Source organism: Dermochelys coriacea, chromosome 14, assembly GCF_009764565.3.
Source record: "Dermochelys coriacea isolate rDerCor1 chromosome 14, rDerCor1.pri.v4, whole genome shotgun sequence".
Lineage (NCBI taxonomy): Eukaryota > Metazoa > Chordata > Testudines > Dermochelyidae > Dermochelys > Dermochelys coriacea.
In genome coordinates, this window is record NC_050081.1 from 37601900 (window position 1) to 37745526 (window position 143627).

Consider the following 143627-nt stretch of genomic DNA (forward strand, 5'->3'; position numbering starts at 1 on the left):
TACCATTGAGAACAGTCTAGAGCCATCCTCTTTGAAACCCCCTTTCAGGTAGTTGAAAGCAGCTATCAAATCCCCCCTCATTCTTCTCTTCTGCAGACTAAACAATCCCAGCTCCCTCAGCCTCTCCTCATAAGTCATGTGCTCTAGACCCCTAATCATTTTCGTTGCCCTTCGTTGTACTCTTTCCAATTTATCCACATCCTTCCTGTAGTGTGGGGCCCAAAACTGGACACAGTACTCCAGATGAGGCCTCACCAGTGTCGAATAGAGGGGAACGATCACGTCCCTCGATCTGCTCGCTATGCCCCTACTTATACAACCCAAAATGCCATTGGCCTTCTTGGCAACAAGGGCACACTGCTGACTCATATCCAGCTTCTCGTCCACTGTCACCCCTAGGTCCTTTTCCGCAGAACTGCTGCCGAGCCATTCGGTCCCTAGTCTGTAGCGGTGCATTGGATTCTTCCATCCTAAGTGCAGGACCCTGCATTTATCCTTATTGAACCTCATTAGAGTTCTTTTGGCCCAATCCTCCAATTTGTCTAGGTCCTTCTGTATCCTATCCCTCCCCTCCAGCGTATCTACCACTCCTCCCAGTTTAGTATCATCCGCAAATTTGCTGAGAGTGCACACCATCCTCCAGATCATTTATGAAGATATTGAACAAAACGGGCCCCAGGACCGACCCCTGGGGCACTCCACTTGACACCAGCTGCCAACTAGACATGGAGCCATTGATCACTACCCGTTGAGCCCGACAATCTAGCCAGCTTTCTACCCACCTTATAGTGCATTCATCCAGCCCATACTTCCTTAACTTGCTAACAAGAATGCTGTGGGAGACCGTGTCAAAAGCTTTGCTAAAGTCAAGAAACAATACATCCACTGCTTTCCCTTCATCCACAGAACCAGTAATCTCATCATAAAAGGCGATTAGATTAGTCAGGCATGACCTTCCCTTGGTGAATCCAATGGACTGTAGCTCCATTGGAGTCCATGTGGCCAGATTCCTGGCTGGGGTGAATCGACTGTAGCTCCGTCAATGGGACAGACCCCCAGCACGTGTCAATTGGTAAACAGCTCTACTGAATTCAGCAGAGCTATGCTGCCTTATTCCCAAAGAACATCTGGCCCCCCAGGTTGGGAATACAGCCATGTGACACCTGCACCCACCTCCTCAGCATCTGGCTCCACTGTCATGGCTGGGTCCGTCAGACACCAGCATCTCTGCGTGTTGTGGTTTCACACCTGATTCTTGGGGAGGAGCCAGTCCTTCCTCTGCAGACTTGTGGAGACCAGCCGGAATCCACAGGCGTTTCTTCTTCTTCTTCTTCTTCTTCTTCTTCTTCTTCTTCTTCTTCTTCTCCAATCCTCTGTTAGAAACCAAACCCGACACAGGCATCAGAAGATGGAGGATGAAGACGGTTACACTGTCATAACCCTCCAGACGAAGAGGATAAACTCAACCCAGCCATCTCCGCACGGGAGCCAAGGTACTGCTCTATAAACCAACCTACGCTGTCCACTCAGTAATGGCGTCTGCCCTTTAGCTTTCAGTGAGGGCACGAGCAAAGGTGGTTGAAACTGCCCCAGCAAAAACAGGTTTTCCTTGGGGAAAAAATGGCCTTTTTTGCCCTTCTTCAAACATGGAATTTTTTGCAAAAATATTTTGATTTTTTTCCCCCAAACACCTGAGGTTTAAAAAAAGTGATCAGAAACGTGAAGACAAAAAATGTTTTTTGCCTGTTGGTGGTTCTGCAAAATTTTTCTTTTAGTCCTGATTTCGGTAGGTCAGCAGAGTCGGACGGAGAGCTTTGGTTCAAAACAGAAAAAATGCCTTTTTTTTTTTTTAAAAAAGGGGGGAGGGCTAACATTCTCAACCACAGCTGAGTGATTTTATGGCATTTTTAAAATCATCAATTTCCTTGTCTGGTAGCTCAGTCTCTGACTGGAAGTCAACATTATTACCAGCAAAGAGCAGCGCTAGAATAAGAATCTGTCCCACACCCTTCGTAGTGAAAACTGATGCGAAGAAAGATATTTAGTGTCTCAGAAATGTCCTTATCTTCCTTAACTGCTCCCTTAAAATCATGGTTTTCCAGCAGACTAACTTATTCTTGCACAGAGGGTTCCTGCTTCTGCTCTATTTAAAGAATCTGGCTGATTTGACGTAGTGAGCTCTTTGCTTTTCAAACTCCAGTTTGGCCCTTTTTAGTTCCCTTTCATAGACACTCATGGAAAAACTCATCCACATTTTCTGACATGGCCACAGCATATCTTCAACAGCTCCAGGAGGGAACAAACGAGTGGTTTTCTGACAGAGAGCACTTTTGATGGTGCAAAATTATTGTGGCGGCTGTTCAAAACAGTGCAACAGAGATCAGTAAAGGAGACTGGTCAGGGAGCGGGTTAAGCGTCGGAGCTCTCAGCATCCAGACTGGTTGCTGTAGATATGGGGTTCTTATACCACCTTTGAATACATCTGGCACTGGTCCCTATCAGAGACAGGAGTCTATACAAGATGGACCCATGCTCTGATCCAGTGTGACAACACCTACGTTCTTACCTGGGGAGATAAGGAGGGAATAAACAGTGGGCTGCTTAATTGTATTGTCTACTGGTTCTGTTGACACTAATGGGGGGGGGGGGGGGGGGGGGAAGTTGTTAAGAACTGTTGGCTGGCCTGGCCTGAAATAACAGTATATCTCTCTGGCGTGCCATGGGGTACTGGGTAGGGTAAAGGCCAGGGGACCTGGGTTAGGTCCCTGCTTGTGAGGTTGGGTAAGTCTCTGTGCCTCTGTTTCCCCTTTGTCTGTCTAGTCTAATTATACTAGGTGATCCTCTGGGCAGGGACTCTCTCTCCCTGTGTCTGTGCAGCGCCTGGCACAATGGGGCCCTGATCTCAGCTAGGCCTTCTAGGTGTTACTGTATTACTTCTGTTAATTGTGTACCCAAGCGCCTACCCCAAATATCTTACACTGAGATGGTCGCATTAACCCTGCAAATGCGCCCAACAAAACTAGATGTGGAAATTGCAGGGAATGCACTAGGATTAGTACAACAATCCGGTTGGTAAGTTTGGCAGGAAATCCCTCCATGGCTACTTTTATCCTTCACTGAAAAGGTTTCCCCACGTTTGAATTTTTACAGGTTCTCCTCCTGGTCTCGACAGTTATAAAGTTGCTGTGGGGGTTTTAGGGGCTGTGTGTGTTCTTCTGGTGTCGGCTGTGATTGCTCAGAGTTTCTGGGGTAAGTGTCTGGCACGGGTGCTGGCTTCCTCCAGGCCCTGGGGGTTTTTAACCCACAGCTCTACCTTTCACACGTCCTCTGGGACCCCACCTGTCCTCCACTGTCAGAGACAAGGTACTGGGCTAGATGGGTCATTGGTCTGACTCAATATGGCAGCTCTTACGTCTGTAACCCTTTTACCTCGGTGCCTATTCAAGTGCAGGAACAGGGTAAATGAGAGTGGCAATTTTCATTCGACTCTCCCACCAGCTATGGTTCATCTTCTCCAGTGGGGGCATGACTGGGGACCGGTTTCCACCATGTTCTCCAGACCAGCTCACCTCCATGGGTCTGATTCCATGCATCTGATGAAGTGGGTCTTAGCCCATGAAAGCTTATGCCCAAATATAATTTGTTAGTCTCTAAGGTGCCACAAGACTCCTCGTTTTTGCTGAAACAGATTAACACGGCTACCCCTCTGAAACGTGTCTCTATGGGTCTGATTCCCTGCCCTTCACCCCAGGGGGAAAACAAGTGCAAAATATTACTAAAGACACAAGATTGCTGCTTTTTTTTGACAAAGGCCTTCACTAAATATTTTTTAAATTTCCTGGAAGTTAATCAAACATCTGAAAATATTTTCCCCATTCCTTCCCCTTTTTTTTCCTTCTATCAGCCCTTTTTAATGGGAAAACGGAGGAGGGGAAGAAAGGAAGGGGAAGGGAAATAGAAGCGAAAAACTGGATTTTTTTTTTTTTTGGTATTTAATTGAAATTATTTTTTTTTTAAAAAAAAGCACAGAAAATACAGATAATATTGACTAGATCTGCTACCAGAGCAGATGGTGGCATTCTGCACTAGCGTAAATGACACCACAAGGGTCAAGACAATGGGGAACCGGGCCCAAATTTGCTCCCCTTCTCTCTTCCCTGCCCTCTGTGCTATGGAACGTGACCTAGCTCCTTAGAGCTTCCTTTTGTGCTGTGTCCTAACCTCCCTCTGCACGGATGCTGTTTGGAAGGTTTCCAGGCGGATGGGCAGAATGCGACATCCGGCAAGCGGCCTTCGTGTCTCGTCTCAAGCAGAGTCTGTGTGACCCAGCCTGGAGCGGCCCAGCAGGTAACTTCAGCTCAGATTCTCTCTCAACTGATTTCCAGGCCGGGCTCCGAGTCTGGGAAACACCTGACCTGGGGAATCTTGGGAGCCAGGTGGGAGGTGGACTGACTATGGACATTCAACATCTGCCGGAAAAGCTCACTGCTCACATTCAGAGTGGGACACAGCAGACCTGGGTACAATGCCTGGCTCTGCCACAGACTCCCTATCCGAGCCTGGGCAAACTACTACATCACTCTGGGCCTCAGTTTCCCCATCTGTACAATAGGGATAATGATCCTTCCTTTGGATGTTTTCTCTATTTAGATTGAGGTCTTGGGATGGAGGCTGTCTGTCACTAGGTCCATTAGAGTAGCACATGGAGGCCCAGACAGTCCCTGCCCCAGCTGAGATCAGGACCCCCTTGTGCCAGGCACTGCACAGACACACAGCAAGAGACGATCCCTGCCCCAGCTGAAATCAGGCCCCATTTTGCTGGGTGCCGCACGGACACACAGGGAGAGACAGTCCCAGCCTGGCAGAGTTTGCAACCTAAACAAAAGGCAGGAGGGGAACCAGAGGGGAAGTGACTTGCCCAAGGTCACCCAGCAGCTCAGTGGCAGAACTGGGAAAGACCCCAGATCTCTTGAGCAGCGGTCCAGTTCCCCTAAGTAAAGGCAGTGTGGCATTTAGGTGTTACTGAAATGCAGATGACATTTGTTGGCAGCCTTGAGGCCCCAATAGACATTCCTGGGGCACGTCCTGCTCTTCGAAAACGCATGTATCAGCCACTTCTACACAATCAGGACGGGGGTCAAGCTGCCCTTTCTGTGGCACCCAAATCTCTTCCCCCCCCCCCCCCCCCCCGCTCCTGCCTTGGTCAAATTGAGAATGCTGGATGGCCAATTTACAGCCTGCTGACTTGGCTGCTTTTAGCAATAAGCCATAGCGGTTTCAGGCATTTTACTGGTTTGCCAAAGTCTCCCTTTACAAGACACCCTAACTTAGTTCATGTCCGGGGAGGTTTTGCTGTGATGTCTGACAGCCCAGGGACTTAACTGGGGACCTCCAGAGCTAAAAGCAAGAGCTGCCACAGCTTGAGCTAAGGAGCCATCCCATGAGATTAGGAGAGGCACTCAGCCATGCATCCGATGAAGTGAGCTGTAGCTCACGAAAGCTAATGCTCTAATAAATTTGTTAGTCTCTAAGGTGCCACAAGTACTCCTTCACTCAGCCATGGGTTACACTATCATCAGCATCTGGGCACAGCCCAGCTGGGTTGATATCAAGGCCCCCATCCCAGCATCCCATCACTGCGAGAGGAGGGTCTCGCTGATCCATCTATCACTACCTTTCTCCTTCACTCTGCAGGTTCCCGGTCTCGGGCCCTGTTGCCTCCGGCAGCTGTGGGGTGGTAAAGGGGAACTCAGTCAACTTGGAAACCTGCAGTGCCGAATTCAGGTGGATTTGCCAGAAAGACACTATCGTGGTGTGAGGCAAATGAGAATGTCAGTGCCCCAGCAGAGTGCTCCTGCCCCATGGTGACAAATTCAAAGGGCTTTACATAGAGATGCCTCCGTCTTCCTCTGAGCTGATGCGGAGCAAAAGCTGGCAAAATAAGGGAATTTGAGTCCTTGATCTAGTCCCTTTGTTCCCTAGTGTTGCTGGGAGCAGAGCACAAGTGTGTGTGGGGGGGGGCGATCAATGTTAGCCCAGTGGGTAGAGAGGAAATCAGGAAAGGTGTATTCTATTTCTAGCCTGGCCACATGTGACCTGGAGCCTTCGTGCCTCAGTTTCCCCACCTATAAAATGGAGTATGATACTGAACTCTGTGACATACCCTGAAATCTTTAGGGGCAAAATGATTAGGTGGGAGTCCTGAGCTTGCACGGCCTTAGGACAAGCAAGGGGCGGTGGATGTACTGGGTGCGTCTACACCGCATCTAGGAGCGAGCGCCCCAGAGAGGGTTCACAGACTGGTGCTAAAAGGAGCTGTGTAGATGTTGCGGCTGGGGCCGGAGCTTGGGCTCTCGAAGGCTGGAGCTCCGGCCTCAATGCAGCTATTTTTAGCATGCCAGTGCACGCTCCGCCAGCGCAAGTCTGAGCACCCGGGCTGTGAGCTTCGCTCCCCACTGCCGTTTCGATGGACCCACAGGAAGCCCCTGCACTCCGACCCCGCTCCCCGGTCGGAGTGCTGTGGGGAGCGAGAGGGACTGCAGGCGGTGGGGGGGCCCACTAATCCCTAATTTGCCTCTATTTGTGGGGACTGAAGGAATGCAAGGAGATGCTGGTGCACACAATGAGCTCGACCGACAAGCTGGGAAGGGCGCGACTGCCCCAAAAGCAGTAGAACCATAGAGATTAAAAAAAAAAGGTCTCACTCCTTAACCCATGTAGCTATAGCTAGGCTTGGCAGCATTCGATGGTTGCAATTTTGACCGATAATATAGGTTTATTTTTAAGCTTTTTTTTCCTATTTAAATGTTCATATTTGTGGGAGTGTGCGTGCGTGTGTGTATGTGTGTGTACGGTGAAATCTACTTTTACCAATAAAAGTCCAACGTTTGCCAGCCTAGTTAAACCTGTTCAAAATCTGGGTGGAGCAGGCCTTAGCCAGCTTGTAAGCAGTTTGAGACAGGGACTGTCTCTTTATGGTATACATGCAGCTTCCAGCGGGCCCTGAACTTGGCAGTGGGCTCTGAGCAATGTTTTAATTAAACTCCTAGACTTTTCGGCCAGAAGGGCCCATCATGACCATCCAGTCTGACCACAGAACCTCGCCCACCCACTCCCGTGGTAGAGCCCTGAGTATGGAGTTGCTCTCCTAGCTCCAGAGTTAAGGTTGAGCTGAGTATGGCACTTAAAGCAGCTATTCAATATCTGTAATATAGGAAGCATCAGTGACAGCTGAAGAGGGGGGATTTGCTTCACTCCAGTGAAGCTTGCAGGGACCCATTTTGTTTCCTCTTTGCCAGTTTGTCTGGCTGGCTGCACATCCTTGTATGTCGGTATGGCCCAATGCGCTGCTGGGGCGTTCGTTGAGATATGCATATAGTCCGTCTCCTTCCACTTTGAACCTACAATGGACGGAGAGTCACTCATCAGCTGCATCACACAGGAAGCATCCAAACACCGGACCCTCTGTGTAATTGCTGCACTCGCAGATCTGGTCTACAAGAGCAGGGCACATCTTTGTTCTAGGTTTGTACAGGGCCTAGCGCAATGGGGTCCTGCTCCATGAATGAGGCTCCCACAATACAATTAATCGGTAAAAACCAACCAAGTTACGGTTCTCTCATCAGAGCTGGTTATAATTGACCTGTTTAAATGATGTTCACAGACCATGTGTCACTACATTTGCATGGACACTCCCACAGCACAGCCTGACCTGTAACAGTGCATTCTGGGAAAATCTAAGCAGCTGTGCTGGAGAGAATGGCTTTCTGGGTAAGGCACGAGGCTGGACTCAGGGAACCTCTGTTCAAAGATCTCAGCCTTAAGCATTGCTAGAGCACCTGATGCACGCTTAACAGATTTTCCCATGGGAGACTGTCACAGAAGCCTTTTCTGCACTAGGGATATTTATCATAGCAAGAACCATTCAAACCCATAAAGGGGGTAAATTAACAGATTTTTGGGTACTTTAGCAATTTCATAAAATAAAAGAAAACCTCATTTTGGGTCAAACAATGTTTCATTTTGACAAAAATTGAAATGTTTTATTTGGCTGGCAGCTAGTTTTTTAAAATTTTGAATTTGAAAAAAAAAATTAAAGGACATTTTGCAATGAAAATTTGTTTGAAACCAAACATTTTTATTTTTTTTTTTATTTTTTTTTCCTTCAATGAGCAATCTAGCGAACCTGATAGGAAATCGCCAAACATTACTGTGTTCCCAAATGGTTTGAGCCAAAAAGTTTCACCAGCTCTATGTGGCCCTGCCCCTTGCATGGTCATTTTCACCACTGGAAAGTGGCTGAATCAGCATGGAAGCATTTTACAACCGGTTTGCACTGGTGTGAAATCACTGCACAAAGTACAGGGGGAAATGTGACTAGCCCAGTGCAGGTTTTTATCCCTCACTAGTGGCGGGACCCAATGAAAGGTTTATAAGTCTGCTCCTGCCTTTTAACAGACTTGGTTCTTTAGCTCGAGCAGTAGAGACTCATGTTTTACAGCCAGAGATCCGCAGCTCAATCCCAGCCAGGGTGTTGTTAAATGGGGCAATATCTTCCCACAAAAGGTGCCACAATTGATTTACAAGTGTCCAGAGAATGAGATTGCTAAATGTATACTCCACGGGCTGTACTCAGAGAAGGGATCTGACCCTCTGCACAAAATGAAGGAGACACCCCTGAAGTAAAGAGTTGTTGTAGCACCTGTAATACCTGAAAGATTGTCAGCTCTGACTATCAGATGAGAGCCCTAACTTCTGACTCAACCGTGACCAGGCTGTTAGCATAAAGCACTCGCAGGTGGTTGTTGAATTCTGTACCATCCGCCCATTTCCAGGGCTGGGCCGGGGTCCCTTCTCCAGAGGCCAATCCAGCATGCAGGGGAGCCTTTATGTTGCTTCAGGAAATCCTTTAAAAACAACAAAGGGAGAAATGTCCATGATGACTCTCACAGCAAACTCGTCATTCACTGAAGGAGAAAAGGAAAGTCCTCCTGGGATCTGATTGAATTAAGAATAAAACACAAGACTCCTGTGTCCCAGTCCAGTGCCCTATTTATTAGGCCACACTGCCTCCCAGCATCAAGGAAGCTACCCCGATTAGTGCCAACTGAGAACCTGGCACGTGCCAGTGACATGCATTCTGCTATGGGAGTGACTGGGGGAGTTTGATGTAGGGAGAGCCCTGCAGAAAAGCAGGGCAATAGCCACTCTGAGGTGTTGGGAGCCCCAGAAATAATCAGAGAGAAGCTGAGCCAGTGCCTGTAATCAGATCGGAGATCATGAGTGAGACAGAGCTGCAGGGGAACCGGAACAAAGAGCCAGGGGCAGAGAACTCACCTGCCAAAGCTACAACTAGGGAAATGATGATGCTCATAACTGCCATGAATTCAATGGCGAATCAAAACCAGTTCTTGGCCCTGGCCAGAGGCTGAGCTGAAAAATTAAAGCAGCTGTTTACATTCCCTGTGCCATTCGGGAAGAGACGATGAGGGATCAAACTTTGGATCATCACAGATATTAAGAGCTGGGCTACAGAACAGAGGCAGCGGCTAGAGGGGATGACGGGGTCAGAATGGCAGGCCAGGAAGATGATCGGAGCGGTAGAATTTGGAAAGGACGGCTTATGCTGTTTGCTGATTTCAGGCCAAAGTTTTCAAACCTGGATGCTTAAGCCAGACTCCAGTATCCACAGTCAGGCATCTAAACAAGAAGCTGATTTCCAGCAGTCTGGGGTCCCATTGAGGCCAAGGAGGGTATCAGCACCTTTGAACATAGAAATAGGATAGGTTTTCATGAATAGGTCGGAGTATGAACAAGAGGCTACTAGGCAGCTCTCCAACACCACTTTCTACAAGCCATTACCCTCTTATCCCACTGAGAGTTAACAAAAGAAACTACAGCATTTGCTCAAGAAACTCCCTGAAAAAGCACAAGAACAAATCCGCACAGACACACCCCTAGAACCCCGACCTGGGGTATTCTATCTGCTACCCAAGATCCATAAACCTGGAAATCCTGGATGCCCCATCGTCTCAGGCATTGGCACCCTGACAGCAGGATTGTCTGGCTATGTAGACTCCCTCCTCAGGCCCTACGTTACCAGCACTCCCAGCTATCTTCGAGACACCACTGACTTCCTGAGGAAACTACAGTCCATTGGTGATCTTCCTAAAAACACCATCCTAGCCACTATGGATGTAGAAGCCTCTACACCAACATTCCACACAAAGATGGACTACAAACCGTCAGGAACAGTATCCCCGATACTGTCACGGCTAACCTGGTGGCTGAACTTTGTGACTTTGTCCTCACCCATAACTATTTCACATTTGGGGACAATGTATACCTTCAAGTCAGCGGCACTGCGATGGGTACCCGCATGGCCCCACAGTATGCCAACATTTTTATGGCTGACTTAGAACAACGCTTCCTCAGCTCTCGTCTCCTAATGCCCCTACTCTACTTGCGCTACATTGATGACATCTTCATCATCTGGACCCATTGAAAAGAAGCCCTTGAGGAATTCCACCATGATTTCAACAATTTCCATCCCACCATCAACCTCAGCCTGGACCAGTCCACACAAGAGATCCACTTCCTGGACACTACGGTGCTAATAAGCGATGGTCACATAAACACCACCCTATATCGGAAACCTACTGACCGCTATTCCTACCTACATGCCTCTAGCTTTCATCCAGATCACACCACACGATCCATTGTCTACAGCCAAGCGCTACGATATAACCGCATTTGCTCCAACCCCTCAGACAGAGACAAACACCTACAAGATCTCTATCATGCATTCCTACAACTACAATACCCACCTGCTGAAGTGAAGAAACAGATTGACAGAGCCAGAAGAGTACCCAGAAGTCACCTACTACAGGACAGGCCCAACAAAGAAAATAACAGAACGCCACTAGCCATCACCTTCAGCCCCCAACTAAAACCCCTCCAACGCATCATCAAGGATCTACAACCTATTCTGAAGGACGAGCCATCGCTCTCACAGATCTTGGGAGACAGACCAGTCCTTGCTTACAGTCAGCCCCCCAATCTGAAGCAAATACTCACCAGCAACCACACACCACACAACAGAACCACTAACCCAGGAACAGGTTTCAGAGTAGCAGCCGTGTTAGTCTGTATTCGCAAAAAGAAAAGGAGTACGTGTGGCACCTTAGAGACTAACAAATTTATTAGAGCATAAGCTTTCGTGAGCTACAGCTCACTTCATCGGATGCATTTGGTGGAAAAAACAGAGGAGAGATTTATATACACACACACAGAGAACATGAAACAATGGGTTTATCATACACACTGTAAGGAGAGTGATCACTTAAGATAAGCCATCACCAACAGCAGGGGGGGGAAGGAGGAAAACCTTTCATGGTGACAAGCAGGTAGGCTAATTCCAGCAGTTAACAAGAATATCAGAGGAACAGTGGGGGGTGGGGTGGGAGGGAGAAATACCATGGGGAAATAGTTTTACTTTGTGTAATGACTCATCCATTCCCAGTCTCTATTCAAGCCTAAGTTAATTGTATCCAGTTTGCAAATTAATTCCAATTCAGCAGTCTCTCGTTGGAGTCTGTTTTTGAAGCTTTTTTGTTGAAGTATAGCCACTCTTAGGTCTGTGATCGAGTGACCAGAGAGATTGAAGTGTTCTCCAACTGGTTTTTGAATGTTATAATTCTTGACGTCTGATTTGTGTCCATTCATTCTTTTACGTAGAGACTGTCCAGTTTGGCCAATGTACATGGCAGAGGGGCATTGCTGGCACATGACCCAGAAGTCACCTACTACAGGACAGGCCCAACAAAGAAAACAACAGAACGCCACTAGCCATCACCTTCAGCCCCCAACTAAAACCCCTCCAACGCATCATCAAGGATCTACAACCTATCCTGAAGGACGAGCCATCGCTCTCTCAGATCTTGGGAGACAGACCAGTCCTTGCTTACAGACAGCCCCCCAATCTGAAGCAAATACTCACCAGCAACCACACACCACACAACAGAACCACTAACCCAGGAACCTATCCTTGCAACAAAGCCCGTTGCCAACTCTGTCCACATATCTATTCAGGGGATTCCATCATAGGGCCTAATCACATCAGCCACACTATCAGAGGCTCGTTCACCTGCGCATCTACCAATGTGATATATGCCATCATGTGCCAGCAATGCCCCTCTGCCATGTACATTGGCCAAACTGGACAGTCTCTATGTAAAAGAATGAATGGACACAAATCAGACGTCAAGAATTATAACATTCAAAAACCAGTTGGAGAACACTTCAATCTCTCTGGTCACTCGATCACAGACCTAAGAGTGGCTATACTTCAACAAAAAAGCTTCAAAAACAGACTCCAACGAGAGACTGCTGAATTGGAATTAATTTGCAAACTGGATACAATTAATTTAGGCTTGAATAGAGACTGGGAATGGATGAGTCATTACACAAAGTAAAACTATTTCCCCATGGTATTTCTCCCTCCCACCCCACCCCCCACTGTTCCTCTGATATTCTTGTTAACTGCTGGAATTAGCCTACCTGCTTGTCACCATGAAAGGTTTTCCTCCTTCCCCCCCCTGCTGTTGGTGATGGCTTATCTTAAGTGATCACTCTCCTTACAGTGTGTATGATAACCCATTGTTTCATGTTCTCTGTGTGTGTGTATATAAATCTCTCCTCTGTTTTTTTCCACCAAATGCATCCGATGAAGTGAGCTGTAGCTCACGAAAGCTTATGCTCTAATAAATTTGTTAGTCTCTAAGGTGCCACACGTACTCCTTTTCTTTTAACCCAGGAACCTATCCTTGCAACAAAGCCCGTTGCCAACTCTGTCCACATATCTATTCAGGGGACACCATCATAGGGCCTAATCACATCAGCCACACTATCAGAGGCTCGTTCACCTGCGCATCTACCAATGTGATATATGCCATCATGTGCCAGCAATGCCCCTCTGCCATGTACATTGGCCAAACTGGACAGTCTCTACGTAAAAGAATGAATGGACACAAATCAGACGTCAAGAATTATAACATTCAAAAACCAGTTGGAGAACACTTCAATCTCTCTGGTCACTTGAGTGGCTATACTTCAACAAAAAAGCTTCAAAAACAGACTCCAACGAGGGACTGCTGAATTGGAATTAATTTGCAAACTGGATACAATTAACTTAGGCTTGAATAGAGACTGGGAATGGATGAGTCATTACACAAAGTAAAACTATTTCCCCATGTTATTTCTCCCCCCCACCCCACCCCACCCCCCACTGTTCCTCAGATATTCTTGTTAACTGCTGGAAATAGCCTACCTTGCTTGTCACCATGAAAGGTTTTCCTCCTTCCCCCCCCCCCCCTCCCGGATGCTGGTGATGGCTTATCTTAAGTGATCACTCTCCTTACAGTTTTCAGAGTAGCAGCCGTGTTAGTCTATATTCGCAAAAAGAAAAGGAGTACTTGTGGCACCTTAGAGACTAATAAATTTGTTAGTCTCTAAGGTGCCACAAGTACTCCTTTTCTTTCTCCTTACAGTGTGTATGATAAACCCATTGTTTCATGTTCTCTGTGTGTGTATATCAATCTCCCCTCTGTTTTTTCCACCAAATGCATCCGATGAAGTGAGCTGTAGCTCACGAAAGCTTATGCTCTAATAAATTTGTTAGTCTCTAAGGTGCCACATTGGCAACAATGGGGCCCAAAGTCCTCTTCCAAAGGGATTTGAAGCCCATCTCATCATCATTGGTGCCTTTCTCTAAGCACTACCTCCCCAACTACACTAGAACCAAATTTTCCCCCATATTCTAATCTCTGGTTATATTCTCAACCTTTGCAGAGTGGGGAATAAAAGCCAGGTGTCCTGACTCCCAGGCCCTGCTTACCACTGGACCATACTGCCCTCCCACAACAGGGAATAGAACCAAGGAGTCTTGACTCCCAGGGCCCGCCTGCTCTAACCACTACCACTAGATAATATTTCCTCTCTACAAGGGAAAGGGATAGCGCTCAGTAGTACATTTCATAACATGAGCTGTTTTTTTGTGACATTTATCACTGAACTAGTTTCCTACATTCTCCTTCTCAAGAATCAGGGATCAGCGTACCACAAAGAGGAGCATTAGGTAGTGACATCAAGAAAAGTGCCAGTCATTCCACCCGAAAGCACCAGACTGTGTCCCCCATTGAGTTTAATGCTGGAGCAGGGTGGAATGAAGCCATAGTTAAACCAAGAGTAACAGCTCAGGTGATTATATGTTACTGCAGAAAGCAATCAGAGTGGTTTCTTTTCAGTGGGGCAGTAAATACTGTGTAGCATTGCTACCTAGAGAAAATGTGTAGGTCTGCTTTTGCAATACATTACCCCCAATACTTTTCTCTATTGTTTCCCCTGGAGAAAGGAGATCATTTAAGAGGGAGATGGGGAGGACTTGAATATGCAGGCCCAGGCTTCTTCAGTGCAGACACCCAGAGATACTAACCATACCAGACTCTGTGGAGTGGATAACAATATCTAGCTCTTATACAATGGTTTTCATCTGTAGATCTCAATGCTCTTTACACAATTGTGCTGGTGATGGGCAGCCATGTGTTCCATGGGGACAACTGAGGTATTGAAATGCCCAGCATATAGGGACTGAATGACTTCCAGGCAAAGTTCACCATCCTTAAGTCACTTCAGCATGTGAACTCCAAGGAGAGAGACGGCAGCCAAGGGTTAAAACTAGGTGGAATTCAAAAGGGAGGGGCATTTAGGGCAGAGAGCGGGCCAACAGATAGAAAAGATGGTCTGTGGCTAGGGTGCAAGCCTGTACCCTGGGTTCAATTCCGTGTTCTGCCCCAGACTTCCTGTGTGACTTTGCACAAGTCACTTAGGGCTGAATGCTCAAAAGGAATAAGGTACCTAAGTGCCAGTTTTGGCACCACTGCACTGCACAAACCCTGTAGGTAGGTGCCTAAACTCACTCAGAGACTGGAGGCTCGTGGACACTACCGAGTTTTGTTGACAAAACTTATGTCGACATCCAAAAGGAGAGAAAAAAAAATCGCCAAAGGGTGTTCACACTTGCTCCCTCTGTTGACAGATCATGTCCACTGACAGGGTGAGCAATGCGCCGTGGGTACGTACCCCACAGTGCAGTGTTGTGAGAAGGACGAGCTGATCGACGCGCATCTTGGGATTCCCTCCGAATTCTCCTACAGCCCCCGCCCTCAACTGCCGAGAGCAGCATCATGAGTAGCTCGGTGAGCTCTCTGTGCTGAGGCATGTCAAAGCAGCCTAGCGGTCTCCCCCCCACGACAGCCGTCCGCCTGCGGCTGGGTTCCTAGCGCAGGGCAAAACAGAAGCAGCCCAATGATTTGCTCTTTGTTTGTTCCCCAAATGGAGCAGCGCCCAGATACTCCCCAGAGCTTTGAAAGGGGAGGGGAAAAGACAGAAGTCTCTCGTAGGGGTGGAAGTTTTTTGTCGCCAAAGCTGGGCATTTTTCACGACAGAAGTCCCATTGTAGTGTGTACAGCGCTGGCTATTTTGTCACCAAAAGGCAGTTTTTGGTGACACAACTTGGTAGTGTAGACAAGGCCTAAGATTTTGCAGTAAACGTTCCCAAGGTGCCAAACTTTCTGCCTCTGGGCATGCACACAGCTGCCCCCCAGGGGCATCCAGGGGCCCACCTCCTGCCTAAGGCCCAGAGTGATTCCCAAACTGGGGGAAGATAGGCATTTGGTCGCCTAAGTCGTGGGTAGGCTCGATCTGACAGACATGCTCAGACATGCACAAAACAACCAGGGGGAGAAAGTCTGAGGACTTCCCTCAACTTTTAGCCCAGTAGTTACAGCACACACCTAAGATGTGGGACACCTAGCATCCAGTCCCCTCATTCCGATGGCTCTAATTATTATCCGCAGAGCAAGAGCTTCAATAGGAGAGACTGATCACAAGCAGAGATAGGCATTTATCTGAGACATGGGTGGGGCTCAGCACACATCCCTGTGGTCAGCATTGCCCATTGGCTGGCTGAGTCTAAGGGGCCCATCTCTCCCCATTCATTGTATAGGGAACTTGGGCACCAAACTCAGACCTGCAGAATCACAATGATTTTTTCCAGTTAGGTGTTGTGATGCCTAAATCCTTCTGAGCGTTCAGCCCTTACTCTCTCTTTGCCTTTGTTCATCATTTGTAAATAAATGGAGGCAATAGCACTTCCCTATGTCACAGAGATGTTGTGAGGATAATATGTTAAAGATTGTAAGGGGCTTAAATACTATGCTCAAGGAGGCCATGTAAGAGGCTAAGACAGATCCCTTAGCTCTAAGGGGTCTGTGAGCATCTAGATCCCTAAGGCATAGACTGGGAGCCCCATGCTGGATGTGTTTCAAATGGTCAATCAACATACACTCTGAGATATTTATAAGAAAGCTATTATTGTGGGATCAAAACCAGGAGTAGGCAAGCCCTGGAGGAAAAAATCCTGCTCAAGGCCCCAGAGGTAGGTAAGGTATAATAGTTCTTCCATCCATGATTATCCATTGAAATGATGTGACGTGACAGGCCTCCCCATTTCTCATATCCACGCCTGGAAGCTCATGAGGAGACAGGGGAGCTGCAGGCTGCAAGGAATAAGCAATACAGAACTCAGAATCAGTCTGGAGGAGGCCAAAAATCAGCCACATCAGGGCAAGCTGGAAAGAAGAACAGATCCCAGGGGCTGGACAGGTGCACTGCTGAATCCCTGCTCTCCAGAACTAGAAGAATTGAGCCTTTCTGCAATCCAACTGTAAAAGCTGCCCAGACCAACCTGCTTTCTGCTGTTGGGGAGTCCCCCTCTCTCTCCTAATATACTTATGCCCTAACTTACCACCCCCCACAGCTATTTATTTGTATCCAATTTACTTTCCAACTGCTGTTTCTTCTCTCAGCACCCCTTAATGTCTGCTACCACTTGATATGCAAACAAATTACAACAGCAGCTGAGACAATAGTACCCTGCTGCAAGGAATTGTCTTTTATCACCTCAGCTGCAGGGAGCTTTTCAGTTTCCCCATCATTCTGTTTGAAGTCCGTTGTTCTTTGAAATGGTGTTAGTGGCCATTTCCGCTCTGCCCCCGCCTGTCTGAATTAGGATTCAGAGTATCCTGTGTTGGGCCTGGAACCACATCCTCTGCATCCGATGAAGTGAGCTGTAGCTTCCGAAAGCTTATGCTCAAATAAATTTGTTAGTCTCTAAGGTGCCACAAGTACTCCTTTTCTTTTTGCAAATACAGACTAACACGGCTGCTACTCTGAAACCTGAAGCCTCCACTGATCATTACAATAATAGGTATGGTACTGCCCTGAGCATCTGTGGGAGAGTATAGGTGTCTGGGAGGTTAGCAATGGCTCCTTCAGAGGAGAAGCTGAAGATAACAGAGGGGAAGTCAGCCCACTGGTGATGGCAGGTAACAGAGGGGAAGGAGGAAATGGGTTTCTGTTCAATATCAGTATATTTAGGTGGGGAGGGGAACAGAGAGGGACCAGAGGTCTCTTCACAGTGTGCAGGGAGCTGGAGGAAGCCATTACAGGTAGGTATATAAAAAAGCTGACCTTAACAGAGGGGGCTAGATGTGTTGCGGGTTGGGTAATGGAAAATTACAATAGAGTCATTGGAGCAACAAGAGGGAAATCAATGGGGGAATCTCTTCAATATCTTAGATGTCTATACACAAATGCAAGGAGTTTGGGGAATAAACAGAAGAACTGGAAGTATTAGAGTACATAAGCTAAATTATTACTTAATTGGAATCACTGAAACTTGGTGGGATAATGCTCATGACTGGAATATTAGTATAGAGGGATATAGCTTGTCAAGGAAGGACAGACAAGGAAAAAAAGGAGGAGGTGTTCCACTATACACCAAGAATAGAAGGAGGTCAGAAGAAGACTGGGTGAAGATAGAAGGGGAAAATTCAGGGGTGATGGCATGGAAGGAGTCTACCCCAGACCACCAATTCAGAAAGATGAGGTGGGTGAGGCATTTCTAGACCAAACAACAGAAATATGCAAAACACTCAACCTGGTAATAATGGAGAACTTTAACTACCCAAACATCTATTGAAAAGTAATATGGTAAAACACAAAATGTCCTGTGAATTCTTGGAATGGATAGGGGATAACTTGTTTCAGAAGGAGGAGGAAGTAACCAAGAGGCAGCCATTTTAGAATTGATTCTGACTAACAGGGAGGAATTGGTTGCAAATCTGTAGGTTGAAGGCAATTGGGTAAAAGTGAAATGATATGATTTCATAATTCTAAGGAAAGGAAGGACTGAGAGCAGCAGAATATGGACAATGAACATCAAAGAAGCAGACTAAAACTCAGAACGGGAGGTAAGCTCCCACAGGAAGAAAATCTAAAGGAAAAAGGCATTCAAGAGAGCTGACAGTTTGTCAAAGAGAGACTATCTTATCTTAAGTGATCACTCTCCTTACAGTGTGTATGATAAACCCATTGTTTCATGTTCTCTGTGTGTGTGTATATAAATCTCTCCTCTGTTTTTTCCACCAAATGCATCCGATGAAGTGAGCTGTAGCTCACGAAAGCTTATGCTCTAATAAATTTGTTAGTCTCTAAGGTGCCACAAGTCCTCCTTTTCTTTTTGCGAATACAGACTAACACGGCTGCTACTCTGAAACCTATTAAAGTTATAAGAGCAAACTTCTGTGTATGAAGGCAAGAATTGTGAGAAGCCAATATGGCTCCATTGGGAGCTCTTTAATGACCTGAAAATCAAAAAGGAACCCTACACAAAGTGGAAACTTGTACAAATTGATAAGGAGGAGTACAAAAGAATGACACAAGCATATAGGGAGAAAATCAGAAAGACCAAGGCGTAAAATGAGTTACACCTAGCAAGGGACATAAAAGGCAATAGGAAAAGGTTTTATAAATACATTGGGAGCAAGAGAAAGATGAAGGAAAGTGTAGGTACACTACTTAGTGGGGAAGAAGTGCTAATAACTGATGACAACAAGAAGGCTGAGGTGTTTAATGCATACTTTACTTCAGTCTTCATTAAAAGGGTTAATGGTGACCAGATATTTAACACAATTAATACTAACAACAAGGGGGAAGGAATACAAAATAGGAAAAGAACAGGTTAAAAATATTTAGATAAATTAGATATATTCATCATATAGCTGGTATGAGTTGGAGCAACGCTTGTGCATGGCTCTAATATAATGCCATAGGAACAGCCTGCACAGGGCAGCAGCAAGATAGCTCAAATGTGAGCTTGGAGCCACCTTTGCTCAGCACCCGCTGACTTGTGCTCTTTGCAGTTTGGCTGTATTCAAGGTCATGGTCTGCTTAGCACTTTTACTCCTTCCACACCCCTCCAAACACAGGCTAACATTTTTAAGGTGAAAATTGCAGATCTGGGTTGACAGAAACATTTTACAAATTCATGTCAACTTTGGTAAGGTGTTTACATTGAAACAAACAAACAAACAAAAAGAATTTGGGGGAGAAATGTCAAAACAAACCTTTTTTCTTCTCCCTGTTCTCCTTTATCCAACCCCACCCCTAATTCCTTCCTCAAACCCCCACATATCCAACAACTTCCATACCTGCTGGTGCCCTCCCCAGGTCCCCAATAGATCTACTCCCACCTGCCAGGCCATGTAATTGCAAGGAGAGCAGCAATAGAAAAAATAATTCTCTGCTTCTAGGAATTGCTGTTCATTACGTATAATAGTGAGGCTTTGACAGTTTTGAAGTACACGATTCTTTGAGAAAGTGCTGGTGGTAATTTTTTCCCTTTACCTGGCCAAATTAGGGCTCAGAATAGCCTGCTGGGCGTGCAAAAGTCACTGGGGCCAGAGACCACATCCTTTCTTGCTGGCACCTGAACTGACCATCACATTAGAACTGCAGAACTGTCAGTTTCTCTCAGTGAGGAAATCTAACACAGGGCTTGTCTTAAAATTAATGTTTAAACAGGAGACATTTTCATAATGAAACTGCTTTAAATAAATTGTTTTCTTTATAAAGAAGATATGAAACAAAATGAGGAAGACTTGTGCCTCTCTGAGGGTCAGAGGCTGAGTCTATAGTTTGAAGGAGGATTATGTGGTGCTCATCTGTGTGTCCCTCCACTGCAATGATTGGCATGCTACTTCTCTGGGCTTTCACAGGTGAGTAAGGGATTTAGGAGGCGACATCTCAGTAGCTGCTGCTTCAGGGGGTAGGAAAAGAGGGAGGAAAGAGCTTGGTAGCTCACAGAATATTTCTAGGAGATGGGAAAACCCCATCAGGTCTCTTCTGATCCATGCTGCTCAGGGGCCAATGCTGCATTGTCCCTTTGTTCAGTACTTCTGCAGTGTTAAAACTCCCCATTGATCGGGTAGCCACCTTTTTCCTTTCACGGGAGGGCTCCCTACACCATCTTTCCAGGTTTCAGAGTAGCAGCCGTGTTAGTCTGTATTCGCAAAAAGAAAAGGAGTACTTGTGGCACCTTAGAGACTAACAAATTTATTAGAGCATAAGCTTTCGTGAGCTACAGCTCACTTCATCGGATGCATTTGGTGGAAAAAACAGAGGAGAGATTTATATACACACACACAGAGAACATGAAACAATGGGTTTATCATACACACTGTAAGGAGAGTGATCACTTAAGATAAGCCATCACCAACAGCAGGGGGGGGTAAAGGAGGAAAACCTTTCATGGTGACAAGCAGGTAGGCTAATTCCAGCAGTTAACAGGAGAGGCAGAAGGAATTCCGATGGAGCCAGCTGCAGTTCCCCCTGAGGGCTTGCACTCAATACAGTCCAGCATGAGCTTTAGAGCCACCGCATAGCCCTGAACGTAGACGGCTGCAGTCTCTAGCAGGGCTGGTTCACTCAGTGCAGCCAAACAGGCAATGCATGATCCCTGATTCATAGGGACTCCACCCTACCAGGGATGGGTTGAAATGGTAGTGGGATTTTACTTCTTTATTACCTCCCAGTGTGGGATACAAGCTGACTGAGAGCTCTGGGGAGATAACCAGAGCCCACGGGGGAAAACAAAGTCACCAGTTAAGGACCTGTTCCCTACCAGCCCCCAGCATATGGATCTAAAATCTTCTCCCGTCTGGAGTGGCAGTGCAGTTTGAAGTAAATTGGCTGGGAAAAGATCTCACTACATTTCAGGTGCTGCATCCTGGCGTCCAGAGGAATTTCTTCGCAGGGCTCTGTATTTGTTTGAACTGATTCCCTTGGAACCTCCCTGGGTAACTTGTTCCACTTTTCTCTCCCATGCAGATGCCTCAGTTGCACTCTCTGTAATTTCATTGCAGAACCGAGTCCGGGTCTTCTCTGGTCAGACGGCTGTCCTGCCCGTCTCCCTCCAGTTCCAGAACCCAGCATGGGAATTTTACCATGTCAAGTGGGATTTCATCACGGGCAATCGTCCTGTCTTGGTCTACATGGTGGACAGCTGTACTGGGGCCCCTGGGTCACGGGAGCGCACCTGCCAGCACAGCCTGGAGCAGGCGGGATTTTATCAGCAGCGGGTGAACATCTCCTTTGAGAATGCTTCGCTTGTGCTCAAGGCCGTGCAGCCAGAGGATGCGGGGACGTACCGGATAACGGTACGAAGCTTGGATGTATCGGGTACTGCACTAGTGAACCTGATTGTGGAAGGTAACAGAGGGGAAGCAAACCCAAGAGTAACTGAAGGTATCAGAGGGGAAGTCAGCCCACTGGTGATGGGAGGTAATAGAAGGGAAATGAGCCCACCGGTGACAGACAGTAACATAGGGGAAGCCAGCCCACTGGTGACGGGAGGTGACAGTGTGGGAGCCAGCCCACTGATGACAGGAGGTAACAGAGGGGAAGCCAGCAAACTGGTGACAGAAGATGACAGAGGGGAAGCCACCCCACTGGTAACAGAAGGCAACAGAGATGAAGCCACCCCACTGGTGATGGGAGGTAACAGAGGAGAAGCCACCACACTAGCAACAGCCCATAACCGAGGGGAAGCCAGCCCACTGGTGACAGGAGGTAACAAAGAAGAAGGTGAAAATGGGTCTTTGTTCAACATCAGGATATTTAGGTGGGGAGGGGACAGAAGGAGACTTAAGGTCGCCACACAGTATGCAGGGAGTTGGAGGGCACCATTACAACTGGCAGCCCTCTGGCAAGTACAGCTGGTGTAAACTAGAGATGCCCTTACAATGCTTAATTTGTGCCAGGGCTTGCCAGGGCTGAGCCCCGGTATCTCTAGGGTTAGCAGTTCATAGCCCCGGTACCGCTGGGCTTGCCACATCGGTTATGAATGTAAAAAAAATTGCTTGAGTCCAGGCACCTCCTTGGGCACAGCTCTAATATAATGCAGCAGGAACAGTCTGCACAGAGCAGCCCAGAGTCCAGATAGTACAACGATGAGCTTGGAGCCATCTGTGCATGGAACCCACTGACCCTCTGTAAAGTCTGGCTGCAGCCAAGGCTCTGGTCTATTTAGCTCTTTTAATCTCTTCCCCACAAGTCAATCCCTCCAGGCCTTTCACCATTTTCGTTACTCTGCACTTCCTCATAATTGGTTGGAGTCTTTCCGGTGTCAAGATGCCCAGAATGCTCCACCAAGGCAGAGTGAAAATCAGAAACGTGTTGAATATAATAACAGCAATTCATTCCTTGCTGAGTTTCAAACTACAAGCTTTGTGATCTATAAAACCAATGCAAAGTTGTGAATCTAATCTTGCAGAAAGCTGCCTCCAGCAAACCATAGCAGCCGCAAAGCCTGAACTCAACTATTCTTCAATCTTACATGTAGCAATGAGCTGTTAATGTGAGTTATGTAAAATAAAACAAAGTGACCACTTTATAAATACCATCTTTGTGTTCACTAGCATAGTCCCTTGGTAACTTTAGTATATTCGGACAAAAAGAAAAGGAGTACCGGTGGCACCTTAGAGACTAACAAATTTATTAGAGCATAAGCTTTCGTGAGCTACAGCTCACTTCATCGGATGCATTTGGTGGAAAAAACAGAGGAGAGATTTATATACACACACACAGAGAACATGAAACAATGGGTTTATCATACACACTGTAAGGAGAGTGATCACTTAAGATAAGCCATCACCAGCAGCAGGGGGGGGGGAAAGGAGGAAAACCTTTCATGGTGACAAGCAGGTAGGCTAATTCCAGCAGTTAACAAGAATATCAGAGGAACAGTGGGGGGTGGGGTGGGAGGGAGAAATACCATGGGGAAATAGTTTTACTTTGTGTAATGACTCATCCATTCCCAGTCTCTATTCAAGCCTAAGTTAATTGTATCCAGTTTGCAAATTAATTCCAATTCAGCAGACTCTCGTTGGAGTCTGTTTTTGAAGCTTTTTTGTTGAAGTATAGCCACTCTAAGATCTGTGATCGAGTGACCAGAGAGATTGAAGTGTTCTCCAACTGGTTTTTGAATGTTATAATTCTTGACATCTGATTTATGTCCATTCATTCTTTACGTAGAGACTGTCCAGTTTGGCCAATGTACATGGCAGAGGGGCATTGCTGGCACATGATGGCATATATCACATTGGTAGATGCGCAGGTGAATGAGCCTCTGATAGTGTGGCTGATGTGATTAGGCCCTATGATGGTATCCCCTGAATAGATATGTGGACAGAGTTGGCAACGGGCTTTGTTGCAAGGATAGGTTCCTGGGTTGGTGGTTCTGTTGTGTGGTGTGTGGTTGCTGGTGAGTATTTGCTTCAGATTGGGGGGCTGTCTGTAAGCAAGGACTGGTCTGTCTCCCAAGATCTGTGAGAGTGATGGCTCGTCCTTCAGGATAGGTTGTAGATCCTTGATGATGCGTTGGAGAGGTTTTAGTTGGGGGCTGAAGGTGATGGCTAGTGGCGTTCTGTTGTTTCTTTGTTGGGCCTGTCCTGTAGTAGGTGACTTCTGGGTACAGCCAAGCGCTACGATATAACCGCATTTGCTCCAACCCCTCAGACAGAGACAAACACCTACAAGATCTCTATCATGCATTCCTACAACTACAATACCCACCTGCTGAAGTGAAGAAACAGATTGACAGAGCCAGAAGAGTATCCAGAAGTCACCTACTACAGGACAGCCCAACAAAGAAAATAACAGAACGCCACTAGCCATCACCTTCAGCCCCCAACTAAAACCTCTCCAACGCATCATCAAGGATCTACAACCTATCCTGAAGGACGACCCATCACTCTCACAGATCTTGGGAGACAGGCCAGTCCTTGCTTACAGACAGCCCCCCAACCTGAAGCAAATACTCACCAGCAACCACACACCACACAACAGAACCACCAACCCAGGAACCTATCCTTGCAACAAAGCCCGTTGCCAACTCTGTCCACATATCTATTCAGGGGACACCATCATAGGGCCTAATCACATCAGCCACACTATCAGAGGCTCGTTCACCTGCGCATCTACCAATGTGATATATGCCATCATGTGCCAGCAATGCCCCTCTGCCATGTACATTGGCCAAACTGGACAGTCTCTATGTAAAAGAATGAATGGACACAAATCAGACGTCAAGAATTATAACATTCAAAAACCAGTTGGAGAACACTTCAATCTCTCTGGTCACTTGATCACAGACCTAAGAGTGGCTATACTTCAACAAAAAAGCTTCAAAACCAGACTCCAACGAGAGACTGCTGAATTGGAATTAATTTGCAAACTGGATACAATTAACTTAGGCTTGAATAGAGACTGGGAATGGATGAGTCATTACACAAAGTAAAACTATTTCCCCATGGTATTTCTCCTTCCCACCCACCCCCCACTGTTCCTCTGATATTCTTGTTAACTGCTGGAATTAGCCTACCTGCTTGTCACCATGAAAGGTTTTCCTCCTTTCCCCCCCTGCTGTTGGTGATGGCTTATCTTAAGTGATCACTCTCCTTACAGTGTGTATGATAAACCCATTGTTTCATGTTCTCTGTGTGTGTGTATATAAATCTCTCCTCTGTTTTTTCCACCAAATGCATCCGATGAAGTGAGCTGTAGCTCACGAAAGCTTATGCTCTAATAAATTTGTTAGTCTCTAAGGTGCCACCGGTACTCCTTTTCTTTTTGCGAATACAGACTAACACGGCTGCTACTCTGAAACCTATATTTGGACACTGCATTGATTAGAAGGGTGGGGAATGGGTTACAAAGACTTTCACTTAGAGGGCAACGATTCCATTCCAACTGCACTTCAGCGGGTCAGGTGACTGGCGAATGAACTAGGGAGGCTTTCATCCCTCAGACAGGTAAAGCCCCGTGGAATTTCCCCCCTTGTTCTCACACTCAGGTGCCTTGCCTGCACTCTCTATAATCACACCCAAGAACCCAGTCCGTGCCATCACCAGTCAGACAGCTCTGCTGCCCGTCTCCCTCCAATCCCTGAACTCAGCCTGGGAATTCATTTACATCAAATGGGAGTTCATCACAGGCATTGGATTCTTGGTGTACATGTTGGACAACTGCACTGGGACTGCCCACAATTGGTGGGAGAGAACCTGCCAGCTGACTAAGGAGGTGGCAAAGGAATATCAGCAGCGGGCAGATATCAGCCAGAATGTACGTTCATGATCCGGGGTGTGCAGGCCGAGGATGCCGGGATGTACCTGGTAACAGTACGAACCCTGGATGTATGGGCCAATGCAACAGTGAACCTGATGGTGACTGAAGGTATTAGGGGATGAGGGGCAAGATAGAGTATCTGTGTAGTAAGGAGACTGAGGTCGGAAATGGCTTGGGGGAAGTGGGGAAATGAAGAGAGAAGGGAAAGGGGGGAGATGTGGGTGGTTAGAGAAGAAAATGGAGGAGAGAAGGGACTCAAAGCAATGAGAAAAAGAGAGAGGGTTAAATAGAGAAGATGAGTAAACAGTGGTATTGTGGGTGGCAGAGGCGCCTGGGAGGCTGATGGGGAAGAAGGGAGAGAGAGCAAGTGGAGGAGTCCACGATGGTGTCATGTAATTACATTTCATTGTAGGTGTGAAACAAGGCAACAGCACTGCTAGGTCTTCAGTAGAGTTGCCAACCCTTCAGGATTGTCCTGGACTCTCCAGGAATTAAAGATTAATCTTTAATTAAAGATTATGCCATCTGATGAAACCTCCAGGAATATAGCCAACCAAAGCTGGCAACCCTAGTCTTCAGAGAAAAGAAATGATACCATGAATAAATTGCTCAGCTTGCCCGAGGCTGAGGCAGTGCAGTGCAGGGGCAAGGCGAAGCACATGTTCAGACATACAGCAGGAGAGGTGGGCTAAGGCAAGCTGAGGAAGACCAACAAACGTTACAAGAAAACGGATGCACATGGGGGATCTGCAATGAGGAGGGAGATGAGGGTTTTGTTCTTTAACATGCTTTTAATGACCAAAAGTAGCACTTCTACCTTTGAGACACTGAGCTTAAGAAAACCACAAAGCTGGTCAAGACAGGCTGAAAGCATGGCCGCAAAGAAGCTGTGAAAAATGTCAGAAATGATGTATCGTTAAAATATCACGAGTGTTAGAGTGGTGGAAAAGATTAAAGGCAAAGAAAATTGAGGGAGCCTGAGAAGGTGATAGAAGGCAGCAGAACTGAATTTGCTGGGATTCCACAAGATAATGGGTGAGACTGAGAAAATGGAGGTGAACGAGGGAAAGAGGAAAGAGAGAAGGGAGCAGATAGTTTCAGAAGAATGAGGAAGGGAGCATTTGGAACAAACCTCACTTCTTGGCTATGTCCACATGGCAAGAAGAAACCTGCAGCAGGGAGTCTCAGAACCCGAGTCTATAGACTTGGGCTTGTGGGGTTCACACTATGGCACTTTTAAAAATAGCTGTGTAGCCATATGGGCTCAGGCTGGAGCTTGGGCTCTGAAGCTTAGAGAGGAGGGTGGGGCTTCACAGCCTGAGCTCCAGCCCAAGCCCGAACCTCTATGTAGCTATTTTTAATGCTATAGCGCAAGCCCTACGCGCTCAAGTATGTAGACGTGGACTCAGACTCCCACTGTGGGTTTCTGCTTGCTGTGTAGACATACCCTAAAGGTCCCCATTGCTGCACCTTGTGTCTTATTGTAGTCTATAGAAATTGGGTTGTATTCTCTTTAGGTAGTTTGTTAGCCCTCTAGTGGTCCTCACTGTCTTCTGTTTCAGAAGCCACCAGGACCCTACCACAGCAGCAGTGTGTATATGCAGCTAGGCCTTGCACATTATATATGTTAAATAAACATGCTTATTATTTGGACCTCATCATGCCCATGTTGTTCCTTCATATTATGTATGCTGTGTAAAAAGCAAAAGCCCCAACAATTGGTGACTAGTGTGAGATGACTACCCTGTTCCTAGGTTTCAGAGTAGCAGCCGTGTTAGTCTGTATTCGCAAAAAGAAAAGGAGTACTTGTGGCACCTTAGAGACTAACAAATTTATTAGAGCATAAGCTTTCGTGAGCTACAGCTCACTTCATCGGACACTACACTTTTAACAGCTATAGATCAACTATGGAGAAAGATTTCAGAGTAGCAGCCGTGTTAGTCTGTATTTGCAAAAAGAAAAGGAGTACTTGTGGCACCTTAGAGACTAACAAATTTATTAGAGCATAAGCTTTCGTGAGCTACAGCTCACTTCATCGGACACTACACTTTTAACAGCTATAGATCAACTATGGAGAAAGATTTCAGAGTAGCAGCCGTGTTAGTCTGTATTTGCAAAAGAAAAGGAGTACTTGTGGCACCTTAGAGACTAACAAATTTATTAGAGCATAAGCTTTCGTGAGCTACAGCTCAGTGAGCTGTAGCTCACGAAAGCTTATGCTCTAATAAATTTGTTAGTCTCTAAGGTGCCACAAGTACTCCTTTTCTTTATGGAGAAAGATTAACCCAGAGGATCCGGCGAGATTTTCTCCTTCATACTCCCACAACCCGTTCCTGATTCACCGTGAGCTGAAGTGACACTCTTAGCTGCAGCTGGATAGTTTAATGAGTGATTCATTTACACCCGTTACTTTCTCAGTCTTTTTATGTTTATCTCACCTCTCCTTACTTGCAGGAGAATTTGCCTGGAAGAGCCTCAGCACCATTAACAGTCTCCGTATGGTCTTTGCCTGCCTGGTTCTCTGCATTTTGGCACTGACAGTGGGAGAGGTGAGTGATTGCTGCTGCCATCTTTACATCCCCAGCAAACCATGGTGGATGAGATCAGAGGAGATATATGACAGAGGGAAGCCAGTCGGGTGTTGTAAGGAACGAGTGTGTGAGACCACTGCCCCCTAAGGCTTACATCAAGTTAGAACACAACCTTGAGAAGTCATGTGAACTATCAAGATGTTGATCACAACATTGCAATCGTTAATATGATTCCTTCAGTGTCTATTAGAACTTGATGTGATTTGTATAGAAAAGACAAACCCTTGGTGACTAGGACTCTATCTTAAACATGAACTATGATGGGTTGGCATGTGTGCAAGAGATGTATCAAGTCCTCCAGTGTTAAAGGGACAGGGGAGGTGCTGGGACACAGTGGTGATAGGAGCCAATCTAAGAATCGGGCTGTTTGGCTGAGAAATTAAAAGGATGGAAGTGGGGGACGTCCTAAACAGAAAGGGTTTAAGGTTTATTTAATGATAGAAGTGTCACTTTCAGGGCAGGCTGCCAATCACTTGGACATAGATTGCAGGTTTGGTAGCTAAACATAACTGATAGTATTTCTTCCCTTCTGCAGTATATTCATGCATCAGGCAGCAACTTCATTCAGCATGAGGAGACACTGGGTCCACCCGAGATGCCAGATGGAGGTGCACCCCTGGTTGGGACCACACAACACATAATTGTTGTTCCATCTACTTCAGCCTCCTTCCATGGACAATAACCAGCACCAAATGCTTCAGAAAGAGGAGAAAAATGCCTGTAGTGCACTGTGTATGATTATTTCTTTACTTCTTGCTTGCAGGCAATCTAACATTTAAAGTCCTGAAGCTGGAGTTATCCATATATCATGAAATGAGGTGGGCATATAAATGTTATTTCCCCTTGTTTTATTCAGCCCTTTAAAAAACCTTCCCACAGTATTTGATTCTTTAACCTCCTAATGCTACAAGTTCTACAGATCAACCCTCACGTGTGGGAGTTATATCCTTTTTACATTTAATTTTAGGATTAATATAATCTCCTCTTCTTCTGTGTTCTACTAGTAATTAAAAAAAAAACCTTCCCATCATGGTCAAGTCAGGAAAGATTTGAGCAGGTGAGGGGGGGAAGAAAACTTCTTTTAAAAAAATCACAGCAATTGTTAATCCCCTGGTCAAGCTTTCACATTTTATAATGAAGTGAACCAGCAGTGTCATTTGAGGGCTCTCTCTTGAAAGGGAATAGAATGGGAACAGACACCCAAATCAAATCAATCTCCTGGCCCAAGAGGGAAACAGTTGTGAAGATAGCCACAATGGCCAGAATCAGGGTAAATGTATTGGACAATGAGATGCTGGAGTAAAGTCCCTTTTCTTATATCAGAGATTTAATGTAAGCTGTGATGGGAGACCCTGGCTAGTCAGCCCTCACATCCTTGTTTCCATCCAGTAAAAGGTCCAGCGGGTCTATATGTTCTTGTCCTGCAGATGGAAAAACCTAAAAACTGACTGTGAGAACATGCTCCTAAAGGGTAAACACTAAAGATACCAAGGCCCCCTGGGCCAAAAGAGGCCTGCAGAGTGGGGCTCAAGACATTTCTCTGGTTTGTTGATTGGTATTCCTCTGTTAGGTGGGCACCCAAGTGTCCTGTTTGCCTTGTTCCATTATCTTCATAATGGCTCCTTGGATGCCCTATTGTTGCAGTGCCGTCTCATGCAGGGTTTCTCAATCTGAGGATTGGGACCCAAAATTGGGGTCCTGGAATGTTTCCAAGGGTCAGGTGGCAGCTCCTGTCCCCCGGGGCTGGCTGGGCTGGCCTTCCTGCTCCAGGCATTGCAACCTCTGGAGTACCCGCCCCACTCAGGTTAGACCCAGCTGTCATAACGATGGGATCCTGGGTTGGCCAAATATAAGTGAGTGGCACTGCAGGCCCATGAGCCAGATCACAACTCCACTCACACAAATTTGGTCCAGTCAGGGTGGCAGGGCAACCCCGGAAGTTGCGATACCCAGAGTGGAGAGCCAAGACCAGGTAGCCACACAGCACAGGAGCTGTAGGAGCTGCCACGGTGGAGTGAGTGCGGGGCAGGACCCAATTCCCCTGGGGGGGAAAGATCTGACAGAAACCACCCCAGAGCCTCCAGCTCCACCCCAGGCTATTTACTGGGTTGTGATAGGCCATAAACATTTATAAATGGGTCCTGAGCCCGAAAGAGCTAAAAAGCACTGTCTAGTGGTTATGTAGGTATTTCTCAGTGCATGTGAGTTTTGTTGTCTTCCACCAGATATATTACCATTTCATCACTCTCAGCTGGCAATGGGATATTGTTTCTTTCTCTCAAAGGCATAGAGGGAGCAAAGTGATTAAAGAAAAAGACAGGTTTCAGAGTAGCAGCCGTGTTAGTCTGTATTCGCAAAAAGAAAAGGAGTACTTGTGGCACCTTAGAGACTAACAAATTTATTAGAGCATTGCATCCAATGAAGTGAGCTGTAGCTCACGAAAGCTTATGCTCTAATAAATTTGTTAGTCTCTAAGGTGCCATAAGTACTCCTTTTCTTTTAAAGAAAAAGAGAAATTCACATTGCTGACAGGGTGAGGCATGATGAAGGCAAATTCCAAACTTCGACTCTTAATGAGAGATTGGAAAGTACCATATCAAGTTCCCTGAAGACACAAGAGAAGAAACTATTTTTGCTTTTTGTTTCAAGTCAGCAAGTAAAGGACACTGATGTCAGCAACCACCTATTTCTGCTTTTAGGGCTTTTAAAATACCCCCAGAGATTTTCTAAATTGAAAGGCTCAGAATTAAGGAAGGGAGGGGACAGAGATTAATCTTTCTCCTTGAAAGCCAGGAGGCAGAGTTCCTAGCTGTATTCCTGTTGCAATGACTAGAATCTTACTTCTCTGGGCACTTATAGGTGAGTAATGTTGCGTAGGAAGCTACAACGCTCCTGGAGTGAAGCCAGTGGAGGGATGGGAGGCAGGACAAGTAGCAACACAGAAGAGTATGATTACACAGCAGCAGTGAAAATGGGGAAGGATTTATTATTAATGTAAATAAATATTAGTTAAATTCTATTGCACCATTTATCTAGGAACTGGCATATCAGACTCCATCTAATCCCATATCCCTATGTCTGGTAGTGTCCAGCATTTGAAGAAATCCCCCTTGCTGCATCTGGCCAAAAGCTGTATATAGGGAGGGTGTATCCTGTCTGATTTCTTCCAGTGACTGGTTAACACCCTGATCACCTTACTGCTGGGGCTTGAAAAAATTGCCCAAGGGCTAAGCCCAGTAGCCAGGGTGAGAAATATTAGACCCACCCCCCCAATGCAATTGAAAGGGGTACTGAAGACGTGCACTATATTCAAATGCAACAAATTGTTAGTCAACATTCTATTTAATAAATTTTATAAAGTGTAATTTACTGTCTCGCCTTTGTTTAACCATCTTTTCTTCTGGGCTTCATTCCTCTTTTTCTCTCTTTTCTTTCCTATAATAGAGTACCATGTATCATTTCTTGAATGGTCTAGTGTCCTTTTCCTTCACTCCTTCTGCATCCTTTTTCTCTCTGGTTTCCCTTTCTCTACATTAAAAAAACCAACGAGGAGTCCTTGTGGCACCTTAGAGACGAACACATTTATTTGGGCCTAAGCTTTTGTGGGCTAGAACCCACTTCATCAAATGCATGGAGTGGAAAATACAGTAGCAGGTATAAATACACAGCACATGAAAAGATAGGAGTTGTTTTACCAAGTAGGGGGTCAGTCTAATGAGACAATTCAATTAACAGTAGAATACCAAGGGAGGAAAAATCACTTTTGTAGTGGTAATGAGGGTGGCCCATTTCCAACAGTTGACAAGAAGGTGTGAGTAACAGTAGGGGGAAATTAGTTTTTGTAATGATCCATCCACTCCCAGTCTTTATTCATGCCTAATTTGATGGTGTCCAGTTTGCAAATTAATTTCAGTTCTGCAGTTTCACGTTGGAGTCTGTTTTTGAAGTTTTTTTATTGAGGAATTGCCACTTTTAGGTCTGTTATTGAGTGACCAGGGAAATTGAAGTGTTCTCCTACTGGTTTTTGAATGTTAAAATTCCTGATGTCAGATTTGTGTCCATTTATTCTTTTGTGTAGAAACTATCTGGTTTGGCCAATGTACATTGGCTAATTAAGGCGTGATTCCCTATAGACTATGGAATGCTATTACAGGATAATTGAAGCACCTGTAGCCAATTAAGGCCCTGTCAGGAACCTAATATGAGACAGTAGGCTAATTAAGGTGTGGTTCCCTGTAGGCCAACTGAAGCACCTGTAGACAATTAAAGCCCTGCAGGGAACCCAATACACACACACACACACCCCATCAGACAGACAGTGTGGAGTGAGGGAGGAGAGAGGACTGGAGTTTGGAGGTGGGCTGCTGAGATTTGAGAGACCAGAGAATTGGAGGAAGGGAGACCCTATCCCCAGCATCAAGGACTGAAGATAACCCTACCCAGGGGGGAAGAGAGTAAGAAACCTGCAGGGGTTGAGAGGGACTGGGGCGCAAACCCAGACCCCTTCTCTGTTTCCCTTCTCTACCACTTTCCTGGGTCACTAGCAGGGCCCTTGGTGCCCCAAGAGCAGGGGCAAGGGGCGATGTCCTAGACCCTGCCAAGAAAAGCGTGGGACCCACAATACCAACACTGGCTATTTTGTCACACCATCCATGCATTCATTCACATAGAGGGAGGGGTTGGAAATTTGACTAGATACCTAGGAGCCAGAGTATTAAATGAACAAGACAAAGACTGAAGAGACCCACTGATCACAGCAATAGTGCTGCTGCAAGAAGCCAAAACTATCTTGCTCTCAGATTTGGGAGAGTCTACCAGGGAGCTGTCCCCTGACTCTAGCTTAGAGGCTCATCGTTTATATCAGCCTCCAGCTAGTAGATGTCTGATCAATACAAAGAGCCTTCCTCATAATCCACAGTTTGAGCATTTTCAGTGTCTAAAATGATACATGCTACTGCACAAAGACATATCTCCAGCCAAATAATAGCCACACAAAAGTCTTTCTGGCAATGGGGAATTAAAGTGCAATTGGGGTCAGTAAAGCGATGGTTTTATCAATGACATTTCATTAGCTGCCACTATGCATAGGAATGGCTGGTTGACACAGACTCAGTGTGTGGCTGCTGGAGCCATCAGAGCATGAAGCCAACTGGATGGCTTTGCAGGGGGGGTTGTGCTTGTTTCAGCTGGCCCTCGTTTTTAGGGGAGATCAATCTGTCATCTTCTAGAAGATGCTGATGTTCCCTTTGAACCTCCCTGTTCTCTTTCCCATGCAGGCACCACAGCGGCGCTGTCTGTATTTGCACTGCAGAACCCAGTCTGCATTTCCCCAGGCCAGGCTGCTGTCCTGCCCATCTCCCTCCAATTCACAAACTCGACGTGGGAGTTCTACCATGTCAAGTGGGATTTCATGACAGGGAATCGTCCCCTCCTCGTCTATATGGTGGACAGCTGCACTAGCTCCCTTGAGTCCCAGGAGCGCACCTGCCAGCACAGCATGGAACGGGCAGATTTTTATCATCAGCGGGCAACTCTCTGCTTCCACAATGCTTCCCTGGTGCTCCTGGGTGTGCAGCCTGAGGATGCTGGGACATACCTGGTAACAGTGCGAAGCTTAGATGTGTCAGCAGATGCAACAGTGAACCTGACAGTGGTGGAAGGTAAATATTGGAGAAGGGGGCCGGGCAGAGGAAGATGACTTGGATTTTGAGCTAAATCCACAAGTTTACTTGGTTAAGATAAAAAGAGGGCTATCTAAGGAATTATTAAAGATGCTACTCTTAGTCTCACTACTCTTTCCCAGTCCTGCTTTCTCTTCTGCTCCTCAATATTTGTGGGTTGTTCTTTGCATCTCCTGGGGTCCATAATGATGGCAACGACAACTCAATGTGCCCAATGACAGCCAGGGACACACTGGGAGTTATGTACCCTACACTCAGCAGTACTTCCTCTTTCTCTCCCTACATGGCCTTTCTTTGAGTTCTGATTCCGTGTGAGATACACTCAAGGACCAAGAGGTGGGTAATTTGAAGATAGAGTGAAATGACTCAAAGAAACTTCTCTCTCCCTCTTTTTTTGTGGTTGGACCACCAGATTTCTCTGGAGGAAGAGCAAAGGGGAAGGGAAACTGCATGATGTCCAGTTCCACCCAGCTAGGAGTAGCTTTCCTGGCTTTCTTTCTTTTAGAGAGGTTAGTCAGAGAGGTAAGTGATTGCTGTTGCTGTTGTGTAGTCTCTGGTTTGCCAGTCCTTAGTGAGACATCTTAGAAGGGATCCAAAGAGGACGTGAGGTGTGCAGGTGCCATAGGAGTATTGCAATCAAGACTTCTTGCCTGGGAGGCACATTAAATCAGTTTTATGCATCAGGGCCCTGGGTTTTTGAAACAAGGAATCTGGATTTATCCAGTACTGCCTACTCCCACCACCTATATCCAAGCCCTCTCAGCATCACTGAACCCCGGTCCATTACTGCCCTCCATTGCAACTGTATGCACATTGTTTAATAGACCCCATTGAATCAGAAACCTAGTTATTTTGGATGAGTTTAGCATTTCTATTTTGTTTAGATTATGGCTTGACCCATGCTTATGTTACCATGGGAGAGATATGAATTCAAGTCCAGGTTCAGAGCATCTGGACTGCAGAGACCTGGGGGCGCCACTCATCATCTTCGGGTAAGGGAGGAAACTCCACCCTCCTTTGACTGACAGCTCTCTTCTGCTAGAAGGGTTTACCCCTCTGCAAGGCCATGAAGGGAGGCAGGGAATTAAGAGGAGAGAATTCCCCCAAAGGGGAATGATATTGGTTAATCTGGTGAGAAGTGTGAATATCGGGGCACTCTGCCATCTCTCGCACAGGCCCTGACACAGATCACAGTGGGAAGTGTCCAAACACACATTGTATGTTAGGTGGCTACATGTATCTGATCATTGTTCTGCTCTCCACCAGTCTGTAAATATGCCAAGCAGCGATTGAGTCCAGTGTGCATCAAAGAATGGTTACTGATCAGAGCATCAAGCAACTTTAAATAGAGTTTCACTCCTGGCTGAACCTGCATAGCTAATGACCATTGAAACATCTATTCCGATGTCCAGATTCTGAGAGTTGGCAACACCAGCATCTCCAGAAGAAGGAAAATATCTATAATGCACCTAGGCAAATTTCCATATGTGGTGTATAGGAGAAGGGATTCCTAGCATACTGGTGGGAAATATCAAATAGCATTTTCTTCTTCATGTCTGCAACAATCACCTTATGTCCTGAAGTGGTGGAATTGATTATCCTAGCTTGCGCCTAGCTACAGATGTTATTAATTATATAACGGATTACACAGACACCAAGATTGCTGGTGCTTCACAACTACCTATTGATTAGCTTCTCACGCAAGCATCTTGACATTCCCTGTTTTCCCTTATGTGTGGAACACCTTCCCTGAACAAATAGATGAATGCAGGCTCCTTCAGATATCCCCTCAAAATCCATCTCTGCTATCATGCCTTTAAGAAATCAACTAATTAAAGATCATTTGATGGGCATATGAGGTGCACTGGCACTTTGTCTGTTTATGATAATAATTTTATTTATGTCTTAACAGGTATCTATGTATATAATGATTGTATATGTTTGATTGCATATGCTCACCTGCATTTCCTATGTCACTTGTCGTCTTAGACTAGAAGCTCTTAAGGGCTGGGAGAATGTCTTTATATATGTTTACACAGCACCTACCACAATGGGGTTCAATCCTGTCAGAGATACCTGGTCACTATATTAATATGAATATTAAATAATAATATTAGTAACCTGCTGCAACAGAGACTTAATCTACTGTATGTTTGTGGAAAGAGAGTTTCTTTGGATCAATTTCAAATGTACTGGCCAAGAATTTCTTTCCACAACTGATGCTAAAGCATCAGCATCAACCAATGTTTTACTTATGCTAATAAAAGATAGATACCTTCTACTACCAGCGGTCACTATATGTCCATACTAACATTCACAAACTATCAGAAATCTCCCATCTGAAGGGTGAATGGAAAACCTGCTAAACCTCAGGACACCGGCTTCTTCTAAGGGCTTGGGAAGTTGAATAGATAAAGAGCACTAGTCTGGGGATCAGGGTGGGTTTTGAGCAAGTGGGACTCTTGTCTGGAGTCAGCCCTGACTGACTCCATCTCCTCATTTTCAGAAACTCCCCTATCTCTTGTACCTGCATTCCCCATCGGATATAGCACTCCAAGGCAGAATCCTAAGAAATAGAAGTGTTGGGGTGGACAATCAGGGAACAGGTATTTAGGGCTAACTAGCAGGGTACCTGATTAAGTTGCAATGGAAGAGGTAGATGGTAAAATGGAACTAGCAGAGGAGAGACGAATTCTGGCTCTTTCAAGACCCAGGGTTTTCTGAAGGAAGATGAGATGACTTGATTTTAAAGCTGGTTGCTGCTGGCGCTCTGTCCATACCAGTGAAGGGTCCATATCTAGGTATGCATGCAAGTGTGTGAGTTTGTGCAGTAGAGAGATTAGCAGTTTGAGTTACAGTCTATAGGAGAGCCTGTGGTTGAACTCGAGCTGCTAACGAGTTAAAAAGCTGAGTTGCCCTGTCTTGACTGCTATTTTAGTCTGAGTTAGCTAACATGGGTTAGCTAACCTAAATTAGGAATGCATTTTTTTTTGCACTGTATATATACCCAGAAAGAGATTGGTGGAGGGTGTGGAAAAGGCACCATATGGTATATGTTTGAGGATACATCTCTACAGCAGCTGAGAGTATTTCCCAACTCCGGTACAAGTATATACCATTCTGCTCGAGCTAGCACACTGATAATAGCAGCGTGGCTGTGGCAGCATCGGTGCCTTGTTACTTGGGTGGCTATTTGCTAGTTTGAGCTATAGTGGCCACACTGCTATTTTTAGTGCACTAGCTCAAGCAGAACTAGCTTATGTGTGTCTAGCCAAGTTGGGAATCACTTTCCCAGCTGCTGTGTGGAGTGCAGCTGTGTGTACATTTACTGCCTACAGACCAACACCCCTTGATGCTGGTAAGTAGCTGTACTCACCTTTCCAGCCTGGTGCATTTTCAGAGCCGGATGTCAGCAACTGCAGTGGGGACAGGTTCCAGTTTATACACCTAAAAGAGATCAAAAATGGAGAAATTAAATAGTCTTTGCTGAAATTCTTCTATTAGGCTAAATTCTGAGGCCCATGCTTGCTATTTATTTTAGCCATATTGAGGTCAAATTACTCATGTGGTCCTCTTCATAGTAATGTAACACACCCATCTTTGCATGTGTATATACATCTACTCACTGAAGTTTCGACTTCATGCATCTGACGAAGTGGGCTCCAGCCCATGGAAGCTTATGCCCAAATAAATTTGTTAGTATTTAAGGTGCCCCAGGACTCCTCATTATTTTTGCTGAAACAGACTAACATGGCTTCCCCTCTGAAACATGTGTGTAAAGTTACTTATATGCATAAATGTATTCAAGATCAAGACTTATTGAAACATATTGATCTAAAATCCCTGGGTTTTACTCAGTTTCTCTGTCACATTTTAGTGATATAACCTTACTGATATAAAATCTGCTCAGATTTCCTCTCTAATTATGAAATATTGATCTAAAGCCACTCTGGATCTTGTCCTATTTGCCTCTAAAGTCTTGTCTACACAGGGACACTCTGGAAAGTTAATCCGAATTAATTTTCAGAGTGGATTAAGTAAACCTTATTAAATCCCTGTGTAGATGCTCTTATTTAGAATTAAAATAACCTTAATTCAGTTTGTATAATTCACTTCCAAAGTAAAGTAAAGCCACTTTAATTTTGAGTAAGAGCATCCACCCAGCCGTTTAATGCGGTTTAACTAATCTGCTTTAAATTCACATTGTTTGGATCAATTATTCCTGAGTGTCTCTCTGTAGATAAACACTAATTATTGAATATTGTTATAAAATTCCCCCAGGATGGGGTTCTCTTTTTTCTTCCCCCATCTCATTTTTGATTACAGCCAATTTGAATCATTAGCCCACATACTATCCTGTAGTATGATAGGGGAGAAGCATATCCTGTAGGGGAGAAGAATCTTTCAATGTCAAAACATCCAATTTTGACATTCTCAAAATGAAAGGTTTCGATGTTTTATTTTGAAATGACTTCATTTCGATTTTGCCTTTTTATTTTATATTATATAATACACAATGAAGAAAAAATCAAAACAAAAAGTCCTTTGCAAAAAATGAAACATTGAAACTTTTCATTCAGAAAAATGTCAAAAGAGAATGATTTGACATTGTTGGAAAGCTTTCTCCCTGGTTTTCCCCCATAATGAAATGTCTGCTGTTCGACACTATTTTGTGTAGTGTTTCAACTTCTGCAAAAGTGCTTTCTCTGACGGAACATGGTTCTGCTGAAGTTTTTCAGCCACCTGTAATGTAACTCTTCTGCCAGGTGGTGTCAGCAGCGACAAGGGCTGGAATCAATATCTAGGGCTTCCTCTTCACATTAAAAAACAAAAACGGCTTGTACCCCCACATAGTAATCTGGGAAAACTAAACACCACCCCTGTCAATACTTCCCCACTCTCAAGCACTGAGTCTATGTTTAACAAAAAAAAAACTTTCATTAAAAAGAAGAGGGAGTTCAGCATTAATTTGGGAAGACACCGCAACAATGATTCAAAAGTTTGCAAATCATAAGTCAACACCCACCTCACAGTCTGTTGGGCAGTGTCCTTTGCCTCAGTTTCCCACCTTGCAGTGTGACAGTCTGACAGACAAATGTCCCTTTAATGCACCACTCCTCTTTCCTTCTGCTGCAAACCACTCACAATTGGTTGTACAAAATCAGCAAAGTCCCAAAATAAAGGAGTGCGTTCCTGTGGGTTCCCCTCCTATCTCTAAAGGGAAGGGTTGAGCAATGCCTCTGACTGCTCAGGGGCGGGGGGGAGTCCCCATACTAATTTCCTCCTACTGTTACTCACACCTTCTTGTCAACTGTTTGAAATGGGACACCCTCATTACCACTACAAAAGTGATTTTTCCTCCCTTGGTATTCTACTGTTAATTGAATTGTCTCGTTAGACTGACCCCCCCCCCACTTGGTAAGGCAACTCCCATCTTTTCATATACTATGTATATATACCTGCTACTGTATTTTCCACTCCATGCATCTGATGAAGTGGTTTCTAGCCCACGAAAGCTTATGCCCAATTAAATTTGTTAGTCTCTAAGGTGCCACAAGGACTCCTCATTTTTACATCTAAACTGCCATTTGGTATCTAATCTTAGGGATGATCCAGAAAGACGCATTACAAAGTAGCAGAACTACCATCTCTGCTATGATCCTGATCTACAGACTCTCTAAATCAATTGTAATGTAGATGATTCTTTTAATCATTTACTAAGTCTCTTCTTTTCTTTTTTATTAATAAACCTTTTGTTTTTAGGTTTCAGAGTGGTAGCTGTGTTCGTCTATACCAGCGAAAACAATGAGGAGTCCTTATGGCATCTTAGAGACTAACAAATTTATTTGGGCATAAGCTTTTGTGGGCTAAAACCCACTTCATCAGATGTATCTCTTTCATTTTTAGTTACAAAGGGGATTGGCTGCAGCATGATTTTCAGATAAAATCTAAAGTCTATACTGATCTGAGGACAATGGCTTTGGGATTGGAAGAACTTTATATGTGATTTCTGGTTTTAGTAATCATTTATCACAAAAGACCAGTTAGGGTGGACAAGCCAGGAGCTGGAATGCCAAGAGGGGACTGTGCTTTGACTTCCTGTTAACCAGTGTGGGGATATAAGAGCTCATTTTGTTACTGTTTTGGTGAATCTAGATATAGAATAAACCACCAGTTTTTGGGGTGTATCTGCCCTGTCCTGAATTGGGTATTCTCAGTGGTGATTCATACCAGGCAACAGTCATACCAGTAACAAGTCTATTGTCAGCAAATTTAATAATATGAGCCTACACCATCCAAATATGCATTTATCCACAGTTTAGAAAGACCACTTTGGGAGGAAAGTCAGATACAATAAATTGCTGATAGCAAAATCAAGGAGATTTCTAAAAGAAAAATGAGTTACATGAAGAACACATATGGTAATTTTTATACACAGTTTGCACCTCATGAAAACAACTCGGATGTGACAGATGCTGGACATTTTAGTTTGAACTCCATCTCAAGGGGGTTTTCCATATGATCCGTTCATTTTTATTTCATGTTCCTGGTATTGCCAGAGTCATTCCCACCCTTACAGTTAGATTATTTACTTGGCGATATAATGGGGTGGAAGAGAGGATCTAGCAGGAAATGTCGTGCATGATGGAATTCAGCATCATTCATATATTTGTCATCAACACTATATTTCTCATCTGTTTTTGCCCTTACATCCTATATTGGGCAGCGGGCACAAGAGAACTGATTGGGCTTTCAGGGCTCTGTTCATTTTAAATCACTTTTGGTAAAATTCATATGGAAACCAACCTTTTGTTTCTGTCTCAAAATACACCTCACCCAGCAAACCAGTGCTTTCCAGAAAGTTTTAACAGACAAATTTCCCTCTCAGGTCCATTTACAGAGTCTTCCGGGTCATAGAGATCAGAAGGGAGGGGGCTAGAGGAGCCTGTTTTGTGGGGACAGACAGGGAAGCTCAGGGACACAGTGTGAGTCGGCAGCGTCGGCCAGCGAACGGATCAGAAAAGAAAAAGAGTTTCCCTCGAGTCCACCCAGAAGAACGGGCGGATTCTCTCCCCGGCGAAAGAGGCCGGCGGGAAAGTGACGATCGGATCTCCGCAACCAGAATCAAAAAACGTCACCTGCCCCCCTTCATAGTCCAGATAAACCCGGATCCTGGGGGGTGCCTGGCTCGGGGAGAAGGGGATGATCTGCACAGGGGACGTGAGAGCCCAGTACTGATCCTCACTGCCCTGCACAGCCCAGATCCCCCGCTCAGGGGTAAAGCTGATCCATCCCTTCCTGCCCACATACTCTCTGGCCACCCGCCCAGCCCAGACTCCCCTCCCCTCCTCCTCCACCTCCCAGTAATGTCAGCCCGAGGTGAATCCCTCACAGCCCAGCACACAGAGCTCAGTGTCAAATCTCTCAGGGTTGTGGGGCAGATCCTGCCATGTGCGTCCCCTTCTCACACTTTTCCGATCCTCAGATACGGTGAGTTGGGGATGGGCCGTGTCTGGATCCAGAGTCACGTTGGCTGCAGAGAGAGAATCAGAGCGTGAGGGGCAGAGCTCAGCCCTGGGGCAGGGTCCGATTGTGTCAGTGACAGAACCTGCCCCAGCTGGGGAGTGAATCAGAGAATCTCCCCCCTCCAGGATTTACACAGCTCTGCTTGGGGAGCAGCGCTGAGATCTCAGCCATGTGCAGGAGGGATTCACACCCCTGACAGAGCCAGTTCAGTGACAGAGTGAAGGGATCAGCTCAGCTGAGCCAGACCCCCAAACCCAGAGTCTGAGGCCTCGTCTACACTATGAGTTTATATCGGATTTAGCAGCATTAAATCCGAATTAACCCTGCACCCATCCACACAACGAAGCCGTTTTTTCGACATAAAGGGCTCTTAAAACCGATTTCTGTACTCCTCCCCAACGAGGGGATTAGCACTGAAATTGACATCACCGTTTCGAATTAGGGTTAGTGTGGACGCAATTCGAAGGTATTGGCCTCCGGGAGCTATCCCACAGTGCACAATTGTGACCGCTCTGGACAGCACTCTGAACTCAGATGCCCTGGCCAGGTATACAGGAAAAGCCCGGGAACTTTTGAATCTCATTTCCTGTTCGGCCAGGCGAGCTCATCAGCACAGGTGACCATGCAGAGCTCATCAGCACAGGTGATCGGGCAGTCCCAGAATCGAAAAAGAGCTCCAGCATGGACCGAATGGAAGGTACTAGATCTGATCGCTGTATGGGGAGAGGAATCCGTGCTATCAGAACTACGTTCCAAAAGACGAAATGCCGAAACATTTCAAAAAAATCTCAGAGGCCATGAGGGACAGAGGCTACATCAGGGACGCAACATAGTACTGCGTGAAACTTCAGGAGCTCAGACAAGCGTACCAGAAAACCAAAGAATCAAACGGACGCTCCGGGACAGAGCCCCAGACATGCCGCTTCTATGCTGAGCTGCATGCAATTCTAGGGGGGGCTGCCACCACTACCCCACCCCGTCCGTGGACTCCAAGGATGGGATAAGGATTTTGCAGACAGGGAAGACGATGAGGAGGATGAGCTTGGGGAGAGCACACAGCACATCGTTTTCCCCAACAGCCAGAATCCAAATGGATGGCGGAGACTGCAGGAACTGTGGGATAGCTACCCACAGTGCAACGCTCCGGAAGTCGATGGTTGCCTCCGTACTGTGGACACACTCCTCCGACTACATGCACTTAGAGCATTTGTGTGGGGACACACACAATTGACTATAAAAACGCTTTCTACAAAACCAACTTCTATAAATTCGACCTAATTTCTTAGTGTAGACAAGGCCTGAGTCTCAGTTATTCCATCCTTGTGCTTGGGGAAAAAACAAGGGGGGTTAGAGGGAGGTGGTTTTAAGCTTTGTCCTTCCTTTAGTCTCCCTGGCCCCTAGTTACAGGGACCTCAGGGCTGCAAAGCAGAGAGCAGCCATAGTGTGATGCATCCTGTCTATGCCCCCAGCAGAGCCGTCCCATGGGTAGGGTGAATGGGGGCGACCGCTCTGGACCCTGCACTTTGGGAGGCCCTGCGGGCCGGTGTGATTGGCTGGTGCGGTCGGTCCCAGAAGAAACAAATCTGTCACTTCCACCCCGGACCCCGCACCCTCTCAGGGCCAGCCCTGGCCCCCAACCCAGTCCCACAATAATGGCTGGGAGCAGAGTTGCTGTAGAGCCCCTGTGCCAACTTCACACGAACGGGGGTGGCTCCCTTGCACAGGGGCTATTTTCTGGGGACTGTTACCATGTATATTAAGGCCCCTTCGCTATGACAGAGCAGCATAAAAGGGCCTGACAATCAGGCCCATGGAATCTTTCCCCACCTGCACCCATCTCTCCCCACAGATGTGATTAGAGACCCTGGAATCATAGAAGGCTCCCAGCAGATTACAGGGAATCCAAAGTCCACCGTCCAATGATGCAACTCTTTAAAGCCCCGTCTCCTTGCAGAGCCCCCTCCCTCCTAAAGATCGGCGAGCTGAGCTATAGAAAAACTGCTTTTATAGAGACATCACTGGTGCTCCATGACTCTTGTAGTTGCACTGTGGTTGAGGACACCGCACACATACTGAATGGCTGCTCGTCCTGTGCTGGTCTATCAGGGGGACTTTCCAGATTCCACACTGACGGCCCCAAGGCTATGCAATGGCTAATACAGGATTGCCAACTTCAAGAGATCAAATCTCATGAGATTGGCCCAAAAATCATGACATTGTTTAAATGGATTATGCTGTGCTTTTTTAGGTCAGTCTCTTGATTTTTGAACTCTCCTGGCCCCTCCCTAGGGTTTGTGCAAGTGACAATTAGTGTTGTCACTCTCCCACATGTACTGGATAAGGTGATGCTGCTGCAGGAGCTCTCACCCCCACATCTGCCCGTCTCCTGCCCAGCAATTAATCCTGTCCCCTAGACCCCCGTCAGTTCAGTCCCCCAACCCCCAGCATCACTGCCCCATCAGTTCAGCACCCCTACCCCACTGCCCTCCCAGCACTCACCCTATCTGCTCAGAACCCACCATCAATACAGTCTCCCCAGCCCGTCAGCTCCCTGCTCACTTCAGGCCTCCTACAGCCCACAGGCCATAATAAAGCTCTCCCAGCCTCACCTCTGCTCCTCCTAGGGTTCTTCACCCTCCCTAGGCCTGGGGGCTACAGTGGGGTCCTCTCTCCCACTTCCCAGGCTGACAGTGGGAGCCCCAGCCACGCCCAGGGCCGCTGACGGGATTTCTAAGTAAAATTAAGCCTCATTTTTAGAACTCTCAAATTTCGGGGGGGTGGGGGATGTTTCAGCCACAGCTGACATTTGAAAGCTCTATCGCGAGATCATGAGTGAGGCTTCTTTTTACTCAGAAATTGCACATCTCATGCTCAATTCGTAAGAGTTGGCATGTCTGCGAATATGTGATGTCTACCCAACCCCTTTTGACATTTTTAACATTTTTTCTTTTGTCTTATAAAGCAGAGAGATAAAACATAAATGTATATTTTTGTATGTTGAATTTTCCTATTCTTCATTGTACCACTTGTGCATTTGCTAATAATAATCATATGGCCAGGGGATGTGATGTATGTGCATAAAGAGTTCTGAAAATGAGGTGAGATGTTCCTCTCTGATTTTCCAAAAGGCTCATTTTAAAACTCTTAGATCTCTATGGAGATACACTGCTCGTCCCGTCTCCCGCACCCCAGCCCATCTGGTTAACCCAACCACTAGTTAAAAATTCTAAATTATAATAGAGAAAAGAATCTACTTTTCTGTTTTTAGGAAGGATGTGGGCAGCCACCAGTAATATGGTGTTTGGCTCCTGTCAAATGCAAAATTGAAACAAAACTTGAAATATGGCGCTGCCAATGAGCCACCATAATTCATATGAAAGTTTTCACTCCTGCTTTTATACAAGAAATTTACCTTTGTCCAACCGCTGTCTAGATGACAGTGAATCTAGAGGAAGAAAAGGATGAAAAAGAAGAAATGTCATGTTGTCATGTTTATGAATATATTCACATTGTTAATGTTCTAACACAAAAGCCAAATGAAAAGAAAACAAACTTTATTAAGTTATAGTTAAGGACGTTAAGTACAATTCAGACCAATACAAACCATTACACACATCACTAAAAAATAACCACAAACATTAAAAACTAAGCACATTACCTAAGATTACATGACATACTCAGAGACGATTTACACAGCAATTAAATTAAACAATTAATTAAGCAATTAAACACCTGTGGCTGGCCCATGACAGCGTGTAACAAAGCGGCCTCTGGAAAGACAGCACTGAGAGTATCAGTTCAGGACAAATTGCTTAGAGAAGGGCAGTCACAGCCCAAGGCTGGGAAGGCACACCAAACCAATGAAACAGAGAGGACTTCGGTCTCACCCCACTGGTTAACTAGAAGTCATACAAGCAATTCCTCCAGACACTCCCATTTCCCAGTATCACCGCCAGTGCCACTCCTTATGGGGATGAATGGTTATGAAAACCAATACCGCAGTAAAAGGTAAAAAAGGTTCTCCCGATCCCAAAGGACCAAGCCCCAGACCCAGGTCAACATACAAGTCAGATCTTACTCACAAATCATGCTGTTGCCAATCCTTTAGAATGTAAAATCTAAAGGTTTATTCGTAAAAAGAAAGAACTATAGATGAGAGTTAAAATTGGTTAAATGGAATTATTTACATATAGTAATGGCAAAAAAGAAAAGGAGTACTTGTGGCACCTTAGAGACTAACAAATTTAGAGACTAACAAATTTATTTGAGCATAAACTTTTGTGAGCTACAGCTCACTTCATCAGATGCATTCGGTGGAAAAGGTGTATTTTCCACTGAATGCATCCGATGAAGTGAGCTGTAGCTCACGAAAGCTTATGCTCTAATAAATTTGTTAGTCTCTAAGGTGCCACAAGTACTCCTTTTCTTTTTGCGAATACAGACTAACACGGCTGCTACTCTGAAATAAGTACTAATGGTACCGGGGCAGAAATAATGTTGATTGAATGCTAATCAGTGAGAAAGTTTCTGTGTATTGGTCTGTCTGTGAATTATGTGTTGGTTTCAGTTAATTAAACAATTAAACATAGCAATTAAACACCTATGGCTGGCCCGTGGCTGCTGACTCAGGCTCACGAGGTTTGGACTGGGGCTGGAGCCTGGGCTCTGTGACCCTCTCCTGTCACAGGGTCCCAGAGCCCAGGCTTCTGCCGAAGCCCGAGCATCTACCCCGCAATTAAACAGCCCCATTCCCCGAGCTCTGCGAGCCCAAGTTGGCTGTGTGATGTTATTGACATGAACCGTAACCTTATAGATCATTGTTGCAACCAAGGTCCTATAGTGGCACCAAATCTTTTACAAAGGAGGTCAAGTAAGGTGTCTATGAAAAGGTTATGATTTGCTGGTTATGATTATGCTATCTGTATGCATGTATCATGTTTGTACTTAAAGTTATAAGTATTGGCTCTATACTGTCTGTATTTCAAACTTGTGCTATGCTTCTGGGTGACATCTCAGACCATTAAGGACCATCAGCTAGACAAGTGACCCACTGAGAGAAGGAAGATACACCTTATGACTCATCCGATGAAGTGAGCTGTAGCTCACGAAAGCTTATGCTCTAATAAATTTGTTAGTCTCTAAGGTGCCACAAGTACTCATTAGTACTTAGTAAACCTGGCTCATCCTTCCTGACAGACCTGATGGTCTCATTATCTCCAGCTCAGGAGGATAAAAGGTAGAGAATATCTAAAGTGGGGGGTATGGAACCTATGGCTTGCGGTCCAGATCTAGCCTGTTGCTAAATTTCATCCGTCCTGCAGCACCACTTCCCACCCCCGCCGCAGGGATAGAGCCGCAAGTGCCGACTCACCCTGCTGCGGGACCAGGGGAAGCCCCGAGCCTCTGTGAAGAGCTGCAGGAACTAGGAGTGCAGAGGGTGCTGCAACACCCCCCAGGTTTTGTGCATGGTCTCGAGCCTCCATGCACCCTCTCTGTCCCCCCGTAGGTGAGTGGCCCATGATTGCTTTTTTTCTGTGGGTCAATGGCCTGTGATAGAAAAAAGTTTCCTCACCCCTGCTCTAAAGCAAGAGAGGGACTTTGATGACACAGGAGGACTTGCAGACAAAAGATCCAAACAAGCATACTTCAAAATCAGTTAATTCAGCAGGAAGCTCAAGCTAAGGTTCACGTTCATAGCTGCTAGGAAAGGAAAACCCCCAGGGAGTACAAATTTAGGACCCTAATCCAGTGTGTATGTGCTGTATTGAGAGCTGAGTAGGGAATTCATAGGTTCCAAAAGATTAGTTGACTATCTCCAGCCACAATTATTTTCCCCAAGAGATCTCCTCAGCTCTCTCAATTATCAGTGTAATATATATGAGAAAATTCCCCAGGTGATGTTTATTACCTTTGAATTTCTTCATTATGGTCTCCAGAGATGAATTTCTTTGAGAAGATTCCCAGATTCTCCATTTCAGTTCTGAAGAAAAGGCCACTGGGTTCTGAAATTTCTTCCTCTCACATCTGAAGAACAACCCAGTGTTACTCCTTGTGGAGTTCATTCATATTTGTTTTTTTACTAAAATGTATTTTATTCTAATGAATGGTTGTAGCTCAGCAGACCCTGGAAGATTAAATTCTCTATGGCCCCAGGAATAGGTCCAATACCAGCTTTGACACTACAAGCTTCCCCTTCATTTTGGTGAGATCGATATTGGAAAACTGCATCCAGTTCTGGTGTCCCCAGTTTAAAATGGAAGTTGAAAAAGTGGAGACGGTGCAGAGAAGACCCACAAAAATGATTTGAGGGCTGGTAAAAATGCCTTGCACTGAGAGCACCCTGGCACTTGAGTATGGGGTATAAATACCGTTATGGGGAAAAAATACTTGGTACTAAAGGGCTCCTCAGTTTAGCAAACAAAGGTACAACATGGACCAATTGCTGGAAGCTGAAGCCAGAAAAATTCAAATGGGAAACAAGACAGACTTTTTAAGAGTGTGGGTGAATTAACCATTGGAAGAAACTGCCAAGGGAAGTGGTGGATTCTCCATCTCTTGATGGTCTCTCACTTTTAACCTGCCTTAAAGGCAAGTGATGGGAGGAGGGGGCGGAGAGGAGCAAGCAGGGGGTGGGATCTCAGGGGAAGAGGCAGAGCAGGGGTGGGGCCATGGTTTGGGCACTGGTTGACCCCCACTTCTAGGGAGCTTTAAGCGTTACTGTCTCTTGATGTCTTTAAATCTAGACTGAATGGCTTTCTGGATGGTGCTTTAGTCAACGCACGTTAGGATTTAGTCAAATACAAGTTATTGGGCTGAATACAGGAATAACTGGGTGAAATTTAAGCACCTGTGATACATATGCACCGACTCTGTGCGTGCTCCGGGGCTGGAGCACCCACGGAAAAAAATCGTGGGTGCTCAGCCCCACCAGCAGCCCCACAGATCAGCTTCCCTCCACTTCCCCCCAATGCCTCCTGCCTGTTAGCAGGCCCTGCCGATCAGCTCCTCCCGCTGCCTCCCAGCGCCTCCCGCCCACTGGGGATCAGCTGTTCAGGAGCGGGCAGGAGACACTGGGGGGGAGGGGGTGGAGCAAGGGTGGGAAGAGGCTGGGCATGGCCGAAAGAGGCAGGGCAGGGCCTTGGGCGGAAGGGGTGGAGTGGGGGCAGGGTCTGGGGCTGAGCAGGGGTTGAACATCCCCAGGGGAATGAGAAAGTCGAAGCTTGTGCTGTGATATACAGGAGGTCAAATGTGATGATCTTACGGTCCTTTCTGGCCTTCAACTTTATGCATTTATGAAACTCAGTAATACCATGTGGCAATGAGTTCCACGGGTTAATTATGAATTGTGTAAAAAAAAGTATTTCTCTTTCTCAGCTTTACACTAGTTGCCTTTCAGTTGCATTGAACGTCCCCTTGTTCTTGTATTGTGAGTGTGGGAAGCAGGATCAGCTGACATATCCTGTACACCATTTAAGGGAGATAATTAGTGACAATCATTGTGGTGATGTAGATACCCATCATATCAGGACCTGGAGTGAAACCTACTAACCCATTTCAAAGATAATTTATGTTCTTATTTAGTTCTTTGGATACATACTATGGTCAGTCCACTAGCACAGGGGTTCTCAGCTTACAAAGGCTAATGTGTGTCCACTCCACACTGAGTAAGTGGCAAACAACTTAATGAACTTGCACTGCCCAGGGAGCCTTGAGCAGTGTGAGTCAGTGCAGTTCTGGGGGGCAGGGCTGGCGCTGGGGGGAACTGGCTGGCGCCTTCTATTGCTGCTTCATCAATGGCTGGGAGCTGAGTCGTGTAACACAGCTGGGCTTGTCCCTGCCTGTGGGTGTCTGTGTCAGCACAGGGCCTGTCAGGCTTGTAGCTTGACATCAGCATCACAGGGTGAGAGGCATCCCAGGTCAGGGATTTGGAGGGCTCAGCAGTCCCACAGTCCAGGCTGCACCCCGGGAACCCTGTCACGCTAATGTAAATCTCCCTTGTTGCAAATTAAACCAATGACTTCTTGTTCTACCCGCGCTGGACTTGAAGCACAACTGATCACCGCTCTCTGTAGAACAGCCTCAACATATTTGAAGACTGTTATCAGGCCCTCCCTGAGTCTTCTCTTCTCTAGACTAAACACACCCATTTATTTCTACCTTTCCTCACAGCTCATCCATTCTCAACCTCTGATCATGTTTCTTGCTCTCCTCTGAACTCGCTCCAATTTTTCTGAAAGTGCGATGCCCAAAACAGGGCACGGTATTCCAGCTGAGGCCTCACCATGGCAAGAAGGGTGGACCAACGTCTACCTGGGTCACTCCTGTTTATATGCCATGTGACACTCTCGTTAAGACATCTGTGATGGGGCGTTCACCCCACATCAGCCCCCAAAAAGGGTGAAGGAAGCTGAGAAAGAGGAGATTAGTGAGACAGGCCACACATGAGCGGTTTAGGTCAGAGAAGCAACCCCTGTTTGGAAGATGAAGCTCAGCTGAGCAGGTGTGGGCTGGGCTAGTAGAAAGCCAGGAAACTGGCAACAAAAATTGGCTGCAGTGAGAAAGTCTCCAGCCATGGTCTGTGCATTAGTGAGGGAAAGAGGGAACCCAGGGGAAGAATAGCATGCTAGGAGCCTGGCCCTGAAGGAAGGGAGTACTTAGAATCACAGGGCTAGAAGGGACTGCCAGGGTCATCTAGTCTAACCCCTATAAGAGAGAAGGGTGGAGAAGAAAGCCTATGGGAGATGAGTAGGAAGCAGCCCAGGCGGAGAGCAGACCTTGCCTGCATGTGGCCTACCATGGTCCCTGGGCTGCAACCTGAAGCAGTGGATGGGCTCGAGTTCCCCTACCAGCCACTGACGGAGGGGCATTGCCTGGAGAGTGGAACCAGTGAGACTCTATACCACAGAAGGAGAAACCATTTAGTGATCAGGCTGGAGGGCTGAGTCACAAAGAGGAAGCTGCAGTTCCTGGAGCGAGAGATGAGGCTGCAGAGTGACAGAGAGCACAACCGGGGGAGAGACCGCAAGGAGAGGTGTTGGACCTGGAAGCAGAATAGAACAGCCAGGAGGAGTCAACACCTGCGGTGAATACAGCAACCTGGGACAACATCCCAGAATGACATTTGCCTTTTTCACAACAGCATCAAACTGCTGACTCATTCAATGTGTGATCCATGTGAACCCCCAGATCTTTTTCCGCAGTACTGCTTCCAGCCCAGTTATTCCCCATTTTGTAGTTGTACATTTGATTTTTCTTTCTGAAGTGCAGTGCTTTGTCCTTATTGAATGTCCCCTTAAATGTATTATAATCCTTCCTCCCTCCGCCCTTTTTCTCTTGTGTCTATTTAGAATGTAAACTCATTGGGGCAGGGACTGTCTCTTTCTGTGTGTCTGTGCAGCACCCAGCATATTGGGCCCTGATTTTGCCTTGAGCCTCTAGGCCCTGCCATAATACTACTGATAATAGCACATTATAAACTCCTTAGAGCAGGGAATGTCTGTTCTATCATATCTGTTGCCACGCCAAGCACACTGATAGAGCTCACTGCATAATAAGAAACAATTAATAAACAGCTCATTGAATAGTCATCAGATGGCCCGGACTTTCCATCCCTACCAACCTAGGTGGAGATGGAGTCTATGACCTAGAAATGAAAACCTCATTCTCCATCCCCAATCTCCTGAGGTCTCCATTCTACCAGCCACACTACAAATAACCCTATCTGTAGGTAAATCACTCTTTTCTCAGGCTGCTCTATTCTGGAGTCTAGTCAACATGACAAAAGCCCCAAGATTAGATTTAACAGAGGGAGATTGGGAACCACCCCCACACTCTGCACTGCTGGACCATGGGGAGCAACGTCTCATGTCCAAAATCACTTCTCTGTACTGGGAAGTGAAAGGGAGAGTGAGAAGAAGCCACCTACCTGCTCAAGGTGCCTTTGATGTCCTAGAGGAGAAAGATAAAAGGAAATTCAGTCCCATTTATCATATACTGGGGATCCCTTCTGCTCTGGAGGGGACTCACTTTGTCTTCACAGTTCTGAGTTTCAAAGTGAAATTATTTGTTATTTATTAATAAAAACAAAAATATCAAACATGTTGCCTTTGCTCTTTTGGATAAGTGCTCTGACTGCAGGACCCGGGCCCAGGAAGTTTGTATATGGAGGCACACTACCTCTTCTTAGAGTGACATTTGGATAACCAGCTGGCACAGGGAATCAGAGGGCTCAGTCTTACGATGTGTTGAACAAGGATCTTCCTAACACACAGGTTTGGGGAAGATCCACTCCTGGAGACTCCAGTGGGTCCAGAGGGAGGGGTGCCCCCAGGCTGTGCTGCTTCAATGCTGTAAACTTTCTTCCCACTGTCCCACAAACATTTGGAAGGCCCATCCTGTGGACTTCTTGACCTTCACAGGAAGTTGGGGCTGGGTGAGAACAATGGGTGTTGGGTACAGAGTAACAGTGGGCCAATCACTATCCTAGATGCCAGGTTCAATGCAGGAGATCTGGGAAGTGAAGAACGCTGCCCACAGCAGATATTGATCACAACAGAGAATTTGACCCTAGATATCAGCTAGAGAAGTCCAGTAGACTAAGATTTATTTCTCACTTCCTTTTTTGCTAGTTAGAGGCACTTTTTGAACATTAAAATAATAAGAAGGCTTTTGGAATTCTAAGGGCTACTTACACTATCAGGCTACCATAAGTAACGAACGCCTTGCCTAACTAAACTTCATTTCTGGATCAGGCCTGAGGTCCATCTAGTTAGTATCTTGTCTCCAAAAGTGGACAATATCAGATGCTTCAGAGGAAGGTGTAAGAAAATCTGCTCCTCACATTCTCATGCTGCTCTCTAATAGCTAGAGACTGGCTGAAGCAATGAAGAATGAAGTTTAATATCAATTACTTTTTTTGTTATTTATTATAACTCTGGATATTCTTGTTGTCCATATAAATGTTCGATTGCTTTTTGAGTTTTGCTAAATTCTTGGTACCAGTGACATCCTGTGACAATGAGTTCCATGGTCTAATTACGCGATGTGTGAAAATGTTTCTTTGGATCAGTTTTGAATTTGCCACCTTCTGATTTTATTGAATGTTCCTTTGTTCTTGCATTAGGAGACAGGGAAAACAGAGTTTGGAGTTTGACATTTTTGGAGGAGTCTTCTCCCACTAAAATTCAAAAGAAGAGCTTTTTTTTATTCTTTTAGGGCTTTCTAACACGGTCTTACCTGCAGGAATTCACTTGCTGGCAGCTGGCACTTCTGCTCCATCTCACTGATCAGGTGACTGAAAGAAGATATTTCCTCAGATAGTTTGGCAACATACTCAGCCCTCGTCTTTTCAATTTCCTTATTCAGCTCTTCCAGCTGGGCCAGGAGGAGTTGCTCTTGTTCCTTCAATAACTGGTGCAGTTGCTGAACTTCAGACACAATCTTCTGCCTCTCAGTTTGTAGCTGTTTCTGAAATGAAGAGATACAAACAGGGAAAGCACAGGTCAAAGTCAGGAACACGAGAAAATCATGGGATATTTTATAAAGACTTATGTATGAACATGGAAGCATATCATTGCATATGCATATCAGAGGCCACCTGCCAGGTCAGACCCCACACTCTATCAACCCCATCAAATTTAACTTCTGACATTTTATCGAGTGCATACTCTATGCTCGGTAGACAGAAGATTTTCCAATAGATTTTCAATTGTCCTAACTGGTGTTTAGAATTGTGGCGCATGGCTAGAAAGGGTTAAACATCCTGCAAAATAAATAACCCACAGAAGACATGTGGGAAGATAATGTTTGTGCTTTTGTGTATTTATATATGTATGAGTAGGGTGGACAATGTAGTCAACAGTCCCTGTCTGAGCTGAATTCTGATTATTCAGAGGTCAAAAGAACATCCTATCACGTAAATGAATGATAAACACGAGATATCTCAGTATTCATCTCTCTTTGACATGTACTGTGAATGGTGGAGGAACAAGCAAATGGCCTTATGTTAATTGGGATAGCTAAGTACAGGTGACAGATCTCCTTCAAAGTCATCCTAATTACTTTTGTTTCCTAAGGAATTCCAACTTGACAAAAGACATGAAATTGTATAAAGGATCCTGGGGTCCTGATTCTGTCATCTCAGATTGGCTGAGACTTCATCAGTGGAAGTTTGAGTCGCAAGACTGAGGTCCCAGTTACGCTGATATGCCCTGGTCTGAGATTTGGACATTGGACTATGACCTATGAACTGAATTCTAAAGGAACTCTTTGCAACTACAAAGCTCACCATCTCTGCTGTTTCTCTGTAAAGTTTCTCTTTACAATGACAATAAATAAGTAATAGTCTTTCACAAAAGGGAACTTATTGCTCCCTATTTCTCTTATGACACACAGACTAAGCAGTCTATGACTATGCATCTGATGAAGTGAGCCGTAGCTCACGAAAGCTTATGCTCAAATAAATTTGTTAGTCTCTAAGGTGCCCAAGTACTCCTTTTCTTTTTGCGAATACAGACTAACACGGCTGCTACTCTGAAGACTAAGCAGTGTGTTGATAATGTCCATGTGCACATTTGCTTCTCAGTACCTACCAGCAGTTCCTGGCTTTTACTTTCCTCGTTCAATTTAAATGACAGAATCTTTTCTCTCTCTTTCTTCAAAATCTCCAAACGGCTCTGAATTTGGTCCTAAAAAAAGAAAAAGTGATTTAGCTTTGGTGCTTTTGGAGGGTTTTCCCACATTTTTTATATTTTCAAGAATATTAAATACATAATAAAATGGGTGAGTACTCTAACCACCTGGCTAGACAATCATTCTCATGCTTCTGGTCTCTCTCTCTCTGGTCCAAATGACTTTTTATCCCCAATGGAATAGCTTTGACCGAGGAGATGGAGGGATCCCCACATCACAATATCCCATAGTCCATGGTTAGGGCACTCACCTGAGAGGTGGCTGATCCCTGTTCGAATCCCTTCTCATCAGGTGAAGGAGGGACTTGAACCAGTGTTTCCTACATATCTGGTGAATACCCTAACCCCTGGGCTAAAAGTTAGAAGGGCGAGCCTTATCCGGTAGGTGTGCTCAGAGGCCACCTGCCAGGTCAGACCCCACACTCTAGCTAGGCAGCCGAACGCCTGTCTTCCTCCAGATTGTGAATCACTCTGGGGCTTAAGTGAGAAATAGGCATCTGGATACTTAGAAAGAGACAGCAGTGTGCATGCCCAGAGACAGAAATATAGGTGATGGTGTAAAAGCTGGAATGAGCCAGTAAAGCCCAGAATGGCATTTTAATCAATAAAATTGTTGCAAAAACCAGCAGGTACAGTTACAGACAGCTAAGAGAACAGACTAATAACAAATTGTGATTACCCTGTTGTCATAAATATAAAGGGAAGGATATGCAGTGCTATAAAATCCCTCCTGGCCAGAGGCAAAACCCTTTCACCTGTAAAGGGTTAAGGAGCTACGGTAACCTCGCTGGCACCTGACCCAAAATGACCAATGAAGGGACAAGATACTTTCAAATCTGGATGGGGGGGAAACAAAGGGTCTGTCTGTCTGTGTGATGTGTTTGCCGGGAACGGATCAGGAATGCAGCCGTACAGCTCCTGTAAAGTTAGTAAGTAATCTAGCTAGAGAATGCGTTAGATTTTCTTTTGTTTAATGGCTGGTAAAATAAGCTGTGCTTGTTCGAATGTACAGTCCTGTTTTTGTGTCTTTTTTAACTTAAGGTTTTGCCTAGAGTGATTCTCTGTGTTTTGAATCTGATTACCCTGTAAGGTATTTATCATCCTGATTTTACAGAGGTGATTCTTTTACCTTTTCATTAATTAAAATTCTTCTTTTAAGAACCTGATTGATTTTTCACTGTTCTTAAGATCCAAGGGTTTGGGTCTGCGTTCACCTGTACCAATTGGTGAGGATTATTATCAACCCTTCCCCAGGAAAGGGGGTGTAGGATTTGGGGGGATATTTTGGGGAAAGATGTCTCCAAGTGGTCTCTTTCCCTGTTCTTTGTTTAAAATGCTTGGTGGTGACAGCATACTGTTCAAAGACAAGGCAAAGTTTGTACCTTGGGGAAGTTTTTAACCTGAACTAGTAAGAATAAGCTTAGGCGGTCTTTCATGCTGGTCTCCACATCTGTACCCTAGAGTTCAGAGTGGGGAAGGAAACTTGACACCTGTTTTGGCCCAGCACCATATTTTAAACACCAAAAAACACCTTGATGACAATATCTTACCAATGAGAACTGCCTACTAGCACATTGTTATCAACCCATTCCATCCCAGAACCATTTTTTAAATGCCAAATAGGACCTGGAACACACGATTCCAAAGTGACCTAGAGGATTAAATGTATACATCTAGCATATTACCTTGAGGACAATATTTTAGGAATGAGAACCGATTAGTAGCACACGCTTATTAACTCATTGCAGCCCAGAACCACTTTTTAACACTCAAAAGTTGTGGAGCAGAAATATTTAGGACTATCCTAAAAATTACGAGTGAAAAATGACAGACTCGAAGGTCTCACGTTCAGATATGAGCATGACTCTTCCCAAAAATACACACCAAATAAAAAATAACATGAAAAACAGAAAAGGAGAATCAGTCACAATGACTTATGTGGTGTGACCTTCACTGTGCCCTGGAAGAGTTTGTGTGTCAGGACACCCAGGGCCCTGAAATCTCTGTAATTTTGGATCTTCCAGAAGTTATTGGTATTTTTAAGAGGTGACAATATTGAAGCCAACTACACTTGTTCATATGCCACGTTTCAGCTCAGAGACTTTTACACTCCCCCTTCATGAGCCTTTTTTGGAGGAAAATCCAGCAGTTTCTGTGGCTGTGCTGATTCATGACAAGTGCACAACACATGCACACAAGATTACGGTTGCCAACCTTCAAGGATTAATTAAAGATTAGGTTATGAAACCTCAAGGAATATTTCCAACCAAAATTGGCAACTATATAAAAGATGTATTTTTAATTTCTAGCAAAATATGTGTTCCAGGTCAGCAGCAGTTCCAATGTAATAGTTCTGTGCTAGATATATAAATTTCAGCCCTGGGCCAGTTCAGAACTGACTTTTCTGAGTCCTTATTGGTGTTAAAAATGTTTTGGGGCCAGAAGTGGTTAATAACAGTGTGTTGTAAGTCTGTTCTTATTGTTAAAATATTGTTCTTAATCTCTAATATTATCTCTCTAATAGTATCTCTAATAGTATCTGCTCTTTTTTGCAATAATTTTTTTTATTAAAATGCCGTTCCTGGCCATTCCAGCTTTTACACCGTCCTGTGATTTCTTACCTTGTAATCCGCGGCTACCTCTGCTATGGGAACCGCAGTGTGTTCTCTGTGATCTCGGGACAGATGGCAAACCATACAAATGGGTATTTGATCCTCTTGGCAGAAAAGTTTTAAATCCTGGTTGTGTTTCTCACACACTCTCCAACTTCTGGTTCATTTGTTGACTCCAGTGTAAGCATTCTGGAAGCTTCTACAATATTCCTTTTCAGAGTAGCAGCCGTGTTAGTCTGTATTCGCAAAAAGAAAAGGAGTACTTGTGGCACCTTAGAGACTAACAAATTTATTAGAGCATAAGCTTTCATGAGCTACAGCTAACTTCATCAGAATGCATCCGATGAAGTGAGCTGTAGCTCACGAAAGCTTATGCTCTAATAAATTTGTTAGTCTCTAAGGTGCCACAAGTACTCCTTTTCTTTTTACAATATTCCTTAGCTGTCTGTTTTGAAGTTTCTATGGGAGAAGGTTCTTCTGCACTCAGGACAGCGGAAATTTGTATGTAATCCCTCCCACCACTGATTGATGCAGGCCTGGCAGAAATTGTGCCCACAATCTAGACACACTGGATCTTTAAAATAATCTTTACACATTGAACCAGTCACTTCACCTAGAAGCATTTTTTCTGGATTCGCAGCAGCCATGGCTGCTTTTGCAGAGAAGAGAGGAATTTAGTTTCCTTTTACTGTTCTCAGAAATGGGCTGATTCTGAACTTTGCACACCAAACAGGTGTTTTCTATGTATACATTGTCTGATTTCAGAGTAGCAGCCGTATTAGTCTGTATTCGCAAAAAGAAAAGGAGTACTTGTGGCACCTTAGAGACTAACAAATTTATTTGAGCATAAGCTTTTGTGAGCTACAGCTCACTTCTGAGTCCGGAAACACCTTGTGGTCTCAGCTGGGAAAGGGAGGCTCTACCACAAAAGACTGTGGAGTGGCAGCACCTGACGCTGTTAATCCCTGCAATGGTGCAGCACGGCCACTCTGCAGAACAGCTGATTGAAAAACAGCACCTGCCACATTCACACCCAGTTCTATACAGCATTTCTTCTCGCCATCGCTGGGTCACTGTATTGTGGGACTTCAGAGGTACCTACAGCTTAGCTCATGGCACAGCTCTCTGCAGTAGGTGGTTCTGGGAAAAAAGTACTGTGGTCTGCCAGTGGTATTTCAGTTTTTAAAGAGGGAACATCCTAGAGTCATACGCCCCCCTGAAAAAAAACAATAACTGTGGCAGTGACCATCTTTTATTCTACTTAATGTTTGCCCTCTGTGACTGATACAATAATTTCTAAATACCATCTTCCTAGCCATGTTCTCACAGGTCATCAGGGTATATACACATGCTCTGTTACAGAGGAAGAGCGAAAACAGGTGGCTGGAATAATGGCGGCCAGAGTTACGGCCTGATTCTCATCAACTGCAGCATGAAAACATTTTGATATCTTGAGCCAAGGGCTTTGCATGGGGCACAGCCGGGCTTCTTAGCCTCCAGCTAACTTCTGCAAAGTCCTGATTTGGCAAAGTTATTCCAAGTGACAAAAAGGACTGGTCAATCTATGTTGCTTCCAGTGACATATGAAATCAACTAGTTTTCATTGCGAGGGGATTTTAACCCATTTCTCAGAAAATAACCGGCAGATTCAGACCAAATTTTCAGATTCCAGAGTGGTGGACTTATCTTTGGGGGACAAACACTGTCAGTATGAGCCACTGTCACTTGCCAAGGTAGTGGAAGTTCCTTCTGCTCTTTGGGTTATAATCCGTGAGTTAGACTCTAAAAAAATCCAGCTGGGAGACATTCGGTCTATTATCAGAAGAGATTCAGGGCAAGAAAGCGACGAATAGGCCCTTACTAAAGAAATAATTTTTTGACAGTAAAAATCTTCTCAGTTATTGCCCTGTCTATTATCTCCTTTTTCAGGGAAAGTTCATCAAGAATCTTTTGTCAAGGTCACTCTAGTGCTAGTTGGGGGGAACCTCAGATTTCCTTGATTCCTGTCAGTGTGGTTGTTAGCCAGCGTTTAGTACACAGACTACATTGCTAAAGGACCGTCTCCAGATCAGGGTGAAGATCAAGTCACTCATGCTGCACTTTGATATACTGACTATGGTGAATTGTAACTCATAGCACTACACTGGAGTGGCTTTGTCCTTTTCTTTCCAGGAGGATCCCATAGGGTAGTGCTTTGCAATTTTCTGTCTGCCCTGAGGATGTTTTCATGCAGGCTGCCACAAGCTTCTATTCTCAAGTTAAGGAGAAAGGTCTCTGAGCTGCTTTTCCAAATTTTAAAACAAGCCATTCAGTTGTGCACTTTGTGTTGGGAGGTTTCATTTTGAGGGTAGAGCTAATGTGATAAGTAAACATCATAGTGCATGGCAAGATAATCAAGGGCATAATAATTTCATCTAACCTCATCACTGCTAATTTGAAGGCTAAAGTCCAGCCCAGCCCTATTCTCGGAGAAGGGTAACTCTATAATTTATGGGAAATTACAAAACAGCATTAGGAAGTCCTGTATTCTGATTTGCCATTAGACATCATGTTGTGACATACATTGCAAGCCCACGCAGTATCTTTGGTGACTACTGTATTACACTGATGAAAGGTTTATGTATGATTGTGTCTTGCTCCCTGGGGGAGGGTACCACAAGTCCTCCAGGAACTCGAAAGGGTGTGTGGGTGGGAGAGGGATTAAGGGGAGACGCTGAATACTGTAAACAGTCCCCAGAGGTGCCAACTGCTTCAAGTCTCCGCTCCTGTGATAGGGCCACGTGGCCTCTCCTTTCACATACACCCCACACCCTGCACAGCCGGCAGAAAGGGGTGTCAAAGCTTTAACTGAATGAGGGAGGTAGAGCGTGTTCAACAACTCAACCTTCTTCAGAATACTCTGCGTCAGGGCCCTCACGGCCGCCCATGTTTTAATACAAGTGTAGTAGCCTGGGGCAGGCACAGATTGGCAAAGGAAGTGTCTTCCCAGTGCGGGGCTGAGGTGGGACTTAGCCCCCCTCGCCACGGGGCCCTGCCCCCTACTCCTCCTCTCCCTCCGAGGACCCACCCCCAATCAGGCCTGAAGCCGGCCATGGTAAAAGCCCAGGGGGGGCATTTCAGATTTTGGTAGGAGGGCAACTTTAACTGTCATTCCAGGAGCTACTTAGGCACCTGGAAACTTTAGAGGTTTTTTTGCAGATTATTACTTAGAAATTAGCTGGCAGGACACCGTATCTAATTCCTATTAGGGCTGTCAATTAACTGCCGTTAATGCCTGCGATTAATGCACAGCACAATTAACGCGTTACATTTTTTAGTGCATGTTCATCACAGACCCTCTGGGCAGGAAGCAGTACTGGCGCCGGGCCCAGAGTCGGAAGGGGCCCCGGCCAGCCCGATCCCCTGGCTGGCTCAGCCGGCCAGGAAAGCTGCCTCCACCCCTGCCCCACCTCTTCCCCAAAGTCGCTGCCCCTGCCCCGCCCCTGCCCCGCCTGTTCCCCAAAGTCGCTGCCCCTGCCCCGCCCCTGCCCCGCCCCTTCCCCAAAGTCGCTGCCCCGCCCCTGCCCCGCCTCTTCCCCAAAGCCCCGCCCTTTCTCCGCCCCGCCCCGCCTCTTCCCCAACGCCCCGCTCCTGCTCTGCCCCACCCCACCTCTTCCCACCCTTGCTCCTCCCTAGCTCCTTTCCCACTCCCCTGAGGACTCCAGCAGATGTCGGGTCTGCACTCACCGGTGGCGGTAAGTAGAGCAAAACTGGCCCCAGCCTGCTGTGCACCGCCGGCGAGTGCTGGGGAGTGGTTCCCCTCTGCCCCCCAGTCCCTAGACCAGAGCAGAGTGGAACAGCCCGCTCCACCGGCTCGTGCTGGGGGGCAGTTCCCCCCTGCCCCGCAAGCCTGGGGAGGAGATGGAGCAGTGGGGAAGGGGCATGGGATGGGGAAGAGAAGGGGATGGGGGAAGCAGGGGCCCAGCATGTGGATCCCCTTGGCAACAGCTGGGGCACCCCTGTTAAGCAGGCCCATCAAACCCTCACCCTGACAAGCCCCACCTCTCCTGCATCTATACTACCCCAATGAGCCCCCCCAGACACCCTCCCCACTGAGCCCCAACCACCTACACCTAGACCCCCACCCAAATGAACCCCACCTCCCCTGCTCCCAGATCCCCCCAACACCACTACCCCACTGAGCTCCAACCCCTTTCACTTGGTCCCCCATGCAGACTCCCATTGCCCCTGCAACCCCCCTGTGCATCCAGATCCCCCACTGAGCTGCCTGCACCCAGACTGCCCCATACAGAACCCTCTTACCCCCATCTGGATCCACCCACACTAAGTCCCTCTGCACTTGGGTCCTGCTGCCAGGCTGAGCCTCCCTGCCCACATCTGGTGTGCCTGGCGTAAAAGGGGCAGGGCCCCAGGGTGTTTCTGTGGCACCCCTGGCCCTTGTGCTGTGTCAGGGTCAGCTTCAGCTTCACTGCCAAGTCCCTGTCCCAGGGGCCGGGGGAGGCTGCAGGGTAATCTCCCACCTCCATGCAGAATTTGATGCAGAATTCCCTCAGGAACATGGCGCTGTACAGCTGTGACGGTGGGACTGTGAAGAGGGTGCTGGACAGTAGGGGATCTGTGGGTGGGGGAGATGGGGAGGGGGTATGGTGTGCAGGGTGCTGTGTAGTTGTGGTGGGAGGTCAGTGAGAGGGGTCTCTGGGCAGGGGGTGCTGGGCATAGCGGGTCTGGGGGCATTGGGCATAGGGATCTGTGGGGGAGGTCTCTGGGTGAGGGGGTGCTGGGCATAAGGGCAGGGCACTGGGGCAGTGTGGAAGGGGCATGCTGGCAGCACAGGGCTGGGCGGGCCAGTGTGTGTCTGGCAGTTGTGGGTTTGTAAACAGTACCCTTGTGCTCGGCTGAGTGGGTTGCGCTGCACCTCATTGCCCCCAACCAGCCCCTCGCTCTACAGACCACCCCCCATCACATGCCCTATCCCCAACGGGGGCCCACAAATATGTCTGGCACCAGGCCCACAAAAAATTAATCCGGCCCTGTGCACAGAGCCTGCAAATGGAGCTCATTGCAGCTTGGCTGGTGAATTGTGACTTGACCACAATGGGCTGTGCTTTAACCTTGATTTCTCTCTGCTAACCTAAGGACTTCCAGTGCTGTGTTCCAAGTGATTAATAAATCCTACTCTGTTTTGAAAATGCTGCTTGTGGTATCACTGCAAATACCAGCTGGGGTGCATTAGTCCCTGAAGAGTGTACAAGTCTCTCACCAGGAGTTGGACTCACTGAGCAGAGCTCATGGTGTGAAGCCCCAGAAATTCAGTCTTAGGAGGCTGTGAGGCAACATGGCCTACCATGAATTAAGAGTGAGACCCCTTGGGGGTCTGGCATACTAAAGGGGTTCCTCCAAGAGACTGTTCAAAAGCAGGGGACACAACACTGATCCTATGGATCCGTGAGAGCCTTGTACCATGACTGTGAATTCTTCAGGGATGTCTTTTTTGTTCTGTTTGTAAAGCACCTATCCCCATGGGGTCCTGGTCTGTGATGGGAGCTCATAGGCACTATAATAACAACAATATAATCTCCCTACATCTAAAAGTTCTGATAGGTCCAGTCTACTTGACACATTGAATTATTGCCTTTCTACTTGTGTCCATGGCAGCATCTAAGCTTTCTGGGTGGTTTCTCCATGCTGACCTAATGGAGGTGTCATCACTTCTACTGTGCAGCCCTGTGCCCTAACTTGGACAATCTCACTACACATCCTGCTAGTGCTTCTAATCACTTGCTGGAAGATAAATCCCAAGACTAGAAGAGGATGAAGCATGTTACACTATTAAATTTACAGCCCAAGATGAGAAACTCTAGATACCCACTCCAGGGTAGAATTACGGTACTTAGCACTTCAGATTTTCTGAAGCACTGAATATTGATCAGTATTTTAATACTCAGTACATATATCCCATCTGAGAAACATAAAGCACTTTATAAAAATGAATTAATCCTCAATGTCCCTGTGAGGTGAGCAAGTGTCTCCATTTTACAGCTGTAGAAACTGACAATCCGACAGCCAGGTCCCTCCTACTCCCCTACTGCTGCCAGCCTGCAACCTGTTTCTGGCTGTCTGCCAGTTATTCCCCTATGATTCCCATGGGTGCTACCAGATACACTGCCAGCATGGCAATAGCTCACGCTGGGCATATACAGGATCAGTGAGGGTTTGTGGTAGCAGAGAACTGAGATTCAGGGAGGGCTCTGGCAGTGTGAAGGCAGGTCATGTGGGGAGCATATGCCAGGGATCAGAGACAGTTTTGGGCAGCATGGAAGTGGGGCAGGGCAATAGTTACTCTAGGCAAATATCTCCGGCTACTGGTACCTACCAGCTGCTGTAAGACTTCTCTATTAACAAACTTCCTCCCAACTTCCCCAGTGAGCTCCTGGACAATACAGAAAAGAGTTAGCTAGCCAGGGATGGGCCACCTCTAAACTACCTAATTTCTAACGGCTGATAACTCAGGCTGTGTCTACACTGCATACCTCACAGTGGAGCAGGTGTGTTGCTACAGCTGTGACCTTAGAGCTCTCCTGCCAGCAAAATAAAACCACCTCCAATGAATGGCGGATAGAGGTCAGCAGTACAATGGAGAGAGAGCAGGGTTGGACAACAGCCAGGAGGAGCTACGTGCTGTGCAGTGCACAGAGCATGATGGTGGCAACTAAGTTCTCACCAGACTTGCCCTGCAAGCCAAGAGAGCGCTGAGTAAACATCACCAGATCTTCTCCGGGAAAAATACAAACAGCTGTCTGAGGTAGAGGAGGGTGAGCACCAGCATAATGAAGTCAAGTTCTAAATCTGGTCTGAACCCTCATGAGAGTGTAAGAAGCTGGTGTACTTAGGTGGCAGTGGCACGTATTGGGGAAAGAGGTAGGTTGAGTTGGTTCGATGAAATAAAGAGCATAATAGCCAACACCTTACAAAGGGTCCTTCAAGGAAAAATATGTGTTATGCTTCAATAAATTCTGCTTCTCTGTGCTTGTGCAGTCCAAGAGCCCCAGCACTTAGCAGCAGACTGGATCTAACCGCTGCAGCAAGGGCCTCTGGTTTCTGCTGTGTCCCTCTGCAGTGGGTGAGCTGAAAGTTCAGCAGCAGAGTCTGTACATTTAAAATGCTTTTTCACTGAACAGCATAAACATGTGTAATCCAGTCTGGTGAAACTTCCATTGGGTTATTTATTTTGATGCTAATTTTCCTGCTTTCAAAGAACTGTAGTTTTTTATTGATTGGTCACTGCATTGTGGCGTTGGTTATCAAATGGATATTGAAGGAAAGCTGCAGGTTTTGTCAGCTACGCAGAGGATATTTGGGGTTTTTGGCACTTGGGAAGCTGTTTGAGATTGTGCAATAAATTGTATTAGTTGGGTCTTGATTCCAAAATGCCAGGCTGTGAATGGTTAAACAGTGAAATTGAACTCAGTACTCCTGAAAAATCAGGCCTCAAACTGGTACAAGATATTATTTATATTGAATAATTCAACTAGCTCTATGTTTTGCACCATTATTTCACTGATCTGCAAGTGAGCTCGTCAGAGAAAATTTGGACCTCTTTATTGATACCAGCTGTGGTGCTGACAAACCAGCTAAAATGTGTATGACCCTTAGAAGCGTAACAAGAGGCATTGCTATTGTAATCAGGACTATTAACTTGTGTGAGAGTATCAAAGAAATGATAATTAGACTAGCAATCACTAACTTATCCATGTGTAGTGATAAGGATCAAGGGTAGGTACTAAATGTATGTGTCTATGTTTACCTACATCCTGTAGGAAGTGTATCACTGTAACCAAATTAGTTGATAGTTGCTATATATAATATAAGTCTATATTGACCTGAGGACAGTGGCTTTGGGATTGGAAGAACTTTATATGTGATCTCTGGTTTTAGTAATCATTTATCACAAAAGACCAGTTAGGGTGGACAAGCCAGGAGCTGGAATGCCAAGAGGGGACTGTGCTTTGACTTCCTGTTAACTAGTGTGGGGATATAAGAGCTCATTTTGTTACTGTTTTGGTGAATCTAGATATAGAATAAACCACCAGTTTTTGGGGTGTATCTGCCCTGTCCTGAATTGGGTGTTCTCAGTGGTAATTCATACCAGGCAACAGTCACACCAGTAACAATTGTACTGTCAGCAAATTTAATAATATAAGCCTACACCATCCAAATATGCATTTATCCACAGTTTAGAAAGACCACTTTGGGAGGAAAGTTAGATACAATAAATTACTGACAGCAAAATCAGGGAGATTTCTAAAAGAAAAATGAGTTACATGAAGAACACCTATGGTAATTTTTATACACAGTTTGCACCTCATGAAAACAACTCGGATGTGACAGATGCTGGACATTTTAGTTTGAATTCCGTGCATCTCAAGGGGGGTTTCCATATGATCCGTTCATTTTTATTTCATATTCCTGGTATTGCGAGTAATTCCCACCCTGACAGTTACATTATTTACTTGATGGTATAACGGGGGTGGAAGAGAGGATCTAGCGGGAAATGTCGTGCATGAGGGAATCCAGCATCATTCCTATATTTGTCATCAATCCTACACTTCTCATCTGTTTTTGCCTTTACACCCTATATTGGGCAGCGGGCACAAGGGAACTGATTGGGCTTTCAGGGCTCGGTTCATTTTAAATTACTTTTGGTAAAATTCATATGGAAACCAACCCTTTGTTTCTGTCTCATAATACACCTCACCCAGCAAACCAGTGCTTTCCAGAAAGTTTTAACAGACAAATTTCCCTCTCGGGTCCATTTACTGCGGGACTTTAATAAAGTGAACAGGAGAACACAAGCAATTTGCCTACACGGGGACAATTCATTATTCTAGAAAACATATTAACACATTAAAACTAACGCAATGGTAAACATGACTGAGGTGCTTTTGAAAATCCCACCTGAAGTTACTTAGCAGCACAAGTTCCATTGGAAATCAATGAGTCTTACGTCGCTTCGGTTCTTTTGAAAGTTCCAGCCTTCGCACCGCGTACACACGCTAACAGTTGTATTTAAATATATATCCGCGGGTTGTGGCCAAATAACGATCAGCTAACAGGATTTGAAACACCCCCCATTCCCCCCCCCCCGACTCTTCAGCCAGGCTTCCCCCTGCTCTCCCCCCTGCCCCCCCCCAGTTGAGGGGTCTCTCCCTGGCCCTCGGCTGGGTCCCTTTCCCACAGGGGGGCTCCCTCCCCCCACACTCCACACCGAGTTGGCCTTCTAGGAGCATAGATACCCAGCCTAGAGAGCCTCATACAGACCTCCACAGCCAGAGAGCTACGGGTATAGTGTCACCCCCCCCTTCAGCCCTGTCTGTGCGGGGGGGGCAGGGGGGAGCCTGGCTGAGTCCTGCAGGTCATAGAGATCAGGAGGGTGGGGGCTAGAGGAGCTCGTTTCATGGAGCCAGATAGGGCACCTCGGGGATACAGTGTGAGCCGTACACTAAGCGCATGGTCCCAGGAGAGAGGAAAGGGAAATGAAAAGCAATGGACCAGAGAAGAGCGGGCGGATTCTCTCCCCGGCGAAAGAGGCCGGCGGGAAAGTGACGATTGAGTCCCCGTTACCAGCATCGAAAAACGCCACCCGCCCCTCTTCATAGTCCAGATAAACCCAGATCCGGCGGGGTGCCCGGCTCGGGGAGAAGGGGGTGAAATCACCAGGGGACGTGAGAGCCCAGTACCGATCCTCATTGCACAGCACAGCCCAGATCCCCTGCTCAGGGTTAAAATCGATATCTCCCTTCCTGCTCACAGACTCTCTGATCACCCCCACAATACAGACTTCACCTTCCTTTAGCTCTATCTCCCAGTAATGTCGGCCCGAGGTGAATCCCTCACAGCCCAGCACACAGAGCTCAGTGTCAAATCTCTCAGGATTGTTGGGCAGATCCTGCCATGTGTCTCCCCTTCTCACACTTTTCCGATCCGCGGACACGATGAGCTGGGGATGGGCCGTGTCCGGATCCAGAGTCACATTCACTGCACAGAGAGAATCAGAGCGTGAGGGGCAGAACTCAGCCCTGGGGCAGGGTCTGATCGTGTCAGTGACAGAACCTGCCCCAGCTGGGGAGTGAATCAGAGAATCTCCCCCCTCCAGGATTTACCCAGCTCTGCATGGGGAGCAGCGCCGAGATCTCAGCCATGTGCAGGAGGGATTCACACCCCTGACAGAGCCAGTTCAGTGACAGAGTGAAAGGATCAGCTCAGCTCAGCAAGGCTCCCAGACCCAGAGTCTGATTCTCAGTTATTCCATCCTTGTGCTTGGGGGAAAGACGGGGGGGGGGGGTTAGAGGGAGATGGTTTTAAGCCACCTTTAGTCTCTCTGGCCCCTAGTTACAGGGGCTTCAGCGTTGCAAAGCAAAGTGCAGCCATAGTGTGATGCATCCTGTCTATGCCCCCAGCAGAGCCGTCCCTTGGGTAGGGTGAATCGGGGTGATCACTCTGGGCCCCACGCTTTGGGGGGTGCTGCAAGCAGGTGCAGTGAGTCGCAGAAGAAACGAATCCGTCACTTCAGCCTCGGACCCCTCACCCCCCTAGGGATGGCCCTGGCCCCCCAGCATGGCTCCCCAACCCACTCCTACAATAACGGCTTGGAATAGACTTGCTGTAGAGCCCTTATGACAACTTCACATGGACGGGGGTGGGTCCCTTGCACAGGAGCTATTTTCTGGGGACTGTTTCCATGCATATTAAGGCTCCTTTGCTGTGACAGAGCACCATAAAAGGGCCTGACAATCTTTCCCCATCTGCACCCACCTCTCCCCACAGATGTCATTAGAGATCCTGGTTTCAGAGTAGCAGCCGTGTTAGTCTGTATTCTCAAAAAGAAAAGGAGTACTTGTGGCATAAGCTTTCGTGAGCTACAGCTCACTTCATCGGATGCATCTGTTTTTTCCACCAAATGCATCCGATGAAGTGAGCTGTAGCTCACGAAAGCTTATGCTCTAATAAATTTGTTAGTCTCTAAGGTGCCACAAGTACTCCTTTTCTATTAGAGATCCTGGCATCATACGAGGCTCCCAGCAGATTACAGGGAATCCAAAGTCCCCCTGTATAAAATTGCTTTTTTAGAGACATCACTGGCCCCCCATGACTCTGTGTAGCTGCAGTTTGTTAGAGGACACCACACACTTACTGAATGGCTGCTTGTCTTGTGCTGGTCTATCAGGGGGACTTTCCAAACTCCACACTGATGGCCTCAAGGCTATGCAATGGCTAATACAGTATTGCCAACGTCAAGAGATCAAATCTCATGAGATTGGCCCCAAAATCATGAACTTTTTAAAAAGGACTATATTGTGATTTTTAGGTCAATCTCTTGAGTTTGAACTCCCCTGGCCCCTCCACAGGGCATGCACGTGACAATCAGTATTGCCCACTCTCCCACATGTACGGGATAAGGTGATTTTGGCTCCTGCTGAAGGAGCTCTCACCCCCACATCTGCCCATCTCCTGCCCAGCAATTAATCCTTTCCCTCAGGCCCCCGTCAGTTCTGTCCCCACCTAACCCCCTCAATTCAATCCCCCAGCCCCCATCATCACTGCCCCATCAGTTCAGCACCCCTACCCCACTGCCCTCAGTTCACCCTCCCAGCACTCACCCTATGTGCTCAGAACCCACCATCAATACAGACCCCCCAGCCCCCACTCACTTCAGGCTCCCTGCAGCTCCCAGGCCATAATAAAGCCCACCCAGCCTCACCTCTGCTCCTTCTAGGGTTCTTCATCCTCCCTACACCTGGGGGCTACAGTGAGGTCTCCTCACCCACTTCCCAGGCTGGCAGGGAAGGAGCCGCACTGGGGTGGCTGACAGTGGGAGCCCTAGCCACACCCAGGGCAGCTGACAGGATTTCAAAGTAAAATTAAGCCTCATTTTTAGAGCTCTCAAATGTTGGGATATTTTTTCAGCCACGGCTCTATCGCGAGAGCATGAGTGAGTCTTAATTCTTGACTAGAGAAAAGAATCTACTTTTCTCTTTTTAGGAAAGATCTGTGCAGCCCCCAGTAATACGGCGTTCAGCTCCTGTCAGATGCAAAATTGAAACAAAACCTGAACTATGGTGCTGCCAATGAGCCACCATGATTCATATGAAAGTTTTCACTCTCCCTTTGGTACCAGAAAATTACCTTTGTCCAACCGCTGTCTAGACGACAGAGAGTCTAGAGGAAGAAAAGGGTGAAAAAGATTCAATGTCATATTGTCATGTTTATGAATGTCATATTCACCCTGTCAATTTCTCTACCACAAAAGCAAAATGAAAAGAAAACAAACTTTATGAAGTTATAGTTAAGGAGGTTAAGTGCAATTCAGACCAATACAAACCATTACACACTCACTAAAAAATAACTACAAACATGAAAACAAAGCACATTACTTAAAGTTACATGACAGACCCAGAGATGTTTTACACAGCAATTACACACCTGTGGCTGGCCCATGACAGCTGACTGGGCTCGCAGGGCTCGGGCAATGGGGCTGTTTAATTGCGGGGTAGATGCTTGGGCTTGGGAAGAAGTCTGGGCTGTGGGACCCTGTGACGGGAGAGGGTCGCAGAGTCCAGGCTCCAGCCTGAGCCCGAACCTCATGAGCCCGAGTCATCGGACACTGGCCAGCCACAGGTGTTTAATTGCTGTATAGACAAACCCTCTGAAACCCAACACATAATTCACAGACAGACCAATAAACAGAAACTTTTTTCCTGATTAGCATTCAATCAACTTTAAATCTGCCCCTGTACCATTAGTATTTAATAAAATACTGTGGCTCTTCCTTCCTGACAGACCTTGTGGTCTCATTCTCTCCAGCTCAGGAGGATAAAAGGTGGAGAATCTCTAAATCAGCAGTGGGCAACATACAACCCGTGGTCCAGATCTGGCATGTTGCTAAATTTCAACGGCCTACAGCACCAACACCCCCCTCCCACCGCAGGGTTGGAGCCGTGAGTGCAGACTGGCCCCGACATGGGGTGGAAGCCCCAAGCCTCTGCGCAGAGCCACAGGACTAGGTGTGCAGCACCCCCAGGTTTTGCATGGGGTTCCATGCCCAGGGTACCGGATGGCTGCCAGACCCCCCACCGGATCCTTGCCTGGGGCTCTGCTCCCACCCCCAACTGTGGTCCCCGCCTCAGCCCCCTTACCCCTGTCCACATCCCGCCCCCCGGTCCTAGAGCCATGGCCCAGTCTTGGCCCCAGCTCTGGGCTGAGGGGGCACAGACATGGGTAAGGGTGTATGCCACGTAAAAGGTTTGGGACCACTGGCTTTCAGCACCCCCACTGTTCCAGCGGTACTGCCTCCGCACCCACCGTGGGGCTACAGCCGTGAGCACCGGCTTGGCCTGCTGCAGGGGGGAAGTCCCAAGCCTCTCTGTCCCCCGCGGGGGAGTGGCCTTCGATTGATTTTCTTCCGTGGGTCAAAGGCCCATGATAGAAAAAAGGTTCCCCATCCCTGCTCTAAAACAAGAGAGGGACTATGATGACACAGAAGGACTTGGAGACGAAAATTCCAAACAAACATACTTCAGGAACAGTTAATTCAGCAGGAAGCTCAAGCTCAGGTTAACATTCATAGCTGCTAAGAAAGGAAAACTCCCAGTGAGTCCGATTTTAGGACCCTAACCCAGTGTGTATGTGCTGTTTTGAGAGCTGAGTAGGGAATTCATAGGTTCCAAATGATTAGTTGACTGTCTCCATCCACAGTTATTGTCCCTAAGAGATTTCCCCAGCTCTGTCAATTATCCGTGTAATATATGTGAGAAAATTCCCCAGGTGACTGTTTATTACCTTTGAATTTCTTCATTATGGTCTCCAGAGATGCATTTCTTTGAGAAGATTCCCAGCTTCTCCATTTCAGTTCCGAAGAAAAGGCCACTGGGTTCTGAAACTTCTCCCTCTCACATCTGAAGAACAACCCATTGTTACTCCTTGTGGAGTCTGTTCATATTTGTGTTTTACTAAAATGTATTTCATTCTCGTGAATGGTTGTAGCTCAGCAGACCCAGGAAGATTAAATTCTCTATTGCCCCAGGAATAGGTCCAATACCAGCTTTGACACTGCAAGCTTCCCCTTCATTTTGGTGAGACCAATATTGAAAAACTGCATCCAGTTGTGGTGTCCTCATTTTAAAATGGAAGTTGAAAAAGTGGAGATGGAGCAGAGAAGACCCACACAAATGATTTGAGGGCTGGTAAAAATGCCTTGCACTGAGAGCACCCTGGCACTTGAGTATGGGGCATAAATATCTTCATGGGGAAAATAGACTTTGTACTAAAGGGCTCCTCAATTTAGCAAACAAAAGCATGACAAGGACCAATTGCTGGAAGCTGAAGCCAGACAAATTCAAATGGGAAATAAGACAGACCTTTTTAAGAGTGTGGGTGAATTAACCATTGGAAGAAACTGCCAAGGGAAGTGGTGGATTCTCCACCACGTGACAGCGGTGCCGAATGGGGGGCCATTGCCGTATCATTTTTAAAAGTGGAAGAGCTATGCTCTCCCTTTGTACCTGCCTTAAAGGCAAGTGATGGGGGGGAGGGGCGGACAGGAGTGAGCACGGGGAGCGGTCTCGGGGGAAGAGGCAGAGCACGGGTGGGGTCATGGTTTGGGCACCGGTGGCCCCCCCCCCACACTTCTAGGAAGCTTCAGGCATTACTGTCTGTTGATGTCTTCAAATCTAGACTGAATGACTTTCTGGGCGGTGCTTTAGTCAACACACACGTTAGAATTTAGTCAAATACAAATTATTGGGCTGAACACAGGAATAACTGGGTAAAATTTAAGGACCTGTGATACATAGGCACAGACTCTGTGGGTGCTCTGGGGCTGGAGCACCCACAAATAAATAAATAGTGGGTGCTCAGCACCCACTGGCAGCCCCACAGATCAGCTCTTCCCCCTGCCTCCCAGCGCCTCCCATCCACTGGGGATCAGCTATTCAGCAGCGGCCAAGAGGTGCTGGGGGTCAGGGGGTGGAGCAAGTTCAGGAAGAGGCAGGGCAGGGCCTTGGGGGAAGGGGTGGAGCGGGGGCCAGGTCCGGGGCCAAGCAGGGGTTGAACACCCCCTGGGGAATGAGAAAGTCGAAGCCTGTGCTGTGATATACAGGAGGTCAAATGTGATGATCTTACGGTCCTTTCTGGCCTTCAACTTTATGCATCTACGAAACTCAGTAATACCATGTGGCAATGAGTTCCACAGGTTAATAATGATGAATTGTGTTAAAAAAAAGTATTTCCTTTTCTCAGCTTTACACTAGTTGCCTTTCTCTTACACTGAGCATCCCCTTGGTCTTGTATTGTGAGTGTGGCTAAGCAGGATCCCTTGACATATCCTGTACACTACTTAAGGGAGATAATTAGTGACAATCCTTTTGGTGATGTAGACACCTATTGTACCAGCACCTGGAGTGACACCTACTAATCCATTTCAAAGATAATTTATGTTCTTATTTAGCTCTTTGGATACATACCGTGGTCAGTCCACTAGCAGAGGGGTTCTCAGCTTACAAAGGCTAGTGTGTGTCCACTCCACACTTGAGGGAGGGGCAAACTACTTAATGACCTTGCACTGCCCAAGGGAGCAGAGGTGGGGTGTTTTTCCGCAGGACAGCTGCCTAGCCAGTTATTCCCATTTCGTAGTTGTACATTTGATTTTTCCTTCCAAAGGGCAGTGGTTTGTTTTTATTGAATGTCCCCTGAAATTGATGTTAATCCTTCCTCCCTCCGCCTTTTGCCTCGTGTCTATTTAGAATGTAAACTCCTTGGGGCAGGGACTGTCTCTTACTACATGTCTGTGCAGCACCCAGCATATTGGGCCCTGATTTTGCCTTGAGCCTCTAGGCCCTGCCATAATACTACTGATAATAGCACATTACAAAGTCTTTAGAGCAGGGAATGTCTGTTCCATCATATCTGTTGACACGCCAAGCACACTGATAGAGCTCACTGCATAATAAGAAACAATTAATAAACAGCTCATTGAATAGTCATCAGATGGCCCGGACTTTCCATCCCTACCAACCTAGGTGGAGATGGAGTCTATGACCTAGAAATGAAAAACTCATTCTCCATCCCCAATCTCCTGAGGTCTCCATTCCACCAGCTACTCTATAAATTACAACCTTGCCTGTAGGTAAATAACTTCTCAGGCTGGTCTATTCTGGCGTCTAGTAAAAATGACTAGAGCCCCAAGATTAGATTTAACGGAGAGAGATTGGGAACCACGCCCACGCTCTGCACTGCTGGACCACGGGGAGCAATGTCTCATGTTGAAAATCAAGTCTCTGCATTGTGAAGTGAAGGGGACAGTGAGAAGGAGCCACCTACTTGCTCAAGGTGTCTTTGATGTCCTAGAGGAGAAAGATAAAAGGAAATTCAGTCCCATATCTCAAACTAAGTATCCCTCCTGCTCTGGAAGGGACTCACTTTGGCTTCACAGTGTGAGGTTCAAAGTGAAATTATTTGTTATTTATTAATGCAAACAAAAACATTAAATGTGTTGCCTTTGCTCTTTTGGATAAGTCCTCTGACTGCAGGATCCAGGCCCAGGCAGTTTGCTCGTGGAGGCACACTAGCTCTTCGTGTAATGACATTTGGACAACCAGTGGGCACATGAAATCTCCCTAATGCTCAAAGCTTTGAGGAAGATCCTCTCCTACAGACTCCAGTGGGTCCAGAGGGAGGGACGCCCCCAGGCTGTGCTGCCCCCATGCTGTAAACTTTCTCCCCACTCGCCCACAAACATTCTGAAGGCCCGTCCTGTGGACCTCTTGAGGGCTGGGTGAGAACAATGAGTGTGAGGTACAGAGTAACACAGGGCCATTCACTATCCTAAGCCCCAGGATCAATGCAGGAAACCTGAGGAGTGAAGAAAGCTGCCCCCAGCATCTGGCCCTAGATAGCAGCTACAGAAGTCCAGGATGCAACGTTGTTTTTTTTTTTCTTTTTCTTGCTATTTAGAGGCATTTTTTGACTATTAACATGATTAGAAGGCTTTTGGAATTCTAACGACTACTTACACTTTCAGAGTACCATAAGTAATGAACAGCTTCCCTAACTAACTTCAGTTCTGGCAGAAAAAAATCACCACAGCCTCAGACCTCATGTATCAATTTTAAGGCCAATATTTTCCTTTTTATGGCATATGTAGGAAAAGTGGCCAAATCAGGCATAAAATGGAAACTCTGATTCAATCTTAGCTATTTCCATAATTAATGACAGGTTCCATCTTTAATCTTTTGGAGTTAGCGTTTGGAACACAGAATTGCTGGACTGGCTCAGACTGTAGGTCCATCTAATTAGTATTCTGTCTCCAAAGGTGGACAGTGCCAGATGCTTCAGAGGAAGGTGTAAGATAATCTGCCTCCCACATTCTCATCCTTCTCTCTAATAGTTAGTGATTGGATCAAGCAATGAAGCATGAGGTTTAATATCACTCTGCATATTCTTATTATCCATATAAATATCAGATCACTTTTTGAGTTTTGCTAAATGCTTGGTCTCAATGACATCTGGTGGCAATGAGTTCCACAGTCTAATTACGTACTGTGTGAAAAAGTGTTCATTGGATCCGTTTTGAATTTGTCACCTTCTAAATTTTATTGAATGTCTCTTTGTTCTTACATTAAGGGACAGGGAGAATAGAGTTTGGAGTTAGCCATTTTTGGAGGAGTCTTCTCCCAATCGAATTCAAAAGAAGAATTTCTTTTCATTTAAGGCTCGATTCAATGCTCGTTGTACTCAAGAAGTATATTTCTATTGACTTTAATGGGCATTTTATCAAGCCCTTAAGGGAAAAAAATGTAATATCACTCTGCATATTCTTGTTATCCATATAAATATCTGATCACTTTTTGAGTTTTGCTAAATGCTTGGTCTCAACCGCATCCGGTGACGTAATTCCACAGTCTAATTACGTGATGTATGAAAACGTGTTAATTGGATCAATTTTGAATGTGTCACCTTCTAATTTTTTTGAATGTCTCTTTGTTCTTGCAATATGAGAGAGGGAGAACAGAGTTTGGAGTTAGCCATTTTTGGAGGAGTCTTCTCCCACTCGAATTCAAAAGAAGAATTTCTTTTCATTTAGGGCTCGATCCAATGCTCATTGTACTCAAGAAGTATATTTCCATTGACTTTAATGGGCATTTGATCAAACCCTTAAGGAAAAAGAATGTATATTTTAGCAATATTATATGTTCTGATCATTCACTCCTACACTCCAAAAGGAAGAGTTAGACTTTCTTGCCTTGTAAAAGGTTCTGGGGCGTTTCTAACACTGTCTCACCTGCAGGAATTCACTCGCTGTCTGCTGGCACTTCTGCTCCATCTCACTGATCAGGGAACTGAAAGATGATATTTCCTCAGATAATTTGGCAACATACTCAGCCCTCCTCTTTTCAATTTCCTTATTCAGCTCTTCCAACTGGGCCAGCAGGAGTTGCTCTTGTTCCTCCAGAAACTGGAACAGATGCTGAAATTCAGACAAAATCTTCTGCTTCTCAATTTCTAGCTGTTTCTGAAATGACGAGATACAAACAGGAAAAGCACAGGTCAAGGACAAGAATATGGAGTGAGTCATAAGACATTTTATAAAGCCATGGGACATTTTATGCACATTGCAGCACATCATTTCAACCCCACAGAAATTAACTTCTGACATTTTATGGAGAATATACTCTATGCTCAGTAGACAGAAGATTTTCCAATAGATTTTCAAGAGTCCTAACTGGTGTTTAGAATATGAATTTTTCTTGCATGATTCGGATAATCTGTGATCAGTGGTTTCCAGTAAACCAGATCCTTCTAATAACAGGAAGCACAGCAGGTGTGGGATTCAGAACTGGACTGGCAAGGATTATTTCTGGAGAGCAAACAGTAGTGCGTCTTAGTTTGGGTTCTAGACTTGAACTGGGGAATACATAGAGACATAAAGGGCATTTAAAAAAAAAGTTCTAAAATTTGAGCTCCATCATTTGCTCTCATGAGTTCTGAAAACAGTTTTGGATACATAAAATTTGGCACACCATAAATCTTGGATTTTAAGCCACACAGGGACCTTGAACACAAATTGGGCTGCTCGGAAGACCCCTTTTTGCACATGCAAATCTGAGTTTGCAGATTGCTTAGGAATGAGTGCATGTGAACTGGTCAGACGTCCACCAATTCATGCTGTTTCTGGAGCACTCTCTGGCCCCTGGTACACTAGGAGCAAGGAAATCAGACCGGATTTGGAACCCAGATTTTCTTCATGGCAATGTCTAGCAGCGGTACCATTAAGGGCCTGTTCCAAAGCTCACTGAACTGACCCGGAGTCTTTCCAATGACTTCCTTGTGCTTTGTTTTAGGCCCCAAGTAAGCCTCCTTCTATGGGGCAGCAGATTCCTAGAGCACCTGCACTGACTGTTCAGCTGTGGTTATCTCTGTTGAAAGTACAGCTGGCCAAAACATTGCGGGGTGGGGAAATTCGCAAAAATAATTGACATTTCAAAGTTGTTTCCATTTGTCAGTTTTCAAAATCGAACTTCTTTTGATTTGTTTGAAAAATATCTTGAAATAGCTTTTGAAAAATTTCACATTTTTGTTTCTCTCTTTTCCCAAAGTGGAACAAAATAATGTTAGTTTCCTCTCCCATTTTTGTTTTTAGTACTTCCTCCCTGTAACTCTTCAAAAGATCTCCCATTTTTGAAAAAGTGGCAAAAAGAAAAAGGAAAAACAAAGGGAAAAAAACCCTGTAAATTATTCTTTTTAGTGCACTCAGTAGAAGAAAGAAAGAAAGATATGGAAGTTTTTTAAAAACAAAATGAAAATTTTAGTTTGAAATGACACAAAAATGTTCGTTTCATTTTGAAATTTCCGGTCAAAAAATTGAAAAAATGTCTTGCAAGTTGTTTTCTACTAAACCCCATTTATCTGCAGGGAGCTTTTTTTTGGTTGAAAATTTTCAACCAGCTTTAGTTGAAAGACTAAAGGAGAAACTACTGTTAATTAAACAAATTACACTGGAATTATCAGTGAAAATATTTGGTTTATTAAAACTCTTTCTTTAATGCTGCATTTTCCTGCTGACTCTCAATTAAAGCAGAAGAGTTTTTCTTTACAATGAGAATAAAGAAGGAATCACCATTCATGAATGAGACTGTGTTACTCACTAGTCCTCTTACAATACTCAAACTAAGCAGTGTATTGATAATGTCCCTGTGCACATTTGTTTCTAAGTAATAACGGCACCTACCAGCAGTTCCTGGCTTTTATTTTCCCCACTCAATTTAAATGACAGAATCTCGTCTCTCTCTTTCTTCAGAATCTCCAAACGGCTCCGAATTTGGTCCTAACAAAAGAAAAACTGGCTTAGTTTTGGTTGTTTTTGGAGGATTTCCCCCATTTATTTATATTTGCAAGAATATCAAATACATAATTAAATGGGTGAGTGCTCTAACCACTATACAGTCATTCTCATGCTTGTGGTCTCTCTCTTTCTTTGGTCCAAATTACTATTTATCCCCAGTGGAATAGCTTCTCCAGGGGAGAGGGAGTGAGCCCTCATCACAATAGCCCGTGATCAGGGCACTTACCTGAGAGACGGCAGATCCCTGTTTGAATCTCTTCTCCCCATCAGGTGGAAGAGGGACTTGAACCAGTGTTTCCTACTTCCCAGGTGAGTACCCTAACCCTTGGGCTAAAAGTTAGGAGGGAGGGCTGCCTCTATGTGTACTAGCTTGTGGGGCCTGATCTGGCAGGTGTGCTCAGAGGCCACCTACCAGGTTGGGCCCAACACTGTACTTAGGCAGCCGAACGCCTCTTCCTCCAGACTGTGAATCACTCTAGGGCTTAGGTGGGAAATAGGCGTCCAGATGCCTAGAGGGAGGCAGCACTGCAGTGTGCATGCCTAGAAATATAGGGATGGTGCAAAAGCTGGAATGAGCCAGAAAGGCCCAGAACAACATTTTAGTCAATAAAATTGTTGCAAAAATCAGCAAGTACTGTTACAGACAGTTAAGAACAATATTTTAGTAATGAGAACAGATTCATAACACATTATACTCCTGGGGGAATTCTGCGCCACTGCGCAATGCAGAATTTTGCAGAAATTAATGTTGGGCACGCAGAATTTCCTTTCCCCCCCACCCCAGAAATGGGCTGCAGAGTTGCTGGCCGCCACTAGGGGCTGATGGACTTGGCAGAGCCCAGCTCACAAATAGAAGACAATGCCAGGAGGAGGGAATTGGAGTGTTCCCAGCAGCTGTTGTGGTTGCCAGCACGCCCCGAGGGAAGGAAGGGGGCAGCAGCAAGCAGTAAACTCCATGCAAGCCCAGGACCCAGCATCAGGCAGTTTCTCCTTCTGGATCCCTGGGCTGTGGAGAGGTAGGGTCTGTGAGTGCCAGGTTCCCCCGACCCAGACAGCTGGACTCTGGGGGGAGAGGGGGTCTAAGTGTATGGGCCAAGGGGAGCCCCGTAGCTTGCCTCTTGGGGAGATGTGGTATGTGTGTCTGGGCCGGGGAGGGAGCCACGGCTGGGCTGGGGGTGGGGGGAGGAGGAGGCAGAGAAGCAGGAACTGGGCTGTTGTAGGGGTTTCTTTAACTCTCTACTTTTTTTGTGTGTGTATTGTTACAGACAGACTTGCTGACAGGTATTTTGAAATAAATTACAAAATAATTGAAATTGGTGTGATTGTATAGTGTTATTTTGACAAATAAAATTTGCAGCATTTGCAAATAATGTGCGCAGAATTTTACATTTTTGGTGCAGAATTCCCCCAGGAGTAACATTGTCATTAACTAATTTTGGCTTAAAACCATATTTTAAACAGCAACCCCCCCCCCAAAGACCTTGAGGACAATAATTTACCACTGAGAACTGATTACTAGCATGCTGTTATTAACCCATTCCTGCCCAGAACCATTTTTTAAACACTAAGAAGGACCTGGGACACATGGTTTCGAAGTGCCCCGGGGGTTGAAATTTATAAACATAGCACATTACCTTGTGGACAATATTTTACCAATGAGAACCCATTACTAGCACACGGTCATTAACCTGTTCCAGCCCCAAACCATTTTTTGAATGCTATTAGGAACCAGGAGTACATGGTTCCAAAGTGGCAAAGGGACAAAATTTATATATACAGCACATTACCTTGAGGACAATAGTTTAGGAATAAGAACGGATCAGTAGCACGCTTTTGTTAAAAAGTGGTTCTGGGCTGGAAAGGGTTAACACCAATAGGGACCTGGAACAATCAGTTCTGAAGTTGCACAAATATAGAAAATTACTACATATTGTAAATACAAGTGAGAATACATAATGCTAATGAAACACCCATGTAATTTATCTTTTATGGGGCATTCCAGGTGATAATTAGCTTTATTACTAAAGCCGCACAGAACACACAGTTCTGAAAAGACACAGGAATGGCATTTTGATAAATAAAATTGTTGCCAAAAAGAGCAGATACTGTGGCAGACACTTAAGAACAACATTTTAGTAATGAGTACAGACTAATAAAACATTGCTATTAACCGGATCTGGCCCCAAACCTCTTTTTTAACTCCAAAAAGGACCCAGAACACACAGTTCTGAAGTGGCTCATGGGACCAAAATGATACGCATAATACAATGAACTGAGAATAACGCTATCCCACAGAAAACCTTTTCTGAACCAACCTTCAAGTGCCAGTTACAGGCAAAAAAATAGCTTGATTTTTTCTGAGGTGGCACAAGGGACCAAAATGATTCACAGATAGTGGGGTGCCATCTATAAATGCAAGTGTGCATTGTGTAACGGGCTGCCGGCAGGCTGGAGTCGACATGCGGGACGATTCTGTTCGGCCCCAATGTAGAGCACCATTTTGTAGAACAATACAGTATCCTCTACACATCAGGACCTCGCATACAGTGCATGCGAGATTGTGTTTACACTGCATGGAGTACACCATTTTGGGACTGCCTAAGGCAGGGGTCCCCTGTTTGGTACCCGCGGGCACCGCGGTGCCTGCCGGGGCATTTGTGTGCGCCTGCAGGACACCCCGCCGCTGAAATGCCACCGAGATGCATAGCCGTTTCTCGGTGGCGACGCTTCTTCCTGCTGCCGCTTTTTGGGGCGGCATTTTGGCAGCGGGGTGTCCAGTGCCCGCCACAGTCTACTGGGAACAGCAATATGCTATTCCCACAAGAAAGATTGGGGGACCACTGGCCTAAGATATGCAAATGAGTAGTTGCATGCCTTACTAAAACGGTCACTGCATGCAACTGTACACGTAATACAACTAACTGAGAACAACACTACAGAAAACCTTTGCTGAACCCACCTTTAGGTGCCCATTCCAAGCTCCAATTAGCTTTATAAATAAAACTGCCCAGAACACTGGGTTCCAAAGAGACACAGGGAACAAAAATATGCCAGAAACACATCTCGATAAATAAAATTGTTGAAAAAACAGTGGATACTGCTACAGGCACTTCAGAACAATATTTTATTAATGAGCACTGACTCATTACACACGGTTATTAACCCTTTCTAACTCAGAACCTTTAATTTGAATACAAAAAAGGACCTGGAAGACATGGTTCCAAATGCGCTCAGGGACCAAAGTGATACACATAATACAACTCACTGAGAATAATGCAATAATACAGAAAACCTCTTCCAAACCACCTTCAAGTGATTGTATCAGTAAATCCACCCAGAACACTCAGTTCCGAGGCAGCACGGGACAAAAATGATACTCATAATACAACTGAGAATAATGCGATACAACAGAAAACTGCTGACAAACCCACCTGTTCAACAAACAGCTTTATTAATAAAATCACCCAGCAGACTCAGCTCCGAAGTGGCTCACGGGACCAAAATAAAGGGAAATGGCTGGAATGGCATTTTAATAAATAAAACTGATTTAAAACAACTCAGCAGAAACAGTCAGACAACACTGGGAACATTATTTTAGTAATGAGAACTGATTAACAGCTGACTGTCATTAACCCATTCTGGCTCAGAACCATTTTTAAAACCAAAGAGAAACCTGAAGAGTCAGTTCTGAAGTGGCTCAGGGAACCAAAGTTTTACATATAGTACATACAGGTGAGACTCATATAATGCTAATGAAAAACTTGTCTGAATTGACCTTTAACCCAGGTTTTTGGGTGATAAATTAGCTCTGTTACTAAAACCACCCAGAACACTTGGTTCCAAAGTGGCACAGGGGACAAAAATGATGCATGTCATACAAGTGAGAGCAGCATGGTACTACTGAAAAAAACCACCAAACCAGCCTTTAATTGCCTGCTCTGTGCGATGAAGGGGTTAATTATTAATAAAACACTCTGATTGAAAGTAACCCAGAGGATGGAAGTGAGTTGTTTGCCTCCTACTGCCTGGCTCTGGTTAAAAAGTCTCTCTTCCTCCCTTTTGCTTTGCAGCTGATTTGCTGCCTCTCTCGGTGTAAGCTCAAAAGCTTGTCTCACCAACAGAAGTTGGTCCAATCAAAGATATTATCTCACCCACCTTGTCTGTCTGCCCCTTGCAAGTCCATTTCCTTACTCTAATCTCACTCTTCTGTCACTGAACACTGAAAGTGCTCACTCAGACCAGTTACCACAGAAATGGGGTCAGGGAGCAGGCAGCAAGGGGGACAGTGTGGGTATTCCATAAGGGCCAATACTCGCTTTCTTCCTGATTCAGAATCCATGTACCTGTGGGAACACCTGTTTTCACCCCGTTTTCACCTCTGCAGTTTGGATCCTTGATATTCCCCCCGGCACGTAGCTCTCAATCGGTGATTGAGAATGCACAGAGCTGCTTAGAGGGTGTGACAATTCCGTGTGTACAGTTGCATGGCACATAAATCAGTTCAGAATAGGCCACTAACCTCCTAGGTCCCCATCATTGTTGCCAATCATTGAGATGGTAGTGTGTGTTGCTTAAATGAATACATTATTCTACTTTAATCATCCTGCTCTAACATCGGTTGTGTCTCGACAATTGTCCAGTCGGTGGTGTGTCTCACCCGTTACTCTAATCTGATTTGTGCAAAGCTTGCAGCAGATTTAACAAAATCTAAAAGTTGACAGGTGCACAAATACAATAAAATAGATTGGTTAGTGTTTTTCCTCCAGTGTGTGTAGTTTAGTTTATATGTATAAATTGGGACCACTTTCACTGCAAGAAGCACTGGACATTTTAAGAAATCCTGTAAAGGACAAAACATCGACTCATCCAGCTTCTAAGTCAAAAAATGGACAGCTGCTTGCATACAATTATGGAAGGAAAGAGGACCAAAAAAAAAAAAAAAAAAAAAAGAGGACTGGAGGTGTGATCAATACAAATAGATCCACAGAGGAAGACATCTTTTCCCAACGGGGGATCCTCTGGTAAGGAAGAGATATTTCCGAAGGCTGACCGATACAAATGAGGTTTTGTGTCACAGATATGGATATGAAGTTCTTGATGGAAATGTGGACAAAGTGATTGTTCATTATTTGGGACAAGATGAAATACCCGACCCATGTGTGCCCTATAGGAATATGAGACAATATCCTTGGAGATTTCATGGTTATATCAGCCCCAATGACTTATGTGGTATGACCTTCACTGTACCCTGGAAGGCTGTGTGTATCAGTACCGTAAGGTCCCTGAAATCCCTGTAAGTTTGGATCTTCCAGAAGCTATTGGTATTTAAGAGGTGATAATATTGAAGCCAACTACCCTTCTTTCATATGCCACATTTCAGCTAGGAGACTTACTCTCTCCCTTCATGGGCCTTTTTTCAGGAAAATCCAGCAATTCCTGTGGCTGCACTGATTCACGACAAGTGCACAACACATGCACACAAGATGTTTTTTCATTTCTAGCAAAATATGCATCCCAGGTTAACAGCAGTTCCATTTTAATACTACTGTGCTATATGTATAAATTTCAGCCCCTAAGCCAATGCAGAATTAACTTTTCCAAGTCCTTATTGGAGTTAAAAATGGTTTGGGGCTGGAACAGCTTAATAACAGTGTGTTATAAGTCTGTTCTCATTGCTAAAGTATTGTTCATAAGGGTGTCTAACTGTATCTGCTGTTTTTTGCCATAATTTTTTTTATTAAAAATGCTGTTCCTGGCCATTCCAGCTTTTACACCATCCTGTGATTTCTTACCTTGTAATCCTCAGCAGCCTCCTCTATGGGAACCGCAGCATGCTCTCTGTGATCTTGGGACAGGTGGCAACCCAAACAAATGGGTATTTGATCCTTTTGGCAGATGACTTTTAAATCCTCATTGTGTTTTTCACACACTGTCCCAACTTCTGGTTCTTTTGTTGGCTCCAGTGTAAACGTTCTAGAAGCTTCTACAATATTCCTTAGCTGTCTGTTTGGTTTGAAGTTTCTCTGGGAGAAGGTTTCTCTGCACTCAGGACAGTGGAAGTTTGTACTCAATGCCTCCCAGCACTGAGTGATGCAGACCTGGCAGAAATTGTGCCCACAATTTAGAAACACAGGATCTTTAAAATAATCTAGACACAGTGAACAAGTCAGTTCACCTAGAAGTATTTTTGCTGGATTCGCAGCAGCCATGGCTGCTTCTGCAGTGAAGAGAGGAATTTAGTTTCGTTTTTCTGTTCTCAGAAAGGGCCTGTTTCTGAACTTTGCACACCAAATAGGTGTTTCCTGTGTAGTCATGGTCTCATGTTACTCTTGGGAGACTGGAAACTCCCTTTGGTCTGTGTTAGCACCTGGAGGAAGCACCATGACAGATTGTGGAGTGGCAGCACCTGATGCTGTTGATCCCTGCAATGGTGCAGCACGGCCACTCTGCAGAACAGCTGTTTGAAAAACAGCACCTGCCACGTGCACACACAGCTCTACACAGCATTTCTTCCCGCCATCGCTGGGTTACTGTATTGTGGGACTCCAGAGGTGCCTACAGCCTAGCTCATGGCACAGCTCTCTAGCGCAGATGGTTCTGGGAAAATTTTCAAAGTAAAGTATTGTGGGCTGCCAGTGGTATTCCAGCCTTTAGAAGGGGAGGATCCTAGAATCATGCCCCTCCCCATCAACCCAATAACTGTGGCAGTAACCATCTTTTTTTCTGCTTAATATTTGCCCTCCGTGACGGATACAATAATTTCTAAATACCATCTTTCTAGCCATGTTCTCACAGGTCAGCAGGGTATATATAGATGGTCTGTGACAGAGGAAGAGGGAAAACAGGGGGCTGGAGTCACTGCTTGATTCTCACCAACTGCAGCATGAAAACATTTCGATATCTTCTTGTAGCGAAGCCAGACTCACCGCCGCGGCGCCTCCTGCTGGTCATCTTGGGAATTAGCTCTTCAGCCTCAGAGCACCCTCTGCTGGCCAGTGGCTCACCTGCCTTAGGCCCCATGTCCCTCCCGGACCCCAGTGGCCCTTTTCCTCAGGGTCCTGCCCCAGCAGTACCCCCACACTCTGGGTCTCCCCTCCCCAGGGAACCCCCAACCCTCTATACCCACCTTGCCTCAGTGGCTACTTCAAGTCATGATCTAGCCCCCTTTCACTGGGGCAGACTGCAGTCTGTAATGGCCACTCATCGTTGGCAAGGGGGCTGGACCAGCTGCCTTTATTTATCTCTGGGCTGTACGTCTGCAGCCCCAGTACTTCTTAAGGCCTTAAGCAAGGCCTCATCCTGGGGAGTCGCCAGGCTGGAGGTCCCCATCTCCTCTTGCCCTTTTCCCCAGCCCAGATCTGCTTCAGGTACCTTGCTCCCAGGCAGCTAGGTCCTTCCCACTCCAGAGCTATAGTGAGACTCCTCTGTCTCTTGGCCCCACAGCCATAAGCACCAACTTTTCCCAGTGCCGGTGGGGTGGGGTGGGGTGGGGTGCGGGTCACGTCACGTCATGTCATGTCATGTCATGTCATGTCATGTCACGTCACGTCACGTCAACAGCCCCGGAACACCCACAAAGTCAGCACCTATGCCCACAGCCCTTTTATCCACACCAGCTGTGGACTTGATTGAGCTGGCCACACCTGTGGTCAGCTACTCACTCAGCTGCCCTCACTGCCTTTAACCCCTGTTCTCCAGGAGTGGGGCAGACACCCCACTACACTTGTGCCAAGGGCTTTGCATGAGGCACAGCTGGGCTTCTTAGCCTCCATCTAACTTCTGCAAAGTCCTGATCGGCAAAGCTATTCCAAGGGACAAAAAGGGGTGGTGGATCTGTGTATGCAATCAAGTAGTTTTCACTGTGAGGGGTTTTTAACCCATTTCTCAGAAAATAACATGCAGATTCAGACCAAATTATCAGACTCCAGAGTGGTGGGATTTATTTTTGGGGGACAAACACTGTCATCTCTGCTTGTGTATGAGCCACTGTCACTTGCCAAGGTAATAGAGGTATCTATCAAATCCAGCTGGAAGACATTGGGCTTCTAATCTGAAGAGATTTAGGGCAAGGAAGTGACCATTAGGGCCTTACTAAAGAAATAATTTGACAGTAAAAATCTTCTCTGTTGCTGCTCTGTCTATATTCTCCTTTTAAAGGGAAACTATGAAGAATTTTTTGTCAAGGTGTAGTGGGCTTAAAACAGCCCAGGAGAGGGCTGGGGCTGTGGGCTAACAGCTGGGCTGATTGGGGAAGTAGGTGCAGCTGGGCCACGCCCCAATCAGGGCCCAGCTGGCCCTTATAAAGGCTGGGAGCCAGAAGCTTAGTCAGAGTCTCTCTGGTAGGATAGAGATGCTGGCTGGTGAACTCACCCAGGGGACCAAGAGTGAGGCAGGGCTGGGGAAAGGCCCCAGGGGCTGGAAAACCCTAGGCCAGCAACTCCCTAGGCTCATATAGGCATTGGGGTTGCAGAGGGGCAGCCTGAGGGTGGGTAAAGGCAGCCAGTCCAAACCCCTTCTTGCCTGTGGTGATTGGCTTTTACACTGTAGTCTGCCCCAGGGTGTGGGGCTAGATGGTGACTGGCAGTACCCACAACTGAGGTGATGTGGGGAGTCCCAGGGAGTAGGGGTACTGCCAGGGGGCCAGCAGCCAAGGCAAGGGCACCAGGTCCTGGGAGAGACCAGGGGCCAATGATAAGGTGAATCATGACCTGCGGAAGGTGCTCTGGGCTGGAAATTGAGCTAATTCACAAGGACAACCAGCAGGAGAAGCTGTTGGGTGAGTCTGAATCCTTACACAAGGCAACTTAGGTGATTTCCTTGAGTGCTGTCAATCTGATTGTTAGCCAGCATTTAGTACACAGCCTACACTGGCAAAGGGCCTTGTTTTGATTATGGGTGAAGATCAAATCAATCATGCTGACTCTTTTAATATCTGTCACATGCCTTTGATACGCTGACTGATGCAGTGTAACTCATAGCACCACAGGTGAAAAGAAAAGGAGTACCGGTGGCACCTTAGAGACTAACAAATTTATTAGAGCATAAGCTTTCGTGAGCTACAGCTCACTTCATCGGATGCACACGAAAGCTTATGCTCTAATAAATTTGTTAGTCTCTAAGGTGCCACCGGTACTCCTTTTCTTTTTGCGAATACAGACTAACACGGCTGCTACTCTGACACCACAGGTGAGTGGCTTTGTCCATTTCTTTCTAGGAGAATCCCATAGGTAGTGCTTTGCAATTTTTTTTTTGTCTGCTCCAAGGACCTTTTCATGCAGGCTCCACAAGGTCCTATCCTTTGGGTTAAGGAGAGAGGTCTCTGAGCTGCTCTTCCAAATTTTAAAACAAGTCCTTCAACTTGGTACTTGGTGTTGGGAGGTTTCATTTTGAGGCTAGAGTTAATATGGCAAGTAACCATCATATTGCTTGGCAAGAGCTTATGAGCATTAGGATTTCATCTAACTTTATCACTGCAAATCTGAAGGCTAAAGGCCAGCCCATCCCTATGCTTGGAGCAGGGTGAGTCTATAATTTAAAGGAAATTATAAAACTGTATTAGGAAATCCTGTATTCTGATTGGCCATTAGAATTTATGTTGTGACATTCATTGCAACCCCACACAGTATCTTTTGGGACCATTGTATTAAATTTATGCATGTGTTTCCCTCCACTAGGAACTAAATAAAATGGCGGGGGAAGTGATTAAAGTGAGTTGCTAAAACTGTAAACAATCTGAGAGGTATCCTGTTCTGCTCCATGCTTCTTGGCTGGGGCCACCTGGCCTCCCCTTTCACATACCACACCCTTTGCAGCCAAGGGAAAGGGGTGTCAAAGCTTTAACTGTATGAGGAAGGTGGAGTAGATTAAACCATTTAAGCTTTTTTAAAAGTGCTTTGGGTGGGGGTGATTACATCAATGGCCACTCCTGGCAACCCATTGCATTATTCAAACAAAAAGCTTAGTTTAAACCAGTTCAAGTTGCTAAGAGCAAATAATTCCCAATTTAGAGCTATAAAAGCCAGGAAATAGAGTAAAACCAGACAGCTCTGTGGATGACGGGAAAGCAGTGAACGTGTTGTTCCTTGACTTTAGCAAAGCTTTGTACACGGTCTCCCACAATATTCTTGTGAGCAAGTTAAAGTAGTATGGGCTGGATGAATGGACTATAAGGTGATAGAAAGCTGGCTAGATTGTTGTGCTCAACAGGTAGTGATCAATGGCTCCATGTCTAGTTGGCAGCTGGTATCAAGCAGAGTGCCCCAAGGGTCGGTCCTGGGGCTGGTCTTGCTCAATATCTTCATTAAGGATCTGGAGGATGGCATGGACTGCATCCTCAGCAAGTTTGCAGATGACACTAAATTGGGAGGAGAGGTAGATACGCTGGAGGATAGGGATAGGATACAGAGGGACCTAGACAAATTAGAGGATTGGGCCAAAAGAAATCTGAGGTTCAACAAGGACAAGTGCAGAGTCCTGCACTTAGGACGGAAGAATCCCATGCACCGCTACAGACTAAGGACCGAATGGGTAGGCAGCAGTTCTGCAGAAAAGGACTTAGGGGTTACAGTGGACGAGAAGCTGGATATGAGTCAACAGTGTGCCCTTGTTGCCAAGAAGGCCAATGGCATTTTGGGCTGTATAGGTAGGGGCATTGCCAGCAGATCGAGGGACGTGATTGTTCCCCTCTATTCGACACTGGTGAGGCCTCATCTGGAGTACTGTGTCCAGTTTTGGGCCCCATACTACAAGAAGGATGTGGAAAAATTGGAATACGTCCAGCGGAGGCAACAAAAATGATTAGAGGAGTGGAACACATGACTTATGGGAAGAGGCTGAGGAAACTGGGATTGTTTAGTCTGCAGAAGAGAAGAATGAGGGGGGATTTGAGAGCGGCTCTCAACTACCTGAAAGGGGGCTCCAAAGAGGAGGGATCTAGACTGTTCTTAGTGGTAGCAGATGACAGAACGAAGAGTAATGGTCTCAAGTTGCAATGGGGGGGGTTTAGGTTGGATATTAGGAAAAACTTTTCACTAGGAGGGTGGTGAAGCACTGGAATGGGTTCCCTAGGGAGGTGGTGGAATCTTCTTCCTTTGAGGTGTTTAAGGTCAGGCTTGACAAAGCCCTGGCTGGGATGATTTAGTTGGGTTTGGCCCTGCTTTGAGCAGGGGGTTGGACTAGATGACTTCCTGAGATCCCTTCCAAACCTGCTATTCTGATTCTATAACACACATTGCCCTCTCACACTGACACAATCCCTGCCTCAGATACTGCCACTGTTATTTCTAATGATCAAATACTGATTGAAAATCCCCTCAGATATTTACATTGTTTTCTCTTTTTCAAAAATCGATCTCAAGTCCTTTCTAATGTTGCCTACTTTCCTCTCTACCTCCTTGAATATGTATTAAATTCCCTCCTTTGGGGACTTTTTTTCCCCCACCAGCAATAAACTGCCACCACTTCTGGTTTTGTAGGGAAACTGTTAACCTGTCATTACTGCACATTATGGACAGATGATGTAGAAGGGGTTAAAGCTCCTAGGATCAGCTATCCCCTCAGATTAAAACCCTTGTCTCTCCTATTATCAATTATTGACAAAATAGCCCACCAGATTTGGTCTAATTTTCAAAAACTGATAGAAAATACCCTCAGATTTTAGACTTTCTCTTTCAAATAATTGAATATTGATGTAAAATGGCCATAGATTTTTTTGTCCCATTTCTATCCTAATTCTCAAATATTAATAGAAAATCCCATCAAATGTGGCTGATATAAATTCCCCTCAGATTTTGCAATACTACTGTCACAGGGATGTTATGAAGCACCATTAGCTGTATTTTATACATGGGGATACAGGCACAGAGATGAAATGACTTGACTAACATCACACAGCAGGTCAGTTTCAGGATCAGGAACAGATCGCACCATTCCTGCAAGCCATTTAAGTGCCCTTCTCACAGAGCTATAGTTGATGTATTAGAAATTCATGTCGTGTCTAACATATTGTGGTACAGGCAGGAGCAGAGAGAGGTCAGCAGTACAAAGGAGGGACAGCAGAGTTGGACAACAGCCAGCAGGAACTTTGTGCTATGCAGTGCGTACAGTGTGATGGTGGCAACTAAGGACGTTCTCACTAGATTTGCCCTGCAAGCCAAGCGAGCACTGAGTAAACGTCACCAGATCTTCTCATGCAAAAATACAAAGGTAGAGGAGGGCAACACCAGCATAACGAAGTCAAGTTCTATATCTGGTCTGAACCCTCACGAGAGTGAAAGATGCTGCTGTATATAAGTGTCAGTGGCATGTATTAGGGGAAAGAGGTAGGTTGATTTGGTTCAGTGAAATAAGGACCATAACCAACACTGTAGAAAGGATTCTTCAAGGAAAAATGTCATGCTTCAATAAATTGCCCCTCTCGCTTCTCTGTGGGTGCACATTCCTGTGTGCGTATAAACAAGATCTGCAACACTTTGCTGCAGACTGGATCTAACCGCAGCAAGGCCTCTGGTTTCTGCAAAGTTCCACAGCTGTGGGTGAGTTGAAAGTTCAGCAACAGAATCTGTATATTAAAAATGCTTTTTCATTGAAAAACATAATTGTAAATAATCCTGTTTGGTGAAGCTTCCTTTGGGTTATTTTATTTTGATGCTAAATGTTCTTCTTTCAAAGAACTGCAGGGTTTTTTAATTGATTGGTGACTGCATTGTGGGTGTTGATTGTCATGGATATTGAAGGAAAGCTGCAGGTTTTGTTGTCTGGGCAGAAAATATTTGGGACGTCTGACACTTGGGAAGCAGAATTGTGCAATAAATCATCTTAGTTGGGTCTTTATTCTGAAATGGTTGGCAGTGAATGGTTAAATAGTGAATTTAAACTTAGTACTGAAGATCAGGCCCCAAATTGGCACAGGATATTATTTATACTGAATAATTCAACTAGCTCTAAGGTTTGCACCATTATTTCACTGATCTGTAAAGGAGTTTGTGAGAAAATCTGGATCTTTTTATGGATAGCAACAACAATTCTACTGCCAGCAAATGTAGTAATATGAACATACACCATCAAAATATGCATTTACCCACACTTTAGAAGGACCACACTGAGTGAGAATTCAGATAAAATAAATTGCATACAGCAAAATCAAGGAGACTGCTACAAGACAAAGAAAAATGAGTTACACGAAGAACAAATGGCAATTTTTATACACAGTTTGCACCTCATGAAAGCAACTCTGATGTGACAGAGGATGGATATTTTGGTTTTAATGCAGTGCATCTCAAGGTTTTCCATACAATCAATTCATATTCCTGGTATTGCTAGAATAATTCTCACCCTTACAGTTAGATTATTTACTTGGTGGTATAAGAGGGGGTGGAAGAGATGATCTAGCAGGATGGAACTTCAGCATCACTCCTATATTTTGCATCAATTTTATATTTCTCCTCTTTTTGCCTTTATATTTTATATTGGGCAGCAGACACAAGGGATTGGAATGGGATTTCAGGTCTCTGTTCATTTTAAATTTCTTCTGGCAGAATTCATGTGGAAACCAACCTCTTGGTTCTGTTTCAAAAAACACCTCGCACAGCAAACCAGAACTTTCTAGAAAGCTTCAACACTCAAATTGCCCTCTCTGGCCCATCCAGTGGGAGACCTTTATAAGGCGAACAAGAGAACACAAGCAGTTTAGCTACACGGGGAAAATATATTAACACACTTAACTAACACAATCATTATATGACATAGATTCTTTTGAAAATCCCACCCTAGTTATTTAGGAGCACAAGTTCCATTGAAAATCAATGAGTCTTAAGTCACTTCTGTTCTTTTGACAATTCCAGCCTTCGCACCTCGTACACACACTAACATTTGTATTTAAATGTATATTAGCTGGTTGTGGCTAAAATGTTAGCTGGTCATTATTTAAACACCCCTGCTCTTCGCTTCCCCCCCCCCCCCTTCAGCCAGGCTTCCCCTCTGCTCTCCCAATTCAGCCCTTAACCTTCTCTTTGTTAAGCTAAATAGACAGACTCAAGGAGCTCAATCACTATAGGCTATACCAGCAAACTTTCCTAGTTTAGACAGAGCTTACGCTGGCAAAAGAGTGTTTTGCCTGTAGAGCTTATATCCGTGATATAAGCTATACCAGCAAAAGGACTTTTATGCTGGTAGAACTGTGTCCACACTAGGGTATTTGCCATTAGAGAAATGCTGTTTTTAAAAAAAAAAAAAAAAAAAAAAAAAATTCACACGCACCCCCAGCTGACATTATTATACTGGCCCAAGGCTTTGTCTAGACCAGCGGTTCTCAAACTTCATTGCACTGTGACCCCCTTCTGACAACAAAAACTACTACATGACCCGGGGTGGGGGGGGCGGACGGACTGAAGCCTGAGCCCACTTGAGCTCTGCCACCCTGGGGGTCCCAAAGCCGAAGAACCAAGGCTTCAGCCCCAGGCAGGAGGCCTATAACCTGAGCCATATCACCCAGGGCTAAAGCCCTGAGGCTTGGGTTTTGCCCATGGCGGTGGGGCTTGGGTTTTCGCCCTGGACCCCAGCAAGTCTAAGCTAGCCCAGGCGATCCCATTAAAATTGGGTCCTGGCCCACAGTTTTGAGAACCGCTGGTCTAGACTACAGACTTCTGCTGGCATAGCTAATTCAGTCGGGGGTGAAGAGGTGTGGTTTGTGACCGACAGAGCTGGGCTGGCAGAAGTCCCTAGTGTAGACAGAACTAGATCAGCAAAACTGTGCTTTAACCAGTACAGCTGGTTTTGCTCATGATGGGTTGTTTTACTGGACCGATACCAAGAGTAGTTAGCTGGTATTAGCTGCGTCCATACCAGAAGGACGTTGCCAGTATGGTATCCTGGTATTCATATACCTATAGAGAGCTCCTAATGTAGACGTAGTCTAAGGCCTTGTCCATTACTAGGAAGGCTTTCTGGCATAGCTATGCTGGTTTAACTATACCTGTAAAACCCACAGCGTGAATGCAGCGATACCAGTATCATTGTGCTTATGCCACTGTAAGTACAGAGTGACTGGCCACTTCAAGGCAAAATGGGGTCAGCCCTGCTTGCGTCATAATTAGCTGCCAGTGACTTTAGGTTGCATTTTTTTTTTATCCTGGAAGGGGTTAAACATGGCCAGAGGGCTAAGCTACTTCACCAATCTCTGACCTGTGCGGGGAAGGCAGAGGGGATGCACTTGAAGGAGGAAACTGAGGCAGAGTGCCTGCAGCACCACATTTGACCATTAGGGGGTACAACAGGGCAGCCAGGCCCAGTGATACCAGTATGCCTCTGGCTGCACTAAGGCTCTTCCCTGTAGAGCTGTGGTAGTAAAAAATCTCCCTCAACTGACCTACTGATATTGGTATAACTTTTTAAGAGAAGCTCAGGCCTGAATCTGTTTATGTCCAAGGCAGACCTGGCTGCAGCAATTGAGACATTTATCTCTTGAGACTGGATCCACACACTCTACATGGGGCAATGTCGTCAGTCCATTGGGAAACTAAGGCAGAAGAGGGCAGCTTGCTTGTTAAGTGAACGAAGGACCTCTCCACACATAATCAACAGCAACGCACTGGAATCGGCACTGGCTGCCCATTGGTCTCCAAAGGGTTGGTTTTGACCTATGAAGCCCTAAGCGGTATGGGAGCTGCTTAGCCGGGAGACGTCTCTCCCATTTGCCATGCTGCTGCGTCTGCAATTTAAAAAAGAGGCCATCAAAATGGCCAGCCATAAGCATTCAAAAATCAGGAGATCTGTGATTTTTTTTTTTTCAGCCAGATTTTTAAATTAAGGATAGTTTATTTGTTTGCCTCCTGGATTTTGAGCCTTAAGAGTCGCATGTTTTCAGCTTTTCCCCACAGCCATTGTTAGAAGAAAGGAGCAGGTTGACCCAGAGGCATATTTGAGTACAGGCTTCTTTATTGCGATACCTGTTCCCAGGGCCGGATTAACCTTTTGTGGGCCTGGCGCCCATGGAGGCAATGGAGCATGGTACAGGGAGGTCAGTCCCCGGAGCGAGGGCACAGCCAGAGGCAATGGGGCATTGCAGGGATGGACCCGCTCCACTCAATACGAGGGCACTATTTACAAACCAGCAGTTGCCAGATGCACAGTGACCTGTCCAGCCCTGTGCTGCCAGCGTGATCCTTCCCCTCGGGGATGAGCTTATGCCATACCACACAGCCCCTCTGCCCAACACCCCCCCCCCACGACTCACTATGGCCAGAGCTGCCTCAGACCCACCCACAAATGCACAGCGCCCTGCACAACACCACCGCTGCCCGCAGCCCCACTACAGCTGCCAGCACCCCCTGCCACTGAACCCCCACTCCCTAGTGCCCCAACACACACAGATCCTCCCCACCCCTTCACAGCCCAGCGTCCCCCCAGACCCACTCCCCGAAGCCCTGCCTCCCGGCCGCACTCACCGGCTCTGCATGGGAGGGGACTGTCTGCCGGGCTGAACCAGCAGCGCAGCCAGGGCTGGTCCCAGGGCAGGGAATCGCTCTGGTCCCTCGGGAGTGGTGTGATCAGCCAGGCCAGGACCTGCCCCGGCCAGGCTCCCTCAAGATGCACTTGCCTGGAGGGGCCCAGCCAAGCCCCCCACATTGCCCCCCCACACACACACACCTGGCTGAGAGTGGCCAGGCTTCTGCACCAGTCCAAGGGGGCTCAGCTCCAGGGAGACAGGTGGGGTTCCACAAGTGGTGGGAACCAGAGACTGCCCAGAGCCAGAGGTGCACTGGGGTCTGGCCAGAGGGCTGAGAGGAGCAGGGGGTGGGAACGGGGTGGAGAGGAGTCCTCAGCCAGCTGGCAGGCAGGCCGAGAGGAGCAAGTGGTGGGTGGGGGGAGTCAGTGGAGTCTTGGGGTGCGTGGGCGTGGGCCCAGGCCTGGCTCCATGGAGCTACTGGAGCTGTTGTAAACCCAGCACTGCCTGTTCCCCTCAACCCAATTGTCGAGTAAGCACTGGATAAGTTACAGCACGCTCTTTTTATTTAAGTTAGTATGTAAATGCTTACAGCCGTTACAACACCCCAAAACCCCTTATTAATTAATAGAAATACCCATACTATTAGTTTACCCGCCCCTATTTATTGTTCACAGCATTACACGTTATACAGGCTTTTTTACCTTGCAAATATATTTCTTAGCAGTAATTTGTTGCTACAAATTCCCTGAATTGGCACTTCTCAGGGGAGGGAGGAAGGGGCCATGACCTAGGGCTCGCTCGTGTAGCTGGGAAAGAAGGGATGGGGAGATAACACTTCTTTTACACAAAGGATTATTTTTTTAGACTACATTTTTTTTTATGCAGCTGCAAGGCTTATTAATTCTCAACAAGCAACAGGGAAGGGAAAAGAATGGCAACTTATTTATTAAATGAAGAAATACTGCCTGTCTGTGCCTTTCTTCCCTAATGCCATGTCAGCATGCCAGCAGTTTCCCAGGTCTTTACTTAACCCTAACACCTCCCAACACTCCCCCAGTCTCTTTAAAGAAGGGCCCAGGTGCCCCTCCTTCCCGCACACTGGACGGCGGGACACTCGAGCTGGAGTATGATCAATACTACAATTAATAGGAATAACATTCCTACAACATGAGTAATACAACCAAGAAGTGAATGAGTGTCCGTTAGGCCTGTCCGAAGGGCACAGGCAACATCAGTCCAAGCACAATCAGCAGGTAGTTCAATAGCCAGTTGGAAGGCGTTCATTCCTCGAAGGGCTTTGGCTTCCAAAATCAGTGTTTGGCGTTGCTCAATGTGGAGATCCCGGAGTAACAGCGTCACATGGTCTAAATTCGTACAGGTGGGTTTCGGTACCTCCATAGTTCATTAGTCGGTATCGCTGGGGATCTAGAGAGGTATTTTAATGAAAGCTAAGACTGAGTCTTGCTTAATCACATGAGTCCCCAGGAGCTGGGCTTTAAGAAAAACACCCATATTACAAAGTTCACGCTGTTGCTGGTAGGGTATTCAACTTTTCACCTGGGTCCCCATTTGGGCTGAAATGGCCCTGATCTGTTGACCAAAAATCTAGGTGTTAGTGAGAGTTCACCCTAAAAATCACCAGGATTTCTTGGAATTACCCTGGGACTGGAAATCAGACTGAGCTTTTCCGTGCAGAGCAGATCTTGTTTTGAAGATGTTATGGAGCAGCATTTTTGATGTTGTTGGTGAGAAAGCAGGGTGGTGGGAATACGAGAGGCAGACAGGCTTTGAGCATCAGAGCTGAGACAGGCTGGCGTTAACTCAGGCTGTGCGAATGAACTGGCCGTGTGACTCTGCAAATGCTTAGAAAGCGTCATCTACCGCACAAATGAGTCAGCACCTGGCTCTGGACTCTCTCTCCCTCTCTCTCTCTCTGCAATTGTAGGCTTGAAAGTTGGAAAATAACAACACAGTTCTGCTCTGCACTTTCACAGCAGCCTTTTTTGAAATGTTGCTCCCTGAAATCTGACCGTTGAGAAACTTCAGGCCTGTGGGTGTAGTTTGGGCAAAAGTAGAGAGGAAAAGGGGGTGGCGGGAGCATCATCAGACTGGCTATGGAGAGGAAGGGTGATCCTTTGCTTCGCTTTGTGTAGTCCATCAGTTCAACGATGACTTTTTTATGCTACCTCTTTTTGTGAATTCTGGAGTGACCCCAAAGTGTGACATGCATGTTCGTGAGCAGATTGGGCAGACAGAGTCATTGGTGAGCGTCTTGGTAGCTATAGCCATAGTGTGATGCTTTTCCCTTGCAGCTAACAATCAATTATTTCTGTCCTCTTCAAAGGCTTGGAAAGCTCTGAGTGTTGTGTGCTGCCAGGTTGATCTATTTAATGCAACCTTCTCAAGATCATCCAGTTTTATTGCACCGAAGTATGTGCTGTTCCTGATGCTGTCCTCGTAACGCTTTCTGGGGTGGCCTTGATTCCGGTGTCCTTGTGCCAATTCTCTATAGAACATTTTTCTGTGGAGTCGATGTTAAGGCATTCGAATGATATGTCCAACCCAGCGTAGTTGGGCTTTTATCAGCATGCCTCCATGCTTGTGGCATTTGTCTTTTGGAGAACCTCCAGATTGGTAATTTTGTCCTGCCAATGGATCCCCATAATGGCGCACAGAGACCGCATATGGAAGGCCTCTAGCTGTGTGATATGCTGTTTATCTGGTGTTCAGGTCTCAGAGCCTAGAGGAGGGATGTGAGCACAAAAGCATTGTAAAGAATTAATCAACCTCACAGAAGGGTGCTCCAGGGAGAGACAGTCCCAGCCCCAGCTGAGATCAAGGCTCTGTTGTGCCGGGCACTGCACAGACACACAGCGAGAGACGGTCCCTACCCCAGCTGAGATCAGGGTCCTATTACAAATGGCCTAAAATACAAAAATTGTTTCATTCATGGGTGGCAGGTGACCTGGCTACCTGGGGAGGCTAGCTTCCGGCACCTCCCCTTGTACCTGAGGCCCTGCCCCTCCCCTTCTACCTGCACTTTCCCCCTTCCATTCCCCTTCTGCTCCCCTCCCTCACAGACACACAGCCGGGGTCAAGAACCTGGTGACAGCGGCCCCACCCCTGGGTGGCATGGCTGCAGTGCCCCTCAGCCCCAATGTTTCAGGTGGCGAGCCCCAGTGAGTCAGATGGCGAGGTCTGAGCACCAGGTGCGTAGCGTGGCCCCAGCACCAGCTGCCTGGAGTCCCTGGGCCAGCTAGGGCAGAGTGCTGGGAACAACAGGAGGGGGCCTGGCCTGAGGGCAGAGTGTGGGTAGGGCCGCACTAGTAGGCTGGGGGAGGCTGTGCCTCCCCAAACAGCCAATGCCCACCGCCCATAGCTTCATCCCACCAAATTTCAAAACCAAATGAAATCTCATATTTTGAAATTTCCAAAGTTAGAAAGAGAAATTTTTCACAAAAAATTGAAAATTGTTTCATCCTGCATATTATCAATTTTTGTTGCATTTTTGCAATTATTTTAACATATTCATTTTTTTAAAAAAAATTAGATTTTGAAAGGCACAAAACTTGGGATTAAGATAACCAGTCAAAACTGGCAGTAGAAAATGAAAACACAAAGCAAATTTGCATAGAAAACTGGAAAATGTAGAGAAAAATCTAAATATTTTTGAAAAAAATTCTAGCTTTGAAAGAAGGCCTTTTTGGGTCAAATAATGTTTTGCTCTAAATACATAAATAAATACATAAGTTTGATTAATGGAATATGGATAGACATGGACATCTACTGGTAACAGAAGGATAGACAACTTGCTACAATGAGCAGTAGTATTACTGCATTAGGAACAAAGATACAGATGGATGAAACCCCTAATGGTAAGAAACAGAAAATTAATTACTAGGAGAGCTAAAGTTAAAATTGTCTAATACACTGGTTAAGGAAAGAGTGTCTATACATCTGGACGTAATGCTTAAATTATCCAAAAGTACAAAGTTTGATTTAAAAGTCCTAAAATAGATATAGTCCATAATCTGCAATATTCCAAATTAAGGTTAATAAATTTAACGAGAGTTTAGATATTAGCATCCAAATATTCGGGTACATCACTCATAAAAGGTTATACTAACAGTAGCTTGTGGAAAGCAAATATAGCAATGAGTGTAGATTGTCCCTCAGTAATTGAGAAATTAGGATAGGTTGTCCCTCAGTAAATACAATCCATCAGGGAAGTATTTCAGTTACTTTCTTGACTTCACTTCTCAATGGCACTCCAGCATCTCTCCTGGTATTGCTGATGTCCAGTGAGGTGTTCTAAATAGATGTCCCTTGACCGCCTGGTGGCGACTGATACCATGAGTTGCTGCATCAGCCAAGCATAGAGCTGACTAATTCCACATTCCTGCAACATTTGCTCATTACTGGGATCCCATCTAAAGCTCTGGGGAGGACAGAACTACCATTTCATGAAGGATTTCGAGGTTTTGACATTTATCTTCATTCCACTTAGGAACAAAACTTGTACATTTCAAAATTCTCACTGAAAGAATTTTTTAAAAAATTGTTTGGCATTAATTGGAAGTGTTTCATTTCCACAAAATACTTTTATTTAGGAGAAAAACAAGGGGAAAATCTTTCAGTGTCAAAACATCCCATTTTGACATTCTCAGAATGAAAGGTTTCAACGTTTTATTTTGAACTGACTTCATTTCGATGTTGCCTTTTAATTTTATATTATATTATATTATACACAATGAAGAAAAATCAAAATGAAAAATCTTTTGCAAAAAATGAAACATTGAAACTTTTCATTCAGAAAAATGTCAAAAGGGAATTCTTCTCCCTGGTTTTTCCCCATAATGAAATGTCTGCTATTCGACACTATTTTGTTTAGTGTTTCAGTTTCTGCAGAAGTACTTTCTCTGATGAAATTTTTCAGCCAGCTGTAGTGTAACCCTTCTGTCAGGTGGTGTCGGTAGCGACAAGGGCTGGAGTCAATATCTAGGGCTTCCTCTTCACATTAAAAAACAAAACCAGCCTGACCCCCAACTCAGTAATCTGGGAAAACTAAACACCACCCCTGTCAATACTTCCCCACTTGCAAGCATTGAGTCTGTATTTAACAAAAGAAAACTTTCATTAAAAAGAGGGAGCTCAGCATTAATTTGGGAAGATACCGCAACAATGATTGAAAAGTTTGCAAACCATAAGTCAACACCCACCTCACAGTCTGTTGGGCAGTGTCCTTTGCCTCAGTTTCCCACCTTGCAGTGTGACAGTCTGACAGACAAATGTCCCTTTAACGCACCACTCCCTTTTCCTTCTGCTGCAAACCACTCACAATTGGTTGTACAAAATCAGCAAAGTCTCAAAATAAAGGGGTGCATTCCTGTGGATCCCCCTCCCACCCCTAAAGGGAGGGGTTGAGCAATGCCTCTGACTGCTTGGGGGAGGGGGAGTGTCCCCATACTAATTTTCCCCTGCTGTTACTCACGGCTTCTTGTCAACTGTTTGAAATGGGCCACCCTCATTACCACTACAAAAGTGATTTTTCCTCGCTTGGTATCCTACTGTTAATTGAATTGTCTCGTTAGACTGACCCCCCCCCCCCACTTGGTAAGGAAACTCCCATCTTTTCATGTACTGTGTATATATACCTGTTCCTGTATTTTCCACTCCATGTATCTGATGAAGTGGGTTCTAGTCCATGAAAGCTTATGCCCAAATAAATTTGTTAGTCTCTAAGGCGCCACAAGGACTCCTTGTGGTTTTTACATCTAAACTGCCATTTGGTATCTAACCTTTTGGATGATCCAGAAAGATTCATTGCAAAGTAGCAGAACTACCGTCTCTGCTATGATCCTGATCTACAGACTCTCTAGATCAATTGTAATGTAGATGATTCTTTTCACTATTTACTAACGCATTTTTTTTATTAATAAACCTTTTGTTTTTAGGTTACAGACTAACACAGCTACCATGCTGAATCAGCAAAAACCACAAGGAGTACTTGTGGCATCTTAGACTAACAAATTTATTTAGGCATAAGCTTTTGTGGGCTAAAACCCACTTCATCAGATGCATCACTTTCATTTTTAGTTACTAAGGGGATTGGCTGCAGCGTGATTTTTGGATAAAATCTAAAGTCTATATTGATCTGAGGACAATGGCTTTGGGATTGGAAGAACTTTATATGTGATTTCTGGTTTTAGTAATCATTTATCACAAAAGACCAGTTTGGGTGGACAAGCCAGGAGCTGGAATGCCGAGAGGGGACTGTGCTTTGACTTCCTGTTAACCAGTGTGGGGATAAAAGAGCTCATTCTGTTACTGTTTTGGTGAATCTATTTATAGAACAAACCGTCAGTTTTTAGGGTGTATCTGCCTTGTCCTGAATCGGGTGTTCTCAGTGGTGATTCATACCGGGCAACAGTCACACCAGTAACAATTCTACTGTCAGAAAATTTTAATAATATGAACCCACACCGTCAAAATATGCATTTATCCACATTTTAGGAAGACCGCTTTGGGAGAAAACTCAGATACAATAAATTGTTGACAGCAACATCAGGAGATTTCTAAAAGAAAAATGAGTTGCATGAAGAACACATATGGTAATTTTTATACACGGTTTGCACCTCATGAAAACAACTCGGATGTGACAGACGCTGGACATTTTAGTTTGAACGCGGTGCATCTCAAGGGGGTTTTCCATATGATCCGTTCATTTTTTATTTCATATTCCTGGTATTGCCAGAGTCATTCCAACCCTGACAGTTACATTATTTACTTGATGCATCCGATGAAGTGAGCTGTAGCTCACAAAGGCTTATGCTCAAATAAATTTGTCTCTAAGGTTCCACAAGTCCTCCTTTTCTTTTTTGGCAGTGGAAGAGAGGATCTAGCGGGAAATGTCATGCTTGATGGAATTCAGCATCATTCCTATATTAGCTTCTTCACCCAGGGCTCCCCCTGCTCCCCTCCACTCAGTTGAGGGGTCTCTGCCCGGCCCTCGGCTGGGTCCCTCCCACAGGGGGCTCCCTCCTTCTTTGGTAGCTGCCGCAGCTACTGACCTGGGCCCTTTAACTTGCCGCTGGAGCCCCGGCGCCGCTACCCACGGGCTCCGGCAGCAGGGCTCCGGGGACGATATAAAGGGCCTGGGGCGCTAGGGGCGGCTGGAGCCCAGAGATGTAAAGGCCCCGTCTCTTCCAGTTGAGGCCCCTCCCGCTCTCAAGGACGCGGGAGTACCGGTCAGTCCTTTAAGCTACTTTCACCCCTGGGAGCAGCGCCGAGATCTCAGCCATGCGCCGGGGGGATTCACACCCCTGACAGAGCCAGTTCAGTGACAGAGTGAAGGGATCAGCTCAGCTGAGCCAGACCCCCAAACCCAGATTCTGATTCTCAGTTATTCCATCCTAGTGCTTGGGGTAAAGAGAAGGGGGGGTTAGAGGGAGGGCGTTTTAAGCCACCTTTGTCCTTCCTTTTATTCTATCTGGCCCCTAGTTACAGGGGCCCCAGGGCTGCAAAGCAGAGAGCAGCCATAGTGTGTTGCATTCGGTCTGTGCCCCAGCAGAGCCGTCCCTTGGGTAGGGTGAATTGGGGCAACCGCTCCGGGCCCTGCGCTTTGGGGGGGCCCCATGGGCCAGTGTGATTGGCTGGCACGGTCGGTCCCAGAAGAAATAACTCCGTCACTTCCGCCCCAGACCCCGAACCCTCCTTGGGATGGCCCTGGCCCCAAGCATGCCGCCAACCCACTCCTACAATAACATCTGGGAGCAGAGCTGCTGTAGAGCCCCTGCACCAACTTCACACGGATGGGGGTGGCTCCCTTGCACAGGAGCTATTTTCTGGGGACTGTTACCATGCATATTAAGGCTCCTTCGCTCTGACAGAGCAGCATAAAAGGGCCTGACGATCAGGCCCATGGAACCTTTCCCCATCTGCACCCACCTCTCCCCACAGATGTGATAGAGATCCTGGCATCATAGGAGGCTCCCAGCAGATTACAGGGAATCCAAAGTCCCCCTGTCCAATGATGCAACTCTTCACAGCCCCGTCTCCTTGCAGAGCCCCCTCCCTCCTAAAAATCAGTGAGCTGAGCAACAGAAAAACTGCTTTTATAGAGACATCACTGGTGCTCCATTACTGTGTAGCTGCAGTGTGGCTGCACACTTACTGAATGGCTGCTCGTCTTGTGCTGGTCTATCGGGGACTTTCCAAACTCCACACCGATGGCCCCAAGGCTATGTAATGGCTAATACAGTATTGCCAGCTTCAAGAGATCAAATCTCATGAGATTGGCCCAAAAATCATGACCTTTTTAAAAAGGATTATGCTGTCCTTTTTAGGTCAGTCTCTTGATTTTTGAACTCCCCTGGCCCCTCCCCAGGGTGTGAGCAAGTGACAGTTAGTGTTGCCCACTCTCCCACATGTACAGCATAAAGTGATTTTGGCTCCTGCTGCAGGAGCTCTCACCGCCACATCTGTCCGTCTCCTGCCCAGCAATTAATCCTGTCCCCCAGACCTTCATCAGTTCTGTCCCCATCCAACACCCCCCAATTCAGTCCCGCAGCCCACATCATCACTGTCCCATCAGTTCAGCACCCCTACCCACTGCCCACTGTTCACCATGCCAGCACTCGCCCTATCTGCTCAGAACCCCATCAATACAGCCTCCCCTGGGCCATAAGCCCCCGCTCACTTCAGGCCCCCTGCAGCCCCCGAGCCATAATAAAGTCCTCCCAGCCTCAACTCTGCTTCTCCTAGGGTTCTTCACCTTCCCTAGACCTGGTGGCTACAGTGGGGTCCCCTCTCCCACTTCCCAGGGGAGGAGCAAAACTGGGGTGGCTGACAGCGGGAACCCCAGCTGCGCCCAGGGCAGTTGACAGGATTTCTAAGTAAAATTAAGCCTCATTTTTAGAGCTCTCAAATGTCGGGTTATTTTTCAGCCACAGCTCTATCGTTAGATCATGAGTGAGGCTTAATTTTACTCAGAAATCTCATCTTTCACAATCAGTTCATGAGAGTTGTCATGGGTCTGCTAATATGTGATGTCTACCTAACCCCTTTTGACATTTTTAATATTTTTTCTTTTGACTTTTAAAGTAGAGAGATAGAACAGAAATGTATATTTTTGTATGTTGAATTTTCCCATTCTTCATCATACCGCTTGTGCATTTACTAATAATATTGCCAAGGGATGTGATGTATGTGGATAAAGAGTTCTGAAAATGAGGTAAGATGTTCCTCTCTGATTTTCCTAAAGGCTCATTTTTAAACTCTTAGATCTACGGAGATACACTGCTTGCCCCCTCGCCCTCACCCCAGCCCATCTCGTTAGCCCAACTACTTTTTAAAAATTCTAAATTATAACAGAGAAAAGAATCTACTTTTCTACTGTTTTTAGGAAAGATCTGGGTAGCCACCAGTAATACGGTGTTCAGCTCCTGTCAAATGCAAAATTGAAACAAAACCTGAACTATGGTGCTGCCAATGAGCCACCATAATTCACATGAAAGTTTTCATTCCCCCTTTGGTCCCAGAAATTTACCTTTGTCCAACCGCTGGCTAGACGACAGTGAGTCTAGAGGAAGAAAAGTGTGAAAAAGACGAAATGTCGGGTTGTCATGTTTATGAATATATTCACATTGTTAATGTTCTAACAGAAAAAGCAAAATGAAAGGAAAACAAACTTTATTAAGTTAAAGTTAAGGAGGTTAAGTGCAATTCAGACCAATACAAACCATTACACACATCACTAAAAAATAACCACAAACATTAAAAACTACGGACATTACCTGAGGTTACATGACATACCCAGAGATGTTTTACACAGCAATTATACACCTGTCAGAGGACAAGGGCCAGCCACAGGTGTTTAATTGCTGTGTAGACAAACCCTCTGAAACCAACACATAATTCACAGACAGACCAATACACAGAAACTTTTTCACTGATTAGCATTCAATCAACTTTAAATCTGCCCTGTACCATGAGTACTTAGTAAAATGGGCTCATCCTTCCTGACAGACCTGGTGGTCTCATTCTCTCCAGCTTAGGAGGCTAAAAGGTGAAGAATCTCTAAAGCAGGGGTGGGGAACCTACAGTCCGTGGTCCAGCTCCGACCTGTTGCTCAATTTCATCTGGCCCGCAGTGCCATTCCCCTCTCCTGCCATGGGGCTGGAGCTGCGAGTGCCGACTCTCCGCAGAGCCCTGGGAACTAGGTTTTGCGTGGGTTGTCAGCTGCCGGCCCCACACCCAGGGCTCTGCCCCCAGCCCCACATGTGGGGTCCCAGCTGCTGCCAGATCCTCGCCCGCGGCTCTGCCCCCGGCGCCGCACCTGGGGTCCCGTCTGCTGGTCCCACCCCCGGGGCTCTGTTCCCGCACCCAGCTGTGGTCCCAGCCTCAGCCCCTTACCTCTGTCCGTGTCCCAACCCCCGAACCCCGGAGCCATGCCCAGTCTTGGCACCAGTTCTGGGAAGAGGGGGCATAGACAGGGGTTGGCAGGGTAAAAAGTTTGGGACCACTGGCTTTCAGCACCCCCACTGTAAAACTTTTTCCAGCGCCACTGCCTCCGCACTCCCCACGGGGCTGGAGCCACGAGCGCTGGCTCAGCTTGTTGCGGGGGGAAGCCCAGAGCCTCCATGCCACCTCTTTGTCCCCCCACAGGTGAGTGGCCCACAATTGGTTTATTTCTGTGGGTCAATGGCCCATGATAGAAAAAAGATTCCCCACCCCTGCTCTAAAGCAAGAGAGGGACTATGATGATACAGGAGGACTTGCAGAAAAAAATCCAAACAAACATACTTCAGAAACAGTTAATTCAGCAGGAAGCTCAAGCTAAGGTTCACGTTCATAGCTGCTAGGAAAGGAAACCCCCCCAGGGAGTCCGAATTTAGGACCCCAGTGTGTATATGCCGTATTGAGAGCTGATTGGGAATTCATAGGTTCCAAATGATTAGTTGACTGTCTCCATCCACAATTATTTTCCCTCATACGTTTCCCCAGCTCTGTCAATTATCCGTATAATGTATGTGAGAAAATTCCCCAGGTGACTGTTTATTACCTTTGAATTTCTTCATTATGGTCTCCAGAGATGCAGTTCTTTGAGAAGATTCCCAGCTTCTCCATTTCAGTTCCGAAGAAAAGGCCACTGGGTTCTGAAACTTCTCCCTCTCACATCTGAAGAACAACCCAGTGTTACTCCTTGTGGAGTCTGTTCATATTTGTGTTTTACTAAAATGTATTTCATTCTCGTGAATGGTTGTAGCTCAGCAGACCCAGGAAGACTAAATTCTCTATTGCCCAAGGAATAGGTTCAATACCAACTTTGACACTACAAGCTTCCCCTTCATTTTGGTGAGACCGATATTGGAAAACTGCATCCAGTTCTGGTGTCCCCATTTTAAAATAGACGTTGAAAAAGTGGAGATGGTGCAGAGAAGACCCACACAAATGATTTGAGGGCTGGTAAAAATGCCTTGCACTGAGAGCACCCTGGCACTTGAGTATGGGGCATAAATATCTTCATGGGGAGAATAGACTTCGTACTAAAGGGCTCCTCAATTTAGCAAACAAAAGCATGACAAGGACCAATTGCTGGAAGCTGAAGCCAGAAAATTCAAATGGGAAATAAGACAGACCTTTTTAAGAGTGTTGGTGAATTAACCATTGGAAGAAACTGCCAAGGGAAGTGGTGGATTTTCCACCACGTGACAGCGGCGCCGAATGGGGAGCCATTGCCGTATCATTTTTAAAAGTGGAAGAGCTATGCTCTCTCCCTTTGTACCTGCCTTAAAGGCAAGTGATGGGGGGGAGGGGCGGACAGGAGTGAGCACGGGGAGCGGTCTCGGGGGAAGAGGCAGAGCACGGGTGGGGTCATGGTTTGGGCACCGGTGGCCCCCCCCCACACTTCTAGGAAGCTTCAGGCATTACTGTCTGTTGATGTCTTCAAATCTAGACTGAATGACTTTCTGGGCGGTGCTTTAGTCAACACACACATTAGAATTTAGTCAAATACAAGTTATTGGGCTGAACACAGGAATAACTGGGTGAAATTCAAGGACCTATGATACAGAGGCACCAACTCCGTGGGTGCTCTGGGGCTGGAGCACCCACAGAAAAAAATAGTGGGTGCTCAGCACCCACCAGCAGCCCCACAGATCATCTCCCCCCCCCGAGTGCCTCCCGCCCACTAGCGGGCCCTGCCGATCAGCTCCTCCCCCATCCTCCCAGCACCTCCCACCCACCGGGGATCAGCTGTTTAGTAACGGAAAGGAGGCACTGGGGGGAGAGGGGTCGAGCAAGAGCGGGAAGAGGTGGATCAGGGCAGGAAGAGGTGGGTCGGGGTCTTGGGGGAAGGGGTGGAGTGAGGGCAGGGCCCGGGACCGAGCATGGGTCGAACACCCCCGGGGGAATGAGAAAGTCAGTGCCTGTGCTGTGCTATACAGGAGGGCAAATGTGATGATGTTACGGTCCTTTCTGGCCTTCAACTTTATGCATCTATGAAACTTAGGAATACCATGTGGCTTCCATGGGTTAATAATGAATTGTGTAAAAAAAAGTATTTCGTTTTCTCAGCTTTACACTAGTTGCTTTTCAACTGCACTGAACGTCCCCTTATTCTTGTATTGTGAGTGTGGGTAAGCAGGATCACCTGACTTACAGCCGGTACACCATTTAAGGGAGATAATTAGTGACAATCCTTGTGGTGATGTTGTGACATTATTGACATAAACTGTGACCATATAGATCATTGTTGCAACCAGGGTCCTATGGTTGCACCAGTTCTTATATAGAGGAGGCCAAGTGGGGTGTCTATGGGAAGGTTGTAGTTTGCTGGTTATGATTATGCTGTCTGTATGTGTGTATCATTTTTGTATTCAAAGTTATGAATATTGGCTATGTACTTGTTTGATTCTAAGTAGCCTCAATGAAGCATTTGGTCAGCTTTTTCAGAAAGGACTATTCTCAGTAAGTGCCCTATCAAGAAACACTTAACTGACAATGGACTTTGGGAGATGCCAATCCACATCTGAGCTTTCCTGGGAATGTTCAAACTAACATGTGAACAATAGCGTCGGCCTGCAAAAAGCTGAATCATTCATAGACATTTGACTTGTCCAGATGGCTGCAAACTCCATCTTGTGGAAGGGATTTTACACAGGAGAACAAGGGGGTTTCCACCCACAAGAGAGACTATATAAGGCCCTGGAAATCCCTCCATTTTGTCTTGAGCTGGCTCAGAAGATAGCCTCAACACCCCAGAAAGATGCTTGAAAGAAACTGGAACAAAGGACAGTAACTACAGAGGTGTGAGTGATTGGTGGACCCAGACTAGGAAGGAATCTAGTCTGTAAAAGAAGCTTATTGGAACATCTCTGAGGGTGAGATTTACCTACATTTAGTTTCCTACTGTATTAGACTTGTGTGTTTTTGTTTTATTTTACTTGGTAACTTACTTTGTTCTGTCTGTTATTACTTGGAACCACATAAATCCTACTTTTTATACTTAATAAAATCACTTTTTGCTTATTAATTGATCCAGAGCAAGTAATTAATTCCTGGGGGAGCAAACAGCTGTGCATAACTCTCTATCAGTGTTATAGAGGGTGAACAATTTATGAGTTTACCCTGTATAAGCTTTATACAGACTAAAACGGATTTATTTGGGGTTTGGATCCCATTGGGAACTGGATGTCTTGGTGCTAGAGACAGGAGCACTTCTTAAGTTGTTTTCAGTTAAGTCTGCACCTTGTGGGAGACGTGGTTCTGACCTAGGTCTGAGTTTGCAGCAGGCTAGCGTGTCTAGGTCTGTGTTTGCAGCAGGCTAGCGTGTCTGGCTCAACAAGACAGGGTACTGAAGTCCCAAGCTGCCAGGGAAAACGAGCTCAGAGGTAGTCTCAGCACGTCAGGTGGCAGTCCCAAAGGGGTTTCTATGACCCAACCCGTCACAGATGTAGATCCCATTGTACCAGGGCCTGGAGTGAGAACCACTAACTAATTTCAAAGATAATTTATGTTCTTATTTAGTTCTTTGGATACATAGAATGGTCAGTCTACTAGCACAGGGGTTCTCAACTTACAAAGGCTAGTATGTGTCCACTCCACAGTGAGGGAGAAGCAACTGCTTAATGAACTTGCACTGCCCCAGGGAGCCTTGAGCAGTGTAAGCTGGTGCATTTTTGGGGTGTAGGGCTGGAGCTGGTGAGAACTGGCTGGTGTCTTTCTATTGCTGGTTCATCAATGGCTGGGAGATGATTCATGTAACACTGTTGGGCATGTCCCTGCCCGTAGGTGTCTGTGTAAGTGCAGGGCCTGTCAGGCTTGTAGCTTGACATCAGCATCACAGGGCGAGAAGCAGCCCAGGTTGGGGATTTGGAGGGCTCAGCAGTCCCACAGTCTAGGTTGCACTCCGGGAATCCCGTCACGCTAATGTAAATCTCCCTTGTTGCAAATTGAACTGATTACTTCTTGTTCTACCCTTACTGGACTTGAAGAACAACTGATCACCACTCTCTTTAGAACAGCCTCATACATATTTGAGGACTGTTATCAGGCCCTCCCTCAGTCTTCTCTTCTCTAGACTAAACATACCCATTTATTTCTACCTTTTCTCACAGCTCATCCATTCTAAACCTCTGATCATTTCTGTTGCTCTCCTCTGAACTCTCTCCAATTTTTCCACATCTTTCTGAAAGTGCGATGCCCAAAACTGGTCACAGTATTCCAGCTGAGGCCTCACCGTGGCAAGAAGGATGGAACAAAATCCTCCTGTGTCTTACATATGTCACTCCTGTTAATACATCTGTGGTGGGGTGTTCACCCCACATCAGCCCCCGAAAATGGGTGAATGAAGCTGAGAAAGAGGAGATCAGTGATACAGGCCACACATGAGGGTTTTAGGCCAGAGAAGCAACCCCTGTTTGGAGGATGAAATTCAGCTGAGCAGGTGGGGGCTGGGCTAGTATAAAGCCAGGAAGCTGGCAATAGACATTGGCTACAGTGTGGAAGTCTGCAGCCACCCTGTGTGCATTCGAAAGGAAAAGAGGGAACCCAGGGAAGAATAGCATGCTGGGAGCCTGGCCCTGAAGGAAGGGAGTACTTAGAATCACAGGGCTAGAAGGGACTGCCAGGGTCATCTCATCTAACCCCTATGGGAGAGAAGGGTGGAGAAGCAAGCCTATGGGAGGTGAGTAGGAAGCAGCCCAGGGAGTGAGCAGACCTTGCCTGCATGTGGTAGGGTCCCTGGGCTAGAACCTGGAGCAGTGGGCAGGCTCAAGTTCCCCTACCAGCCACTGATGACGTGGCATTGCCTGGACTGTGGGACCAGGGAGACTCTGCACCTCAGAAGGGGGAAACCATATAGTGACCTGGCTGGAGGGCTGAGTCACAAAGAGGAAGCTAAAAAGAAAAGCAGTACTTGTGGCACCTTAGAGACTAACAAATTTATTAGAGCATAAGCTTTCGTGAGCTACAGCTCACTTCATCGGATGCATTCAGTGGAAAAAAAGAGGAAGAGGAAGCTGTAGCTCTTGGATTGAGAGATAAGGCTGCAGAGTGAGAGAGAGCACAACGGGGGAGACAGACTGCAAGGGGAGGTGTTTGCCCTGAAGAGAGCTAATCCCCAGAACAGACAGGAGGAGGCACCATCTGCGGTGAATACAGCAACCTGTGACAACATCCCAGAATGACAGTTGCCTTTTTCACAAGAGCATCACACTGCCGACTCATTCAATGTGTGATCCATGTGAACCCCCAGATCTTTTTCCGCAGCATGGCTGCCTACCCAGTTATTCCCCATTTCGTAGTTGTACATTTGATTTTTCCTTCCAAAGTGCAGCACTTTGTCCTTATTGAATGTCCCCTTAAATTGATTTTACTCCTTCCTCCCTCCGCCCTTTGTCTCTTGTGTCTATTTAGACTCTTACTACGCGTCTGTGCAGTGCCCAGTATATTGGGACCTGATTTTGCCTTGAGCCTCTAGGCCCTGCCATAGTACTACTGATAATAGCTAATAGTTATAAACTCCTTAGAGCAGGGAATGTCTCTTCCATCATGTCTCTTGCCACGCCAAGCCCACTGATAAAGCTCAGTGCATAATAAGAAACAATTAATAAACAGCTCATTGAATAGTGACTCACTGACTTTCCAATACGACCAACGTAGATGGAGTTTGGAGTCTATGACCTAGAAATGAGAGATCCATTCTCCATCCTCAGTCTCCTAAAGTCTCCATTCCACCAGCCACACTACAAATCAATACCCTGTCTGTAGGTAAATAACTCTTTTCTCAGGCTGCTCTATTTTGGTGTCTAGTCAAAATGACAAGAGCCCCAAGATTAGATTTAACCGAGAGAGATTGGGAACCAGCCCACGCTCTGCACTGCTGGACCATGGGAAGCAACGTCTCATGTCCAAAATCACTTCTCTGCACTGGGAAGTGAAAGGGAGAGTGAGAAGGAGCCACCTACCTGCTCAAGGTGCCTTTGATGTCCTAGAGGAGAAAGATAAAAGGAAATTCAGTCCAATTTATCACATACTGGGGATCCCTCCTGCTCTGGAGCGGACTCACTTTGTCTTCATAGTTTGTGGTTCAAAGTGAAATTATTTGTTGTTTATTTATAAAAACAAAAATATTAAACATGTTTCCTTTGCTCTTTTGGATAAGTGCTCTGACTGCAGGATCTGGCCCCAGTAAGTTTGTATATGGAGGCACACTACCTCTTCATATAATGACATTTGGATAACCAGCTGGCACAGGGAATCAGAGGGCTCAGTCTTGCGATATGTTGAACAAGGATCTTCCAAACACATGCAGGTTTGGGGAAGATCCCCTCCTGCAGACTCCAGTGGGTCCAGAGGGAGGGACGCCCCCAGGCTGTGCTGCTCTTGTGCTCTAAACTTTCTCCCCACTCTTCCACAAACATTATGAAGGCCCATCCTGTGGACTTCTTGACAGCCACAGGAAGGTGGGGCTGGGTGAGAACAATGGGTGTGGGGTACAGAGTAACACAGGGCCATTCACTATCCTACACCCCAGGATCAATGCAGGAAACCTGAGAAGTGAAGAATGCTGCCCCCAGCAGATATTGGTTGCAACAGCTAATTTGGCCCTAGAGATCAGCCTCAGAAGTCCAGTATGATTCGTTTTATTTCTCCCCTTTTTTTCCTTCTTTTTTTCCCTAGTTAGAGGCATTTTTTGAAAATTAAAGTCATTAGAAGGCTTTTGGAATTCTAACGACTACTTGCACTTTCAGAGCACCATAAGTAATGAACAGCATCCCTAACTAACTTCAGTTCTGGCAGAAAAAATCACCACAGCCTCAGACCTAATGTATCAATTTTAAGGCCAATATTTTTCCTTTTTGTGACATGTAGGAAGAATGGTAAAATGAGACTTTAAATGGAACCTCAGCTTCAATCTTAGCTATTTCCATAATTAATGACAGGTTCCATCTTTAATCTTTTGGAGTTAGCATTTGGAATACAGGAAATGCCGGACTGGATCAGACTTTAGGTCCATCTAATCAGTATTCTGTCTCTAAAGGTGGACAGAGTCAAATGCTTCAGGGGAATGTGTAAGATAATCTGCCTCCCACAGTCTCATCCTTCTCTCTAATAGTTAGCGATTGGATGAAGCAATGAAGCATGAGGTTTAATATCACTCTGCATATTCTTGTTATCCATATAAATATCTGATCACTTTTTGAGTTTTGCTAAATGCTTGGTCTCAACCGCATCCGGTGACGTAATTCCACAGTCTAATTACGTGATGTATGAAAACGTGTTAATTGGATCAATTTTGAATGTGTCACCTTCTAATTTTTTTGAATGTCTCTTTGTTCTTGCAATATGAGAGAGGGAGAACAGAGTTTGGAGTTAGCCATTTTTGGAGGAGTCTTCTCCCAATCGAATTCAAAAGAAGAATTTCTTTTCATTTAAGGCTCGATTCAATGCTCGTTGTACTCAAGAAGTATATTTCTATTGACTTTAATGGGCATTTTATCAAGCCCTTAAGGGAAAAAAATGTATATATGTTCTATATGTTCTGATCATTCACTCCTACACTCCAAAAGTTAGGAGACTTTCTTGCCCTGTGAAAGGTTCTGGGGTATTTCTAACACTGTCTCACCTGCAGGAATTCACTTGCTGTCTGCTGGCACTTCTGCTCCATCTCACTGGTCAGGTGACTGAAAGAAGATATTTCCTCAGATAATTTGGCAACATACTCAGCCCTCCTCTTTTTAATTTCCTTATTCAGCTTTTCCAACTGGGCCAGCAGAAGTCGCTTTTGTTCCTCCAGAAACTGGCACAGTTCCTGAAATTCAGACACAATCTTCTGCTTCTCGGTTTCTAGCTGTTTCTGAAATGACAAGATACAAACAGGAAAAGCACAGGTCAAGAACAAGAGTACGGAGAGAGTCATGGGACATTTTATAAAGCCATGGGACATTTTATGCACATTGCAGCACATCATTTCAACCCCACAGAAATTAACTTCTGACATTTTATGGAGAATATACTCTATGCTGACTAGACAGAAGATTTTCCAATAGATTTTCAAGAGTCCTAACTGGTGTTTAGAATATGAATTTTTCTTGCATGATTCGGATAATCTGTGATCAGTGGCTTCTAGAAAACCAGATCCTTCTAATAACAGGAAGCACAGCAGGTGTGGGATTCAGAACTAGACTGGCAAGGATTATTTTAGTAGAGGAAACAGTAGAACAGAAACCAAGAAGCACTAGACTTGAACTGGGGAACACATGCTGTCCACAAAACACATATAGACATAAAGGGCCTTTTTAAAGAACTCAAATTTTAGTACTTATCATTTGCTCTCATGAGTTCTGAAAACAGTTTTGGATACATAAAATTTGACAAACCATAAATCTTGGATTTTAAGCCACACAGGGACCTTGAGCACAAATTGGGCTGCTGGGAAGACCCCTTTTTGCACATGCAAATCTGAGTTTCTAGGTTGCTTAGGAATGAGTACATGTGAACTGGACAGAAGTCCATCAATTCATGCTGTTTTTGGAGCAGTCTCTGGCCCCTGATACCTTAGGAGCAAGGAAATCAGACCAGATTTGGAACCCAGATCTTCTTCATGGCAATGTCTAGCAGCGGTACCATTAAGGGCATGTTCCAAAGCTCACTGAACTGACCCGGAGTCTTTCCAATGACTTCCTTGTGCTTTGTTTTAGGCCTTAAGTGACCAGCCTCCTGTGGGGCAGCAGATTTCAATGGCAGCCGCACTGATTGTCCTGTTGTGGTTATTTCAGTGGAAAGTAAAGTTGGCCAAAAAATTGGGGTGTGGGGCAAATTTACAAAAATAATTGAAATTTCAAAGTTGTTTCCACTTCTCAATGTTCAAAATGGAACTAGTTTTAATTTATTTGAAAAATACCTTAAAATAACTTTTGAAAAATTTCACATTTTTGTTTCTCCCTTTTCCTCCCTTTTCCCAAAATGCAACAAAATAATGTTCATTCCTGCCCTTTTCTTCTTTCTATTCCTTTTTCTCTGTACCCCTTCAAAAGTTCTCCCGTTTCCCAAAAAGTGGCAAAAGTAAAAACTAAGTAAAAAAACTCTGGAATTTATTCCTTTCCACGTACTCATTGGCTAAAAGGAGTGAGTAAAAAAGGAAAGAAAAAGGATTAAAAAAATTTGAAATTTTGAAATATTTTCAACTTTTTATAACCAAAATTAAAATTTCAGTTTGAAATGACACAAAAATGTTTGCTTCATTTTGAAATTTCCTTCAAAAAATGAAAAATTTGTTGCAAATGATTTTTTCCCATGAAAAAAGTTGTTTTCTACTAAACCCCATTTAGCTACAGGAAGGTTTTTTGGCTGAAAAATTTGACCAGACCTAGTTGAAAGACTAAAGGAGAAACTACTGTTAAGCAAACAAATGACAAATTACACTCACATTATCAGTGAAAATTTTTGGATTATTAATGCTTTTTCTTTAATGCTCCATTTTCCATAAATCAGAAGTTTCTCTTTACAATGACAATAAATAAGTAATAGTCTCTCACAAAAGGGAACTTGTTGCTCCCTATTTCTCTTATGACAGTCAGACTAAGCAGTGTGTTGATAATGTCCATGTGCACATTTGTTTCTCGGTACCTACCAGCAGTTCCTGGCTTTTACTTTCCTTGTTCAATTTAAATGACAGAATCTTTTCTCTCTCTTTCTTCAAAATCTCCAAACGGCTCTGAATTTGGTCCTAAAAAAAGAAAAAGTGATTTACTTTTGGTGCTTTTGGAGGGTTTTCCCAGTTTTTTTTATATTTTCAAGAATATTAAATACATAATAAAATGGATGAGTGCTCTAACCACCTGGCTAGACAATCATTCTCATGCTTCTGGTCTCTCTCTCTCTGGTACAAATGACTTTTTATCCCCAGTGGAATAGCTTTGACAGAGGAGATGGAGGGATCCCCAAATCACAATATCCCATAGTCCATGGTTAGGGCACTCACCTGAGAGGTGGCTGATCCCTGTTCGAATCCCTTCTCATCCGGTGGAGGAGGGACTTGAACCAGTGTTTCCTACATATCGGGTGAGTACCCTAACCCCATGGCTAAAAGTTAGAAGGGCGAGCCTGATGCTCAGAGGCCACCTGCCAGGTCAGACCCCACACTCTAGCTAGGCAGCCGAACGCCTGTCTTCCTCCAGATTGTGAATCACTCTGGGGCTTAAGTGAGAAATAGGCATCTGGATACTTAGAAAGAGACAGCAGTGTGCATGCCCAGAGACAGAAATATAGGTGATGGTGTAAAAGCTGGAATGAGCCAGTAAAGCCCAGAATGGCATTTTAATCAATAAAATTGTTGCAAAAACCAGCAGGTACTCTTACAGACAGTTAAGAGAACAGACTCATAACAAATTGTGATTACTCTGTTTTGGCCCAGAACCATATTTTAAACACCAAAAAACAGCTTGAGGACAATATCTTACCAATGAAAACTGATTTCTAGCACACTAACCCATTCCAGCCCAGAACCACTTTTTTAATATTGTCAAAAGTTGTGGAGCAGAAACATTTAGGCCTATCTAAAAATTACCAGTGAAAAATGACAGACTCTAAGATCTCACCTCCATATAAGAGAGTGACTCTTCCCAAAAATACACAACAAATACAAAATAACATATGAAAAACCGAAAAGAAGAATCAGTCACAATGACTTATGTGGTGAGTATGACTTTCACGTTGCCCTGGAAGGGTTTGTGTGTCCGTACACCAATGGCCCTGAAATCTCTCTAACTTGGATCTTCCAGAAGTTATTGGTATTTTTTAAGAAGTGACAATATCGAATCAACTACACTTGTTCATATGCCATGTTTCAGCTCGGAGACTTTTACTCTCCTCCTTCATGTGCCTTTTTTGGAAGAAAATTCAGCGGTTTCTGTGGCTACGCTGATTCATGACAAGTGCACAACACATGCACACAAGATGAGGGTTGCCAGCCTTCCAGGATTAATTAAAGATTAGGTTATGAAACCTCCAGGAATACTTCCAACCAAAATTGGCAACTATATAAAAGACGTATTTTTAATTTCTAACAAAATATGTGTCCCAGATCAGCAGCAGTTCCACTGTAATAGTTCTGTGCTATATGTATAAATTTGAGCCAATTCGGAACTGATTTTCTGAGTCCTTATTAGGGTTAAAAATGGTTTGGGGACAGAACAGGTTAATAACAGTGTGTTATAAGTCTGTTCTCATTGCTAAAATATTGTTCTTAAGGGTCTCTAGCAGTAGCCACTCTTTATTTGCAATAAATTTTTTATTTAAAATGCCGTTCCTGGCCATTCCAGCTTTTACATTGTCCCGTGATTTCTTACCTTGTAATCTGCAGCAGCCTCCTCTATGGGAACCGCAGTGTGTTCTCTGTGATCTCGGGACAGATGGCAAACCATACACATGGATATTTGATCCTCTTGGCAGAAGACTTTTAAATCCTCGTTGTGTTTCTCACACACTCTCCCAACTTCTGGTTCTTTTGTTGACTCCAGTGTAAGCATTCTGGAAGCTTCTACAATATTCCTTAGCTGTTTGGTTTGAAGTTTCTCTGGGAGAAGGTTTTTCTGCACTCAGGTCAGCAGAAGTTTACATGCAATCCCTCCCAGCACTGAGAGATGCAGGCTTGGCAAAAATTGTGCCCACAATCTGGAGACACTGGATCTTTAAAATAATCTTTACGCAACTGAACAAGTCAGTTCACCTATAAGTATTTATGCTGGATTCGCAGCAGCCAGGGTTGCTTCTGCAGCGAAGAGACAAATTTAGTTTCCTAGTTCTCAGAAACGGGCTGATTCTAAACTTTGCACATCAAACAGGCATTTCCTGTGTATTCATTGTCTCATGTTACCCTTGTGAGTCCGGAAACACCTTGTCGTCTCAGTTGGCAAAGGGAGGCTCTACTGCAGAAGACACTGTTGATCCCTGCAATGGTGCAGCACGGCCACTCTGCAGAACAGCTGTTTGACAAACAGCACCTGCCACATCCACCCACAGCTCTATACAGCATTTCTTCCCGCCATCACTATGTCACTGTATTGTGGGACACCAGAGGTGCCTACAGCATAGCTCACGGCACAGCTTTCTGCAGTAGGTGGTTCTGGGAAAATTTTCAAAGTATTGTGGGTTGCCAATGGTATTCCAGCCTTTAGAAGGGGAGGATCCTAGAGTCATGCCCCCCCGCTCCCAACCCAATAACTGTGGCAGTGACCATCTTTTTTCTGCTTAATGTTTGTCCTCTGCAATTAATACAATAATTCCTAAATACTGTCTTCGTAGCCATGTTCTCACAAGTCATCATGGTATATACAGATGGTCTGTGACAGAGGAAGAGGGAAAACAGGTGGCTGGGACAATGGGGGATGGAGTCACTGCCTGCTATTCACCAACTGCAGCATGAAAACATTTTGATATCTTGAGCCAAGGGCTTTGCATGGGGCACAGCTGGGCTTCTTAGCCTCCAGCTAACTTCTGCAAAGTCCTGATCGGCAAAGCTATTCCAAGGGACAAAAAGGGCTGGTCAATCTATGTTGTTTCCAGTGACATATGAAATCAAGTAGTTTTCATTGTGAGGGGGTTTTAACCCATTTCTCAGAAAATAACCTGCAGATTTCAGACCAAATTTTCAGACTCCAGAGCAGTGGACTTACCCGTGGGGGACAAACGCTGTCATCTCTGCTTGAGTATGAGCCACTGTCACTTGTCAAGGGAGTGGAAGTTCCTGCTGCTCTTTGGGTTATAACCCGTGAGTTAGACTCTAATAAAATCCAACTGGGCGACATTGGAACTATGATCAGAAGAGATTTAGGGCAAGAAAGCGTCCCAATAAGCCCTTACTAAAGAAATCATTTTTTGACAGTAAAAATCTTCTCAGTTATTGCCCTGTCTATTAGCTCCTTTTTAAGGGAAAGTTCATCAAGAATCTTTTGTCAAGGTCACTCTAGTGCTCGTTGTGGGGACCTCAGATTTCCTTGACTTCTGTCAGTGTGGTTGTTAGCCAACGTTTAGCACACAGACTACATTGCTAATGGGCCTTCTCCAGATCATGGGTGAAGATCAGATCAATCATGCTGACTCTTACATCTGTCAGAGGTCTTTGATATACTGACTATGGTGAATTGTAACTCATAGCGCTATACTTGAGTGGCTTTGTCCTTTTCTTTCTAGGAGGATCCCATAGGTAGTGCTTTGTAATTTTCTGTCTGCCTTGAGGACGTTTTCATGCAGGCTGCCACAAGCTTCTATTCTTAAGTTAAGAGGTAATTACAAAACAGCATTAGGAAGTCCTGTATTCTGATTTGCCATTAGACATCATGTTGTGACATACATTGCAAGCCCACGCAATATCTCTGGTGACCACTGTATTACACTGATGAAAGGTTATGTATGATTGTGTCTTACTCCATGGGGGAGGGCACCACAAGTCCTTCAGGAACTCAAAAGGGTGTGTGGGTGGGAGAGGGATTAAGGGGAGTCACTGAATACTGTAAACAGCCCCCAGAGGTGCCAACTGCTTCAGGTCTCTGCTCCTGTGATAGGGCCACATGGCCTCCCCTTTCACACCCCTCCTGCACCCTGTGCCTCCAGCGGAAAGGGGCGTGAAAGCTTTAAGTGAATGGGGGAGGCAGAGCGGGTTCAACAACTCAACCTTGTTAAAAATACTCTGGGGCAGGTGATTCCAACAATCACTGGGGAAGCATCTTCCCAGTGCAGGTCTGAAGTGGGCCTTAGCCCCCCTCACCATGGGGCCCCGCCCCCTGCTCCTCCTCTCCCCCCGAGGCCGCATGCCCGGCCAGGCCTAAAGCTGGCCATGGTAAGAACCCAGAGGGGCCATTTCAGATTTTGTGGGGGGGGAGGGGCGGGGGGAGGCAACTGTAACTGTGATTCCATGAGCTACTTAGGCATCTGAAAATGATTGAGGTTTTTTTGCAAATTATTACTTAGAAATTAGCTGACAAGACTGTATCTAATTGTATATATTTTTATCTTTCTTTATATAGGAAACACCAAGTAAAGTCATATTTTAAATTTATATGTAAGTATAGAAGAATCAGGAGATAATACAGCAAGATATTCCTAATTCCAGGATTTGAGGTATCAGAATAATGGCCATACTGGGTCAGATCAATGGTCCATCCAGCCCAATATCCTGTCATCCGACAGTGGCCAATGCCAGGTGCTTCAGAGGAATGAACAGAACGGGGAATCACTGCGTGATCCATCCCCTGTTGTCTGCTCCCAGCTTCTGGTAAACAGAGGCTAGGGACACCATCCCTGCCCAGCCTAGCTAATAGCCATTGATGAACCTGTCCTTGATAAAATTAGCTAGGTCTTTTTTTAACCCTGTTATACTTTTGGCCTTCACAATATCCCCAGGCAAAGAGTTCCAAAGATGAAGAAATACTTCCTTTTGTTTGTTTTAAACCTGCTGCCTATTCATTTTATTGCGTGGCCCCTAGTTTTTGTGTGATGAGAAGGAGTAAATAACACGTTCTTCTTCACTTTCTCCACACCCATCATGATTTCACAGACCTCTGTCATATCCCCCCTTAGTCGTCTCTTTTCCAAGCTGAAAAGTCCCCGTCATTTTAATCTCTCCTCATACAGAGGTTGTTCCATACCCCCATTCAATTTTAATGCCCTTTTCTGAACCTTTTTCTATTCCAATATATCTTTTTTTGAGAGGGGGCAACACAATAGTCAAGATGTGGGCGTACCATGAATTTATATAGGGCAATATGATGTAATATTTTCTGTCTTGTTATCTATCCCTTTCCTAATGGGCCAAAATCCACTTGCTGCGGATGTAAGATCTTAACTGCAGTTTCTGCTAAGAACTTTTCATATAGGCCTGGAGTCCACAGCTTGGCCTGGGCCATGGGGGCTGGCTAACAGAGAACAATACATGGCTAAGAGAAAGCTGGGGTAAACAGATAACCGTGTATGTTTCAAGTCAGTGAGCGGAGTCAGCATAACCCCGAATGTAATTGGGCATCCTTATCGCGAGTTATAGACACATGAAGCGTTGAGAAAGGCCTCACGGTTACTCCCTAATGCCAGGAGGACATAGTGGTACAATACCCCTCAGATCCCAGACAGCGTTTGGGGAGAGGCCTAATATGATTGACATGAGTTATGACACCCTCCCCTCACAGATATATGCTAATCCTAGCCCAAGAAATGCAAGGGTAAATTTACAAACAGTTGTTGTTGTTAAGTAATAATTACTGCTTTTTTGCTTTAAATCTCTAGGAATGTACCTGTTGGTCAACTGGGAGAGCTGCTACCTCATTCCCCTGGACCCCAATATTAGGATTTAACCTATATACTTCAATAGACATAGTTTGGGGGTAATTACCTGTGTGTCAGCAATATGTTAATTTGGCCATGGGCGGAGCCATTATGTAATCTTTTAGACCATATGCTTATTGTGCTTATCTTGTCTCACTGCTAGAACCTATCCAGGGGCTTGGAAAAACCCATTCCCGTCACTTCTCTCTGCCCAATGAGCACCCTATATAATCTATTGTAATCAATTGTTCTGCAGTGTCTCTAAGCCTAATAAGCAAAGTGACTCTCCGCCAGCGCTGTGCGTAACAAACTTCTGTGTTTGACCCTACATGGTGTGGATTACTGTTTCTTCAGGCTGAAAGGGCAGACACCGAGCAATGTGTCTGCACACAGAGTTCAGGAGTCCTGAGCAAGTTTCAGTCCAGTGGTGAGTCTTGGGTGCTCCTGGTTGTCTTCGGTGCCAGTAAACTTTCCCCAACAAACCCCGCTGGTGCCTTCTTCTGCCGCTCTCTGCAAAGTCACACAGAGCGACCACCTCCCCACTTAATTAGCTAGCAGCCTCCCTCCTTATTCCCAGTGCAGAGTCACAAGCCCCAGTACTCACAGTCCATGCAGCTCTGGGCAACGGTGACACTGGGTCCAGCTCCGGCCTGTCCTTCTCGGGCGATTCCTCCCTGGCACAGTGTTCCGCCTGCCTCCTGTCCTGGGGTGTCCCCGATCGGCCGCCCTGTCCTTTCCACAGGGCCGGATTAACTTTTTGGGGGCCCCCCTCCAAACATATTTGTGGCCCCCCCCCGGGGAATGAAGGGGCCGGGGCAAGAGCACAGCGGGCAGCACTTCTCTTTAGAAGCGAGCGCACCTTCTAAAAAGATAGGCCAACTAAAAGTCTTCAAGTGATGGGTCTTATCCCTTTTACTAATCCTAGTGACTAATGGTTCCTAAGACATCCAAGGCATATTTGACGTCTGTGTGTATCACACTTCTTGCTTCTCATCTTGCATTGGGTAGAGCAGGCGCGTGACATGGAAACAGGCCAGAGAGCTTTTCTCTCCAACCTCACACTATGTGCATTCCCCCAAGGTCCTGCCGTGCCCGGCCTGGAGACGGGTGAAATTAAGTCTCGGGACTTACCGGTACAGGGCTGGGCTGGGGCCGGCTCCAGGTGGGGCCTTGGGCGGAAGGGGAAGGGCTGGGGGAGGTCAGAGCCAGCCCCGGCCCACCCTGTACTGGCAAGTGCCTCCTTTCCCCTCCCCGGGGTAACAGCAGCAGCCGGGGGCTCTGGCAGTGGTTTAAAGGGCCCTGGGCGGTAGCAGCGGCCAGAGCCCTGGGCCCTTTAAATCATCCCCGGAGCCCCATCGCCGCTTCCCCAGGGCTCCGGCAGCAGGGCTCCGGGGACGGGGCTCCGGCCGCCACTACCGCCCCGGGCCCTTTAAATCGTCCTCGGAGCCTGCCGGAGCCCTGGGGAAGCCAATCCACCCCGGTACAGCGACCAGCTCTTGCCGGTACGCCGTACCGGGCCGTACCGGCTTACTTTCACCTCTGCCTGGAGACCCCATGGCATTTAGTTTAGAATAGGAATCCCTAAGAGCTGGGAATTTGCCCCAGATATTTGGGGATGAAAAGAGAGAGAGATTGATGGAAAATGTTGTAATGAACCAGTGCGTGTACATAGAGGTGGGAAAGGGGCGCTACTCCCAATGGGAGCAAATCTACTCTGTGTGTGTGTGTGTATGTGTGTGTGTGTGTGTCCATCCTGGGTGGGATCAGACTTCCTGTGTGTGTTACTGCCCCCTGCTGGGGAGAATCAGACCTGCTATGTGTGGGCATGTCCAGATTTACTCTAAAAGAAAAGGAGTACTTGTGGCACCTTAGAGACTAACAAATTTATTAGAGCATAAGCTTTCGTGAGCTACAGCTCACTTCCCCGCTGTTCCCCGCTGGAGGGAAGCAGACCTGGTCTGTGTGTGTGTGTGTGTGCGCGCACGTGCGTGGGGGTCCATGTGTGTTATTCTACCACCCTCTAATGAACAGAATAGTAATCTGTAAACAGTGCATCATAGTCCTCTCTACTGCTAATGGCTCTGAGAGATGCTCCAGGAGTCAGTTCTCCAGTAACAGGCCTCCTTCCCTCAGGGCTGCTGTGAAGTGCTGAGCTGCCGTCGGGCATAGGGTCACCAGTTTAATAATACTGCATAGGGCCCCAAAAATCCTAAGGTTGGCTTTGAAAACCGAGATGCAAATCTACGACCATCAGAGCAGACTCAGGGGAGGAATCATATACCAGTACCAGGCCACCACAGCACCTGCATAGAAAGAGAAAAGGGATGAGAACCGATGCAAGGTTGGCTTCTGAAACTAAACCTGCAAGGTCCTTAATGGTGTCTAGCTAGTCCCAAGTTCTCTTTTTTGTCTGGGCTTTCTGAGGCCACATGGGCTAAGCCACAATCAGTGTCAAGAATAAAAAAAAGTTAGTGCAATTTTGAAGCGGGAGGAGGTTCTGCTCAGCCCCCAGTGCTTCCTACTCCAGTCAAAAATTAAACTATACTCACAGACTGTGCAAATCTTCACAGCACGACCATCTCCTGTGCTGGGACTGGCAAGAAAGTGTTTACCATGAGAGGCGTTTAGATTGTCATCATTAGGCTTCAGAGTTAACACCACATTGGCACGGAGGAAATCATGTCTCTTGGAATTTGTCTTGGTGGGGGCAAAATCTTTCCTGATATCTGCCCGTGAGCATTTCATACCCCCAAACCTGGTATCTGGTTCCCTTTATCTTAGCCTGTGGATGGCTGTACAGCTTAAGACGGCTGGGCAAAATGTAATTATTATTTACATTTTAGTAGCACCCTGCTGAAATCGGGTTCCCATTGTGCCAGGCACTGCACAGACACACAGTGAGAGACAGTCCCTGCCCCAGCTGAGATCAGGGCCCCGTTGTGCCAGGCACTGCACAAACAGATGCGAGAGATAGATGCTGGTAGTATGTCCAGATCCGGAGAGCTCCCATGATTTTAATGTTCTGTGTTTGAACTGGGACACTGAAAAGGAGCATCTGCTTGGCTGCAAATATCAATAAATGTGGAAGAGGAAACTTCTCTTGTGAGACTCTGTACTTCCTCACCACCAATGTCAGCCAGAGATTCATAGATTCCTAGGCCAGAAGAGATCATTGAGATCATTGGACTTCCCAGAATTAATTCCTGTTTGAACTAAAGCAGATCTTTTCAAAAAGACATCCAATCTTGATTTTAAAATGACTGTGGCTGGAGAATCCATCACGACTCCTGGGTAAATGGCTCCAAAGTTTAATTACCCTCACTGTTAAAAATGCACACCTTACTTCCAGTCTGAATTGGTCCAGCTTCAACTTCCCACCCTTGGATCTTGCTAGATCTTTCTCTGATAGACTGGTTATCAAATATTTGTCCCCTGTATAGGTACTTATAGCCTGGCATCACATCACCCCTTACCCTTCTCTTTGTTAACCTCACCCCATCTCTGTGATGTGCACTGGGGTTGAGGTACTCCATGCATCCCACTAAATAACAGCCAGTGGCACTGGAATGCTTTTAATAGTGGGGGTGCTAAAAGCCATCCCCCTTATCCCTGTCCATGCCCACCCTTCCCCCTTCCAACTGGGACAGGGAGCAGCGCCAGGTCTCCAGGAGGGGGGACCCAGACAAGGGTAAGGGGGCCGAGGCTGGGGCAACAGCTGGGGGCAGGCATGGGGCTGGTGGCTGGGACCCTCAGGTGCAGGAGTGAGAGCCCGTGTGCAGGACCAGAAGTGGAGGCACGAGGCCGGGGCCGGAACCCCTTGGCATGGGGCCGGGAGCCTGTGTGCAAGGCCAGAAGCGAAGGCACAAGGCCGGTGGCCAGGACCCCCAGGCATGGGGCTGGGATCCAGTGTGCGGGGCTGGGAGCGGAGCCCTGCATAAAACCTGGGGGTGCTGCAGCACCCCTCGCAACCCTAGTTCCCGTGCCTACGATAACAGCGCCTACCAGGAGAAGAGCACAGATTGGGGGGATCCATCCCGAAACCACTAGCTTTACAGCAGGAGGGTGGTGTGGTATGCGGGGATGTGCCTTTAAGGGCTGAGCTTCCCAGACAGAGAATCTGGGAAGCACTTCTTGCTATCAGGGTGGACTCCAAGAAAGGTTGTGAACATGAAATTAACTAGGCCACAGTCATTCATATCGACTGATGTCAGGCACTCACCCTGAACAATCGCCCAAATAAATCAACAATTAGAAGCCATTGGATTGTGAAAGTAACAGAGTCACAGTCTCAAAATAAAATACAGTCAATGACAGCAAAACACAATCCTGGAAGTAGTCATTGGGATTAATTAGGCAATACCCTGAAAGAGAAAAACGAGTCATCATTATTAACCCACAATATTGACCAAAAAGAGGAGGAACGTGTAAGGGCTGGGGTAGGAGCTGAAACTACTTTGAACTCGCTTTTGAGGTCAATCTCACGTTAATGGTGTCTCAACAGACTGAGATTTTCAGTGTGACTAAGGGCTTTGCAAATCAAATTCCCATTGATTTTGCTAATCCAAATCCTACCCCAGATGATTTTGAACCTCTCTGCTAAAATCTCTCTGGACATAACCACAGTGAATGAAGAGAGCAACGGCAGCCAGAGGACCAGCTGCTGCTAAGAGAACTTGTAAATATTTCCTACTTTGATCATGAAATAAAAAAGTATTGTGGGTGAAATCCTGGTCCCACTGAAGTCAATGGCAAAACTCCTGTCGGCTCGGATTTCTTGCGTGTATACAGAGCATAGGACAGTGTTTAATTTGTTTGATTGAACTAGGGAAGGGTTGAAGATCCTCTTGGTTGAGGCCTTATAGGGGAAGGTTTTTAAACTACCGGCCATTTGATGCGATCTGCTGCATTTAAACAGCACCAAAAAATTACTCTTCAGAAGAATGATTTTGGTAAACCTTGGGGATAAGAGATTTCCGCCAACGATGACTTAGCACCATGATGCCATGCGAGGCAGGGAGATCACCCCAAAACATCCTTCAGTTTGGTGGGAGAATTGTATGTCCTCAGAGTCTCTTCAGCACCCCCAAGAAATCAAATAGTAAAAGAGAAAAAAATCCAAACAAACTGGATCTACCACTACAAATAGACACAGCGAAGGAAGGCAAAGTGAAGCCAATGACCAAAACCAGCCTTTGAGTTGAATTAAGCATGTTACCTTGCACTGGTTGAACTCCAACTGCATGTGGATCAACTTGTACCCATCCTGCAGACCCCTTTGTAAGCAGGAGATCCCATATATGCCAGTTCCTTGTCCAGCCTGTGTGTCCCTGAGTGATCTGAGTGTTAGGGCAAACCACAGCTTGAGAACCACTCGTATCAATGACTCAGAGGGAAAATTAAACTGTTTATTTTTCTTCCCTTTGTGAGATACCTGGTTAGGTTTTTAAGGTGCTCCTCGAAAGGGGCCTAAGTTTTCACCAGAGTTTTTACAAAGACATTGCAGACATCATGACTTCTTCCCATCTATCTGGAACGCAGGAGGTGGACTTTCTCTCTGACATGGACCTTGCTCCAGTGACCTACGCCTTTGTCACCTCCACATTGGCTCGACCACCAAAAGCCCAGTTGTAACGGCAACTGGTGTCGAATGCAGCAATCCGCTAAGAAAGGGAGTGAAGGAACACATCGGGAGCGCGTGACAGCCGTGCTCTGGGAAATGCATTGGGTGTTGACCAGGTTCAGGGAGGAGTTGAAGGTGCTGAGTTTGACCTAGAAAGCTCGGACTCAGAAAGGCTACAGCTAGCTGAAAGTTTTTCACTGAAAGCTTTTTTTCAGTGAAAAATGAAGATTCGGCAGCATCAAAATGTTTTGTCCAAGGTCAGGCAGGCAGAGAATTAAACCCAAGGTTGCAGCCTAACCATTGGGCTATCTTTCCTCTCTCTGGACTACTAGTCCCTGCTCGGAGCTCTTGGGGTTAATAATAATGATAATTAACAGTAATAACAAAAATTAAACCCAGACCTAGAACCAGTACCTCGGGCCACCTCAAGGTGAAGGAGAATGGTCGAGTCGTTAAGGGTGTGTCTACACTGCAATGTAAGCCCCAGGCTAGTAGAACTCGAGTTAGCAGAGCCTGGATTTGTTAATTTAGGGCTTGAGCGTCTACACTCATTTGTAAGGTTAGGAATTGTTGTACCCTGGGTTCCAACCTGGGGCTCCTGCATCTACACTGCATTATGCGGGCCCAAGTCCAGGCACCCGTATCCCAGACTTGCTAACCACCCTCCCAAAACATTGTCACTCTAGACCTTTGTTCATGGTGCCATGTGGGAAAACTTGACTGTCCACCAAACTTGACTGTCCAGAGGACAAAGAAAATCGGCCTGTGGGATTGTGGGATACTTTTGGCAGACTCCCAGAGCATGAGTCCACTTGGGCTGCGTCTACACTGCAAAGCAATAGGGCTTGAAACCTGGATCCTGGCTTGACTCAGACTCGGACCTTCTATTCCTGTGGGGCCCGAGGACATTGGACATGAGCCCTAGGTTGATGCTATTTGTGTTTAGACAGAAGGGGGTTAGGCTTGAGCCTGAGTTTGAACCCTGAGCTTACATTGCAGTGTAGACAAACTGGGCTCCTGCACCAGGCTTCACTGCCATGCTAACTCTCTGTACCATGCAGGCCTTCTAATTCAGGTCTCTGACTTGAGCTGCATCCACACTGCAAAAGGACTGGGTTTGGACCTGTGTCGCTGTGGGATTTGGTTCTGATCCACTCCCCCACCCCCAACTGAGTCTTAGGACCCGGGTCCTGAGTGCTCACTGACCTGAGTCAGACTGATTTGTGTGTGGATGGAAGGGGTTTGGGCTCAAACCTGATTCGGAGCCTGAGCTTAGTGTGCGGTGTAGACATACACTGAGGCACTAGCCTAGGACTTGGATGACCGAGGTTCAAGTCTTTGCTCTGACACAGATTCCCTGTGTGAACTTAGGCATGTTTCTTAGCCTCACTCAGTTCCCCACCTGTACAATGGGGATCACTGCACTTTCCTGCTTCCCAGGGGCATTGTGAGAGGCAATACATTAAAGACGGTGAGCTGCTCAGATGCTACAGAGATGGGGGACAGATAAATCCCTTAGATAGCAGATATCCCCATTGCTAACTTCCTTGCCATGATGAAAATGAGCCATTTGTTTTAACTCATATGTTTCCTATCTCTAAAATTCACCACCTCAAAAAGCGCTTACTCAAATAGAGCAAGTTCTAATTATTGATGAGACAATCAGGAGCTGGGTTGTTATTTATTGCCTGGAGTGGAGGTTGGACATAGGTGGTGGGTGAGCCCCACTCCCCACTTTGGGGAGGCTAGCCCGACTGTCCCGTCCTTTCCACCCAAGGCCCCACCCCACCTGCAGACAGAGGAGCCCCAAGACCGACCCCCATGTCCAGAGGAACCCTGTCCCACCTGTCCCAGCCACGCCTGCCCACCCCCTGCAGGCCGCCAGGTGGAGCTGAGTGAGCCCCTGCCAGCTTGTGGATAGAGAGGGAGGAAGGGTGAGCAGGGCCTCAGGGTGGAACATGGACTTAGCCTGGCCTGGCCTTTGATACCCACCGCCCATGAGGTTGGACTCAAAATCAGACTTCCCTTAAGGTTGGAAAGAAAATCCTGCTTTACGAAATTGTGAACCAGCATTTTGGACACTTCCTGTTTGAGAAAGGCAGGGGGAGGGAAAAGGGGGATGGCTTTTGCTTCGGAGAGCTGCTGTATTACAGGGACTGTGTTCAGGGCTGTGAAAGCGAACCTCTCTTAAGACTTCATACACACTTAGGAAACCTCAGAGACCACTGCAGGCAAATTAGCCCGGAGGCTATGGTCTCTACGTCTGTAGTCACACAGAACTGAGAGACAGAAATCAAAACATTGTTCCTGCTCTGCTCTTTCCATCCGAGAGCCTCAGCTTGTTTTACACGGGGCGGCTAACGTTAGCCCCAGATGAATTAAATTAGGAACAGAGAGTTTCAATGACTTGCCTGAGTCAGAGGGGGAGCAGACAATAGAACCCAGGTGTCCTGAGTCCATGACTCTGATTCTAGTGTTTGTGTTTTACTGTATCTTTTATCTCCATCTCTAACTGCCCTGTTACTGTAGGATGTAGGCGCTATTTATGTGACCTAAGATTCGTGGCAAGATCTGCCTGCTGCTTAGTCCTGTTAGAAAACTCAAGTCCACCCTGATGTGGTCTGCACTGCAGAAACAAATGCAGCCTTCTCCGTCTCCTTCTTTGCCTGTCTGTCTGTTGTGATAGACCTAGGCCTGTTGGGTACAGCAGAGTAGTCTTATTGGGATCCGGGAAGTGGGCGGGTGAGGCCCGTCCACAGCTAAAGGATCCCCCCCAGCCTAAAAGGGGGATCCACAGGACCTAGATGCCCAAAAAATTCCGGGGGACAACTAATAAAATAACAGGGACAGGAGTGCGGTCAAAGGGTCAAAAGAAGGGAACCGGACGGGGACACCGAGCAGAGAACCCCGGACAGCGCCCACTGCTCCTCAAAGGCGTCAAGGGAGTCAGAGGATGCCGCCCAGAGGAACTCTGCCCGGATACGTGAACGGACCGAGGATCGGAAATAGGCCCTACAGTCACAGGAGACTCCATCGGCCAACCTCCTCACTCTGGTTTTGTAGATTACAGCAGAGTAGTAGAAGGCAGATATACTGGCCACTCAAGAAGCAGTTTTCTGTTCCCTGACTGACCAGAGCGGGGGCTGATCCAGGTTAGGCTAATGAGAAGACCTGACTCCAATTAACCTGAAAAGAGTCAGGTGAAGCTGTTAAGCTAATGTGAACACCTGACTCTAATTAAGGCCCCTCTGATACTACAAAAGGGCTCCCTCCATTCAGGCCGGGGGAGAGCCAGGGAACCAGAGGACAGGAAGTGTGGCTGAAGGGCTGGGTAATGAAGACACCCTCAAGCTACTGGAAAGGGAGCCCTAAGGTAAGGGTGAAGAAGGCGTTAAGAGAGAGAAGCGGGAGAGCTGTGGGGAAGTGGCCCAGGGAAATGTAGCAGCTCTGGTGGTGAAAGGTTGGCAGTCAACAGCTGCTGCCACTAGGGTCTCTGGGCCGGAACCCAGAGTAGAGGGCGGACCCGGGTTCCCCCCAACCCGCCACTACAGAAACACTTCCTGGGAGGGGGAAGACAGGCCCCTGTCAGGACAGGAGGCTAAACTATTTTGGAACAAGCCCGCAGGGACAACAGAGACCGTGGGAAGTTCTCTCACAAAGCTGCTTAATGGCTTATGATGAAAAGGGCTCAGTAGACTGCAACCCTGGCCCTAGAGAGAGAAGGGCTATGTGGAGGGTTGCAGTGAGCCTCTGAAGCTAGCATAAACTGCCTGGAAGCGTGGGACTCACAGGGACGAGGTCGGAGCTCTGCTCAGCATGAGGTGTGGGCCAGCATTCTCGCCCCTTTTTTGTGCGGAGAGGCCCAGAAGGCCTACTTTGACCTGCCTGTCCAGAATGCCGCTGACTATTCCCGGCTGAGGGCAGAGATCCTAGCACGGTCACAGGTGACAGCAGCGGTATGGGTCCAGAGGTTCCAGGAGTGGAAATACCAGGAGAACAAACCTCCGAGGTCCCAACTATTCGACCTCATACACCTCGCTTGGAAGTGGTTATGGCCCGAGGCATGCAGCCCGGAGGAGATTTTGGAGATGGCGGGGAGGGATAGCTCAGTGGTTTGAGCAATGGCCTGCTAAACCCAGGATTGTGAGTTCAATCCCTGAGGGGGCCATTTAGGGATCTGGGGCAAAAATTGGGGATTGGCCCTGCTTTGAGCAGGGAGTTGGACTAGATGACCTCCTGAGGTCCCTTCCAACCCTGATATTATATGATTCTATGATGGACCATTACATGAGGGGACTGCTGCCAGATCCCCGCAAAGGGGTATGCCAGAACGATCCATCCACCTACGACGAAATGATCACATTGATCGAGAGGCAGATGACAGCCAGGGAATTGACCCAATGACCCAAGGAAGGCCCCTTATGAAGCAAGCACTCGACTCCGATCCCAGAGGGTCTGGTGGCCAAACCCCCAGGGAGTCCTAGGTGGAAGAAGAGGGGGGCCGAAAACCAGCCGGGAACCCAGAAAAAGGAAGGGAAAGGCCTGAGTGGGGGGGGGCCTGGGACTAACCCCCCTATCACATGGGTGACTAGAAGCAATTATAGGTGTTCCAGGTGTGGGGAGTTGGGGCATATAGCAGCCCACTGCCCCAATGTTGTAGAACTTATGCAGTGTAACCTGGGGGACGGAGAAGACCCGTGCAGCCTACTCAATCTTGTAGAGGTCACAGTCACCTCCACATAAATATACAAGGCAGGTAAAGTTGGATGGGGTAGAAACCATGGTACACATAGACTCGGGGAGTGCTATCACCCTAATTTCGGGTAAACTAGTCAAGCGCAGCCAGTTAATGCAGGCTAAGTGTATGGGGGTAACCTATGTCCATGGGAGGGGAGAAGGGCTACATGGAGGGTCGCAGTGAGCCTCTGAGGCTAGCATAAACCTCCTGGAAGCATGGGATCCACAGGGACAAGGTCTGAGCTCTGCCACACTGTGTTAATCTTTCTGAATCTCCCACTCTTTCCTTATGGGCCCAGTTCTCAGGAATAGACACTTTAAGCTGAGGCACCAAATGGAAATGTGGCCAACGCATAAGAGTTGGGTTGAAAATCCTCCCATTGTTTACCTACAGGCAAGTATGCAGCGGTCACATGTGAATGATGCAAGCCATGGAAGGACAAATTGATTACAAGTTTCATGAAGGAAAGATGCCATGGTCAAGCCTAGTGAGGCCATCTCCTTACCACAAGTCCTTGCATTTCACATCATCCAAGCATGGTTCTTGCAACTTGGTGCATCGATGCATGGTCCTAACATTTCACAGCATCTTTCTATCTTGCAGTGTCCATCCATGAATTTGGCCTGGTGTCAATAAAAATCTAGCACTAGGCAACTCTGATTGAGTACATGACTAATGGGTTAACTGACAGATCTCAAAAAGTAATTGTCAAAGGGGAATCATCATTCAATGGACGTGTTTCTAGGCCTGATGAGATTCAACATTTTCATCAACGATCTGGAAGGCAACCTAAAATCCTTGCTGTGACCATTTGTGGAAGACCCAAGAATTGGTGGAATGGTAATTAAATGGCAGCCGAACAGAGCACTCTTGTTAATGTGGTGAGCTGGGCCAATTCAAACAAAATGTGCGTCAGAATTGCCAAATGCAAGATCAGACATGTAGAACCAAAGATTGCAGATCAGACCTATGCAATGGAGGATGTCTCCAGGAAAGCAGTGACCCAGAAAAGGACTTAGGGGTTATAATGGATGAACAGCTGAATGTGATGTCCCAAGTGTGATGCTGTGGCCAAAAGGGTGATCCTTGGATGTGTAAAGATGGGAAAAGTGAGCAGGAGCTGGGAGGTGATTTTGTAGCAATAGGATTTTATGTTTTATTTTATATAACTTAGAATGAAGGATAAAGAATAATGATATAGTATGTATTAAATGGATTGGTGTATGATTTGATCATATCCCGCCAGACACCTTTTCGAAGAGCAGAAAGGAACAGCCTAATGGGCCATCAGCCAGAATCTGTATCTGGACTGATTTCAAGGCAGAAACAGATCCTCTGAGGGTCACCAATCTGTTGTAGGTTTAGCATTTTAAAATAAGTAAAGGAAAGCCAGGATTGGTTTTGGGGGGTTTTTTGCATTGCAATTTGATGTTCCTATTCAAAATGTTCCATGTAAATTAATTGTGTTTCGTGGGTGAATGAGGAACGTGTGGGTTAAAAGATAAGCGTGAAGGCCATCGCTGAACCAGATGGTCTAGGGAGGAGCCGGAGACAGCCACAAGGGCACCAGGAAGCCTCAACACTCCCCTGTTGAAGCATCAGAGGAGGGCAGATTGACGACTCTAAAGATGAGACAGGCACCTATCAATAGGGACAAGATAGTGGTGATCAAAACCAGCATGGGGTAACTCCCTGAGGAACTTGATGTAAAGACTGAGAAGGACAATTTAAGAAAACAAGCACTTGTCAAACAACAATTGATTACAGCATGACAGTGCAAAACTCATTGGTCCCAATGAAGGAAAATCACTATATAAACAGGGGGCCTTGCCATGAAATTTTGGGTTCGTCCTGGCAAGACTTCCCCGGAGCATGGTGTCGCGACTGACGGAACTTGGCTCCTCCCTACTGGTGATCAACCTAGCTGGCCACTAGGTTGATCCGGACGTGGGACTGTGTGTGTGTGTGTGTGAGAGAATGCATATGCTAATTGTTGTATCTTCAATAAATGCAGCGTATTGCCTTTTCCCCTGAAAAAGATTCTGTGTGCTTCTTATAAGCATAACATGCCAAGGTCCTCCCGTGCGCAGCAAGGAGACCCCATGGCATTTATTTTAGAATAGGAAGCCCTAAGAGCTGGGAACTTGCCCCAGATATGTGGGTATGAAAGGAGAGCGATTGATGCAAAATGTTATAATGAACCAGTGTGTGTGTGTGTAGGGGTGAGAGAGGGAGCAGATCTAACTCTGTGTGTGTGTGTGTGTGTGTGTGTGTGTGTGTCCTGGGTGGGATCAGATTTCCTGGTTGTTATTGCCCCCCTGCTGGGGGAAATCAACCTGCTTCTGTGTGTGTGTTACTGCCCCTTGGTGGGCAGACTCAGACCTTGTGTGTGTGTGCACATTGAGACTTGCTCTGTCTGTGTGCGTGTATGTGTGTGTTACTGCCCCCTGCTGGGGGTAATCGGACCTACTGTGTGTGTGCATGTCCAGATTTACTCTATGTATGTTTGTGTTACTGCCCCCTGCTGGGGGACAAGGCCGGCTCTAGGCACCAGCAAAACGAGCAGGTGCTTGGGGCAGCACATTTCTAGGGGCGGCATTCCGGCGCCGGCCATGCCGCCCCTAGAAATGTGACCCCGCCGCGTCCGCTCTGCCTGCTCCCCGAGCACGCCGCTGCCTTTCCACTTCTCCCCCCTCCCTCCCAGGCTTGCCACCCGCCAAACACCTGTTTTGCGTGGGGAGCCTGGGAGGAAGGGAGAAGCCGAGTGGCGGCGTGCTCAGGGGAGGTGGCAGTGGTGGAGTGGAGGTGAGCTGGGGTGGGGAGCAGTTCCTCTACCCCTCCCCCCTTACTTCCTGCGCTCCCCCCCACCCTCGCTCCCCTCCGCTCCGCCTGCTCCCCTGAATGCGCTGCCTCTCCCTCACCAGAGCGGGAGGCGGGGAGAAGCAGAGCAGCAGCGTGTTCAGGGGAGCAGGTGGAGTGGAGGTGAGCTAGGGCTGAGGGTTGCGGGTGGGGGAGGAGCAGAAAGCAATGGGGGGGGAATGTGGCACGCCCGGGGATTTGGGGCGGAGCCAGGCGGCCGAAAAAAAAAGCGGGGTGGCTAAATTTTTTTGCTTGGGGCAGCAGAAATCAGGCCTGCTGTGTGTGTGCATGTCCAGATTTACTCTGTGTGTGTGTGTATGTGTATGTTGTGTTACTGGCCCCTGCTGGGGGAAATCAGGCCTGCTCTGTGTGTGCCATCTGCACTTACTCTGTGTCTGTTACTGTCCCCTGCTGGAAGGAAGCAGACCCTGTGTGTGTGTACCCTCTAGTCTAATGAACAGAATAGGAATCTGCAAAAAGTGCACCCTAGTCCTGTCTACTGCTAATGGCGCTGAGAGATTCTCCTGGCTCCAGGGGTCAGTTCTCCAGTAACAGGCCTCCTTCCCCCAGGGTTGCTGTGAAGTTCTGAGCGGCTGGTGGATCAATATAGCCCTGACCGCCAGAGCTTTCTTAGAATAAGTTTGTTGTTGTTTTTTTTTAAAAGGACTCTCAGTCATCAATGTTCCCTCTAATTTTTTCCATCCATGTGCGGAATACATTGTGTTATGTGCATCAAGGCATGGGCAGATGTGTACCACCAGTAGACACAAAAAACCTAGATATAATATTTATATATATCTGAAAAATTACTAGATGGATAATTACTCCAGCCAGGCCAGGTTAGGTGTTTTAGAACTCACTACTCAAAGAATTAAAAGTAAGTGTAAGAGAGAAATAAAAATGATGAAATGCACAGAGCAGTCAAAACACCAAATAGCACTTGGAAAGAATAAAATTACAGATAATAGAGGTGCATTGCAGGAAGTACTAAGCAATAACAACAACAGCAGCAGCACAAGTATGTGTTGGGAGGTGAGTGTGAAAGGGACTCTGTGTGTGTGTGTGTGTGTGTGTGTGTGTGTGTGTGGTTATCAGCTTTCAAGAGGCCCATGGGCTGCAGGGAGCTGTCTCCTGCTGAGTTGGTTGGTTACTGCTCTGGGTGTTTGTGGGTGAGTAAAGAACTCTTCGTAGGGCGACGTTGCTTCCAGTTACACTTCTCAAGTCTGTGGTTTAACTTAGCTCACGAGCAGTGATGCAAATCTATGGCCATCGGAGCAGACTCAAGAGAGGAAACATACACCAGTACCAGGACACCTCAGCACCTGCATATAAAGAGAAAAGGGATGAGAACCGATGCAAGGTTGGCTCCTGAAACTAAATTTGCAAAGTCCTTAATGGTGTCTAGCTATCCTCAAGTTCTCTCTTTTGTCTGGGCTTGCTGAGGCCACCTGGGCTAAGTCACAAAGTTTTTACCCAGGGTGTCATTTAAATTGTCATCAGTAGGCTTCATAGTGAACACGACATTGGCAAGGAGGACATCATGTCTCTTGGAACTATGGGGGCAGGAGACAATATTCTTCCTCTGGCTGATGTTACTTCTTGCCAGAGACTCAGGCCCAGCTGTTGTCTTCCCCTAGAGCGGAGGCCACATATAGATGCAGGGGAAAATCCAGGCAAGGTGACCTCGGTTTATTTATGGCTTTCGGCAAATCTCTCACACTGTGTGCGATAGTCCCTGCCCCAGCTAAGATCAGGGCCCCGTTGTGCCAGGCGCTGCACAGACACACAGCGAGAGACAGTCCCAATCCCAGCTGAGATCAGGGCCCTGGTGTGCCAGGCGCTGCACACAGACATGGTGTAAATTGCCCCAGTCTGAACAGATAAAAGAAGGGTTCCTCTCCTCACTTTACAGCTGGAGGGAACTGCAGCCTAGAGAGATTAAGTGATTTACCCCAGATCAGAGAAGGTGCCTATAAGAGAGCTGGGCATGACCCAAGTGCCTTCATTACAAAGCCAGCCTCTCTCTCTCTCCCGACTCCCTCCCTCCCTCCCGAGCCTTCTCCATTAGCTTTCACTCACCCTTTTGATAAGCGCTGCTTTGGGATGGGCTACCAGAAGAGCCTGGAAAGAGACGAGAAGGAGCAAAGGTGTCTCAGGGAGCGTCCGATCACGAGAAACGATCCCACTGCCTAAGACCGAACGACTCCCCAGTCAGTTCATTGGGCGTGTCTCGGACAGGAGGGGGCGCTCTTGTTATGGAAGATCACATGGTTGCCCTGCCGAGCGCAATGCATGGCTCTGGGGCTGGTCGGCGCCATGCAGCGCTGCAGGGGAGAGCGGGGCAGACGTGGCGTTAGATGGGCAGAAAGAATTAAAGGGCTTCATGATCTGTACAAGCTCTCCGAGTTGCACAGAAGACACAACACAAGTGGAGCGAATACAGCAAGACCGTGGCGGATTGCCGCATGGGCTAAGAGGGCCTGTGCCCAGGGGCCACTTTGGGGCCCCTGGAAAAATCTCCCTCTGCCATTGAGGCCCACTGGGGCTGTGATGGGGGCACAGAGCTCCTCAGGTCTTGGGGCCACAGTGTGGGGGGGGAGCGGAGATCTGGAAAGGAGTGACCTGGGGGGTGGGGCCGGAACAGAGATGGAGTCATGGGGAATGGGGAGGGCAGTGGGAGAAGCCACAAACTGAAGGGGCGGGATGGGGTGGGGCAGTGGGCAGGGTCACAGGGGAGGGGAGGTAAGGGGAGGGGAGGGATGGGGTGGCCGCAGGTAGAATGGGATGGGACAGTGGGCGGGTCACAGATGGAAGGGGGTGGGGCAGTGGGTGGGGCCACCGTTAGAAGGCGTAGAAGGGGGGCGGGATGGCAGGCTGAAGAGGTAGGAGGGGTGGGGCGATGGGCGGGGTGGCAAGAGGAAGGGGCAGGATGGGATGGGGTGGGGTGGCGGGCAGGGCCGCAGGTAGAAGGGGCGGGGCGGGGGAGGGCTGGCAGGTGGAAGGGGTGGGACGGGGCCATGGTTCCAGTGCTGGGAGCTCCCCACTTGCTCCAGCCCAGGGCCCCAGGAGACCTTAATCCGTCTCTGAGCAAGGTGTCCTGACCCATAAAAAACCAATGGCTGGACACAGTTTCGTATGCAGCTGGGGGCTCATTGGAAGATTTGCATCCCCTAGTTGAAAGGGAAAATTCACACCCTCCAGCACCCACCCCAAGGATTAAACTGGAACACAGAGTCCCACAGGCAGAACTTACCCACCACTGTCAGCGCTATCTGAGCCAGACAGTTTTTATCTTTGTCTTGAAATACATAATTCCCATCAGCCCCTTGGCTCACGTGCTCCACCATGAAGGTGCCACGGGAGACCGAGACTTGCTCCTTGAAGTAGCTGGTGAGCTTCATCGGGATCCCATTAACGAAGCTGTAGATGGGATCCCAATTCGAAGTTGACCCATTTTGCTTGCAGAGATCCAGTGTGGTTTCTGATGTGTTAAGTGAGATTTTCACTAAGTCCCCTTTGGAGACATTCCTGGACACACATGGGCAATCTCCAGGGCAATCTACACAGAAAAACAAACACAGAGTCCCGTTTGCTTGGCTAAAGCAGAAACAGCCTGTAGGGAGTTGGGGGCAGCAGGAACATAGACGAGAAAACGGTATAACAGAAAGGGCACTGAACCGGGACTCAGGACTCCTGGGTTCTCTCCCTGGCTCTGGGAGAGGAGCGGGATCTAGTGGGTTAGAGAAGGGGGGGCTGGGAGTCAGGACTCCTGGCTCTGTGGACTCTAGGTGCTGACTTTGTGGGTGCTCCGGGGTTGAAGCACCCACAGAAAAAAATCAGCCACAGTTGATTGGTGGGGCTGCAGATCAGCTGTTTGGTGGCTGGGGGAGGCACTTGGGGGAAGGCAGAAAGCAGTAAGCGGGAGTCTCGAGGGAGGGGTTGGAGTGGGGGCAGGATGAGGCAGAGTGAGGGCAGGGCCTCAGGGGGAGGGAGCAGAAGGGGTGGGAAGGGGTGGAATGAGGGTGGGCCCTTGGTGGAGGGGGTGGAGCAGGGCAGGAAGAGGCAGAGCAAAGGCAGGGCATCAGGGGAAGGGGTAAAGTGGGAGTCGGGTCTTGGGGCGGAGCACCCTGGGGGAAGGGATAGCTCAGTGGTTTGAGCATTGGCGTGCTAAACCCAGGGTTGCGAGTTCAATCCCTGAGGTGGCCATTTAGGGATCTGGGGCAAAAATTGGGGATTGGTCCTGCTTTGAGCAGGGGGGTGGACTAGATGACCTCCTGCGGTCCCTTCCAACCTTGATATTCTGTGATAATAAAAATCAGTGCCTATGCTGTGGACTCAAGGGATCAGCGTTGTTCCGGGCTTCCTCCTTACTTGGCGCCTTCTCTGGGCATAGGATGTCAGAGACAGCACTGTAAATCAGCCCGCTGAGCAGCAAACCCAAGGGGATTGTCATCTGGAAGCGCCCCGGCTGTGCGTCCCTGTGCACGGGAGCCATAGCAGGGGATGAAAGAGCTGGAGTCCTTGAACTGGATAAGCCGAGCCTGTGACAGGAGAACAGCAAAAATCCCGTTAGACGCTAGAAGGAGCGCGACAGGCTAGATGGAGAGAGAGACTGAACGCAGAAATTGGACATCTTACCAGAGACATGGGAAATCAGAGAAAGCAAGCCACGTTACTGGGGCTGTTTACCTGTGAAATGTGTGTTGTATTGCAGATGATAAAGAAAATATAACAAGTATCGTTTCTACTTAAGGGAGGCTGAGTAACTCTAGATTTGTGCCAGGGAAAATAAGATTGGCATCCAGCCCTGGCTCAATTAACTCCACTGGGGTCACTCTGGCTTTACTGGGGGGGGGTGTCACTGAGTTAAGAATCCAGCCCTGACCCCCACTGACTGCCACGGGGTCACGCTGGGTTCTACGTTAGGGTTGGTTTAAATGTTTCCATCAAAACAGGCTTTCAAGGGAATATTGGATTTTCATCAGAACGGATTTTTAACAGTTTGTTTGCCCTAAAATTTTTTGACTTTTAATTCAGAAAAGCAAAATATTTTCAGTTGCCCAAAACCAGATTCCCCCCATATACACATTTTTTGGATTTTAAACAAAGTCAACATTTTCCATGTTGCGGGGAGGGGGAGCCACTTCCTGACCAGTTCTAATTTACATCAGTTACAGTCTTGTTTTAAAACTCCCAAACCATGGGGGGTTGGACCACCTCCCCGGGGGTGTGAGGCGTCTGAGAAAGAAGTTGGAAAAGAAATCTCTTAACGGTGTCATGGTCCTGCTCCGTTCAGTTACAGGCAGAGAAAGCTCCCAGTCCATATCTGAGACATCGCAGGAGACTTCCAGTAAAACCAGGGAAGATCAGCTATTCATGAGGCTTTGAGATCTCCTGATGGAAAGCGCTAGGTATGTTTATTGGCATCAGTAACACCTGCTGAGGCTCCAGCCACTGGATTTGGGAGCTGCACGTCCTGGCTGCTTGCGCCATCCCATGATCAGAGGTGGAATAAGATCTCCTGGGGCCCGGGGCTGGAGCAAGTTGCGGGAGGGGGAGGAGGGGGAGCCTGGCCCCAGAACCGTGGCCCCACCCCAGCCCTTCCAACTGTGGCCCTGCGCCCATTCCATCCCATTTTGTCCCTTCCCCACAGCCCTGCCCCCAGGGCACTCACGGACCCACCACATTCTTCCCCTTCCCCCGCAGCCCCGCCGCCCACTCACTCCTCTCTGCCCTGCTATGGCCCCAGGACCGGTAATCTGCCACTGCCCATCCTCTGCATTGTTCTTCCACCCTGAGCCTCCCACGACTTCCCATTTCCTGCTCCACTCTTCACTACCTCCCAAGTGGTTCCCTCTAAGCTCCTTGTCCCACCCTCGCCTTATGTCCGACCCCACAGCTCTGGGGATGGAGGAGAGAAAATGAGTGTGGGACAGAGAATCAGGGGTCATTCGGTGACGGTGTCCCTTACCTGTGTTTAGCGCAGATGCCGGTCGTACGTCCAGATCTGGAGAGCTCCCTTGAAGTTAACGTTCCATGTTTGAAGAGGGAAGCTGGAAAGGGGCGGCTGCTTGGCTGGAAATATCAATAAATATGGAAGAGGAAACTACTCTTGTGTGACTCTGTACTTTCCCACCGCCGATGTCAGCCATGCTGAGAGATTCAGAGATTTCTAAGTCTCAAGAGACTCTTAAGATCATTGGACTTCCTACAATTAATTCCTGTTTGAACTAGAGAAAAAAAAAATCCAATCTTGATTGTAAAATTGCCCATGCTGGAGAATCCACCCTGACTCCTGGGTAAATGGTTGTGATGGTTAATTACCCTCGCTGTTAAAAATGTACACCTTACTTCCAGTCTGAATTGGTCGAGCTTCAACTTCCAGCCCTTGGATTGTGCTAGACCTTTCTGTGCTAGACTGACTGATTATCAAATATTTGTCCCCCTATATAGGTACTTATAGCCTGGGATCAAGCCACCCCTTAACCTTCTCTTTGTTAACCTCACCCCATCTCGGTGACATGAACTGGGGATGAGGTAACTCTGTGCATCCCACTAAATAACAGCGCCTACCAGGAGAAGAGCTCAGACTGGGGGTATCCATCCTGAAACCACTATCCTTGCTGAGTTTCCCGGACAGAGAGTCTGAGAAGTACTTGTGGATATCAGGGTGGAGAAACTTTGTACCCCACTCGTCTTAGCAAATGTTAGTAGGAGACATTTGAAAAACAAAACAAAAAAAACAGGTGGGAATCTCTAGAGTTATGCAACAATAGAAACAGTTCTGATGTATCTGCCAAGCTGGGAGCTACCGTCCCATCAGCTCCTCCCTCCTGACCTATGACCCTCCAGAACAGCCTAAGCACCCCATCAGAACAGAAGGGAGATGAAGGAGGCACCATACAGCTCAGAAATATATTAATTACTTGGGATGGAGTGCGAGAACAAAATGGGAGAACTGGATGTGAACGCCGAGCAGAGAACCCTAGACAATTCCCGCTGCTTTCCAAAGCCACATCCATGGATGCTGCTCAGAGGAGCACTGTCTGGATGTTTGCGGGGACCACCATCACAGAGAGTGCCCCATGAATTCCCACTGCTCTTTCCTGGCCTGTTTGAAACCCAAGATAGTGGGAGGAGCCCACCAGAGCTCTAGGCCCGCCCCTTTTGAGGGGCGGGGCTACAGGCCATAGGCGATGACTGTTTGTGTGGGACAAAGAGAAAAGGGAAGTAAAAACAGGAATGGGAGAGTTCAAAAATAGGCACTGGACCATGAGTGCCGAGCAAAGTATCCCGGACACAGCACCTATTGCTCTGTGGAGTCCAAGGAGTCAGCGAGTCCCACACAGAGTTCAAAGGGGAAATCTTAGAGAATGCAAAAAGCCCAGCTGTTTAGATAGCAGGGCCAGGAGGTATAGGTGGGTGGGCGTTTCCCTTGGAGGTGGGGATTTGCAGGCTTCCCGGTGCTGGGCAGAAGGAGGAGTGAATTGGAGGGGGTGAGCAGGTAGGCTGCAAGCCAAACCCAGGACAGAGGCTGCTGACAAAAGAGAAAGAGGAAAAAGGAAGGGCTGGGTCAAGAAGGGCTAAAATGGAATATTCTGATTGCATGTTTGACCATTTGGATTTGAACTCTGGAAAGGATGGGCTTTTTGTCATGTAGGCTTTGTTTACACTTGAAAATGTACTGAAATAACTACTTTAGAGTAGGTTTCAGAGTAGCAGCCGTGTTAGTCTGTATTCGCAAAAAGAAAAGGAGTACTTGTGGCACCTTAGAGACTAACAAATTTATTAGAGCATAAGCTTTCGTGAGCTACAGCTCACTTCATCGGATGCATTTGGTGGAAAAAACAGAGGAGAGATTTATATACACACACACAGAGAACATGAAACAATGGGTTTATCATACACACTGTAAGGAGAGTGATCACTTAAGATAAGCCATCACCAGCAGCAGGGGGGGGAAGGAGGAAAACCTTTCATGGTGACAAGCAGGTAGGCTAATTCCAGCAGTTAACAAGAATATCAGAGGAACAGTGGGGGGTGGGGTGGGAGGGAGAAATACCATGGGGAAATAGTTTTACTTTGTGTAATGACTCATCCATTCCCAGTCTCTATTCAAGCCTAAGTTAATTGTATCCAGTTTGCAAATTAATTCCAATTCAGCAGTCTCTCGTTGGAGTCTGTTTTTGAAGCTTTTTTGTTGAAGTATAGCCACTCTTAGGTCTGTGATCGAGTGACCAGAGAGATTGAAGTGTTCTCCAACTGGTTTTTGAATGTTATAATTCTTGACGTCTGATTTGTGTCCATTCATTCTTTTACGTAGAGACTGTCCAGTTTGGCCAATGTACATGGCAGAGGGGCATTGCTGGCACATGATGGCATATATCACATTGGTAGATGCGCAGGTGAACGAGCCTCTGATAGTGTGGCTGATGTGATTAGGCCCTATGATGGTATCCCCTGAATAGATATGTGGACAGAGTTGGCAACGGGCTTTGTTGCAAGGATAGGTTCCTGGGTTAGTGGTTCTGTTGTGTGGTGTGTGGTTGCTGGTGAGTATTTGCTTCAGATTGGGGGGCTGTCTGTAAGCAAGGACTGGTCTGTCTCCCAAGATCTGAGAGAGCGATGGCTCGTCCTTCAGGATAGGTTGTAGATCCTTGATGATGCGTTGGAGGGGTTTTAGTTGGGGGCTGAAGGTGATGGCTAGTGGCGTTCTGTTGTTTTCTTTGTTGGGCCTGTCCTGTAGTAGGTGACTTCTGGGTACTCTTCTGGCTCTGTCAATCTGTTTCTTCACTTCAGCAGGTGGGTACTGTAGTTGTAGGAATGCATGATAGAGATCTTGTAGGTGTTTGTCTCTGTCTGAGGGGTTGGAGCAAATGCGGTTATATCGTAGCGCTTGGCTGTAGACAATGGATCGAGTGGTATGATCTGGATGAAAGCTAGAGGCATGTAGGTAGGAATAGCGGTCAGTAGGTTTCCGATATAGGGTGGTGTTTATGTGACCATCGCTTATTAGCACCGTAGTGTCCAGGAAGTGGATCTCTTGTGTGGACTGGTCCAGGCTGAGGTTGATGGTGGGATGGAAATTGTTGAAATCATGGTGGAATTCCTCAAGAGCTTCTTTTCCATGGGTCCAGATGATGAAGATGTCATCAATGTAGCGCAAGTAGAGTAGGGGCATTAGGGAACGAGAGCTGAGGAAGCGTTGTTCTAAGTCAGCCATAAAAATGTTGGCACTTTCTACAAGCCATTACCCTCTGATCCCACTGAGAGTTACCAAAAGAAACTACAGCATTTGCTCAAGAAACTCCCTGAAAAAGCACAAGAACAAATCCGCACAGACACACCCCTGGAGCCAGGACCTGGGGTATTCTATCTGCTACCCAAGATCCATAAACCTGGAAATCCTGGACGCCCCATCATCTCAGGCATTGGCACCCTGACAGCAGGATTGTCTGGCTATGTAGACTCCCTCCTCAGGCCCTTCGTTACCAGCACTCCCAGCTATCTTCGAGACACCACCGATTTCCTGAGGAAACTACAGTCCATTGGTGATCTTCCTAAAAACACCATCCTAGCCACTATGGATGTAGAAGCCCTCTACACCAACATTCCACACAAAGATGGACTACAAGCCGTCAGGAACAGTATCCCCGATACTGTCACGGCTAACCTGGTGGCAGAACTTTGTGACTTTGTCCTGACCCATAACTATTTCACATTTGGTGACAATGTATACCTTCAAATCAGCGGCACTGCGATGGGTACCCGCATGGCCCCACAGTATGCCAACATTTTTATGGCTGACTTAGAACAACGCTTCCTCAGCTCTCGTTCCCTAATGCCCCTACTCTACTTGCGCTACATTGATGACATCTTCATCATCTGGACCCATGGAAAAGAAGCTCTTGAGGAATTCCACCATGATTTCAACAATTTCCATCCCACCATCAACCTCAGCCTGGACCAGTCCACACAAGAGATCCACTTCCTGGACACTACGGTGCTAATAAGCGATGGTCACATAAACACCACCCTATATCGGAAACCTACTGACCGCTATTCCTACCTACATGCCTCTAGCTTTCATCCAGATCATACCACTCGATCCATTGTCTACAGCCAAGCGCTACGATATAACCGCATTTGCTCCAACCCCTCAGACAGAGACAAACACCTACAAGATCTCTATCATGCATTCCTACAACTACAGTACCCACCTGCTGAAGTGAAGAAACAGATTGACAGAGCCAGAAGAGTACCCAGAAGTCACCTACTACAGGACAGGCCCAACAAAGAAAACAACAGAACGCCACTAGCCATCACCTTCAGCCCCCAACTAAAACCCCTCCAACGCATCATCAAGGATCTACAACCTATCCTGAAGGACGAGCCATCGCTCTCTCAGATCTTGGGAGACAGACCAGTCCTTGCTTACAGACAGCCCCCCAATCTGAAGCAAATACTCACCAGCAACCACACACCACACAACAGAACCACTAACCCAGGAACCTATCCTTGCAACAAAGCCCGTTGCCAACTCTGTCCACATATCTATTCAGGGGATACCATCATAGGGCCTAATCACATCAGCCACACTATCAGAGGCTCGTTCACCTGCGCATCTACCAATGTGATATATGCCATCATGTGCCAGCAATGCCCCTCTGCCATGTACATTGGCCAAACTGGACAGTCTCTACGTAAAAGAATGAATGGACACAAATCAGACGTCAAGAATTATAACATTCAAAAACCAGTTGGAGAACACTTCAATCTCTCTGGTCACTCGATCACAGACCTAAGAGTGGCTATACTTCAACAAAAAAGCTTCAAAAACAGACTCCAACGAGAGACTGCTGAATTGGAATTAATTTGCAAACTGGATACAATTAACTTAGGCTTGAATAGAGACTGGGAATGGATGAGTCATTACACAAAGTAAAACTATTTCCCCATGGTATTTCTCCCTCCCACCCCCCCCCCCACTGTTCCTCTGATATTCTTGTTAACTGCTGGAATTAGCCTACCTGCTTGTCACCATGAAAGGTTTTCCTCCTTCCCCC

At 46.5% G+C, this 143627-nt stretch overlaps 3 protein-coding genes and 1 long non-coding RNA gene across 5 annotated transcripts; 2 read left to right on the forward strand and 2 right to left on the reverse strand.

Moving 5' to 3' along the window:
- Positions 1–19901: 19901 nt before the first annotated feature.
- On the forward strand, positions 19902–30495 carry LOC122456614. The gene is made up of 4 exons (XM_043497108.1): positions 19902–20177; positions 21289–21669; positions 28039–28133; positions 28711–30495. The coding sequence occupies exons 1-4, from the start codon at positions 20111–20113 to the stop codon at positions 28855–28857; spliced, it is 690 nt and encodes a 229-aa protein (XP_043353043.1). The 5' UTR covers positions 19902–20110; the 3' UTR covers positions 28858–30495.
- A 9618-nt stretch (positions 30496–40113) lies between these two features.
- Positions 40114–83407, reverse strand: LOC119842539 (E3 ubiquitin-protein ligase TRIM7-like). Of its 2 annotated transcripts, XM_043496984.1 has the most exons (7): positions 82872–83388; positions 53974–54069; positions 52619–52849; positions 51309–51331; positions 47292–47407; positions 44796–44828; positions 40114–41390 (listed from the first exon to the last, which is right to left on the reverse strand). In XM_043496984.1, the coding sequence occupies exons 1-7, from the start codon at positions 83286–83288 to the stop codon at positions 41227–41229; spliced, it is 1080 nt and encodes a 359-aa protein (XP_043352919.1). In that variant the 5' UTR covers positions 83289–83388; the 3' UTR covers positions 40114–41226. The 2 variants fall into 2 exon arrangements, with proteins under 2 accessions (XP_043352919.1, XP_043352920.1); XM_043496985.1 differs by lacking the exons at positions 40114–41390; positions 47292–47407; positions 51309–51331; positions 52619–52849; positions 53974–54069 and adding exons at positions 70521–70636; positions 73059–73081; positions 75019–75249; positions 76966–77061 and having other exon boundaries at positions 44072–44828; positions 82872–83407.
- On the reverse strand, positions 64850–118717 carry LOC119842544 (E3 ubiquitin-protein ligase TRIM7-like). Its single transcript, XM_038370830.2, has 9 exons — positions 118706–118717; positions 115378–115826; positions 113661–113756; positions 111654–111884; positions 109993–110015; positions 104586–104701; positions 103071–103103; positions 65612–66719; positions 64850–65545 (listed from the first exon to the last, which is right to left on the reverse strand). Exons 2-8 carry the CDS (start codon positions 115555–115557, stop codon positions 66184–66186), a joined length of 1215 nt encoding a protein of 404 aa, XP_038226758.2. The 5' UTR covers positions 115558–115826; positions 118706–118717; the 3' UTR covers positions 64850–65545; positions 65612–66183.
- On the forward strand, positions 100928–119746 carry LOC122456663. The gene is made up of 3 exons (XR_006275653.1): positions 100928–100938; positions 115020–115024; positions 119306–119746. It is a non-coding gene; the product is annotated as an uncharacterized LOC122456663 (long non-coding RNA).
- The last annotated feature ends 23881 nt before the right edge of the window (positions 119747–143627 follow it).

Bases quoted from the DNA above. Each gene is read 5' to 3' on its own strand.
- LOC122456614 (XM_043497108.1), top strand. From the start codon at position 20,111: ATGTGGTGCTCATCTGTGTGTCCCTCCACTGCAATGATTGGCATGCTA. The intron at 20,178-21,288 runs GTGAGTAAGGGA...TCTCCCATGCAG, and splicing joins ACTTCTCTGGGCTTTCACAG to ATGCCTCAGTTGCACTCTCT. The intron at 21,670-28,038 runs GTAACAGAGGGG...CCTTACTTGCAG, and splicing joins AGTGAACCTGATTGTGGAAG to GAGAATTTGCCTGGAAGAGC.
- LOC119842539 (XM_043496984.1), bottom strand. From the start codon at position 83,288: ATGGCTGCTGCGAATCCAGCAAAAATACTTCTAGGTGAACTGACTTGT. The intron at 54,070-82,871 runs GTAAGAAATCAC...TTCTTTTTTTAG, and splicing joins AGGCTGCTGAGGATTACAAG to GACCAAATTCAGAGCCGTTT. The intron at 41,391-44,795 runs GTAAATTTCTTG...CTCTCTCTGCAG, and splicing joins TAGACAGCGGTTGGACAAAG to CCAACGTGACTCTGGATCCA.
- LOC119842544 (XM_038370830.2), bottom strand. From the start codon at position 115,557: ATGCTTACACTGGAGTCAACAAAAGAACCAGAAGTTGGGAGAGTGTGT. The intron at 111,885-113,660 runs GTAGGTACCGAG...TTGTCATTTCAG, and splicing joins GTAAAAGCCAGGAACTGCTG to AAACAGCTAGAAACCGAGAA. The intron at 66,720-103,070 runs GTAAATTTCTGG...CTCTCTGTGCAG, and splicing joins TAGCCAGCGGTTGGACAAAG to TGAATGTGACTCTGGATCCG.